General features: G+C 58.3%; 5 protein-coding genes and 2 long non-coding RNA genes across 10 annotated transcripts in view; 3 read left to right on the top strand and 4 right to left on the bottom strand.

Moving 5' to 3' along the window:
- LOC308491605 (kinesin-like protein KIF19) overlaps positions 1–9932 on the top strand; it is a gene marked incomplete at both ends in the record, with an annotated part of 36590 nt that extends 26658 nt beyond the window's left edge. Inside the window, 5 exons of the mRNA XM_081035433.1 lie at positions 2259–2367; positions 2871–3209; positions 4876–5029; positions 8432–8539; positions 9832–9932. Coding sequence (XP_080891559.1) covers positions 2259–2367; positions 2871–3209; positions 4876–5029; positions 8432–8539; positions 9832–9932 — 811 coding nt within the window. The remainder of the gene's footprint in view (positions 1–2258; positions 2368–2870; positions 3210–4875; positions 5030–8431; positions 8540–9831) is intronic.
- Positions 9933–13776: 3844 nt separating this feature from the next.
- Positions 13777–33620, top strand: CHST12 (carbohydrate sulfotransferase 12). 2 transcript variants are annotated; one of them, XM_081036043.1, is made up of 2 exons: positions 13777–13862; positions 30358–33620. In XM_081036043.1, the coding sequence occupies exon 2, from the start codon at positions 30435–30437 to the stop codon at positions 31692–31694; it is 1260 nt and encodes a 419-aa protein (XP_080892169.1). In that variant the 5' UTR covers positions 13777–13862; positions 30358–30434; the 3' UTR covers positions 31695–33620. The 2 variants fall into 2 exon arrangements, with proteins under 2 accessions (XP_080892169.1, XP_080892170.1); XM_081036044.1 differs by lacking the exon at positions 13777–13862 and adding an exon at positions 14448–14694.
- Positions 33621–55101: 21481 nt separating this feature from the next.
- Positions 55102–81151, bottom strand: GRIFIN (galectin-related inter-fiber protein; the record flags this gene model as incomplete). Its single annotated transcript, XM_081035432.1, is given in 9 exon segments — positions 55102–55263; positions 55797–55855; positions 55858–55903; positions 55907–55935; positions 55938–55997; positions 56059–56215; positions 56349–56391; positions 78729–78780; positions 81118–81151. Coding segments are annotated over 9 exon segments (642 nt in total).
- An 11041-nt stretch (positions 81152–92192) lies between these two features.
- On the top strand, positions 92193–100623 carry LFNG (LFNG O-fucosylpeptide 3-beta-N-acetylglucosaminyltransferase). Its single transcript, XM_081036050.1, has 8 exons — positions 92193–92687; positions 97049–97097; positions 97587–97686; positions 97811–97964; positions 98064–98149; positions 98610–98775; positions 99239–99324; positions 99505–100623. The coding sequence occupies exons 1-8, from the start codon at positions 92259–92261 to the stop codon at positions 99569–99571; spliced, it is 1137 nt and encodes a 378-aa protein (XP_080892176.1). The 5' UTR covers positions 92193–92258; the 3' UTR covers positions 99572–100623.
- LOC308491890 lies at positions 100396–101892 on the bottom strand. The gene is made up of 3 exons (XR_013992428.1): positions 101830–101892; positions 101120–101214; positions 100396–100518 (listed from the first exon to the last, which is right to left on the bottom strand). It is a non-coding gene; the product is annotated as an uncharacterized lncRNA (long non-coding RNA).
- Positions 101893–101897: 5 nt separating this feature from the next.
- On the bottom strand, positions 101898–104623 carry LOC308491889. Its single transcript, XR_013992427.1, has 3 exons — positions 103967–104623; positions 103514–103635; positions 101898–103058 (listed from the first exon to the last, which is right to left on the bottom strand). It is a non-coding gene; the product is annotated as an uncharacterized lncRNA (long non-coding RNA).
- Positions 104624–105545: 922 nt separating this feature from the next.
- Positions 105546–134443, bottom strand: TTYH3 (tweety family member 3). 3 transcript variants are annotated; one of them, XM_081035964.1, is made up of 14 exons: positions 134170–134443; positions 119760–119929; positions 119496–119607; positions 119116–119336; positions 118484–118579; positions 118217–118289; positions 117858–117933; positions 116509–116564; positions 115809–115901; positions 114230–114322; positions 113811–113944; positions 111436–111609; positions 110807–110882; positions 105546–108430 (listed from the first exon to the last, which is right to left on the bottom strand). In XM_081035964.1, exons 1-14 carry the CDS (start codon positions 134290–134292, stop codon positions 108356–108358), a joined length of 1572 nt encoding a protein of 523 aa, XP_080892090.1. In that variant the 5' UTR covers positions 134293–134443; the 3' UTR covers positions 105546–108355. The 3 variants fall into 3 exon arrangements, with proteins under 3 accessions (XP_080892090.1, XP_080892089.1, XP_080892091.1); XM_081035963.1 differs by lacking the exon at positions 134170–134443 and adding an exon at positions 133293–134152; XM_081035965.1 differs by lacking the exon at positions 105546–108430 and adding an exon at positions 108444–110083.
- Between the last annotated feature and the right edge of the window lie 3305 nt (positions 134444–137748).

The following is a 137748-nucleotide window of genomic DNA, read 5'->3' as shown; positions in this document are numbered from 1 at the left end:
GTTGGGCAGTTCAATGCTAGAAAGACCCTTTTCACTTTAGATATGTTTTTGTTCACTATCAGCCACTTACTCCCACCCTCAGTGCTTTTCTTCCTCTTTCTCTTCTTTTGACTCTCAGTTTTGGTATTTTCCAACACACCAAAACTTAGACTAGTAAACTGAGCACCACCAGCTATCACCTCGTTTGAAGCGTTCCCATTTTGCCAGGTTATGTCACTGTCTTAGTCAGCTGGGGCTGCTAAGAAAACACCACACACCGGGGCCTGAAACGACAGGAACTCATTTTCTCACAGTCTGGAGGCTGGATGAACATTTAGATGCCCGCAGGGTTGGTTTCTGGGAAAGGCTCTCTTCGCGGCTTGCAGAGGCCACCTTCTCGCTGTGGCCTCACATGCGGGAGAGAGAGACTGCTCTCCTCCTCTTCTCATAAAGCCACAGTCCCGTGGGATCAGGGCCCCACCCTTGTGACCTAATTTTACCTTCGTTACCATCTAGAGACCCTGTCTCCGGATACAGTCACACTGGGGGCTAGGGCTGCAACACGGGAACTTGGGGGGAGGTGCTCACACAATATGATGCCTCCCTGGGGGGCTGGAAATGCCTGACGTGGTGGGGACACAATAAATAGAGCTGCCGTTATGATGACACCTCACACGCAAGGGGGTGGGGCAAGGAGGCTGATTGGCGTGCCTCTCATTCAAGCAGGACTCTCTAGGAACTGCGCTTCTTTCTCCAAATCTCTTCTAACTTTCTAGTTGCTTTGGTTCCGAGTTAGTTAGAATGCTTTTGGCTGCAAGTAACAGAATTCTCAAGGAGAGTGAGCCAATCTAACAGATGTATGTGTCTGAAGAGAATTTGGGAGGCGAGTAGACTCGGGTGGTTAATTTAGTGATTTGCTGATGCCCATGGCCCTCGGTCTTCCCCATCTCTCTGTTCTGCTGTTTCTGGCACGAAAATAATGTCTCCCCTTATGTCAAAGAGGCTGCCACAGCTCCATACATCACACCTTCATATAACCACATCTCAAAGGAGAACAGAGGGCCTGGGGTTTCTTTCTCATATGGGAGAAAAATCCCTTCCAGAAGCTCCTCTAGGAGATGTCTCCTAACAACTAAATGGCTGAAATGCAATGACACGTTCACTCCTCAGCCAATTCCACAGGAAGAGGGGAAAGGTGAACCACAGCAGGCGTGGGCCATCTGGGCCCAAATAACCCTGAGGTGCGTTACCCAGGGAGAAGGGGATGGCTGTCGGGCAGGCATACAGCAGTATCTGCCAGATTGCAGGTGTGAGGGGCAGGTGAGGAAGGTAAAGCTTGCTCCTGACCCCAAGAGCAAGTCTCGGTGATGTCCGAACTCTGGACTGGTGCAGGAAACGTTATTGCCCGAGTCAGACTGGCCCTTGGAGGCCATTGCTCACCTCTCCGTGCTGGCTGGCCGGCATTCCAGCTGCTAGCACCCAACAGTTCAGAGGGGCTCATTGCCTCGCCCAGGTTCATCGCCGCAAGTGGGGTAGGTACTGAGGCCGGCGTTTATGTCCAGGGCCCATCCTGCTGCCCCGGCTCTGCTGACGGTGCCCGGAGGCCTTGCCAGCATGCAGAGCGCCTACACCCCGCAGGCCGTCGAGCTCCTACAGTCTTCCCAGGGGCGCAGGTTATTACCCTTTCCATTTTGTAGATGACAAAGCAGAGCCCACGGCCACTCTTTAGGGAGCCTGGGTTTGATGCTTCATGCTTTGTTCTTACACAGTCACTGGTGGCCTGACCTGATGGGGCTGCTAGACATGCCCTCTCTTTTAGACAGGAGAATCGTAGGACCATGGACAGTTACAGCTGAAAGGCGGTCCAGAGGTCCCTTCCACATAAGGTCCTGTGCGATCTCACAGGGCTCTGTCCCACCCCCACCTCCTTACTGAGCCTTGAATGGGCCAGGCTGGTCCCTGCCCCACACGTCCGCTTGCTTATTTGGTGTGTGTCCCCCCTCAAGAATGCAGATGTGGTCAGGGCAGGGCCACACCTCTGTGAACCAATACACACCTGGCTCTGGGTTCAGGATGGGCCCGAGGAGGTGACCAGCATGTCCCCGTTGGCTGCATGAGCTGGGGTAAGTGCTCCCAGCTTGGCCCCAAACACAGCAGTGGGGCAGAGGCCACTTGCCCTGACCTGTGGGCCACAGTAGCCAGAGGTCCTGGCTCTGCTTTTCCTCTGGCTGCAACAAAAGCCTGAGGGGCCCTGGAATGGCTCTGTGTTTCCTCCACAGTGATGGTTACAAGTCATCGAAAGCCACACCCTCAAAAATGCTGGGAAAGCAGGACTCCCTCCTCCCTCCATCATCCCTCCGTGTCCTGCTGACGCCGCCGACTCAGGAGGTGGGTGTGCAGTGCCAACCAGGGTCCCGGGCTCTGGGAGGCCTCCCTTCCCAGTAGGGTCATGGGCCAGCAGAGCTGCACTGGGCCAGGGCAGGAGAGAAGCTTCCAGAAAGAGGACTCTCCATAAGCAGCCATCACAACAATCATCACAATTGGGTGACTCTTCTGAGGATGTGCCCATGCCAGAGTGCTGGGTGTTAGGTCCCCTGGAGAAGCCCCCAGCAGTGACTCTGGGAGGGGGTGTGTAAATACCCGGACCCTTCAGCCCTTGGTGCTGTGACCCTGAGGGCTGCGTGCTGCTCTGTCAGAGAATGTACTAGGCCAGGGGCTGCTTCTCACACACCCTCCACGGCCCTTGTTCCTACCCGCCCCCCAGCAGTCTTTCCCCTCAAATCAACTACTTGCCTGAGTCACTATCCTGGGTCTCCTTCTGGGGGCCGCACCGTGGGCCACAGGGACAGCCCGGGGACAGCTGGCCACCTGTTGGTGTTGGTGTCCTATAGAAGCTGAGCTCCCTGAGTGTGAAGCATTTGGGCTCCAAGCTGTGTCCTCTGGCTGGCCTGGAGTGTGGCACCCCAAGGACGGCAGCAGAGGCTCTCAAGGAGATGGCCGCCAGCACCAAGGCCATCACCCTCATCGCGGCCTCCCGGCGCTCCAAGGCACAGGACCGCGAGGGCAGCCGCCATTCCTCCCCGCACCTCCCAGAGGAAGTAGCCTTGGACTCCAGGGCCCCGAGCCCAGCAGACAGGAGGTGGCCCCACACCAGCCCAAGCAGGGCCTGCTCCGTGGACAGGAAGGCCTGGAGGACGCAGTCACCCTCCCTCAGCTGGAGAGTGCGGCCGGTGGGTGGACACGGGCCCGGGCTTTCCTGTCCCAGGGGTCCCGCCAGACAGCAGAGCGGGAAGGTCAGAGACCTTCACAAAGTCACAGAGGGTGAGGAGGGCCTTAGCCATGCCGAGGCGAGAGAGGATGTGGCCCCACAGGACACCTTCACCGGGACCTTCTTCCCTCTGCTCTGCAGCACATGGTACATATCCTCTGTGCCATGACAGTGGGCAGAGGGCTTCAGCCTGCTTTTCCTTAGCTTTATCTCATAACTTTTCATGTGCCCCCTAGTAATTGTATTTTAACTTTAAAAAGGGACATTACTTGGTTCCAAAACACAGCAGCTAAATGATATTGTGTGGCAGGGACTTGCTGAGCACTGACCCCCGGCGCTTTCTTTTCTCGCCGTGTCTGGCATCACGCAGGCACACACAGGCCCTCCGTCACTGTCTGCAGAGGACACTGGCCACAAGCCGTCCACTTGTGGCCGCTTGTTGTTCTCTGGTGCCCTTTAAATGGCCCTGTAGGTTGTCCTAAGTTTGTGACTGTTACACACAAACCTTCAGCACCCTGCTGGGAGCGGTGGTTTTCAGTTTGAATCACTTTCTTTGGATATGGGACAATGTTGGCCTGAAAAAGTCTCCATGACATTTAAGCAAAAATCCGAGAGCTCACAGCAGCGTATCAGATTGATCACAGTGGCGTGAGCGTATGTTTGCCTGGGGAGGGGCGCGTTCTGCACAGGTCGGGCCCCTGTGGAGGGGTCCCTCCTTCCTGGGGTTTCTTCTCACTGTGCACTTGGTTATACAAACCGAACTGACGGTGAGGAAGCAGGCTACTCCCTGGGCAGGTTGGCTGGGTGTCATTCCACCTCTGCTGGATGTCCTGTGAGTGTCTGCGGATTCTAATTGGAAATACTCTGGTGATTGCTCAGGGGAACTGAAGATAGGGCAGTGGGACAATAGCAAGGATAAGAGAAGGTGGGTGTAGTCGTTAGTGTCCCCCAGAGAAACAGAACCACTAGTGTGTGTGTGTGTGTGTGTGTGTGTGTGTGTGTGTACACAGAGAGAGAGAGAGAGAGAGAGAGATTTGGGACTTGGCTCACGTAATTCTGGAGGTGCATGGACAGGTCCCAGACCTGCCCTTGGCCAGTGGCAGACCCAGAACAGCTGACGTTTCAAGTCCAAAGGCAGGAAAAGCCAGTGCCCCCGCGTAAGCCAGCCCAGCCCAGGCAGGAGGAGTCTCGCCTACTCCCTGGAGAGTCAGCTTTTTCGTGCTATTCATGCCTTCAACTGACTGTACGAGGCCCACCCCACGAGGGAGGGCAATCTGCTTTATTCAGTCTGTGTATTTAAATATTAATCATTACAGTGGGTGGGCCTCTATAGATGAGAACCCCATCCATAAGGGGTGGGTGGTGTTGAGGAGAGAAATTGGTGGAACAGACAGTCGGGACAGCATCATCGTTCATCCATCCATCCATCCGTTCTTCTTTGGGGGTTAGAGGAGAATGTTAGCAGAGAGTCTGCCTTTACGTTCACGGAGATACCCTGTGTGTCTACAGCAGGTTGGCACACAGTAGGCGTGTAAGCAGTACACGGCTTCAGCTCAAATGGCCTTGACATTTCATTCCTTCCTTTCTGCTCCACACACACTGCCCTGCTGTGTGATTTCTCCCTTCAGGCGACTGAGAAACTTCAACGCTGCACCCTGGAGCATTTGGCTGAGAGCCAGACACCCCCTGCCCCCCATCGGCTGTCAAAGTCCCCAGCGAGGAGCTTTTTCCCTGCTGTTCCTGTGGCCTCCAACGTGAAACCCAGCCTCAGTTTCCATGCAGGTACAGGGTCAAAAAGAAAACTAAAAAAAATTGCATGTTGGCTTTTTTTGCACTCTGCCTCTCCCCCACCCCATTTCAGCTGTGAATCCATGGAAAGTGTGACAATTGGGGCTGCTATCTGTTGTCTGCTCCTTGGTTTCCAGTTTGTAGGACAGTGAGAGGGCCAGGCCACTGGCTGCGTGAAGAGAAATGTGTACAGAGTGCTCAGCTTTGCTTCTGGCTTGACACCCCAGTAGGTTTAAATGAGTAAAACTGTGCACGTACAGTTGGCTGCCTTTATTCTGTCTGCATATTCGGCCCCTATGGCTTGGATCCTGGCTCCTGAGGTGGTCATTTTTACAAAAATAATACATGCTCATCGTCAAAACTTTGGGAAATAGGTAAAATTATAAATCAGATGCACTGGACACTGTCCCCATCCAGAAACAGGCTCTGGAAGATGACACCTGCCTGTGTGGATGACAGTGATGTGACGTCTGCCTGTTACAGGACAGGGGTGTTTTCAGTTTGTCACAATTGTACAGGGACAGTGGTGGCTGTGTGTGGCCCTCAGAGTGCCCAGCAGCTGGTACTGACCTCCAACAGGACGTGCAGTATTGAGGCCCAGCACTCCGAAAGGCCTGGGGCACGGCCCGCACCACACCCCGTGCCCAGTGGCCTGGAGTCTGTTTGGAAAGCTCTTCATTTAGTCTGCGGTGACTCACTTCTGCTATATTTGGAAAGGTATCAGTCCCATAAAGATTGGACAAAGCAGACAAACAGGCTCGTCCTCTGCAAATGGCTGTGAGCACTGGCCCATGTTGCAGAAGACACAGAAATAGCTCACATTTATTTAGCGCCTGTTGTGTGCAAGCACTTTACCAGTGTCAATCCCTTTGTCCCCGTGATAGTTCTGTGAGGTCAGGAATGACGAGTATCCCAGTGAATACACGGAGGCACAGAGAGGTTAGAGAACTTGCCCAAGGTCACACAGCTGGGAGTGGCAGAGTTGGGACTTGCAGCCAGGTGGGCTGGCCCCGCAGCCCTGGCTCTCAACCAGACGTCCCTTCTTGTCTTGTTTTATTGGCGTCTGTATTCTTAGTGGGACAAAGGATGAGCGCATCTTTAGGGCTCTTGGTACACACTTCAAGGACAGTGGGGCATGTGCACACCCACACCTGCCTGGCTGGTGGGCATGTACCTTACACACCTGACTCACATCCACGCTTCCAGAGGCTTCTCAGAAATCTTTGATCTTGAGGACAAAACTCAGATTTACCTGTGATTTCTCAGTTGGGCTACTGTAATTGCCGGGAAGGACGGAGGCCTGCAACAACTTAAAGCACTTGAGGAGTTCTTGACCCTCAGGAGGCTTGCTGCTTTACAAGCTTGTATCTTTCCTGCTCAGTAACAGTACTTGGGACAGAGAACACAGGCGTTAGGAGTGGGAACTCGCTGCAGGGGCTGGTCTCAGGGCGTTTCTTCCCAGCAGGCAGGCAGGGGACAGTGGCCGTCCCCAGCCCCTCACGTGGAGGAGGTGAGGGGAGCCGTGAGGTGCCTGTGAAACAACAGGTGTGGTGTGTGGTGGGCCACAGCTCAGCTCAGGAGGTGACTTGTCACCGCTTAACTGGAGGCTCATCTCCTGCAACCCCCCTCCCAGCTCCAGTCGCTGGAGCTCGAGATTCTGTCTCTTCTACAAATAAGCCACTTGGAATATGTTTGCATGATGGGAAAAAGAGTTTGCTTTCCCCGGTGTTTTGTCATGAAATTCCCACCACGTACAGAAGTAGAGGGAAAGCATGAGACCCTCCAGTGTCACTGTCTTCTGCCCATTTTGTTTGTTTGCTTCCCTGGAGCTGTTTAAAGAAAATCCCATGTCATTTCCCGCATGAGTATTTCAAGAGCTCTCTCTAACGGCCAACAGTGTTATTACATGTCATAGCTAGGAAAACCAAGAGCAATTCCCTAATATCTAATGCCCAGTTGTGTACAAGGGAAATCAGCCTTTTTCAGATAAAAATGAGCAGACTGGGACTGGCCTCTGTACTTGACAGGAAAGGGGTGAGCCCCGGTCCATGGGGCCAATCAGCCCCCCTTCCTTTGTGGGCTCTGAGAAAAGGCTGGACCCTCTTCCCTCAACTGTGTCTGCAGAGGGTCCCCGTGGGGGGCAGGGGTTCTCACCTCTACACTGAGTGTTCCTGTGATTGAAAAATCAGAGCATCTTAGAGTGGATGACCCTTCAAGATCAGTAGCCCAGCTGGCCCAGACGGTAAGGTGAGGTAGGAGCGACGTGTCGGGGTCACACTGCACGTTGGTGGCACAGCCAGGGCTGGGAACCCCGTGTCCCTCATGCTGGGCCTGGCTGCCTCTGAAGGAGAAAGAACACATTTGTACTTGGCAGGTGAACAGTGAGGGCCTACAAGTGGCTGGGGCGGACCAGGTATCCCCTTTCTGTGGCCTGGGCGGCAGGTCTGTGTTGAAAACGGACCTTCCCAGGAGGCAGAGGAGCAAGCACTTACCATGTTTGCAGAGGCCTGGGCCCCCAGGAAGGCCCCTGCGCTGAGGTCCTGGAGTTCAGTCTGATTGCTTGGGCAGTGGTGTTGCTGGTCCCACATTCATGCACGATGTATATGGCGTCTGGGGGTGCGGTTACGAGCCACCACCCTGGTGCCTCTGAGAGCAGGGAACACGGCCACCAGAGACAGTGGCACCAGGAAGCGTGAACGTGCTGCCGTCCTGGGGCCAAACAAGGGAGTGGTGTGCCCTACGCTCCCTACTGGGCTCGTCCCGGGAGCACAAAACCGATCCCAAGCCCTTCTAACAAGTGCTTGAATTCTTCTATGTGACGACCCCAACCCCTCCCCCCCACACACAAAAGTAAGAGCCCCTTTATTACCACCCAGAACAGCTTAGAATGCTCACATTGGAAGCCGTGATCGCAAGCCCACGCCAGCAATTCCCACACCAAACCCAAGCCAGTCCCAGTCTGGTTGACTAGCAGCACCTCTCAAAATAACGTGGAAAGTCACATAAAACGCAAAAGTGCAGCTTCTGCAAGAGGGAGACCTGCAGACAGGTGACTCCCTGCCCCCAGCCTTCGGAGCCTGACTCAGCCAGCGGCCTTGTCAGTGGGGTCTTCCTTTCAGACTGAACCACAGTGCAGGCCCTTCCCTCTCGTCCATCGTCTTCCTCCCGTTGCTGTCTATGAGCGCAGGGACATTTGTTAGTCCCATTCACCGCTGTGTGCCCAGGGCTCCAAGCAGCACCTGGCACAAGGAAGAGGCTCAATAAGGAAAAGCTGAGTGGATGGGTGGACAGACAGACAAGTGAATGAATGAATGAATGAATGAATGGTCTCCCTCTCACTGAGGCCAAGGGTGCCCCTTCAACACCGCATTCTGTCTCTCTGGTCTCACTGTTTAGATGAGAACTCGCTCCATGTACCTGAGGTCAGCTTCACCCTTCCCAGAGCCACATGGCAGAGTGGCACTGGCCCCAGCAGGGCACCCCTCCTGCCCCGGGACATCCGAGGTCAGTGCCCGCCCCCTCCTCGCCCTGTGCAACCCCATGACCCCCACTGATGCCTTCCAGAATTCTCAGGCTGACCTCCGTGGGGAAAAGTCAGGGGGTGACAGTGGGACACATCTGCCTCAGACGTGACATTCACCAAGCACTCCTTATCAGCATCCAGCAGCCACACGTGGCCAGTGGCCACTTAATTGGACAGCAAGTCTAGAACACAACTAAAGCCATGCCACCCTGCTCCTTTCATCCAAAAGCAAGTTTGCTTGTTTTGCTTAATTTAAAATAATGTCTGGCCAAAGCATCTCCCAGAAACGTGCTGAATTTTGCACACTCACCAGCAATTTTGTGGAAATGTGATTTTACCATAACATCCCCAGGCCTGGCGATTAACCTTAAGTCACAAGACACAGTTTTGTCAGTGTGCCTCTCCCCTTCTCTTCTTCCTCTGCCTTCCCCCTTTCTTCTTTTGTTTGTATATCTTGAAGCAAGAAAGACGCCGATGTTTCCTGCATGTCCGTTAAATCCTAGAGACCGTTTAAGTCATGATAGTATCCACATTCCTGTCATCCTCACCCCAGCTCACAGGACATATGGATAGGAAACCCCTTCTGGCATCACTGGCACTATTTTCTCACCCCCTGAATGAATACACAACCAAGCTATCTGGAAGGATGGGTATGAATCAGCAATAGGCTTTTAAAGACCACCAGGGAGGCCTGGGCCTATGCAGGAAGTTCTTCTTTATGTCTAACTTTAGTCCCTCTTGCTGTACCTTTAACTCATTCCCTCATGTTACTGTTTCAGAAAAGGTTGAGTACTTCTTGTTATTATGCCTTTCTTTTTAAGGGTTATTGGGGAAAAGGTCTCAAGGGTGTTTACTAGCCATGACCTTAGGGCCAGAAGCTCCCAGCCCAGAGCAGGCTGAGCAGTAGCCAATGGTACACAGCCGGTTTAAACAACATGTCTTTGAATGTCAGGGATAGGAAATGTTCCACAGGGTCCCCACACCCTAATGTGTGTGTCCAGCAGAGTGGAGTCCTGTGGCCAGGCCTGGTGTTCCCAGAGTGGCAGAGGCCCACAGAGGTTCAGGTCGGGAAGGGAAGGTCCCTTAGCCCAGAAGGTGGCCGGGACATGGCAGGGATGGGAGAAGGAGAAGAGCCCATGGGGGTCTGAGCTGAGTCCGGTGGGCAGCTTAGGCCAAGGCCAGGCACTCACGCTGGGTAGGGACCTTGCCTGCTACCCCAGCCGGGGCTCTGGCTGGAGTTTCCCACAGACTGAAGTCTACCCACCCCCTCCAGGGTCCACAGACAGCGGGGGCCGACGCCACAGCCCACTGCTACCCAGCAAGCCTCACAAGCACCAGGGTGGCAGTGCCAAGAAGCCAAGAAGACCAAAGTAAAGACAGCGGCAGGCAGAGGTGGCAGCAGGTAGGGACAGGTGGGGCCAGGGAAAGCCAGAGAGGGAGACCCCGGGCATGGGGGTCTCTTTGCCCCAAAGCTGGCTTGAGAGATGGGGATTCTGGTGGGGACACTTTGGGGGGCTTCCCACAGCCCTTTGCACCAGTGGTTATCTCACCAGCCACCTGCAGAAGAAGGGCTACCCGTGCAGTCAGAACCCCTCCCAAGGACCCCTCACGGGGAGCCTTGGGCCTCTCATGGGTGATTCTCAATCGCGGGAGCTCCTTCCAGCATCACTGCACACTCTGTTTTCTGCTCCAAGAGAAGGCTCTCTGTGGGCTGGGACAGCAGGCGACACCCTCCAGCTCAGGGTCCAGCGAGGATGCCACCAGGGACAGCTGAGTGGCTGCTGGCAAGAGGAGGAGAAGAATGTGTCCCCAAAGCCATGTGTCTATCAGTCGGGGCTCTCCAGGGAAACAGGCCCAATAGGTGCTTGCATGAGCGTACACAGAAGAGGGTGGGGGAGACAGAGATAGAGGCGTGATTGTGGGCAAGTCCGAAATCCACAGGGCAGATTGGAGACCCCGGGAAGGGCTGACGCTGCAGCCCTGAGTCTGAAGGACGTTGGGAGGCAGGCTCCCCTCTTCCTCAGGGGACCTCAGCCTCTTTCTCTTTCAGCCTTCTACGGACGGGACAAAGCCCACCCTCATTGTGGAGGGTCATCTGCTTTACTCAAAGTCTACTTACTGATTTCAGTGTCAGTCTCATCTAGAAAATAAAGCTCCAGTGATGATTTCTTCCTGTCCTCAGAACGACGTAGTCACTTTTCTGAGTTCAGGGTATTGTCAGCCTTTGTGAGATTAAGGGCAGCTGGGGGGTCTTCTACTCTAACAAGATTGAAGGAAGGGTGGTCTGCCTGAGAGGTTCGGAGTGGTTTCCCCTGTGTGTGTGGGAAGCCTCACTGAAGGTTGTAAGGTAAGGAGTCTAAGACACCAGTTACCAGCTTGGGGACACCACTCTGCCTCTTAGCTGATCTCCCAGCAGAAATGCTGTGGGGCCAGCATTTGCACACCGTGTCTCTCCCCACTGCCTGGACAGCCTGGGAGGCAGGAGTATTATTTCAAGCATTAAAAAGATAGGAAACAAGCTCCAGGAGGCTGGAAGGCCTGCCAAGGTCACACAGCTCCTGGGTAGTTGCCCCAGCATTGGGGGCCAGTTTCGTCTCACTCCTGCATTACCCCACCCCACCCCACAAGACAGAAACAAACATTGCAGTGAGCCTGGGGTGGGGCTGAGGGCGCATGCACTCAGGATTAACCAGGAGGCTTCTCTTGGATTTCCTACCACCTGCAAAGCAGGTGAGTTGAATCTGCAATTCTCTACTTCTTCTTCTTTTTTTTTTTTTTTTTATCCTACTGATACACTGATCCAAGCACCCAGAAGGAATCAGAATCTTCCAGCTGCCTCTATCAGTGGTAGCTGACAGTTCCTGGCCCAAACCACCTTATTTCTATCTTGTTTCTGTTGCAACGCTGGTTATGAAACCAGAAAGAGCTGTAGGCGGTAGTGGACATTGCAATAGCTCGAACTAAAACAGAGAGATTGAGCCAGGCTGTGGTCAGCCCTGGGGTGGCTGTGGCCTTTGTACAGGGACCCAGGGGCCCTGAACGTGGGCTGCAGCCAACCAAGTTGCTATGGGGAAGGCAGCCAGCAGGGTCCACCAGCTTTAAGGATCTCCCGGCCTAGAAGAGAGGGAGATGAAAGTCACAATGGGGGGTGAGCCAGGGCAGAGCTGGCCTGCTCGCAGCTCCCTCAGAGCAGGTGCCCTCCTGGTCATGGAGATGACTGTGAGCTCTGGCTCTGGAGCCCCGAATTTGGCTTCTGGTCCCAACTCTGTCGTTGACACAGCTGACTGTCTTTGGCTGCTTGGTTACCTCCTCTGAGCCTCTGCTAAGGGGTCTGTGAACAAGGAAGTACTATGTAGCTATTTCAGAGAGGGTAAGTGAAAACATAGGTATGTTGCTAATGTCAGAAATGTGGTTTTTTTAATTGAGGTGAAATTGACATGACACAATCAACCATTTTAAAGTGAACAATTCAGTGCATGTTGCACATTCACAACGTTGTGCAAACACCACTCTGTCTAGTTACAAAACATTTCATCACCTCAGAGGGGGACCTGTCCCCATGACCCAGTGGCTCCCTTACTTAGAGTGGCGGTCTTTCTCTCAGCCCCAGGTCCTCTCTGCTGCAGGCGGGGGCCACATCCTGAGCCTGTCCTGGCCCACACCACACGGCCTTGGAGCTTTGTTCAAATTCCCACGGAGCCTTTCGCAGGGTGAGCTTCTGGCTCCTGAGCCCTGTTTCATTCAAACAAACCTTTGTCAACCCTCCCTGGTGCTGGGGACCGGGTGGACAAACTTTAAAGTTCACAACATGCTTTGTCCTGGCACAGGGCCAGAAGTCTGGCTATAATTACACACCAGAATTTTGTTTTGTGTCCTACTCTTACTTGACCAGGGAACCCTTTGATCTTATCAAATGGTCACCCACAGCCCTCGCCCACAACCCTTGCCACAGGCCACCATTTCAGAGGATAGTGTGGGAAGTCGGCCCAGCAGAAACACGAGCTGAGCACCTCTGAACACAGGTCTGCTGGGGAAACGATTTGTCTGTGCCTTCATCGCACCCACTTCACCCACTTCACCTGTACTTAGCAAAATTGTGGCTGGGGGAAGTTACATTTTGAAAGGCTTTTTAATGGAGGTATAATTGAAATATGACAACATTTATTCCTTTGTCCAGTTTTATGAGTTTTGACAGACGCCTGGCTATTTTGGCATCTCCCTGAGTGCTCCTGCGCTTTGCCGTCCGCCGTCCAGGTGCCTGCCTGCGAGAGAAACCTCGTCCCGGGGAGCTTAGGGAGCTGCAGGCCCTGGGAGGAGACCAGGGCTTTGAGAGGCCAGCTGGGGGCAGGCAGAGGGCGCTGGCCTGAGTGAGCTAACCCACGGGCATCTACTGCAAAGGAGAGGTGGTGCTTGTGGGGTTTAGTCCTCCCGCATAGAATAGCAGCCCCAGGACGGCGGGGCCTTCTGGTCTCCCCCGCTCCGGTGTCCAGGCCCTGCAGGCAGGAGGCCTCGTGACCGGGCGCTGACCCCCGGGAAGGCCGCCTTCCCTCCTCGGCCGTCCCGCTGCCCACTGGAGGAGCCGCGTAAACCATCTCCGCCTGACCGAGTTCTGTGGACGCACAAGGGGAATGCACTCGATGCTGCTGAGCTGGACTCTTACAAGTGGTTCAGACGGTAACTTTGGACTTATGTGCATTTGACCACACTTTAAAAAAGCCACTGATACTAAGAACGACGACGACCAGCGCCCCTTGCCAGTCGCTTTACAGGCACCGTGGCAACTGGGCTCTCCAGCTCCCTGCAAGGCGACAGACCCCGACACCACCTCAGACGGGTTCAGCCGCTTGCAGAGGTCGCGCAGCGAGCCCCGGCTGGGCAGCAAGCCGTCGGCGCTCGCGGGCGGGTCCGGGAGACGGAGGCGCGGCCGAAACGGGGCTCAGCTGGCCGGGACCTGCGGCGGCGCCGCGCGGGCGCTCCCGCTGGAGGCGGAGCCAACGCCAGGGCCCGCGGAACAGGATTGGCTTGTGGCGAGGGGGCGGGGCTCCGGCGGCCGGGGGCGGGCCCACCTCGGGTCGTAAATACGGCGCCACATGGCACCGGCTGGGGAGGGCGGGGCTGGGCTGCGGAGGGCGCAGGCGCGTGCAGGACGGCGCCCCTCGGCCTCCGTGGCCCCTCCGCCCGCCACGACTTCTCGCGAGAAGAGGCCCGGGCGGCCGGGCTCCGGAGCCGGGGGCGGGGGCGGGGCCGGCGGAGGGGCGGCCTCTGGAGGGTCCGCGCTCGCGAGGCGGCGGCGGCGGCGGCGAGGTGAGGGGCGCGGGGTGGGGGCGCGGGGTGGGGGCGCGGGGTGGCGGCGCGGGGTGGCGGCGCGGGGTGGCGGCGCGGCGGGCGTGTGGGTCCCTGCTCCCTTAGCCCGCCCCCAGGTCTGGCGCGGCCCGGGCCGAGCCCCCGCGCGGCTGCTGTGTGACCTTGGCTCGGCTCGCACCCTCTCTGAGCCCCCGTCCTCGCCGGCGTGAGGGAGACCCTGACGGCGCAGGGGGCGCCCGCCGCGATGCCCACGGTCGGGACGGTTCGCCGCCGCGGGGGCCGGGCCCCGCCCGCTGTGTGTCACGCCGGCCCTGCTGAGGGTGGAGCGGGTGGAGTGTCCCCGGCTCGCTTACCGGCGCTGTCCTTCGGCCGCTCGGAAGTCTGGAAGGAGGATCAGTCATTGTTCTGAGCGACAGATGCCGCAGTGTTCACGAGTCCCTGCCTGGGGACCAGCGGGGAGGACGCGCCCCGCACGCGCTCCTCCAGCCAGCTCCTCGCGGGGGAGCCCCGGCCCGTGGTCATGTCCCTGTCGCCCCAGCTTGGCTTCGCACCCTGCTGACCACAGACCGGTCCCTGCAGAGCCAGCGGACACAGGCGGGTGGTGGCAGAGGCTCACTCCAGCGACTCTGCTCGGCTCTGCCTCCTGGGCGACAGGAAGCCATGTGTCGGTCCTGACAGTGGAACTTAGATCTTGTAGTTGGGCTCCTGGCCACCAAGACATCACTGACACACCGCTGGCTGGAGCCGAGGTTCTGCCTGGCACCGAGCGCACACGCCGTAGTGTGTCCGTGATGATTCAGTTACTTACTTTATAAGAGACCCAGCGGACCGGGTGAGTGAGAGTGTGAATTGTAAGCAGAGCCGCTGCAGCTGCTTCCCGAGGGGCACTGTCCCCTGCAGTGTGGGTGCAGGCGGAGGGCCCTCACCTGCCCCCAGGCCACACACACCTTAGCGCTTCCCTGTGACCATCTGGTGTTGGGACTGTGAGTCCGGGCGGGTGCCTGGGCGAGAACGGAGAGAAAACAGCACGTTAGGAAATTGGTAAGTAGTGGGACTGCTGTGAGTTTCCAAAGGGCCTGCGTGCAATTGCCTGGGTGTGTGATCCTCGTGCAGATTAGCTTACTGCACTTTGGGCTGTTTTTCTTTTGGGGTTTTTTTGGTGTTTTTTTTTAAGGAGGGCACAGCTCACAGTGGCCCATGCCAGGATCAGGGATCAAACTGGCAACCTTGGTGTTATCAGCACCAAGCTCTAACCAACTGAGCTAATTGGCCTCCCCCCGCCTGATATTTTCAGGCCAGCAGTACTCTTCACTGTTACTCAGTGTGCGCCTGGTTCATCAATTGAGCAAACAGTGAGCGTCTAATCATTTGCAAGAAGCCAGGTTGGGATAGCTGCTGGTGGTGTGGTCACCTGACTGTAATACAGTGTGATTGGTGAAGAAAGAGGGAGCAGCCAGGTTTATTTGCTTCTTGGTGTTGGAGAAGTTTTCCATGATGGAGACGATGTAGGAATTTGGCATCGCAGAGCGAATGAGGGGTGGGAGAATGTTTCAGGAGGAGGCAGTGAGGCATGCAGAGGCATGCAAGTGCATGGACGTCGCGGGGCAGAGAGTCCTCGTACTAGTTGTGGGATGGAGTTTGAGGACGGGCAGAAGCTGAGGCTGGAAAGAGGTTTCTGCCTGGGAAGGGAAGGGCCTTGAATGCTGTGCTAGGGTGTTTGGACTTTTATCCATCTGGCGAGGAGCAGTCCAGGATTTGGGTGGGATGCAATAGAGCCGTGTTTCACTAGTGAGAACAAGGATGGATCCAGGGTATGGGGAGATGGAGACGAACTGGGCACAGTCGTATGGGGTGAGGATCCAGGACAGTGGCCAAGAGAGTGGAGAGGGGTGTTGGGTGGAAAGAAGCTGGAGAACGTCAGTGGCGCTCTGTGGGTTGGGGGGAAAAGGAGAGGAAAAAGGAACCAAGATTTCTTGCTGGGGTGACTGAAGGACAGAGCTGGTAGCTGCCGTGAGGAATGCTGGAGCAGGATTGCACGGGGAGGGGCAAAAACGCTTCTTTACACTTGCAGAATTTGTGGTGTTTGTGGGCCATCCTGGATGGGATGTGTTCTTGGAGAGAGAGTCCAAGGACGCAATCCCAGGGACCACTGGCGTGGAAGGGTCAGGTGGCAGAAGAGCAGCATGTCAGTTGGCTGACACTGGTCATGCAGTTTACTGTTGTTACCTCACATTCACCACGGCTGTGGGTGATTCTCTTTTAGAAAGGTCTGAAGGCTGAAGTGCCATTCGTGGGAAAGAGACTTGTTATTGAGACTACTGAAACAAATGCAGCTAGTTATTCATTTAAAAAAATCTTCAGTTTCAATTTTTAAAATTGTTTCTCTTTCTCTTCAGAAAGTATCCATTAGTTGCACACCTACTTTGTGGGTTTCTGGCTCCCCCCAGGGTTGGTGGTTCTCCAAACACTTGTCAGCAGATAGGCCTAATGATAACTGACAAAGTACCTCAATACTTCCTGCAGTTAACCCAGGGGTGGGGAGTTTCTGTACCTGTTCAGAGAACCCCAAACACCAGCACACCTGAATGGGGGAGAGTGTGCACTGCTCTACGAGCACCGAGCACCGCAGGGTGGAGCTTCCCACGCAGGAGAACGGAAGAGCCTTTGCAGAATGTGAGTAGCTGGCCCAAGAGAAAAGACCTAATAGTGACGTCAGGGGTCCCCGTCAGGAGGCCCAGCTGGATCACTTGCTACTGAAGTTCAGAAGTGATAACCCCCTCCCCAGGTGCAAAGCTTCCAAGTTCTTTTAGTCTCCCACCCCCCAAATAGGAACAGATCACCAGAGACTGGTGAAGAAACCCTCTGGCTTGGGATGTGGGGATCGTCGCCCACACTTGGCAGTGGAGGGTGTGCAGGAGGAAGGCTGACAAAACCACTGTCACGTGTGTGTGTGGACATAAGAGAAAATAGCACGTGTCTGGCATGAGAACAGCATGCCCTCCGAAAAATTCAAAGAACCAGAACGAAATCTCTTGGATAGGAAAAACACGATGGCAGAAATAAAACACCCAGTTGGTGGGTGAAAGATAAAGCTGGGGAACTCACGAAGGTGAATGAAAAAGCGAAAAGATGGAAAATGAGAGAAAGAAGAAAATTAAGGGTCAGATCAGGAGGTTGACAGCTGAATAATAGGAGTTTTCAGTAAGAAAGAACGGGGTGAAATCCTCCGCAAAATGGTGTAAGATAACTTCCTACAACCCAAACTTTCTGGGTAGAAGGGGCAGTGAGCAGCCAGCAGCGAGGATGAAATGCAGGTAGCCTCCACTCTCCTGCTGTGTCACGTCCCCGTTTGGATGGGAGCCAGTTAGGATAGAGAGGGGCGTCGACCTTCCGGTGGTGACTAGTGCGGGTTTAGGAAGCACGGGGTTTACTTGGAATTGCCTCTGAAGCTGCTGGTTCCAGAATTTGGATAATGGAGGGTTCAGATGAAGACAGACACATACACACCCACTCCGAGGCACGTTGTTGTGAAATTTCAGCTGGGACAGAGAAGATTGCGTTAGCTTCTGGAGAAAGAAGAAAAACAGCCACCAACAGCTCATCGCAGGATGAAGCAGAATGGCCTGCAGACCCGTCTGCAGCAACACTGGAAGCTGAAAGACAAGAGAACATGGCTTTCGGGATTCTGAAGGAGAATACTTTCAGTCTTGAATCAGGCAAAGGAGGCTAAGATAAAGGTATTTTCAGACATGCTCCAAAAATTTGCCTCTGATGTCCTTTAAGGAAGTGACTGGCAGGCGTGCTCTCCCAAAATGAGATGGTGAATCTAGAAAGACAGCTAGAGAGGACAGGGTTTTCCTCCAAAGAGAGGTGAAAAGAACCACTGGATGAGACGGAGAGGCTAGGATGCCAGCAGGGCACCAGGCATAGACGCCAGACATGTTGTGACCTCCGCTGGCCAGAAGGCCCCTTGAAGAGATTTGGAGGGGAAGATGAAATTGACAAGCACCCGAAGCACGAGACCATCTGGAGAGGAAAGTCAGGTAGTCAGCAGAGTTGGGCTGGATTGGTGATAAGTCCATGGAGAGCAAAGCAAATGAAATCCCAAGTTACTAGTTACAGGGAAACGTGTGCGGGGAAACGAAAAATAACGCCAGAGTCCTACCAGGCTCAGCTGTGAACAGCTTTACACGGTGATGACGATTTCTGCAAACATTGAGCATTGCTCTGGTTGAAACGATGACATGCCTTCTGGAGAAGCTGTGGGATGAGAGGGCGTGGCTGTGTAATGGGTCCACAGGGGGACAGAGGGGACTACCTGTCCCCTCCTGCCAGACGCCAGTAGAGGATGTCCAAACTGAACAGTCGGGCTGTCACTTACAGGTCCCTTGGAGGGAACACCAGAATATTCAGCTGAAAAGAAGGAGGGAGAGAGATGGAGGTGGGTAATGGGACCGAGGGACAAGAGGCTGCTGTGTTAGTCACGAACTCCCTCCTGAGACCGAGACCGAGTTAATCCTGTAACACAAATGCGTAACATTGATGGAAACAAAAACAGAGTCGTACCAAACTTCTGCCTCTAATGGAAGAAGAGGCCCTCCCCTTGCCTGTTTGGGCACCGCTAGGGCGGTCAGCGGCCCCTTTGTGTGTCAGAGTTTACTTGTCCTTATTTCCTCTTTATTATTGTCATTGTTCCCTGTTTCCTGTGTCCTGGCCGAGGTCATATGTCACAGATTTGGCTCTTTAGCTTGTTTTTCTTTTAACTTGTTATAAAGGGATTTTTAAATACTTCCAAAAGTAGAGAGAATAGTATTATGAGTCCTTCTTTACCTGTTACCCAGTTCCATGAATTATGAAATCAGGGCCAGTTGTGTTTCTGTGGGGTTTTGTTAGCACACCACGTCGGGTACCCACTGTATGCCAGGCACTGTTCTCAGCCTCGAAGCTACAGCTGTGATAACCAGTCCCCTGTCTCCCTTCTAAACGTTTGCATTCTAGTGTGGACAGACAACGAGCAAATCACTCGGTGACTGTGCAGTCCTGGAGGTGACACGGAGGCTGGCGAGGGCGGGCTGGGAGGAACAGGGAAGCCCCAGTGCTGCGGTGAGCCTTGAGCAGAGACCCGTGGAAGCTGGGACTGAGCCGGCTCCCCGGTGCGAGTGCTCCAGGCGGTGGGAGCATGGTTGGGGATGAACGGCAAGGCCCTTGTGGCTGGAGTGAGGCCAGTGAGGGGCAGTGGGAGAGACGAGGGCGCGGGATCCCAGTCGTAGAGGCTTGTCACAGGCCCGGTAAGGACTGGGGATGGGAAGCCACTTGGACCACTAAGCGGAGAGTTTTGAGCAGAGATGTGATGCAGTCTGCCTCTTTGCAGGGTGACCATGGCTCCCGGGCTGGCAATGTTTATGGGCCCGAGAGCCGAAGCTGGGTGGCCTGGTGGGCAGCCACCGTCGATAATGCAGGTGACGGCTGAAGGAAGCTCAGACCAGGCTGGGGTAGAGGTGGGGCAGTGGGGGCCGAGAGAGTAGAGCCTGGTATGCTTCTCAGCTAAAACCTCAAGCAGCTTCCTGACGAATCATGGTGAGGTTATTGCCACCATTTTCCCTTGAAATAATTTCTTTGAATTGACTTAAGTCTGAGAAGTCAGTTATCATTTGGATTCGAGAGTCAGATCCCACACATCAAATATTTGAGTCTTGGGAGGAATATAGATTCCATAGACCTGACCCGGTCTTCTAAGAGCGTGAAGTCTAGTTGGGAATATGGGTCCTGATATGTGCACTGGCGTCCCACCTACGTGTGGGTTACGACGGGGCCCGAGGGACCCGTGTGACAGGACAGCCGTCTGTGCTGTGGGCCCAGCCCTGCGGGGAAGTTGTGTAATTCAAAGGCCACATTTGGGCTCCATCTCCATTCACATCTTCTGGGACGTACATCACTCTTTCATTCTCATCAATGTGACCATGTATTGCTTGTTTTTCTTGGGATACGCTGTCGGATTGAGTTTGCGGGGTTAACTGAATACAAGTGAAGTCATTTTGTACGCCAGTAAACCGTAGTGTTGGTGGAACCAAGTGGAAGTCTGTTCTACAATGGGGTTCAGCACCACAGCGTCCTGCCAGGCTGGGCGAGCTGGGTGCAGGGGTAAGTGCCCACAGCACGACCAGAAAGTTTCCGAAGCTCTGTCGACTACAGTGATGGGAACCACAGTGAATTCTCTGCCTGACGTAGTGTTTGCAGAGCTGGAAAAGAAGTCTGTAGTTTCTGGTCCTTTTGCCAGTAGCATAAATAAATAAAACTTGAAATATTCTTGGACTTCTTAATGCAGCTCATGTCACTTGTTTTAATGCTCGGAAGTTGGTTATTTGGACAAGAAGACATGCATTCTCTTAGAAATAAAGGTGATAAAAATCTAAGTGTCTAGTAAAAACCAACCAGTTCTGCATTAACGAACGTGGAGGCTGCTGGCGTGTGTGGTTGGGAAGGTGGCTCTGAGACCCGTTGTCTGGGTTCGAATGCCAGTCCTGAATAGTTGTTAGCTGTGTAGGCTTGGGCAAGTTACCTGGCTGTTTTGTCCCAGTGTCATCACAGTTAGTGTGAGGACTGAATAAATATGTGTAAGGCCTTACAGCAGCACTTCTGAAAGCTTCGTTGCTATTGTTATATAGTATATTGAAAACATGCAGTCTCCTTTGACTGATGGTAACCGGCTGTTGGTTGAAAACATGAGAATACTAAAAATCACATGTTGTATTTAAATGATACAAATATCTGAGGGCCTGATGGAAGGATAGTGTAGAGAAAGTGGGTTCTCATTTTACAGCGTTAGCCCCTTTCGTTCTCATACTCCTGAGAGCTCTGGCCTCAATGTTTCTGGTTTTGTAGATAAGGAATTGAAACTCGACTTGGAGTGAAGGCCCAGGCCTCTCTGCAGAGACTGGAGCTGCCTCAGAATTCCTGGCCACTTCCTCCCGGGTTCTAAATGCCTGTGTAAGCCTGCGGGGCTGGTGTTTTTGTTCTGTGTTGCGGAAATGGTGAGAGCTAGTTCATGGCTTCGTGTTGAAGAGAAAATTTTACCTTCTAGAGATAGACTCAGTAAGACTGCTGACGTTTTTTTCCCTTGAAATCAAATGTGTTGATATATGATTTGTACACCGTAAAAGGCACACATTTTAAGTGCGCAGCTCAATGAATACAGAGAAATGTGCCCCCGTGTAACTAGCACTGCAGTCCGTATACTGGAACCTTCCCACCCCTCGTTTCCTTCTGGCCCTTGCAGTCTGTGAGTCCTGCCTCTATTTTTGCCTTTTTAAAACTTCCTATCAGAGGAATCACGTGGTGTGTTCTCTTCTGCGTCTGAGTCTTCTGCTCGGCGTGATCCCTGGGCAATTCAGCCACGTTGTGGCGTGTACTGATCCGAGGAGCGTGCGCTCTCTTGCCGCCGAGCGGCCTTCCGCTGCATGAGTGCACCCCGCTTGTTAATCCGCTCCCTTGCTGCCACGCCTCTGGGTGTTTGCAGGTCGAAGCTGTTCTGAGGAAGCTGCAGTGAACACTCTCGTGCAGGTCTCGTTGGTGCGGACAGTTCCCTTCATGGAGCCTGTCTTTGGTGTTGTGTCTAAAAGGCATCACCACAGCCGAGGCCATGTAGGTTTTCTCCTATGTGACCCTCTGGTTTTGCATTTTACACCTGGGGCTAGGATCCATTCTGAGTTAATTTCTGTGAAGGGAGTAAGGTCTGTCTGGACTCATCCTTTAGCACGTGGATGTCCAGTCGTCCAGCACCATTTGCTGAGGAGATCATCTCTGCTGCAGGGTGTCGCCCGTGCTCCTTTGTCAAAGAGCCTGTAGTTAGTGGGTCTGTCTCTGGGCTCTGGGCCCCGTCCCTTTGATCTGCTGTCTCCTCTGCCGCCAGCGCCTGACTTGCTGTCCCGACTCCTGTAGCTCTGGCGAGTTCTGAAGTCGTGGCACCCGTCCTCCCACGTTGTCCTCCTCCTTCAGACTTGTGTTGGCCGTTCGGCTCTCTTGCATTGCCATACAAACGTAGGATAACGTGTGACCAGCTGTCTGGGCAGCCTGTGACTCAGACAAGTTCACACATCATGTTAACCAGCACCTAGCACTTGACCTCTTCTACGATGGCTGTCAGTTCTGCTATAAAAGTGTGGAAAACGCCCTGTGCAGGTCTTATTTTCGGTCTGGCCATGTGGCCCTCTTCCAGATCGGGACGACACACCTGAATGTCGGGGCTCAGCCCCCAGCTGGCTGCCGCAGGCCACCCAATCATCCCCCTGATTTTTTCCCTCTGTTGGTGGGCAGGCTTCTCCAGACCGGCGGCCTCATGTGGGCAGCCAGCGTGGGGCGCTTGCTTCCTGGGGCTGCCAAATCTGCTCCACCTCACACCCTGCCGTGTTGTGTGCGTACAGAGAGGGGTGACAGCCCCACCTTGCGAGCCACGGCATTCTGGTTCAAACGGAACCTAATTCTTTTGTCAGTGGCATCTATGAGGGCATTTGACAAAACCCTGGTAGGAAACTAGCCCCCAAAGAGGCAGCTTGTGGATGAGGCTCTGGCAGTCCTGGTGTGCCAGGCCGAAGGTAAACCATTTCTTCTGTGAAACCTCTGGCTCTGCTTCTCCAAATGTGCAGGGCTTCTTGTCGACTGCCTTTGAAGTAGTGGGAGATTTATGCCTGCAAATCATGCAACTTACGGCAGTCAGGGGCGTGGCTTCAGTTCTCACCTGTGTCTTCTCACCTGGCTTCCCCCACCCTAAGGCAGTGAAGTGCTGCCCACAGCATTCCCTCTGCACAGGAAGCCATGTTAGCTGTGCTGTCTGGCCGTCATCCTCTCCTTTCTCCTCTTTGCAGTTCTGAGACACTGAACTTAGGATCCACGCATGTTTTCAAGTAGCCAGTCCTTCCCTTTCAAAGGACTGCTCTCACAGGCGTTGAATACACTCAGCCTCTTGTTTCCACAACTGCTGTTTCTGCGGTGTGTTTGAGGTTAGAAATGACAACACAAGGGACCGCCCTTGTGCTCTGATGTTAAAACTGAACATGGCCTCAGCCTCACGCCAGTGCTGCCTCAGCTCAGTGCTTAGGTGCTGCCACCTTGATTTGGAAAGTCCTGGGAGGGCTGCACCGATGCGTGGGGGGCCCGTGGCAGGATCTCCAGAGGGAGGCCAGGCTTCTGGGACAGTGAGTAACCAGAGTCGGGGCCTCGGGCCCTCTGGGGGGGACACCTGTCCTGTTTTCATGCACTCCCACCCCCAGCCCGGCACGCGCTTTTAGAACTTTAGCGTTTGTGTCATCTCTGCAGGGCATCAGCCTGTGGAGCTTTCGCTCCCAGTTGTGAGGTGAGTGGTGGCTTCAGCAGCAGCCCCCCGGGTAGCCTCTGTTACGGTCTCTACCATAGCAAGGCCTTTAGTTTTTAAACCCACTGACCTGCATTTGGCTTTTGTTCAGCACCTGTAGGGGATTCCTCCACATCCCCTGTTACCGCGCCAGTTCATTTTCTCCCCAATTTTTTTTTTTACTGTAAAAACACATAACACAAAACATACCATTTTAACCGTATGAAAACGTCCAGACAGTGGCGTTGGGTGCACTCACACTGTTGTGTAGCCCTCACCTCTGACCATCTAAGAACGTTTGCATCTTCCTCAACTGACACTGTGTCCGCAGTGAACCTAACCCCACCCCTCCCCGCCCCTGTGCCCCCACCTACTTCCTGTTTCTGTGCATTTCACTCCAGGGACCTCCTCTGAGTGGGACCACACAGGATATGCCCTTTGTGTCTGGCTTGTTTCACTCAGCACGACGTCCTCAGGGTCCATCCATGTTGTACCGTGTCAGAATTTCCTTCCTTGTTAAGGTTGAATGATACTCCATTGTATGTACCTGCCCATTTTGTTTGTTTATTCTTCAGGGGACACTTGGGTGGCTTCCACGTTTTGGCGATTGTGAACAGCACTGCTGTGAACATGGGGTGCAGGTGTCTCTTTGAGACACCGCTTTCTGTTCTTTCTGTGGGGCATAGACTCAGAAGTGGAATTGCTGGGTCACAGGGTGATTGCATGTTTAGTTATTTGAGGACCCTCCATACTGCTTCCCACAGCAGCCGCCATTTCACACCCTGTTGACAGTACACAAGGGGCCCGGATTCTCCACGTCCGCGCCAGTCCTCGTTCTTTTCTTTTTTTATACACATATAGGAATCATCGTGATAGTTGCTGTGGTATCTCCCTGCAGTTCTGATTTGCATTTCCCTAGAGATCAGTCATGGTGCGTGACCATCTTTTCATGTGCTTGTTGGCCGGCCATTTGTGTATCTCCTCTGGAGAAATGTCTGTTCCTGAATTCGGTGAATTTTTTTTTCTTGTTGAGTATTGTGAGTTCTCTCTGTGTTCTGGATAGTAATCCCTTATTAGATGTGTGATTTGCAAACATTTTCTCCCATTCTGTGGGAGCCTTTGGACAGTGTTGATAGCGTCTTTTGATGCACAAAAAAAATTTTATTTGCGTGAAGTCCAATTTGTCAAATTTTGTTGTTGATGCCTTAATATTTTATTGTTGTGTATCTTCTTTAAAAGGAAATTATTTTTCTGATAGTAAGAAATAATAAATGCTTCATGTAAATAAAACAAATTTAAATAAAGGAAACAAATATATAAAGAAGTAAGTCCACCAAATGCCCACTATCCAGGGGTATTTACTGACACTCTTGGAGCTGGGCCCTCTCCCCACTGTGTGGAGTCTATGCTCACCACATGACCAGTTTATACCCTGGTAATTTCCCGTGAAACTGCACACATTCACGCTACACCATTCACGCTGTGTGCTCTAGTCTACATGATGTAAGTTATGAGTCTCATTATAAATTAGTTAATTTAATCGCTGTTTTAAAAACCACTGCGCTGATGAGGAAAGAGCTGCAGGATTGCAGCGCGTGACCTGTTGCTGGCCCTGGGCAAGGGAGTGATGGTGGGACCTGAACGTGGGCCCCCGCTTCCACACCTGAGCGCTTGGGCATGCCCAGTCATATTAAGTAGGTCACCAATTAAGAACAAAACCTTAGGCGTTAACTGTATTAAAGACCAAAAGATTATAACGTTTAGTGCTAATACACCAAATAAGGAAAACATTAGAGCAACTTTAATGGAGTTAAACCGTCTTGTTGAAAGAAGACGCTTTCTTTGAACTTGAGACGCTGGGGACAGTTGCAAAAACGTGCAGCGAGTCTGTTCTGCCCCGTCGGGCGCAGGGCGGAAGGGCTGGTTCCCGCTGGCTTCAGCGCTGAGGGAACCTGTTAGCTGCTGCGTGCCTCGAGGACCAGTGCCTCTAAGTCCTTTGGGTCACAGGAGCCAGGAAAGCCTTGCCTGTTTGTGATCGACACAAACGTGATTGTCTGAACTTCCAAGGAGGCACCATCTTTCCAGATGCTTCTGTTGACCAGATGGAAGTCTGAGTAAGAAACCTGCACTCATTTAGAATGACAGCAAATGATCCGCATTGCTGGAAGGGACAGGAGCGGGGGGGAGAAGGGTTCGCAGAGGCACGAGTGAGTTTGGAAGGTGATGGAGGGTTCTCTGTGATTGTGGTGACGGTGGCCCGGTGCATCCAACGTCACCCTCAGCAAATTGTCCATTTTAAATCAGGGCAGCTTGTTGTGTCAGTGTTATGCCTCAATAACGCTGTTTAGAAGAGGGAGCGCTTGTAACAGAAGGCTGCGGGAGTGTGTGGGAAGTCAGACTTGAATTCACATGTCGACTGGACATGTCTGAGCCTCAGTTTCCTGAGCTGTCCTCGAGGGTGTGTGCAAGGGCATGAAGAAGTAGCGTAGCTGTGTAAAATGCTCATCTTACGCATGGTACACACTAGGAGCTTGTTAAATGGCAGCTGCTACCGAGAAGGTATTATTGATATACATATTGGGATTGTCCTCAAAGTATTTGACCACGTCTTTTCCTTACAATTCAACTAAGTCTTAGTGGACTGTTAGTAAAGAGGGCGGGAGTCTTTAGGAAAGGCTGTGGGTGCTGGCGTTTGTCCGTGTGCATATCTCCTCCTTGGCTGGGTTGTCAGGCCGCTCACTCACTCGTCTGTTCTTAGCCTTTCTAACCGCGTGGGTGACCGCACGTCCTCGGCCTGTGGCACACGCCCGTGTCCTCGGAGGTGACGCGGTAACTCACGCCATCGTCACACTGCTCGGTAGTCTTTTTTTTTTTTTTTTTTTCAAAAAGATTACGGCAGGTTGCTTATATGCTTTATTTATTGAGCTGTGGTTATGGAGACTATCCCAATTTTCCATAAAATTCTCTTGACAGGGCTGCAATACTACGGCACAAATGATTCAAAGTACCACTAGACATAAGGACCAGAGTTTTTGATAATAATCCATGATTTTGGGCAATGTTTGGATGGGAACATATGATATGGATGGTCAGATGAAAGATACCAAAATGTCATCGGTAGTCTTGATCTTAAAATTGGAAACCCATCTCTCAAACCGTCTGACATTTTAAGTTACTTTTTCCTCTTTAAAAAAATAGTTTCACTTTCACCTCAAGAAACTGTTCTCTAACACATCGAAAATGTCAATGACGTGGGTACTTATGACCTAAGTTGAAAAATAAGCTGTAAAATTGTGTGATTATAGCCATTAAAGGGGCATTAAAAGTGGTGCCATGTTCCTTGTTCTTGTTCCGCTCACACCCACGACGCACACACTCAAAGGGAACCAGCAAAACTGCCCGCAGCAGTTGCGTAAGAAGAGACAAGCAGGGTATTTCACCAGGGCATTTCATGGTTTCTGTAACGCAGTCATTACCTTTCTAACACAGGACCAGTATGTAGTGTGTGATGCAGTGTGCCCCCGCAGCAGCCTACCCGTCTGTCCCCTCGTACCTGCCCCCAAAGAAAGGAGAGTCTGTGCGACGGTCCTTTCAGGGGCTTTGCTTCACCTTTGTGTTTGTACCTTAGGTCTCCCTGTTTGGTCCCAGAAAGATGGCTGGTCAGCCATTGATGGGTACGGCTTTCTACGTGGAAAGCAACCTAAGACAGGCGGAGCCCAGTGGGGACCAACAGGAGAACCCACCGGTTCATAGAGGTGGGCACAGCCCCCCACCTTCCTCAGGCTAAGGAAAGCCTCGGGCCTCAGCCTCTGGCCGCATTCCTTCCCAAAACCTGCAAGGGAAGAGATTCAGTGATGTGCTCTCCATCTGTTCATATGCATATGTTTTGTCCCTTGGGGAAGTACAGACATCCTGAGACATATCGCCTAGATGCCTGCAGGCAAGGGTGATTGGCTTGAATCAGTTTCCTGTTATGGTGCATAGAATCCACAGATCTTGAGATTGACAAGCTTTATCTCCTTTACTTCCCCACCTAACTAAGAAAAGCTGATGCTAGGCCCCGCAGCACGTCCAGTCCTTGAGACTGGGGGTCCCTTGGTCTGCTTAAACTCTATTTATGGCTACTGTCTTTTCTTAACCCTGCGCCGCCCTCCTCGCTCCCCACAACTCCCGTCGCGTGGGATGCGACAATGTAGAGTCCAGGCAAAGCTGTGTGTCACCAGCACGTGGCTGACCATGCAGAGTGACCCCCGCCCAGGTGGTAATGGGAAAAGGCACCACATCTGCTTCGTTGGTTCACCTCATCCCTTCTTGCTTTGTATCCAACTCTGAAGCTTCTCTCTGTCCCGTACAGGTGATTCTTTTTGACCTACGTGGACAGCTTAACAATTATCCCCATTTCAATGTCAAGCTCTTGTTTTCAGCCCATCTTACCCACCTGTTGTTCGTGTTTCTGAATCCAGATTCCAGTCTCGGTGGCAGGGTGGGTCAGATATCGAGCTGGTGGCTTGGGGATTGGACTGTGTGGGGCAAAGGGCCTGGCAGAAGACACTGCTAACTGAGTCCCACCCTGGCTAGCGGATCTCACAGGCGCTGTGGGCACTTCAACCCAGCAGGTGACCTCTTTTGATAACTATTTGCTGGGCTAATGTTTTCCATCCTGGGGGCGGGCAGGAAGTGGAACATCAACTAACCCCACCTCCTACCACACAGTCCACGCCAGTGATACTGGGTGGGTTTGGGGTGCAGGTTCAGCTCCCCACTAGACCCCACTGAGTTCGCCCTGGCAGGGGAAGCAGAGCACCCACCACCTGCGCCCATGGGCTGGAGTGGGAGGTCAGCTCCCCGCTCGGTTCTAGGGGTACCTCTCATTGGGGCGGAGTGTCTGCCAGGCGCGGGGAGGAAGCCCACATGCCTGCTCTGCCTGCCAACGATACCTGGTGCCCGATGGGGGACAGGAGTGAAGCCCACATGCCTGCTCTGCCCTACCAACGGTACCTGGTGCCCGATGGGACAGGAGTGTGCTGCTTGTGTCTGTGGGGCATGTGGAGGGTAGAACATTAGCTCCGCTCAGCCCTGCTGAAACTGGGTGTGGGTGATTTTCCGCTGCTGTTGGCTTAAGTAGAATGGGTGTTGCCAAGAAGATGTTTCTGTTGTTAGGTCACCGTGAAGTTAGGAACAGTTCCCAAGACCTCTCTCACTTCTGACGCCAACAGAAAGTGTGTGGGGGAGGGGGGGTGTCTCCAAGACCACCCTCATGTTGGACCATTTGCTCAATGGATTCAGAGTTCACTGAGCTGTCATACTCAGCTATGTTTATGACAGCAAAGGATTCAGATTACGATCAGCCAAAGGCAGAGCCTCGTGAGACAGGGTCCAAGGTGGTTCCCGTGGAGCTTGCAGGTATCCCCTCCCCGAGGAGGTGTGGACAGTGCTGACTCCTCCCAGCGTCCACGTGTGACAATACATGGTGAGTATTGTCAACCAGGGAAGTCCTCCAAGCTTCAGTGTCCAGAGTCTTCATTGGAGTTTCATCACATAGATGTGTTGACCCCACCCCTCATGTGGCTAACCTTAGTCTCCAGCCTCCAGACACTGTGTGACCTAAAGCCCCCACCCTAAATCCCATAGTTAGACTGTGTGCTCTGTTGATCTAAATCCCAGATCAACAGAGACACTCCTCTCAGGCAGGACATTCCAAGGGCCCAGAGAGCCCTCCCGGGAGCCAGTGGCAGGGCAGACCTCCCTGGCCAAGCACATGGCCACCCCTTCCCACCCTAGGCTGGACTCTTCTTGGGAGCGGGCTTTTTTTTGCTGTGCTGTTGGCTGTGCAGGACGCATGGGAGACAAGAAGGAACCCCGCAAACTCACTCTTGGCCTCCCGTGAAGTCCCCAGGTTCCTAGACTCTCTCCTCCTTTCAGTCTTCCTGTGCTTGTGGATTGCATTATGTCTGTAGTTTTTTCAGTTGTGAGAGGGCGGATCCCGGAGCAATGGGGCCGCTCCATCTGACTGGAGCCAGGACTGGAACCAGGTAAGGCATTGCAGTGGTGCCTGTCGTCTAATCTCTCAGCCAGCATCCCAACCGGGGTTACCTACAACTTAATTAGTATTCTTCAGCCAAGCAGTGGTCACTGTCTTCTTCCCGGCATATCCCTAGTACCTGGGACACAGCTGGTGCTCAGAACACCTGTTGAGCATGACTGGGCTAAGGCTGCAGTCCTCTGGCTTTTTGGCATTGATATTGACTGCTGGTCGACAACAGCCTTTCATGGAAGTTGTAAAGCAGCTACAGATCCACCGTGGTCTGCCTGCACTTCTCCACGCACAAGCTTTGCCCCCCTGCGCCGGCTGGGCCCGCTGGTCGACCCTGCCTGTAGACTGGGCGTGCACACCCGCTGAGGTTCACGGCCATCACTTGGCACCGGTCCCCGCTTCGCTCTCCCTCCTTTTGTTTTTGAAGATCAAGCCGCCTTTCCCCCGTCGTGGATGTGCTGCCCTCTGGCTCATCCTCAGGGACGACTGATGTGCTCCTAGAACTGGGAAGGCTCTCAGGTGGGCCCACGTGCAGCAGCCTGGCGGGTGGACTGCACCCCGGCCCCACTGACCTGGGCTTCAGGCCCCTGCTAAGCCCGTGTGTGCTCTGCCCTTTCCGGATAGAGGGGCAGGGACAGTGGATTAAGTGTTGAAGGCAAAAGAGTTTTCTTTTGCAGGAATGGGGCGTCTTTAACATTTTTCTAACCTGTACGTAGTTTGTATGAAGCTTGAACCTTTGTTTTTGTTTCGTGCTCCTGTCCTCTCATCCTGGGCGGGGGGCCCTCTTTGCAGGGTTCTGCATTGCCGCCCAGTGAGGGGTCTGTCAGGCCTCCCCCTCTTTTCAGTGCAGTGATAAGGGACCTCCAGTCACCTTGTCGGTCACACGCGGCCTTTTGGGCCTTGTAAGCAGCATTAGTCAGTACAAGGAGAAGCTACCGGTCCTGATGGGGCAGGCCAAGCGGATTCAGCCTGTGGAGACTGGCGGGGCCGGGAGACGACCGGCCACTGGAAGGAGGATGTGGGCGCCCGTCGCGGTCCATCAGAATCCGAGACGGCGAGAGACGGCCTTTCCGCGCTCTCATCTTTTAACCTGGCTGTTGTTCTTGCCTTTGCAGGTTGCTGAGCAGTGTCCAGCCTCTACATGAAGCTGAAGTGACAGGATCCAGGCGACAGGGCCCGCCCACGGGGGACAATGACCCAGACGCGGCTCTTCGGCCTGTGGCTGGTGCTGGGCTCCGTGCTCATGATCCTCGTCATCATCGTGTATTGGGACAACGTGGGCACCGCCTACTTCTACCTGCACACGTCCTTCTCCAGGCCGCACCCCCTGGGGCCCCTCCCCACCCCCGCGCGAGGCCCGGAGCGGGGGCTGGCGGCGGACGCGGACGTGGACGTGGGCGACGTGTGGGGGCAGCTGCTGGGCGCCGGCCCCGGGTCCGGGTCCGGGAGGCGGACGGAGGCGCCCCCGCCGCCCGCGCTCGGCGGCCTGGAGGAGAGCGTGCGGGGCTACGACTGGTCCCCGCGCGCCGCGCCGCAGAGCACGGACCCCGCGGGGCGGCAGGCTGCGCGCAGGGGCGTGCTGCGGGAGCTGTGCGCCAACGCCAGCTTCGTGTTCCCCAGCAAGGAGCGCTCCTTCGACGACATCCCCAACTACGAGCTGAACCACCTCATCGTGGACGACCGGCACGGCGTCATCTACTGCTACGTGCCCAAGGTGGCCTGCACCAACTGGAAGCGCGTGATGATCGTGCTGAGCGGGAGCCTGCTGGACCGCGGCGCGCCCTACCGCGACCCGCTGGACATCCCGCGCGAGTTCGTGCACAACTCCAGCGCGCACCTGACCTTCAACAAGTTCTGGCGGCGCTACGGCCGCTTCTCGCGCCACCTCATGAAGGTCAAGCTGCAGAAGTACACCAAGTTCCTGTTCGTGCGCGACCCGTTCGTGCGCCTCATCTCGGCCTTCCGCAGCAAGTTCGAGCTGGAGAACGAGGAGTTCTACCGCAAGTTCGCCGTGCCCATGCTGCGCAGGTACTCCAACCACACGCGGCCGCCCGCGTCCGTGCGCGACGCCTTCAGCGCCGGCCTCCGCGTGTCCTTCAGCCACTTCGTCCAGTACCTGCTGGACCCGCACACCGAGAAGCTGGCGCCCTTCAACGAGCACTGGAGGCAGGTGCACCGCCTGTGCCACCCGTGCCAGATCGACTACGACTTCGTGGGCAAGCTGGAGACGCTGGACCAGGACGCGGCGCAGCTGCTCCGGCTCCTGAAGGTGGACGGGCGGCTGCACTTCCCCCCGAGCTACCGGAACCGGACCGCCAGCAGCTGGGAGGAGGACTGGTTCGCCCAGATCCCGCTGGCCTGGCGCCGGCAGCTCTACAAGCTCTACGAGGCCGACTTCGCGCTCTTCGGCTACCCCAAGCCCGAAAACCTGCTCAGGGACGCACGGCCGTAGGGGAACGGGCCATCCCCCCGAACACAGTCGGGCAGCGCGGGGACTGTCGCTTCAAAGCACCGCAGGGTCGCTGCGCCGCCGCCGCCTTCCCGAGGACGCCGCCCGCGCTGCCACATACACTTTCTGTGGCCTCTTTTCCCTCCGCGTTTAGCACGTGGGCACCACGCCCGGCTCGCGGGCAGCCGAGACCCTGCGCGGACCACTCCCTCCCACACTCCGGTTTTTAAAACTACCAACGATTTTGCAGTCTAGACTTATTGTTGACCCCACTGCCTGTATGCATTGAGTACTGTGTTAATATTGTTTTTTAAGATTAATATATTTCAGATATTTAATATGAGAAGGGGAGGAGGACATAACGGAGTAAATGTCACATCCGCTCCTTCTGCCTGTTCTGTGGTTATTCTGGTGGAGCGAGAAAGGCACAAAGCACGGGCCTCTGTGTGACGTAATGGCTGGTGGTTACTCAGCTCAGGGAGGGGCGTTGTGTGGTCGCCTTCAGCCGAAAGGAGGAACCCCAGTTGGAAATCAGACCTGACCTGTATTTGTTAAAGCGTAACAGACAGGTGCTTCCAAAGCGAGTGCTCTTTTGTTTGGGGATATAGCAGAAAAGAGACACTGGTTACAGAGGGTTTATGTTTGAGCTGGAGCCAAAGGTAAGCCATGCTTGGAGGTCACAGTTGCAGAGGTAGGATTCCAAGGCCAGCGGTTCCTTTTTGTGGGCGTAGGACTTGCAGTGGCGGGGATGGTGTGGGTAGGATTCTGTGCCTCCAGCGAGGCTCGGCTCCACGTGGTTTCCATTGCAGGCTTGGCTGGTTGGGCGCAGCTCCTATGACGTCCGCCCTGGAGGACGTCCCTGACTCCGGGATCGTGGTCCTGGCTTGGTAACGCCATCTGCTAATCCAGGAAGGCTCTTTCTGAACACCTGGTTCAAACTCCTTTGTGGTCTTGCTGTGAACGTGTAATTGGTGAGAAGTGTGCAGTCATTTTGTGGTATTTGGGCCTCCCATGTACCCATCTGTAGTCTTGGGTCCTCGACGCCCAGGCCCTGAAGAGCTGGCAGCGGGCTTAGAGGCCTCCGCTCGTGTCTCCTTGCTCTTGCTGTCTTGTCTGAGCATGTGGCCTCTGGGTATGAGGTGAGCAGCTCATTTTACACTCGGGGCCCTGCAGTGTTAGAAACCACCTGCCTCCTTTTGAAGCCCCCCTTCTTTTTATAAAACGATCATAGCAGGTATTCAGACTTGCAGAGCCCAGTTTCAGAACACTTGTCTGAAGAGCCATCGTCCCTTTGGATGTCTGCCAGGACACCTGTTCACACAGTTGTCTGCGGCACGTTGTGCACTGGGCTGTAGGTCCCCAAGCCGACAAGGTGGCTCTACCTCGGGGGGACTCTGTGGCCTTAAGTGTGACATGAGATCCCAGGCTAACGGGCTGAGCGCCTCCAAGGTCTGCGTCGGAGGAGTGAGAGGTGAGGCAGGCTTCCTGAGGAAGGTGGCACCTGAGCTCAGCCTGAGGATGGATAAGGCTTTTCCGGTCAGGCAGGTGCGTGACCCCAGCAAAAGTGCAGGCTGTATGTGAGCAGCACGCGGTAGACGTCGTTTATTGCTGAGGATGTCCGTGTGTCCTTTTCTCGGGGGGTTGGGGGGGCACCCAGTGGCAGAGACTAGGTAGAGGCAGGGTTTGAATCCGGGTCTATTGCAGGCCTGGTGCGCTTCCCTCCTCCCCATGGGTGGGGAGGGGTCGCATGTGCTTAGAGGAGGGCTAGTGGAGAGTGGAGCCTGGTGGCCTCGACCTCAGGCCCCAGAGTTAGGATTTCACTTTGGAGGCAACAGGGAGCTGTGGAGGTTTTTGGATGGAGGAATTTGGGTACTTTGGGGCAGTGTAGTGTCAGAGTGTGGATGGCAGGGGCCTGGGGGCCAGTCAGCAGGCGACCGCAGCACACTGCAGAGAAGGGTCCATAGGCTGGGTGGGGTGAAGGACAGATGGGAGGTGCTGGTGACTGGGAGAACGGGGCCTGTTGGAGGGAAGAGGCGCTGCCGTTTTCTTTGGTCTTTTTGGTATGAGGGGCAGGGCTGAGGTGTGCAGAGACAGCGCCTTCCTTACCTTACGTTCTCCTGGGGCCCAGGCCCGCTCAGGGACCACAAAGGGGCTTCTTCAGATGGTCCGTAGGACAGGCTCCCAACAGAGCCTACCGCTGTTTCTGCTACGTGGGGGAAAGACAGAGCAGGAAGAAACCAGAAAGGATAACAAAGACCTTTCTTCTGACACAGTAACTTTTCCCCCCCCGGTATTTTTTGTGGTCAAATACGCATAACAAAATTTACCTTTTTAATCATTTTTAAGTGTCCAGTTCAGGGGCTTTAAGCACATTCATGTTGTGTGGCTGTCACCACAGTCGTCTCCTGAACTTTCCATCTTCCCAAACTGACACTGTCCCCATTAAACCCTAACTTCCCATCCCCCTCTCCCAACCCATACCCCACCCTCCTCTCTGTCTCTGTGAATGTGACCCCTAGGTCCTCATGTCAGTGGCATCACACAGTGTGTCCTTTGTCACTGGCTGGTTTCATCAGCACAGTGTCCTCAGGGGCTGTCCACGCTGTAGCAGGTGTCAGTGTCCTCCCTTGTAAGGCCGAGTAACGTCCACTGTGTGACTGGACCGCATTTGTCTGTCATTCACCCGTCAGTGGACACCGGGCTGCTCCCGCCTCCTGGCGCCTGTGCACAGCGCTGCTGTGGACGTGGGGTGCAGGTATCTGAGACCCCGCTTCCGGTTCTGTTGGGCGCAGACCCAGGAGTGGAATCGCTGGGTGATATCTGACCTGGTAGCTTTCTGAGCTGAGTCAGTGTGGGGAAACCTGCACACGTCATGGGTACCTTTGTCTTGAGTCATGTAAGATGAACTCAGGGCCAGAGGTGATCTTAGAGAAGGTCCTGGGAAAACAAGGCTGCGTGGGGGTCGGTGTCCTCCACAGGGACTGGCCACTCTGGGTCTTGGTCACCGCATGAAGCTGCATAGTGCCGTTCTGCAAAACAGGCCAAATGTTTAAGAGGAATAATGTAAGGATCTGAATCTCTCTCCAGCCACCTTCGGCGTGCGCGTGGCCTCCACCTCTCTTCCTAGTTTCTCACTGAAATGTGTTTGTTTCCAGAATGTTCAGACATGTCAAAACTCACTGGGTTGTGGGCTCACTAATGGCAGCGCCACGTCTCCTTCCTTTCTTCGTCCCTGGTGAAGGGGGGCCCCCCTTAACCCCTGTTCCGGGGTGTGCGCCCGAGAACTCATTCCTCTTCTTTGTCATTTCCCTGACCCACAGAATAACATCTTGGAGAGCAATTTGTCTCTATATGGTTGTGGTACAAAATCGTCTGTGTGTCATCGCTGAGCCCCAGCATGGCCACCAGGGCACTGCCTGTCACAGCCAAGGAGACGGCAGGGGTAGGCTCGTCCAGCAGCCGCGCTGCTTGGGGCCACGCCTGCCCTGGACTTGTGCCTCCCGGCCTCAGTGCTGAGGGCTCTGCACCCCACTCGGGTGTGTGTGTGTGTGTGTGTGTGTGTGTTTGCATGTGTGTGTGTTTGCATGTGTATGTGTATGTATGTGTGTGTATTTGTGTGTGTGTTTGTGTGTATGTGTGTTTGCATGTGTATGTGTGTATTTGTGGGTATGTGTATGTATGTATGCATGCATGTATATGTGTATTTGCATGTGTGCATGTATGTGTATGTGTGTATTTGTGTGTGTGTGTGTTTGTATATGTGTATGTGTGTGACACTGTCAGTCCTCTTTCCTCTTAAAACGCCTGGTGCACCTTTTCCTGCATCGATGCAGCGTGCCCATGTACAGCTCCTAATGAATACTTAGGTGGCATTCTGCTGTGTTGCTTTCATCATCTATTTTGAAGGAATTTCCACTCTGAAGAATTTGAAGTTCATTTTTTGGCAACTATTCAGGTCTTATTTTCTCTCTGTAGTCCCATGCCCTGGGTTTTATGATAGTGGTATCTCTGCAAATGGGGACAGTGACACCCCAATTAAGTGGGAGTCTCCTTCCCACTTGTCCCACGAGGAGAGCAGGGCCTGGCAGCCCGTGGGCACATGTCACTGTTTACTGAGAGGAAGGGAGGGAGGGAGGGAGGCTAGTTGAGCCTCAGTCTGGGCCTGTGAATCTGGATGGCTGTCATCATTCTCCCCATGTGCTTGATAAGGTGACCAGACTCAGAGGTTCAGTGACAGGCTCCAAGGTCCTGGGGCTTAGAGCTCAGTCCCTCTGACTTCTGGCCATTTCTAAGCTCTGTGTTTTCTGGAGCTCATGAGAGCAGCTTATTCTGTTCCTGGGGAAGTTATGCCCTCCTAGTCCCAGAGAATGGTAATGTTTTTATTCCCTTCCTGCGTTCTCTCTTCCCGTTAAGCCACTGTCCTCCTTCTTTCCTCCTCCCAGAGAGAGAGGATGCTGTGTTTCACACTCACTTCCCGCGGTCCTCTGCTGAGGGAGGTCCATGTTCACCAGGAACTGGCCGAGCCACCCTCTCCCTCCCCTGCCCCGTCCCCTGCCCCTCACCTGGACAGGCCGAGAGGGCTGGAGAGCCAGGCAGAGGGCACAGCAGGCTGGCTGGGCACTCACGGACGGCTCCCTCGTGGGGCCTTTGTGGGGACCCAGCTGTGGACCAGCTGTGTCGGCCCTGATCCTTAAATGTGACATGGAATGGGGTCCCAGTGGCAAGACTTCAGGGGCCCCAGTGATGTCCCAAGCGCCTTTTCCTTAAATTTCTCTGAAAGGAAGGTTGATTTCGGGTGTACTTTCTCCTCAGCGTGTGCCCTCCCCACTTGGATGGGAGAGCCACTCACAGGGCACCTTGGCAGACGGCTTGGGACAGTCTGTCCTCCTGGGTGAGCCCGCCCTGTGCAGTGGCAGGCTCCCAGATGTCACGCAGACCCGAGGAGATCCACTCACCCAAGCTCATGATCCAGGGGTGATAATTGGTCATTTATTTATAAGCTACCCATCCTTTACTCCCCACCCCATACTCCAAAACCTACAAATACGAAAAGGTATGTCTTGGCCAGCATAGACATAATCAATCTAAAAATGTTCAAACGCATCTCCCAAAGGGGCAATTTGGAAGGACTGCTTACGGTAGACGTCTGTTGCTTTGGCCGACATGCAGTCATTCCTCCTTCTGGTCCGTTTCTCTCCCTCATTCAGCCCAGGAGACCTGAGCAAGTTCAGCACACACCCCCCCCCCCCACACACACACCTGAGCCCTGGCCAGGCGCCCATGTGCCCAATACAGGCAGAGCTCATGACTCAGTCTGGACCCAGCACACCCAGTGCCCTCAGCTGGACATCTTTGGGAAGGGGCTCTGCCAGGCCAGTGCGCTGGCAGCCAGGGGTGCAGGGCACAGCTCTGCCACTCCTGGGAGGGCCCGACCAAGACAGGCCCTCACAGGGAGGGCACAGGGCTGAGGGGCCGTGCGGGTCTCTGGCTGCAGGCGTCGGGGCTGATTCCTGGCATCGAGCCCACAGGATCCTGTGTCACGCACCATTTAGTCACCACCCGGCCTCTGGTGAAGCAGGTTGAGATGTCCCAGTGATGCAGAGAAACCGTATTAAGGAAGAGAAGCTGAGTGGACAGCTTCTTGCTCATGTAGGTGTGACAGTTTGTCAGCGTTATGAAACTTTATAAATATTTCCTCTGCCAAGACCCATGACCGGGCAAAGGTGCCCTCCTGGGCACCAGTTGAAACCAGTGGAGGTTAACTAGGTACTGTGGGTGTTTTCCCCTTGGGAGTTACTTTTCCTGTATCCCCGAGGGAAGCGAACGCAGAAAGAAGTCACGTCTGCCTTTCCCTGGCGCCTCCGCTCTGCCGGACGCCCTTCCTCGGGCTTGCCTGGAATGATTCAGCTCGGCTGTCCTGGGCACCATTTGCGTGGCAGTTGCTGGTGGTGATGACACCGTCATGCTTGTGTGACGAGGACCTGTTGGGTGACTGTCAGTGATGAGGGGACAGCGCGCGCTACTCACTGCCTTCTGCACTTGACACACTTGTAGCATTCGGGCTCGAAATCCCAGTCGGGAGCTGGCAGGCAGGCTGGCAGCACTGAGCGTGTGTAGTGTGTCTGGGGATGGGGGTCTGAGTGGTACAGCTCAGGTGTGGGGGGCGTGTTGGACCTGAACTCAAAGAGGTGCCACCTGGGCACCCACAAATGGCACTGGCCACACTTCAGCAGGTTCAGACTTGAGTTGGGACAGGCCTAAGCTTTAAAGAGAAGGGGCAGGGGGACGGTGCCGGAGCCAAGGGGCCTGCAGGCGTTCTGTGAGCACCTTCTTTGTACTAGTTCCCTCCTGTCTTTGTACGGTGCTGGTCGTCACACGAATAGAGCGGGGTTTGTGCACCACTGCTCAGGGAGCTCTGATAGAACAAGCCATTTGATGACAGCCTGCATCCAGCTGGGTTCTGCGTCTCCGTCTGATTTGTCTTGGGCTGGGGAGCCAGCGGCGTTTCTCGTGGTTTCATTTCTGCAGCCCTGTGAAATGACCACCCACAAGTGGTAATACGTCAGTAAGTACGTCTGAACACACTGTGAAATCCTTGTGTGAAGAAAGGTTAGGCACTGCCCCTTCCCGGAGCCCTTCGAAAATAGCGGGTTGGTTAGCAGAGGCACGCGGCCCTTTCTGGTTCTGGGGACAGTGTCCGGTCTAAAGCCTTTCTAGAGCTCCAGCGTGCAAGGGCCATGCTCGGCAAGTGCCCTGACCAGGGGTCGCAGACGCCAGCCCGCCGTGCTCAAGAATTCCCACAGGCCCTGGACCTTATTCAGCGAGTGACGTCTGGGCCAGCATCCAGACCTTCCCAGAGGCACAGCGTGCAGCACGCTCACGCCTGCAGACCAAGCTCGAGTCGCAGCTCTGCAGGCCTAGAAAGCCGGTCCAGGGAGCAGGAGAGGCGGCTGGGCAGTGATTGTCAGCCTCAGGGCTTCTGCCCTGGACTAGAGTTCATCTTTCAAGCAAATTAGGAGTAAGAAACGTTTAAAATGCTTTTTTTACTCAGTAAAACAATAAAGCTATTTATTTTATCATTAGATGCCTGGACTTCTTGTTTAGGAGAAAGTTTCAAACACAAAAAAAGTTATCTTGTGAACACATTTTCTTGGATGAATTGGGAAGTGGGAATGGTGATGGTTCAATTTATGTTAATTTCAATTTTTTTTAAAATTGTGGTGAAATGTATACAATGTAAAATTTACCGTCTTAACCATTTTTAGCTGTACAGTTCAGTGACATTAATTACCATCACCACCATCTGTCTCCAGACCACTTTCCATCTTCCCAAACTGACACTCTGTCCCCTCTGAACAGTAATTCCCCTCCGCACCCCCAGCCCGGGCCCCCGTCCCTGACCTCTGCTGGGTCCTCGTATAAGTGAAATCACACAGGACTTGTCCTTTTGTGACTGGCTGATTTCACTTATGGCTTCAAGGTCCATCCATGTTGTGGCAGGTGTCAGAACGTCCTTCCTTTTTAAGGCTGAATCGTATTCCCCTGTGTGTATCTACCCTGTTATCTAGTCATCCGTCGGTGGACCCTGGTTTGCTACCAGCTTTTGGCTGCTGTGAATAGCACTGCTGTGAAATCGTTGCATGGAAAGCGGTTAGGCACTGTTCCTCCTCAGACAGGAAAGATGAGTGATCCTAAAATGACAGCCCAGACTGGGGAGACAGCAGGCAGAGTGCTTGTCTCTGCGTCGTCCCACCTGGCCCACTGCATCCCGGGTCACCGACTGGTGTCTGTTCCTTGTGCCGTTCATCCCGCCTGAGGCTGAAGGAATCACGGGCCTGGTCAAGCCAGATTCCACCCAGTCCCTGGAAGACGGGCGGAGGCATCGGGAGAGGTTGCTGGGCGGGGAGCTGGCTGGAGAGAGGACATGAATCAAAAGAGCAAAACTGCCCCCTAATCTGGACCCCGTGCCTGTTTACAGTCTGCAGTGTGTCCTTTGGAACAAGAAAGTACTTCCATGAGCCCAGCTCTTCCCAGGAACATTCGAGCAGAAACTCTGGCTTTGATGGAACCACTTTTATTTCAAAGCAGTTTACAGAAGTTGGAAGCTTAAAAACAACCCGATGAAACCGTTTTGCCATTTTCAGTTGGTTTTCTTCCAGAGTATGTTGGTTCCAGTAGGTTTCCAGAATATTTTGGTTTTGAAACTTTGGGACACAGATTCGCAAAGTGGATTTTAAAGTGTCGGGTTTCAAAGTAGGTTGGCTTTGAAAGTGGTCTGGGCTTCTAAAAGGTTTCGTTGAAAAATGTTTTGGTTCTCAAATGTTCCAGAAATGTTTCCCAGAGCACAGAGCTCCCACAGTGCTTTGGGAAGGGGCTGGGGCAGGAGCTGGACTCAGTAGACTGCAGCCAGGTGGGTGTGGTGGGTGGACCAGCGTGAGCAGGGCCACCTCCACCCTGGGAGGGTCTACAGGGCTCAGCCAGGGTGGCAGCGGCTGGACACTTGTCTCCTGTGGCTCAGCAAATGTGTTTGTGTCTTCAGAAATCTCCTCCTGTCTGTCTTTTCTCCTGCAGCCATCCCCCAAGAGTCATTCTGCTAATGGGTCCTTGCCTATTTGTGGGGTGCCGCTTCCATGCTGACCTGTATGCATGGTTCCTGGGTCCCTGTTCTCGGGCGTCATACTCCAAGGAGAAAGCTGACTTGAGATTAGACTTTTCAAGGAAGGAGGACTCTTTTGGGGAAAGGCATGTTAATAGAAACTTGGAGGGTTTGTGGAAGGTTCTTGTTCTTGTGAAGTCATGGCCAAGCCAGCATCTTCTATCATATGGATTACCGGTCCTATTTTCCCGACGGGCAGATGGAGGTGGGAGGGCCTGGGATGACCTCCTTAGGGCCCACCATTACCAAGAACCCCAGGGCTCGACCCTAAAGCCTTGCTTCCCCAAACCTGTTAGCACTACTCAGGAATGCTGCCCACCTTCCAGGCGTCTGACCTGGACCCTCCCTGCATGTCTGTCTGCACAGGCCATGTGTCCAGCCGAGCAGGCTCCTGGGGCTTTAGGGTCAGGCCCAGCCTTTGGAAAAAGCCCACCTAGGATTAGACAATGGCTGCAGAGAAGATGACGGCATGGCCTCAGGGACCCTTGGCCCACACTGGTGACGATGGAAAAGTGGGAAGTTGGTGGAAAGGGCACATAGCTGACAGCCAGCCACATGCCCTGGGGGCGGAGCGATGTGGGTGAGGGAGTGTTGGCGGGAGGACCTGAGCAGAGGGGAGGAGAGAGGAAAAACCCTGCATTAGGAAAACGGCCAGTTGAGGGGGTGGCGGGGCCTTAATCCATCACACCCGGGGAACATCCCCCCCCTGGGCAGCAGCGCTTATCTGGAGAGCCAAGAAGATCTTGCCTGAAGTGTGTCAATTTCAGGGCCCCTTCCCATCCAGCTCCTGGCAGAGTGGCCCTCTCCCTTCGTGCCTGCTGGCTTCCTGGGCATGCCATCCAGATGAGCTGGAAGGACCCAGACGTCATCTGGGGTAGCAGCAGAGCTGCAGGTAGGCCACCGAGTCTTCCCACAGAATTGGATGTGATGTCTGTGGGCAGGGCTGCCCTCTGGAGGTCACTTCCTTCCTACTGGCATTGGACGCGCCTGCCCGGCCCCTGAAAGCATATGAATTGGCTGCCTGAATATCCTGGGACCTTCATCTTGCCTATGTCACAGAGAGGGCTCCTGCCTGCCCAGGCCATCACGGTGCAGTGACCCCACGGTGCCTCGGTGGTCGCTGTGGCTCTTGTGAGCATGGGGTGCCCTTGAAGTGAGAGTCCATGAGGACTGCAGAGGGTTAGAGGCAGAGGAAGGATGGCGTATGGCCTCCGGACACAGACCTTGCCCCTCTGCCCCAGGCTCTCATGGACCTGCTCCGCCTACGTCTGAGGCCCGCAGCCCACCATCTTCACTGTATCCTCTGAGGCCCCCTGTCCCCTGCAGCTCAGCTGTCAGTGGCTGGGGACAAGGTCTGAGTGGGGGCTCGGCTTCTCCTGGCCCCGCCTGAGGAATGAAAGCAGAATAGGCTGTCCTTTCTGCTGCCATGTTACTCAGAGCCTGGGGCCCCGGGCAGGGCTTGAGCCGGCAGTGGGTGCCCCGCCCTCCCTGCCCCCTGGGTGCACAGAGGCTCGCTGGCCCACAGGTAAAAAGGAGGCGTACCTTCCTCAACTAGAGACTCGGATCCAAGTTTTGTTAAAACATTTTTTCCATGAAAAGCGCAGCTAGATTATGGAATAGAATGCTACATTGCTATGAACTTTTCAGCCACAACACGAGGTTTCCAAGAGAGGCCTCCTTTCAGGTCACTGTCCAGTGATGACAGGGCTGCTCCTCAGCCCTCCTGGTCACCAGGTGCTGCTGCCTGAATCTCCCCAACGACACTTTGAGCCACATGGTCATTTTCACTTTTCTGGTAACTGCCTTAAAAGGTGAAAAACAAGAGGTGGAATTCATTTTACTGTCTGACCCAATAGATCCAAAGTATTGTCATTTCAACCTATGAATTATAAAAGTTATTGGTAAGCTATTGAACGTTCTGTGTTTTGGGGTTTTGGTACTAAGCCTTGGGAAGCCGGGGCATGCTTTACCCTCAGCACGTCCCAGTTGGGACATAGCCATGTGACCAGTGGCCCCCAGTGGACACCCAGTGGGCTGCATAGCTTTTCCAATTTTACAGGTGAGGAAGCGGATGTTCAGAGAGCCTGTGCCCCAGGTCACTTGTCTCTGGAGGTCCCTGCCCAGGGCCTGCTCCAGGGTCTTGGCTCTGTCCGGGGAGGGGTCATCCCAGGGGTCATCCCCTGACCCCTTTGATTCCTGGCCAGATACCAGCCTGCCCTGCAGCTCTGGGAGTGGCCCCCAGCACATCTCCTGCCCCAGGGGTGTGGGCAGGGCTGAAGCCCCTCTCCCACTGACCGTGGGGGCCCTTGGAGACCGTTCCCTCTGGGTCGGGGCACAGCAGCCCAGGCAGCCGGAGTCCAGGGGGGGTGGTGCAGGTCTGGGCTCAGCAGGTACCAGCACTGCCCAGCAGGGGGCAGCCTATGCTCAGGCTCGGCCGCTGGGGACTTGGCCAGGGGTCTCGGGTGTACCCTTCTGTAAGTCTGCCGGTGGCCGCAGCTTGCTCAAGGTCAAAGGATGTGGGCAATTCCATGGCTGGAGTGATGGGCGCCGGGCCCTAGGACCACCCGGGACAGTCTCAAAGCCCTCTGAGTGGCAGAGTCTCTGTTGAGGGTGTGGGGGGGGGAGTTCCCAGCGCAGAAGTCAGATTCTGGACAGGCCTCCGGTGGGCGTGAGAAGCTCAGAGCCGTGCACAGCTGAGCCAGGATGGACTGCAAGAGTCTTTGACCCCACAGAGGGCTGGGACCAGTCTCCCAGACCTCTGAGGCCCTCAAGTCCCCTCTTCACAGCGATGTCCCCAAGCCCCCCACACCCAGAGCAGGAAGCTGGCAGGAGCTGGCCTCCCCCAGGCCACCCGTCCATGGGGGCAGGGCTGAGCCCACTGAGCAGGGCCCATCACTCACTTGCCGTGTCTTCACCAAGCCCTGGGTCCCAAAGAGTTCTTCCTATATTACCTTCTAAAAGTTTTATCTTTTACATTTGAATCCATGATCCCTTTTGAGTGGGTGTTTTTAGTAAGATGTGATGTTTAGATTGAGGTTTGCTCTTTGCCTGTGGACATTCCATTTTTCTTTCTAGCATCAGTTTTTGAAAAGGCTGTCTTTCCTCCATTGAGTTGCTTTTTCCGAGTTCTCTCTTCTGTCCCATCATTCTTTGTGTCTTTCCTTCTGCCAGTACCACACAGGACTGGTAACCGTTGCTCTCTAATAAGGCTTGAAATTGGGCAGAGTAATTCCCCTCACTTTATTCTTCTTTAAAATTGTTTTAACTATTTGAGTTCCTTTGCCTTTGCTCATGAATTTTAGCATAATATTGTCCGTTATCTACAAAAAGATTGCTGGGATTTTTATAGGAGTTACATTGAACCTGCATAACGGTTTGGAAGAACTGGCATTTTTCTACGTTGAACCTTCTAACCCATGAACGTGGTATGTCTCTCCATTTATTTAGACGTTACTTGATTTATTTCTTCAACATTTTATAGTTTTCAGCATAAAAGTCTTGTAAACTTTTGTTAGATTTACACCTATGAATTTCTCCTTTTTTCAGTGACTGAACATAGTATTGTATTTTAAACACAAAATAATACAACAAACACAGATATAATACAATACCACAAAATACTCCATTTGTTTCTTTAAAAATGATTTTGTTGAAGTAAAGTTAACATAACACATAATTTTCCAATTGTAAGTGATTTCTGGTAAATTTACAGGATTGTGCAGCCATCACTACAATCCAGTTTTAGAACGCATCCATCCTGCCTAAAGTTTCCCCAGTACCCTTTCCAGCCGGCCCCTGCATCCGCCCTGCTCCCGCCCTGCTCCCAGGCAGCTGCTGACCTGCTGTCTGTGTCTGTTGGCCTTTTTTGCACTCACACGAATGCAGTCCTGTGGTACGGAGTTCTCTGTGTCTGGCTTCACTTCGCACCGTTTGTGAGCTCCTCCACGTTGTCGCAGGTGTCAGTGCTTTGTCCCTTTCATTGTGCTATCCATGCCCCAGCGGGTAGACATTTAGATTGTTTCCGGTTCGGGGCTGTTATGGAACTGCAGCCACGAATATTCACGTGCGTCTGTGTCTGGACATATGCTTTAATTGCTCTTGCGTATATTCCTGAGAGTGGAAATGCTGAGACATATGGTAAGTTTATGTTTAACTTTTTAAAGAAACTGCCAGACTGTTTTCCAGACTGGCGGCACCATTTACATTGTCACCAGTTGTGCCCGCAGGTTCGTTTCCCCACAGCCTCACCTACACTTGTCATTTTGCCGGCGCTCCTCGCAGGTGTGCCCTGGTGTCTCACTGTGGTTTTAACTCACGTTTCCCTAATGACTAATGACTAATATTGTTGAGCATCTTTTTATGTGCTTGTCGTCAATTCCTCTGTCTTCTTTGATCAACTGTATTCAGGTCTTTCGCGCATTTTAAATTGGGTTCTCTTTTTGTTGAACTGTGTTTGTTGTATAGTCTGGAGACGAGTCCTTTGTGAGGTCTGTGCTCTGAAAATATTTCTGCCCAGTCTGTGGCTTGTCTTTTTCTTAATGGTGTCTTTTGAAGAGAAATTTGTATTTCTGATGAATTCCAATTTATCTATTTTTCTTTTATGGAGTGTGCTTTTGGTGTCATCTTTCACCCAAGATCACAGAGATGCTGTCCTATGTTTCCTACAGAAGTGTCACGGTTATAGTTCTTACGTGGAGGTCTCTGGTGCATTTTTTTTTAAGAGGAATGAGCAAGTAAGTAAACAAGTTACAAATATGGAAAGAGGGAAGGCTAGAATGAGTCCTGTGTTGTTTTTTTTGAAGATTTTTTTTGTTGTTGGGGAAGGGGAACAGGACTTTATTGGGGAACAGTGTGTACTTTCCAGGCCTTTTTTCCAAGTCAAGTTGTTGTCCTTTCAGTCTTAGTCGTGGAGGGTGCAGCTCAGCTCCAGGTCCAGTTTCTGTTTCTAGTGCAGGGGGTGCAGCCCACCATCCCTTGCGGGAGTTGAACCGGCAACCTTGTGGTTGAGAGCCCACTGGCCCATGTGGGAATCGAACCGGCAGCCTTCGGAGTTAGGAGCACGGAGGTCTAACTGCCTGAGCCACCGGGCCGGCCCCTCTGGTACATTTTGAGTTCACTTTTGTGTATGGTGTGAGATTTCATTGTTTGTGTGTTTTTGCCATTGCTAGTTGCCCCAGCGCCACTTGTTGAAAAGACCATCCTCTCTCCATTGAATTGTCTTGGTCCTTTTGTTGAAAATCAGTTGACCATAAATACAAGGCCAGTTTCTGAATTTTCAGTGCTGCCCCATCGATCAGTATGCCCGTCCTTGTACCCATACAGCCCTCCTCTTGTTACTGAGCTTTATAGTAAGTTTTGAAATGGGGTAGTGCCAGTCCTCCAGCTTTGTGCTTCTTCAAAACCATTTGGCTTTTCTGGGTCCTGTTCTTTTTGTGGACTTGCGTTACCATCTTCTGTCCTTTCTTGTCAGCCTGAGGAATTTTTTTAGTACGTATTGTAAGACAGCTCTGTTGGCGACAAATTCTCTTAGACTTTTTACATCTGGAAAATATCTTATTTCACTTTCTTTTTGGAATGATAACTTTGTGGACTCTGGATCGACCTTTTCCTTCTAGAACTGTGAGCGTATCATCCCACTGTCTCCCACTGGCTTCCTTGTTTCTGGTAAGCAGTCAGCCACTTACCAGCCCCGTTGTGACTCCCACGTAGGAGAGTTGCTCTTCTCATGCTGCTTTTATAGTCCCCTCTGTGTTTGGTTATAACTGTGGTGGCCACAGGTCCACCGGGACAGGCAGTAGACCTACCACTGCATCCGTCATTCCTGACCCACGTCCCAGCAGATGACACCAAAGGGCCTGTCCTTGGCTGGTCTGGGCAGTGAGGAGCAGGGTCCAGTCAGAAGACCCTCTAGGTCCCTTCAGCATCTGAGATGGGAGGACGGACCCCAGGATCGCCTGCGCCCCACAACCATGCTGCACAAGGGACGGACAAGTCTCCAGAGAGAAGTCGGCATGTGTTTGGAAAGGGACAAGTGAAACAGTGTCCCTTCCTGCTGGATGGGGAGCAGCTAAAGAAGACGAGAGTTTACAGGGGAGACTCATGCCCAGGGATAGAGCTGAGAGGAGGGCATTAGGTAGTGTGGGCAGTGGGAGCAAGAGTTTGGGGGCTGGAGGGTATCTGAATGTCGTGCACCTGCCTGCTGGGAAAAGGAATGTATCCACAGTCCACGTCACAGTGATGTTGTCATTGTGCCAATGCTCCCTTGCAAAGCTTGGCATCTCGCCCGGTGTCTGACTCAGACCACTATCCCAAGGCCAGCCCTGGCCAGCCCTAATATGCTTCTTCTCTAGGCCTCAGTTTCCCCATCTACCAAAGCCAGGGCCTGCCCACCTTCCCAGGGCTGCTGAGAGTCTGGAGCGTGGGAAAGTGTTCAGCTCCAGGTCCACGGCCAAAGGCACACCAAGGCCATTGTGACAGCCCAGGCTCCTGGGCACTCGCCATGCTCTGGCGCCCAAACAATGCCCGCCTCTGAGCAGAGCTGTGGGTGGGCCGTAACCATGGCGAGGGACCCTGCAAGGCAGCAGAGGCAATTGCCCATCCAGGGTCTGCCGGGCCTGCGACCCTGGTTACAGCTTTGTCCCTTGGGCTGGAACTGGTCCCAGGCTAGCAGGCTCTGAATGGCTGGCTGTTGGGGAGGGCAAGGAATGGAGCTGTTGGCTGGAGAGGCTTTGGGTTGAGGTGACTCTGGGGAGCTGTTTCCAGGTCCTGAAACCACAGCCAGGTCTGAGTTGGGTACAGCCTGGGGCACCGTGCCTGCTGTCAGTGCTGTCCCCGCTGGACCATGAGGAGCTCCTCCACACCCCTCCCCCCCTCCCCCAGCGACCCCTCCATGAGTCATGGGGCCTATTGCTCCTGGAAGGAGGCTGCTCCCTTCTCCAAATTCCGGGATGTTCCAGGCAGCTGGCCAGGGTACGTGGGTTCCCCTCCAGGTGTCCCTCGGGGCTCCCTCACAGCCTGGATGCCACACAGCCACTGGCTCTGCCAGTCCCACTACCTGCCTGCCCCAGGACCCCTCTCAGACTGGCAGAGGCTGGGCTGGGAGTGGGCCTCGGCCAGGGCCCAGAGTGACCAACCCATGGGCATCAGAGTTCCCCCCAAATTGTTTCCAAAACCCATGTTTGCAAAGTCAAGACCTCATTAAAAAATGAGTAAGGAGAAAAGCAACAAAAATAGCAAAATAACACTGAATATATATATTCTTCCAACCACAACCACTGAGCTATCTAGGAGACTCAAGTCAGATTGCAGGGGTTCAAGTCCCAGCTCTGCCACAGACATGCTGTGTGACTTGGGGCAGATGTCTTCCCCTCTCTGTGCCTGAGATCCCTCTTCTATAAAAATCAACAATGGGCTTAACCCCAAAGGGTTCTTGTGAGTCTAAGGAGAGGTCATCTCTAACTGTTTGCGAAAGGAAGTCGGCTTGTTGAGCCCTGAGGGCCTGGCCAGTGGCCTGGCCTTCACTGGTCTCATATTTTCCATGAGTTACCTTTACTGGCTACCTTTGGCTAGGTCTGCCCTTTAGCTGGGCTTCTTTTAGCCCCCCGAAATCCTCATTAAGACCTCAAGTGGGGAGAGAGAGTGAGCAGAGAGGGGAGAAGGAATGGGGGGAGCCAGACTCTGGAGGAGGGCTTGCCCCTCCCCCAGGAAACAGCACACAATTGTCAGAGGTGTTATCTACCCCCAGTACCCCCCAGGCTGGGAATGAGACCCTGCCCCACTGGAGGGCACTCCAGACAGTCTAAGAGGTTGGGAAGGGAGAGCCTCAGGGAGAGGGTGGGGGAGGGTGGTGTGTCTTCCCTGTCCCAGTGTATTCCCCCCTCCCTAGCCATCCTCTGTCCTACTTGGGGCCTCCTCAGCCCCCACCCAGGTGCTCTGCCCGTCCTGTGCAAGGGGGGCTGGGCCCAGGCCCTGCTGGAAGGGCCAGGGAGGTCTGGGGAGGGACTTCCGTCCTATCCCCTCTCCCCAAGACGTGGCCCTAAAATATGGCTGGGGTGGGGGCTGAAGCACCATGAGGCTGGCAGACCCCATCCCATCCCCATCTGTAAAGCAGGTGCTGCCCCCGATAAAAACCAAGGCCACACAACCCAGAGAGGGGCCCGACTGAGTCCAGCGCTGATGGAGTCTGCTCTCCATGGGCCTCTGCAGCCTGGACAAGCCGAGCCCCCAGGACCTGCCAGGCCACCCACCTGAGTGGACAGCTTCAGAGTCCAGCACCCTCCCCAACGCCACCCCCATCTCTCGGGGAAGAGCCAGTGCTGGGGGCTCAGTGCTGACTTGAGTCACCCTTTACCCCACCCAGTAAGGGGGCCAGTGCGCCATGTTCCCACAGGTGACACCCATGGTGCACCGAGGCTTCTGGTGGGGGCACAGGGTGCCTTGCAGAGGAGGGGTGCAAGCAGGAAGCACAGAGCCTCCCTTTTTGGCCCCCAATCCCTGCCTGGTGGTCCTGGGCTAAGGGGGCGGGGCAGAGAGGGTAAACCTTCAGGTCTCATCCAAGAGGGGTGTCCTGGAGGGAAGAGGACCCCGCTTCCAGCATGCAGAGAGGACATGCTCCTCTTGCAAGTACCCCAAAGATGAGAAGACCCTTCCCAGATGCCCTCCCCGCTCCCAGCCACCCTGATGTTGCACTTTGACCCCTCCCCAGGCCCTTTTTGCTCCAGGCACTGGGTGGTCCTGCTGCCAGGGCGTCCCTCCTGCCTTGGGTTCCTCCCCCAGCCTTACCCCACAGATACCTGTGGCCCCCAGGGTCCCATCCCCCTGTGCCTCATTTCCTTCTGCCTTAGGGTCTCCAAGGCCACCACTGATGGGGCAGGGTTGTGCCATGCCCTGCCCAGGTGGAGCGGAGGGCCACTTGGTGCTGAAAAGACAGCTCCATTCGGGCCGTTGGAGTGGGGAGGAAGGAATGGTGGGAGGACCGTGCCCCTCTTGCAGGGGCTGGGGCGCTGGGGCTGGTGGGAAGGGGGAGCCAGGACAAGTGTCCAGTCTGACCACCACCCCTCACTGTTGTAACACCTTGTTCCATTTCCCCCTCCATGTGCCAAATATCCTCCACCCACAGCTCCCAGGCTTATTATAGGGACCAGCTGTTACCCCATGTTGCAGAAGAGAAAACTGAGGCTTCTAAAAAGAAGAACCGTAAACAAAGAGCGAACTCACGAAGCAAACGTGCTGAGGCGTCCAGGCTGAGTGTCCTCTGCCACCTCCTTGGAAACAAAGCAGAATGCAGGATGAAACACGGTGAGCAAAACGGCCATTGTGGAACTCGGTGGGGGGTCTGTGGGTGTTCCCTGAGAATTATTCCAACTTTCCTGTATGTTTGAAGTTTTTCATAGCAGAAGGTTGGGAGAAATTTACAATGTGGATGTAAGAAGGTAGGGCCAGCTCTCCCTTCCCACAGCCCCCAGGTCCCAGCTGCTTGCAGAGGTGGCCCCTGCAAAAGGGTTTTCTGAATCTTGCAGAGATGGATGGTGGGTAGTCAAGCATCTGCGTACGTGTTCTTGTTCAACCCAGGGAGCACGCCTGCCACCTCTGGGCTGCCTCCCCCACTGCTGCAGGCAGCTCCCTGCAGCCCCTGTGACAGGCAGCACCCACACCACTGGCACCTGCAGGGCTCTTCCCTCCTTGCAGGAGCTGCCCTGTGGGTCCAAGGTGGTGGTGATGGGTTTGCCACTCAAGCCCACTTTGTGCCCTAAACAGGGAGGAACCGCCCTGGGGGTGTCACCATAGCATATCACCCTGGTGGCCCCGGCCCTCCCTGGTCATGCTGAGACCATCTCAGAGCTTAGGGTGGCCTCCCTCAGCAGCCCCAGCTGTCATGGTGGCCACCAAGGGAGACGTGGTGACCGGTACTCAATCCAAAGCAGAAATCGGTGAGCTGCGGCACATGGACCCTGGCCTGGGCGTGGTGTGGGGGAGCCCTCAGCTGTGCCCGGCCAGGCTGGAGCTGTCCCCGGGCCTGGCAGAGAGCAGCTCTGACCTGACCCTGTGCTGCCTTGGTGGAGAGGGGTGGGGGGCACATGTGGACCGCACCCTGCTGCCCGTGCCAGGTGCCCTACACTCCCGACAGAATTGGAAACTGAGGCTCAAAGAAGTTGTGATTTGCTCCAGTCCATGTGGTATTTAATCACTCCATCATTCGCCCAAAGCCAGGTGCTGGATTCTGCGGGAAATAAGACAGGCAGGGCCTGGCCGTACCTGATTCTCTTGGCCTCACCTCTGGCCTCCGGTCCCGGCTGTCATTCTGTGGGAACAAAACCCCTGCGCTGTCCCCATGCTGGAAGTGGGGTTTGCAACCAGGACTTCATGTGAAAGAAAACCATGTCTGGAGCACCCTCTGCTGGTCGGCTTGTTCCTCACGGGGCCTGACAGGCTTTAGGAACGCGCTGGAATATGGGGGCTTGAGTGAGGCAGGAAGGCCCCCCCCCCCAACCCCGGGGTGACCAATAACCTCTATCCTGGCAGGAAAAAAACAAGGCAAAAGTTGGTTTTACAGCAGGGGTCTCCAATAGCCACCGGTGGGGCATCTTGCTTATCCATTGACGCCTTGTTTAGGTCTCACTGTGCGGGCCAGGTTTTAAAGGCACAGGTATCAGACAATGTAACTGCACATTTGGCACAGTCAGATATGCCCGTCTTGACCCTTTACCCTGCACATAGTCAGCCTGGATGGAGCTGAGCACAATGGCGTATGCACTTCCCTGTTAGCCACAGACCCCACCCATCCCTACTGCCCTGCCTAGTTTAGTCATGTGGCCACGTGGGAGTTTGAACTCTGTCCTCCACCATCCTGAGAGCCTGACAGCTTTGTCCAGCCAGTGGTGTTGGAAGCCTGTAGACCTAACCGTCCCAGGGTCACAGCCTCCTTGCCAAGGCACTTGTGTTCCCCCAGACAGGCCTAGCCCAGTGGACTTGCCCCCAATCCCAACACCAGACAGAACTGAGAGGGACTCAGCTTGTCAGAAGCAGGGGCCACCCTAGTGACCTCCTAGAGCTCCTTTAGCTGAGCACAACAGCCTGCTGTCTTTGGGTCTGTGAAGGGTGTTGAGAATGTTTAGGCTCCTTCCAAGGGGCCTCTGTTATGGCACAGGGGAGGGATGGGAGGCATGGCGGGAGGAGCAGATTTAAGTTGACTCCAGAATTTGCTTCCAGTTGGCAGAGAAATGGGCCACTGTGATAGGTAGTGAGCTGCCTGTCCCTAGCTGGGTTCAAGGGGATCTGATTCCATTCACTGATTAATTTAACAGCTATTTTTTGGTGCCAAAGGTGTGTCAGACCCTCTTCCAGGTATGGGGATCCCAGTGGTGCACACAGGCGGCTGTTTCCTGTCCTGGAGTTGACCATCCAGTGGCAGAGGATAGCCAGCAAAACTGTGAGCAGGGAAATTCGTGAACCGTAATTGCTACTTGGGATAAAGGGCACATGCAACAGGGATGGAGAATATACACAGCCAGGGAAGCGAGAGGCATCCTGAGGAGGCCTGAATCATGAGCCGAGTTCTGGGGGAGTGCAAGGAGGTGCCAGGCAAAGGCCCTGAGGCAGAGATGGCTCAGTATATTCCAGGGCTGGAAAGGAGATGCTGAGCGGGGAGAGACGGACCCAGAGACGCTGCAGTGAGGAGGGCTTGGGTTCATTCTCACCTCTCAGGGCAGCGGCCAGCTATCCAAGGAATGGGGATTGTAATGGAAGCCTCCACGGTCCCATGGCTCCTGTGGGGGGTGGGGGGCAGAAACACCTCTAGCTTGTCCCAGGCTCTAAGTGATTTTCCCCAAGCCAATCATTCATGCATTCACTCAGTCATTCATTCAGCAAACATTTTCAGAGCTAGATGGGCTGTGGGACAGTCAGGGCTGGGGGCGGGGAAAGGACCTGGTCCCCGACCCCCAGAAGAGGCAGTATGATGGGGGTGAGAGGGTTTAAGAGCCCTTGGAGGTCAGGGAGGGCTTCCTAGAGGAAGTATCAGCTGAGGGACCAGCCAGCAATTCTGGCCACGGGGCTGCAGAGCTGGGTGCGGGCGCAGTTATAGACAGGCCAGACGGATTCCCACACTGTGTGCTGAGGGCAGTGGTAGCGTGGAAGGGGTTATAGCAAGGCACGTGGCTCCTGCAGCAGGGAACTCTGATATCACAGCTCCTTGCACCCCATTTCACAGATGGGGAGACTGAGGCCCAAGGATGCAGTGGATCTGGAGCCCTGTGGTCTGATTTGCCCCACAGCAGCTTATAACCTAGAGTGGACAGAGGGCTGATTCGAAGCTGGCTCAGCTCAGAGCTAACGGTCGAGGGACAGAGTGTGTGTGTGTGTGTGTGTGTGTGTGTGTGTGTGTGTGTGTCTGTGTGCATGGATGCATGTACTTGAAGTCTGAGACCTGGAGATTGCGGTTCCATCCCGCATTTGCTGAGCAATTCTAGGCAAGTCACTTAACCTCTCTGAGCCCGTTTCATATCTGTAAAATGAGTGTTGCTCTCCATACCTTGCCAAGTTCTTGGGAAATGGTGCAGACCTGGCCCTTTCATGGAGCCCAGCAAATTCAGAGGCAGAAAATGCCTCTGACTCTGAGCCTCAGGTTGTCCCCAGGCTCAAAAACCTCCCCTACCCCCACCCCACACCCCCAACAAGAACAAAAAGCCTGACATCTTCTAGTATTCTCGTAGGGCGACAGCTCTTCACCAGGAAGAGGCCTTTTGTCTGTAGGGAAACTGAGGCGAGAGAGGGTGAGCAACCAGCTCAGGTCTCAGGCAGGGACCTGGGATTTCCCATTGGTAGGTTCAGAGCCCCCAGGAAGAGATGCTTCCCCAGGCAGGAGCGTTGCCCCAGTCCTTCCCAGGGCCCGGGGCTGGGCCTGCTGGACTACACGGCTGCCTGCCCGCTGCCAGCCGCCAGCCCCACCCCTTGACACAAAGGGCCAGACTTACCAAAGGAGTGGGGGGAGCAGGGGCTCCTAGGCCAGCTGGGCTGTGGACACCGGCAGGGAAGTGCTCGGAGACAGGAAGGAAGCTGTGCAGCTGGAGACTGGGGCCGCCATTGTCTCACCTGGGGGTGGGGGCGCCACCAGCTCCCCTCTGTCCTGCTCAGCTGCCCAGATGGGCTCTCAGCTCTGCATGGCAGCTGGGACCGCTGGACCCTTCCTTCTGTGGGCCCACCCTACTGCTGACTCCTTCCCCCACCCAGCCTCAGTTTCCCCGTCTGTAAGCCTTAGCGAGCAAGACTTTTGGGCCAGATCCATGTACTGCCAGGAATTCCACGCAGGTGACATCATGACAAGTGCCAGCCGTTGCTCTAGAGCAGGGGTGTCCAAACTGCAGCCCGCAATCCATTTTTAATTGGCCCACAGCAAATTCCAAAAATATATTTAGTTTACTTAAATAAACCAGGCGAGGCAATACGTACTTCACCTCGAGTGAGTGGCCTGGCTGTTTGTGTATTTTACCACATATGGCCCTTGGTGAAAAACGTTGAAAAAAGTTTGGACACTCCTGCTCTAGAGCTTCACCTGAATCAACTCCCTTGAGCTTTGTGATTCCCTGTGAGCTGAGGGCTCCCGTTGTCCGCAGAAGCTCAGGACTTGCCCGAGGTCACACGTGGGCAGCAGAGCTGGGGCTCAGGCCCAGGCAGTCACAGCTGCCTTCCTGTCTGTGCTGTCACTGACTTACGGCCTCTCTTTAATGACTCACTTGTAAAGGTTAAATCCCTGTTAGGCTTGTCCTAAACTGTGACCTCGCCAGTTCAATTAAGATAGATTATAATAGGTGATAGGTAGATAATAGATATGTGTCACAGATGATGGATAGGTGATAAGTAGACAGATGGATGGATGGTCGTAGTAGAGAGATAGAAAATAGATCGATGGATAGACAGACGATAGATAAGTAGACAGACTGACAAGCTGGGGTCTGAAACCAAGACGGGGGAGACTCCCAGCTGTGCTAGCTCTGCCCAGACGAGGCTTTCAGGGCTGCTGCCCTTCCCCCACCACACACCAGAGGGGACAGGGAGTGGAGCACGTCTCATTTCCAGGTGGGAAGAGGAGAAACAGGAAGGACCCCCTCCCTCCACCCCAGGAAGCAGGCAGGAGGAAGCTGAGGGACCTCCCAGCAGACTGGGTGGGCAGGATGCCCTGAGGCTGGAGGGGTGTGAGCTCAGTGGTCCTGGACCAGGACCTGCGGGACCTCCCCCCATGGCTAGGAGCCCTGTCCTGTCAGATGTCATCAGACCCCCCCCACCCCAGGCCTTCCTGTCCTGAGGGGGAAGGGAAGGGGTCAGACCATCCCAGGGCATCGTCTCAGGGCCCCGGACCCCTAGCCCTGGTGGGGATGTCCTAGGGGTACATCACTTCACCCACCCCAGCCCCTCTCACTGCAAGCAACCAAGCTCCTGCAGCCTGCTCAGACTTTACTGAAAGTGGAGCAGCAATGGGGGCCCCAAACCACAGACCCCTGTCCCCAACTTCCCCAGGGAGGGCTCCACTGGACACCTGGTGGCTGATGGCTGAGGCTCCCTCCTGGGACTTGAGGCACAGCTCAGTAGCCCCCATCCCCGCAAGTACCCAGGACACGCTCAGCTCAGCCCCAGCCCAGCCTGGCACAGACGGTGGGGTGTGGACAGGCTCACTGAGGGGGACCAAGCCCACAGCCCCCTCCCGGGGGAAGGAGCAGAGGCCTGAGGCAGGGCGTGTGGGGGAGGAGCACTACCCTCAGCTCAGGCCCCTCCTGCCAGCTCCACCTGGGCCAGGCGGTGGTTGGTTAGCACCTGCACGCGGGTGACGGCCGCCAGTGGCCTGTGGCGGCCATGTGCAAACTGTAGCACCTTGTACTCCTGGGCGTGGACGTGGAAGTGCTGGGCGTCCGCGCTGACCTCCATCTGGGGGCGGAGGCCAGGGACCTAACGCCTGCCAGGAACCCCACCCTGGTCCTGCTCTAGCTCACATGCCTTCTGAGTCCCATAAGCACAGCCAGGGGGGCCTCAGGGTCCCCCACCACATGGAACGCCCATCACGCAGGCCCACCCCAGATGGGAGCTCTGAGTGTCCCCATCCTCTCTGGGGGAGGTGCTGGCAGCTGAGGGCTGGAGGTGGGGACTTCCCATTGCACCCACCACACTGAGACTTCTGCATCGGCCTGTTCCCCTGTAAGCGTCCCCTACGGGGCCCAGGGAAGCAGTCAACCCCAGCTGCTCCACAGCGTCCATCCCCCGAAGCAGCCAGGTGGCCCTCATGCTCCCACAGGCACCCCAAGCCTGGCCTCCCTGACCCCGTGGGCCTCGCCCCCTCCAGGTCTCCCCCCACAGTCCTGCCTCACTCCGGGTCACCCCCCAGCCTCCCCCCACCAGGTTTCCCCCCCAGAACCCCCCAGCCAGGCCTCTCCTACCCCCCGGCCTCTCTTGTTCCCCATCACCTGAAAGGGCTCCCCCAGCACCAGCGTGAAGATGCAGGACACCCCCTTCTGGCCCCACGGTCACCCTGGAAGACGATGGTCACCTCCCACCTGGTGGCAGTAGAGAATCAAGGCTTGATGTGAAAGGCGATGTCCCCTCCTCAGACAGGAAATTGATCTCAAACCTGGGGGATACCATGGTGTTGTGAGAGCAGCATACAGCTGGGTACTCATGCCACCCAAAGCCAAAAAGGGGTGCCCTGGGGAGGGTGATGTCCCTTACTGTCCTCTCCAGAGTCAGAGTGTCCCCGGCCCAGCAGGTTCCAGCCCTGGGCCAGGCCCTCTGCACGGAAGGCTTCAAAGTGCCCGCAAACAATGGGGACAGAGGCCCAGGGTCCTTGGAAGCCCCACCGGCCTGCCGGTCCCAGCGAGCAGCGTTCCTTCCGTGAACGGGTCGTGGGGGTCTCAGCCCAGGGTTCCAATGAGAGGGCAGCTCGACTGGGAAGGAGCCCAGGTGACTTGGGGAGCTCCACTGGCCCTGCTCCCTTCTCCCGGAATCCAGTCCTTACCCACCTGCAGTGCCATCTCTCCAGCCTCTGCAGGTGGACCAAGCAGCCTGGGGATACAGGCAGGGGGCTGGGCAGGGTGTTGGAGGCCCACCCCCAGATGGCCTGCCAGGCACACTGCCCTTCCCTGCCTCTACTTCTCCCTTTGTCCTGGCCTCTCGCAGCCCAGCAGGCCCTCCATTCAAGCACTAGGGGGAAAAACAGGGTAACAGGCTCAGCGCCCCCTTTTCCTCAGGGCCCCGTCTGGCTCTCAAACTTCACTTCTTAGGAGCCCTCAGACACCTCAGAAAACAGTTTCTCCCCCATTCTTGCAGGAAGCGTAGCCCAGGTCCCAGCCCAGGGTCTCCAACAGGCTCCCAGGGACCCAAACCCTCCCATTTGGTCAGGTGAGGCGAGGGAGGGGAGGCCTCCTGGGAGCACAGTGTGAGCACCTGGAGCCTCAAGTCGGTGACCCCCAGCCTCTGCTCACTGCCCACTCAGGCTGGCTCAGCTGCCCCATGGGCACTGAGTTGGGATTAGGCTGGGCGCTGTGGTCAGTGCAGTCCTGGGGGTGGGGCAGCAGGGATGCGGAGGGCTTTTCCCACACCCCATGCCCTCCTGGCCTGGCCCCTCAGCTCCTCTTAGCTGACCTGGGGGAGCGGGCAGGCTGTCCCCAAGCTCTGGGGCAGTTGTGGGGCCCTCTGGGCTGCCCTGTCCAGGGAGCTGGCCCAGCGAGGAGCCAGGGTGGGTACATGGAGCATCAGGCCTGCTGTGTGATCACGCGGGTGAGTGCAAATGAGTGGTAAGTGTGCGGGTGAGTGTGTGAGCGTGTGGTGAGTATGGGACTGTGTGTTGGACACAAACCAGTGTGTGTGGCCATGAGAGCTCACACGCGCACGAGGTGTGTGTGAGTGTGTGTGGCTCAGCTGCCCCTCCTGTCTCGAGGCCCCCAGCCCGCAGGGGTGCTCGGCCAAGGTTCCCAGCCCCAGGCACCCCATGTGCTCCTCTCGGGCCTGTTCTTCCCTCGGGCCCCTGATGGGTGACCCTGGTGCCTGCCTGGCCCCTTCCCACACGCTGGTGCAGGCAAGTGCCTGATCAGTTTTTGGTGAGGGGAGGTGATGGTCAGACCGGGAGGGGACATGGAGGTGGCCGTGACTGCCCCTACGGTGGGGGCAGTGCAGGGGCCCCACTCTCGGTGCTGTCCTCCCTGCTGGGCACTAGCAGAGCTGGCAGGGCCTCAAGGGGCAGCCCTGGGCAGCAGAGGTGCTGCCAGGGAGCCTGCCCGCTGCGGGGTCCCGGCTCAGACACTGGCCGGCCGGGCACTTCCATGGCCCAGCCCCACCTACTGTTCTGGGGCCTATGGGCTACAGCTCCCTGGCACCTGCCTCCACCTGAGGACACAGTGGCGTGGGGGCTTGTCACAGTGGCCCAGCAGGAAGCAGAGTCCAGTCCTGCCTCCCCATCTCCCTGTCCTGTCCCCAGTGCGTCCTCAGCCTGCCCGGCTGGGTGATGGGGCCTTATGTTGCAGGTAGCCCAGGGAGCCTGGAGGGGGTAGGGGTGAGCCTGGTCTGTTTACCCCCCCCCCCGGAGATCTCAGCCCCACCTGGGAGGAGGCAGGCTCCAGGCCTCCACCTTACCATGATACTTGTACCTGGCATGAGTGCACACCTGGCCAGGCTTCTGGTCTCACCCTGCCTGACTGTTGCTTTCAAACCTCCCCCACATGTGGTGGGAGCCTAAGCTCTCAGTGACCAAGGTGCCAAAGGGCCCAAAAGGCCCCAACAGAGCTGGGGATGGAGACAGGGACATGCAGGCCCCAAGTGTACCCTGCAGGCACAGCCCGGGCTCCCGGAATCTGGTGGGACCCCAGCTGGGCCACACGGTTCCGGGGTAGGTGGGGTGCAGTGCCTCTACCCTGCGTTGCTGGCCAGCCAGAGCTGGAGCAAACAGACGTGCCCATCTAGGCCGCCTGCCCCTCCCGGGTGTGTGGTTTTGCCCTGGGCTGTTGGCGTTCACAGGCGTCCAGGAGGCAGCAGGGTCTCCACCCAGCTCCAGTGAGAACCTTCACTCAGCAGAATGGCCACCTGGGTCCCACAGCCCATCGTCAGCCCTGGGGCCTCCTTTGCCAGGTGGTACCTGCATAGGACTGGTGCTCGGAGTTGCCTGGTAAATAAATGCTGCCCCATCTACTGGTGCTCACCAGCCAGACACTTGGCTAAGCTCATTATGTGTACTGCACCCAACGATACTAGGAGGATAAACTGTTATCTCCGTGTTACAGAGAAGGCTATAAGGGCTCAGAGAAGTTAAGTGACTTGCCCAAGGTAACACAGCTAGGGAGTAGCAAAGCTACAGTTTGAACCCAGCAGTCTGTCCTCTGGACAGGAGCCCCTCAGCAGGCCTCCTGGGGTTATCAGGGTCAGCTTCCTGGAGGAGGAGGCACTTAAAGTAGATTTTGAAGAATGAGTAGGAGTTAGAAAGTGGCAGGGAAGGGTGCTGTGGGGAGAGGCACAGCAAGAGCAGAGTGGCTGGGCCCAGCCCCAGGAGGCAGGGAGTCAAGGTCAGGCAGAGTCTGACACCTCAGGGGCCCCAGGGTGTTGGGCACAAGTCCCCGGGGCAATCTGCGGAGGATCACTCATTTTTTGGGGAGATTGGCACAGTTTTCGTGGTCTACAGGAGTCAGGCGTCATTGTGCCGACTTGAGCAAAAAAGAAACTGAGGCCCAGGCAGAAGAAACCACCCCAGAGCCCCACGATGAGGGGTGGTGGCCTCAGGACGTGAGTGCAGCCTCTGGGCTCCCAGTCCAGTGCTCCTTCCAGCCCCCACCAGGAGAGCATCACAGGGCCCAGGACACAGCTCAGTCCAGCTCCCCTCTCGCTGGGTGCTTGGCAGCCTTGACACCTACTGGCTCACTCTTTTCCCTACTGCTGGGGCTGTGCCCTCTGGGTCAGGCCGAAGAGTGAGAGCAGTTTGAAAACACCAGGCAACCATTACACAGGTGGGGAAACTGAGGCCCAGGAGACAAGGTGTTTGCTGAGAGACAGTATGGGCAGCAGGGGGCATTGAGCTCTGGCTCTGCTGCCCTCTGAGGCCCTTGCAGGACCTTCGCCTTGAGGTCTACCCCAGGCCAGGCCTTAGCGCCCATGTTCTCATGACCCACTGAGGGGGCACTGTTGCCCCCATTCTGTTTCGCCTCCTGTTTTACAGGTGTGGTAACTAGAGCTCAAAGGGGAGATGAAACTAGCCTGTCCACAGCAGGCTGCTGGTGGAGCTGCTGTTCTAACCCCGCAGAGGTGGGGCTCGCAGGGGACAGGGCAGAGCCTCTCTGGCTCTTCCCACTTTCCCAGATCCCACAGCTCTGCCCCGCAGGTAAGCATCTGGTAAGAAAGGCCCTGCCCTTTGCCCTCCTCAGAGTGAGCTTGCATCTGTGCTCAGCCTGCTGGGTGAGGGCTCCCGTCCACTGTGCTGATGGGGCCACTGAGGCCACTGTTGGGCCTGTTTTGCTGGAGGGTCACTGTGGTGAGCAACCCTCCAGGGGTCACGAGGGAGCTCGGTCCAAAGGACGTGCCTGAGACTCCAAAACCTTGGTACGGCTTTGGGGCTGGAGCTGATGGATAGGGCTCCCTGGTAGCCCTCACAGGACAGCGTGCTGGGGCCTGGATGGGGCCGTGGGAGCCTCTTGGGCCTTGAGCAAGTGACCTGTGATGGCAGCCATCTTTGAGGAAGCTCAACTAGCCCAACAGGCCAGTCAGAAAGGCCGTCTGGGCACAAGGCCCTTGGCCAGGCACAATAGCTAGTGGGAGGTCTCTGTGGCAAGGCCTGGCCAGGTGGATGGCTAACGTCTGGCCTGGAGGGGGCACCATAATGGTTTTTCCAAGTGAAGCTGGGCTCTGACAGCTTCTAGGGACACAGGCTGCGCTGGCGTTATAAACAGACACGGCAGCAGCCCAGGTCTGAGGAAGGAAGAGCTGGGAATCCAATTAGATGGGAAAGTAGCTGGGGGTCCTGGCCTGGCCTGCACTTGGGGTCCTCAGGAGCACCCTCCGGACACCAGGCCAGAGTCTGTGAGGGCTAGAGGGGGCAAAGGACACCAGGAGTGGGGTCAAATCCCCATTCTGACAGGGGACCTCCAAGTGCTGCCCTGTGACCTGGGGCCATGACCCTTTCAGGGCCGGGGGGAGGGCAGCCAGACCCACTTCTATCCCTCATTCCTAAATGTTTACAAAGCACCTACTGAGTGCGTTGTGAGGGGCAAGACAGACGTGTACTGCAGAGGAGAGGCGGAAAATAAACAGCTCAGCAAATAGCTGGATATCGTAGATGGTGATTCATGCTGGGAAGAAAGTGAGCTAGGACAGCAGCGCATCCCGTTCACTAGCACTGACCGCACATGGCCACTGGGCACGTCGGAACTGAGACGTAAGTGTGAAAAAGCCCTACATTTACAAGCCATAGTGCAAAAAGGAATGTAAAATATTTCATTAATAATGTTATATTGATTGCATGTTAACATGATAATATTTTGGATCTATTGGGTTAAATGAAGTATATTATTAAAATTAATTCCACCTGTTTTAAAAACTTTTTAAAATGTGGTCACTAGAAAAATGTTAAATTGCATCTGTGCTTGTCTTCTGTTTCTATGGGATGGAGGTGGCGGGAGGAGAGGGCAGGGGCTCAGCTAGGGCAGGGAGGGTGCTCTCCAGGGAGGTGACTGCTGCCCGGAGACCTCATGTTGAGAAAGACCCAGCCCAGAAGATGGGGGAAGAATGACCCAGGCAGGGGAAAGGGTGGTATAAAGGTCCAGAGTGGGAGGTGCAGTGTGAGGTGAGCTGAGGCCACTCCAGTGAAAGGGACAGGCTGGGCTAGGCCACACGAGGAACCCCCAGGCTCCCCCTAAAGGCTGGGACAGCAGCCTGGAGAATGAGTCTGCCCCCACCCTAGAACCCCCTCTGGGCGGACTCCCACCCCTGCCTTGGACACTTCAGGAGGTCATTGTTATCCCCAATCCCTGCACCACACTCCCTGCCGCCCACTGGCTTCAAATGCTCCCACCACGACTATTGAGAAAGGCCCAAGGGAGCCGCCAGCTCCCAAAATAACCTCACACCAGTTCCAGGACATCTGTGGAGGCGGAGTGCTGGAACCCAGAGCTGTGAGCACCATTGAGCCTTGGGCAGAGTGGGGGCTGGGAATGGGGACACGGATGGGGGACCGAGGGGGAGAGAGAGAGACGGGGAAGAGAGTAGGGGATGGCTAGAAAAACCAAGAGATGTACAGAGACTTGTAGAGGCACATGAGAAATAGGGTCAGGAAAGCGGGCAGAGGGAGGGCGGGGGAAAGAGAAAGAGAGACACACACACACAAACACACACACGAGTGATCACACCCCAGACTAGGCAGTCCCAGCCCCATTAGAAGGTAGCCACCCTCCAGACAGCCCCAGGCAAGGCCGGCCTCCAGAGGAGGGAGGGGGGCCGCACGCCTGAGCTGGGGTTTGGCCAAGTGAGCAGCTGAACAGAAGGTGGGGTTGAATGGACGATCATTGTAGAGATAGGGTCCCCACTGAACCACCCAGGGCTCCAGGAGTCCCATCTGACCAGATTGGGCCCTACAGGGCCTCAGAGGATCCAAAGAGCTTATCTCCTAGCCTTCCTATTTTCCCAGAGGGGAAACTGAGGCTCAGAGAAGCCAGGTAACTTGTCTAAGGACCATAGCACATGAGTGGCAGGCGAGGACACAGCTGGCCTGGCACTCTTCACTCTGTGTCCCTCACCACTGCCCCAGCTGGCAAGCAGGCTCTTACAACCTTCTTCCCCTGCCTTGGGTCCCCGGGGGTTTGGGAACTGTCCTCTGAGCAGCATGGCCAGCACTCGCCAAGCCCGTGGAATTTCCCCAGCTCAAGGAGTAGCAGGGTGTGGGGATGCGATGGGCTGACACCTACAAAGACAGGGGTTGGGGGGAAACTGAGGCAGAGAGGGGCTGCCTGAGGAGCCTGGCCCTCCCTACTCCAGGGCCCAGCCTAGGATTCTGGGAAGTGGAAGCTGAGGGGTGTCTTTTGAGATTAAAAGGTCTCTTTTTCTTTTAAAAAGATTTTTATAAAAGAGCCAGCCCCCTGGCTCAGGCGGTTGGAGTTCCATGCTCCTAACTCTGAAGGCTGCCTGTTCGATTCCCACATGGGCCAGTGCCAGATGGCTCAGTGGGTTGGAGCACGGGCTCTCAACCACAAGGTTGCCGGTTCGACTCCTTGACTCCCGCAAGGGATGGTGGGCTGTGCCCCCTGCAACTAACAACAGCAACTAGACCTGGAGCTGAGCTGCGCCCTCCACAACTAAGACTGAAAGGACAACAACTTGACTTGGAAAAAAGTCCTGGAAGTACACACTGTTCCCCAATAAAGTCCTGTTCCCCTTCCCCAATAAAAATCTAAAAAAAAGAAGATTTTTATTAAAATATAGTTAACATACAATATTATGTTTCAGGGGTACACAATAGTTATTCAACACATATGTACTTAAAGAAATGTTCACCATAAGTCCAGCAACCATCTGACAGTGTCCCACGCTGTCACAATATTATTGACTATATTTCCTATGCTGTACATTACATCCCATAATTTATTTGTTTTATGCCTGGAAATTGGAGCCTCTTATTCCCTTTCACTTTTTTCTCCCTTTTTAAACGTTTCAATTACAGTTAACATTCAATATTATTTTATATTAACTTCAGGTGTACAGCACAGTGGTTAGACATTTGTATAATTTAAGAAGTGATCCCCCTGGCTAGTCTAGTCCCCACCTGGCACCGTACATAGTTATTACCATATTATTGACTATATTCCTTATGCTTTACGTTATATCCCCATGACTATTTTGTAACTGCCAATTTGTACTTCTTAATCCCTTCCCCTTTTCACCCATTCCCAACTCCCCTCCCATCTGGCAACCATCAAAATGTTCTCTGTATCTATGAGTGTTTGTTTTGTTTGTTTGTTTATTTTGTTCTTTAGATTCCACATATAAGTGATAATCACATTGCATCTGACTTTCTCTGACACTCCACTCAGCACAGTACCCCCAGGTCCATTCAGGTCCAGATGGCAAGAACCCATTCCCTTCCATGGCCGAGCAATATTCCATTGTACATACGTACCACCTCCTCTTTCTCCATTCATCCATCAACAGACACCCAGGCTGCCTCCACATCTTGGCCATTGTAAACAGTGCTACATTGAACATATGGATACACATGTCCCCTCAATGTAGTGTTTTGGGGTTTCTTCAAATAATTACCCAGAAGTGGGAAGCCTGGGTCCTTCTTTGTCTCTTTGCCTTTGTTTTACAGTCTATTTTATCTGGTAAAATATTGTTACCCTAGCTTTTGTGTTTGTTTGTTTCCATTTTCATGAAATATCTTTTTCCATCTCTTTACTTCCTGTCTGTGTGTGTCTTTCAATCTGAAGTGAGTCTCTTGTAGGCAGCATTTGTAAGGGTCTTGTTTTCTTATCTATTCAGCCATCCTATGTCTTTTGATTGGAGCATTTAATCCATTTACATTGAAAGTAGTTGTTGCTAGATCTGTAGCTATTGCCATTTTATTATTCATAATTTTGATCTCCTCCTGCCCCATCTTAAAGAAGTTCCTCTAACACTCCTTGTAATACTGGTTTGGTGGTAATGAACTCCTTTAGCTTTTTCTTATCTGAGAAGCTCTTTATCTGTCCTGCGATTCTAAATGATAGCCTTGCTGCGTAGAGATCCTTGCTTTTCATCATTGAATATTTCTTGCCAATCCCTTCTGGCTTGCAAAATTTCTGTTGAAAAATCATGACAGTCTTATGGGAGCTCCTTTATACGTTATGAGTTGCCTTTCTCTTGCTGCTTTAAGGATTCTCTCTTTGTCTTTAAACTTTGCCATTTTAATTATAATGTGTCTTGGTGTGGGCTGTTTGGGTTCATCTTGTTTGAGACTCTCTGTGGTTCCTGAGCTTGTACGTCTATTTTCTTTGCTGGGTTAGGAAAGTTTGCAGTCATTATTTCTTCAAATAGGTTCCCAATCCCTTGCTCTCTTTCTTCTCCTTCTGGTCACCCTATGATGTGAATGTTGTTATGCCTGATGTTGTCCCAGAGGTCTCTTAAACTACCCTCGTTTTTTAAAATTATTTTTTCTTTTTGCTGTTTCATTGGGTGTTTTCTGCTACTTTGTCATCCAATTTGCTGATTCGATATTCTGCTTCATCTAGTCTGCTGGTGATTCCTTCTAGTGCATTCTTCATTTCAGTTATTGTACTCTTCACTTCAGACTGGTTCTTTATATGGTTTCCATGTCTTTTTTATGCCTGCTTTCTCTATGTTGAAGTTCTCACTGAGTTCCTTGAGCAGCTTTATCACCATTGTTTTGAACTCTGTCTCTGGTAGGTTGCTTGCCTCCATTTCATTTAGTTCTTTTTCTGGAATTTTCTCCTGTTCTTCCATTTGGGACATGTTTCTTTGTTTCCTCCTTTTTGCTGCCTCCCTATGTTTGTTTCTATGTATGAGGTAGACCTGCTACGTCTCCTAGTCTCGGCCGGGTGCCCTTATGTAGTAGGTGCCCTGTGGGGCCCTGGCACAGTCTCCCTGGTCACCTGCTTCACGTGCCCCAGGAGTTTCCTTGGTGTGGGTTGTGTGTACTCTCCTGTTATAGTTGAGTCTTGGTTGCTGTTGGTACATAAGTGAGTGGGATTGACACTCAGGCTGATTGGCTGTGGGGTTTGACCACATGCACAGCTTACGGGCGGCTGTGCAGGGAGCTTACCCCACTGAGTGTAATGTGCCCCAGTGGGCTCTGGTGCCTGTTGAGACAGTCCTTTGTGTGTGCTGCTTGTGGGGCTAATTGGGTGGTGCTCTGCTGTGTCTGAAGCCAACGTCCAGGTATGCTGGTTCTGGGGCCTCTTGGGAGGGGCTCTGGTGCAGGCCCACGTCACCCACTTACTGGTGACCAGCTGGGGACTACCTTGTAGGAACTACAAAGCAGTCTGTGGTTTTTTGCTTCCTCTGCTAACACTGGAGGCACTGGGAGAAGCCACACTGCAAACCGAGGACATCTGCCACCAATGCTGGGCCTGGGGCAGCTCCACAAAAGGCCAGGACACCCCAGACCTGCTGCCACCTGCTGGCTAAAAGGTTCAGTCACTGATAGAGCCTCGTGTGGGATGCAACTTGGATGAGGCCGGAGCTCAGGGAGACACTAGAGTGGGAACAGCTGTGGTCACCAGGTTACTGTAGATTCTGATTTGGTGCTGGTGCTGAGCCTAAAGCTACTCAGCAAAAGTCTCAGAGCACACCGTGGCCAGTCATTGCCACCTGGGGCCCGTGGACTCCGATAGTTCTCCAAGAAAGAGTGCAATGTGGGAGGGGCTGGCTGCTTGCTGAGAAAGTGCCTTTGGCTTTGGGGCAGTTGGGCAGGGTGGGTTCCCAGTGAATCAGCCAGGCAGAGCTCTAGAGCTCATCAGACCAATCAGATTCAGATGTGGCCGTAAGCGTGTGGGGTGGGCTCAGGGGGCGGGCTCAACACAGGCAAGATGGCGCCTGCCTGATGGCTACACTGAAGAAAAACCACACACGGGGAAAATGGGACTCTCCCCCAGCCCTGGCCTCAAAGCCACACACCTCAGTCTGCTCTCCATGTGCCTCTGATGCCCCTCAAGTCACTGCCCCTCTGCGGGAGCCCAACGTGAGCGCCTGTGAGCGAGTGAGTCTGTCCGCGGGTTGTTTAAGAGGATGTCTAGGTTTCCCGCTGCCTTCCATCCCACCTGGATGGTTGGAATCGCCACTGTTTTTCACAACAAGTTGTTGTGGGAGCTCTTCTTCCCGGCACCAGTACTCTGGGCTGGGAACCCTTGTGTAGGGCTGGGGTCCCTGGCTCCTCTGGGGGCAACCTCTGGGGCTAAGGTATCAACCACCACACAGACGTTTGGGATCAGCCCAGTTCGTGTCTCCACGCCTCCTACCAGTCTGGACGTGGCTTCTTGTTGATATCCTTGGTTATCAAACTTCTGTTCAGCCAGACGTCAGATGGTTCTCCAGGTTCATTGGTCTATAATTTGGTTGCTATTTTAATGTGGTTACCATGGAAGGAAGCAGGCACGGTGTTTAACCACTCTGCCATCTTGGATCTCTCCCGAGATTAAAGGGTCTTTGCCCCAAAACCCCATCCAGGTCCACATGATCCGTTCATTCATTCATTCATTCATTCATTCGTTCATTTATTCAACAAACATTTACTAAATACTCCCTGTGTCCTGGCAGTGGGGAGGCCACAGTGGAGGAGGTGACAATCTAGACTAAGGTCCAAAGGGCTGTGGTACTGGCCTGAGGTCCCGAGGCCTTGGAGGGGACTCGTCTGGGCAGTTGTGGACTGCTCTGGAGTCCGTATGGTCAGGGTCAGGACTGGCTCTGCAGGCCCTAGCAACCTCCACCCCCACCACCTACTACTGAGGTTCTGTTTTTGTGATGATGGAAATTTTGCAACGTATTTCTCAGGATAGAAAATAAAAGCAAAGAAAAGCCACTTATGTGTATAACTCCAGTGGTGATGGAGGGCCTTCTATGGGACAAGGAGTGCGAGCAAGAGCCAAGTTCAAAAAGTGAGTGCAAGGGCCGGCCCGGTGGCTCAGGTGGTTAGACTTCCATGCTCCTAACTCCGAAGGCTGCCGGTTCGATTCCCACATGGGCCAGTGGGCTCTCAACCACAAGGTTGCTGGTTCAATTCCTCGAGTCCCACAAGGGAGGGTGGGCAGCACCCCCTGCAACTAGCAACAGCAACTGGACCTGGAGCTGAGCTGTGCCCTCCACAACTAAGACTGAAAGGACAACAACTTAACTTGGAAAAAAGGCCTGGAAGTACACACTGTTCCCCAATCAAGTCCTGTTCCCCTTCCCCAATAAAATCTTAAAAAAAAAAAAAAAAGTGAATGCCCAAGGAAGCGAGTAGGAATTGGGAGGTTCTGGACTCAGGTGGGTGTCCACCTGGCTGGATGATGTCTGTCCCCCGAGGCCCAGGGCAGAGCCTGGGCACCTTCAGGGGAGGGATAGGAGAGGGCCCTGTGGAAAGGCGAACGTGGGAGTGGTGGCTGGTAGGGAGTGAAGCCGAAAGTTTGCAGAGGAGCAGTTCTCCCAGCAAAATGGTGCAAGCGGTCCCAGGCATGAGGCCTGCTGAGGACTGGGCTGGGCTGGACAATGGGAGGCCTGGGGGAGGCAGAGGGCAAAGCTGTGAGTGGGCAGGAGGAAGTCAGGACCCTTGTCCCTCTTGGCTCCTCCTCCTTCTCATTCCCTGGACTCCCCCCTCCCTACTCCCTCCCTGGCCCAGACAGGAGCTCAGGACCATGAGTCCAGCATGCCAGCTCACCCTAGCTACCAGGGTCACCCCACCCCTGTCCCTGCTCTGACTGCAGCTCCCACTTCCCCAGGCTGGGACGGGACATGAGATTTTTTCAAAAACATTTCCTTTGCAAAATAATCCTTCGAAATATGTTTTTGGAAATGGCTCCTGATCTGAACAGGAAGAAGTTAATTACAGTCCCTCCCCAGAGGGGCTGTGGGAGGAAGCCTGTTGGTCAGAGACATGCATGAGGGCAAGGATGGCCAGCTCTGACGCCCTCACGTCCCCCTCATGCCTTAACCTTCCTTCCCCATGATCCTGCTGCCACCACCTCCCCCAGTTGTTGGCTCCTCAATGGGCCCAAGCCCCTCAGCCCACAGATGAAGAGACAAGACCCATAGAGGGCCAAAGACATAGCCAAGGTCACAGGTTTGAAACAGAACAGGGCGGAGCCCCCTCCCTCTGTTGCCATGTGGTGTCCGTGTGAGAGCGAGGCTAGGCCTGTGTGGACACACACATGTGCATATGTGTGTGCATGTGTGTGCATGTGTGAAGGTGAGCGAACATGTGCCACGTCGGAGTGGGCTGAGGAAGGCACAGGGGTCTGCAGTGTCAGCTCAGCTGGAGGTGGCCTCTGCAGGCCACCTTTCCCAGGTGCAGAGGGGCTGGCTAGGTTAGGGTCACGGGAGGAAGGAGATGGGGGCTCCCCATCACCCTGCAATTGGTGGCTATCTGGGCTCCCCTGGGGCCTAGACCAGGGCCCACTATAGACTGTCTTCTGGATGTTTCTGTCTGTGTCCATCTCAGTAAGCGCCGATGCTCGTGATTTGGGTCATGTCTTCCTGGTACAGGACTTGTGGTTTTGTGGTTATCTTGGGAGTTTGGGGTATCTAAACCCTGACCTTTGTTTAGCCACCCAACTAGGGATCTTAGCATCCACCCAGTGTGTGGCACCAGGGTGCCTCTAAGTGCAAATCTGAGGAGTGAGCCCCAGCGGCCATCCTTCCCTCTGACGGCCCCTCCCCACAGCCACCCACTTACCCTACATCCTCTGTCTGTATCAGCCTCCTATCAATGCTGTAATGGATCACCACAAACATAATGACTTCAAATGACACAGATTTATTATCTTAGCGTTCTGTGGTCAGTCACAGCCTCACAGGCTAAAACCCAGGCGTCAGCAGGGCTGCGCTGCTGTAGCTTCTAGGCCAGCCTCCGTTTCCTGGCCTTTTCCAGCTGCTCCTGGGCTCACGGCTCCGGCCTCCGCCTTTGCTGCAGTCATCATGTCTCCTCTGCCTCTCCTGCTCATGCATCAGGACCTTGTGGCTGCCCGGGGCCCAGGACAATCTCTCCAGCACGAGATTCTTCATTTAGCACATCCTCAAAGCCCCTTTGTCACGCAAGCTGTTCACAGGCTCCAGCGTGTGAGCACCTCAGGGGACACTGTTCTCCCTGCCCCCTCCGTCCAAGTGTCTGTCCATCTGCCCACCCACCCATCACCCATTCATTTCTCCCATCATCGATCCACCCACACATTATTTATCCATCTGTCGTTCCATCCATCTAACTCTCCTTTTGTGTACCCATCCACCCATCCATTTGTCTGATTACTCACCCACCATCCATCCATCCATTATTCATCCATCCACCATCCATTATCCATCCATCCACCATCCATCATCCGTCCATCCATCCATTATCCATCCATCCACCATCCATCATCTGTCCATCCATCCATCCATCCACCCATCCATCCACCATCCATCATCCATCCATTCATCCATCCATCCATCCATCCATCCATTATTCATCCATCCATCCATCCATCCATCCATCCATCCATCCATCCATCCATCCACTCACAAGCCCACCCATCCATCTGTCTGTCCAAATGGGGCAGGATACAAAGGAGCAGGATTGGTGGATCACAGAGGATGTGGTGGGGACATGGGGTGGTGCCCCACTCCTCCCAGACTCTGCAGGGCTCAGTCTTTCTCTTCCTCCCAGCTCCTTCCTAGATCATCAGTTGTCATGCCCTCCCCACCCCCCCACATGAACTGCTTCCTCTGCAACACCCACCTTCCCAGAACAGTGCTCTCCGAGAACAGAGGCCAGAGCTGACCCTCCTGCTCTCTGGCCCAGGCTCCCGAGGATCAGGTCGGTGGTAGAATCAGCTGAGTAGAATCAGGCCCATTGTCATCAGCAGCACAGCCCCAGGGCCTGTGAATGGGGCTCACTGCCCAAAGGGACAGGCAAATGCAGCGTAAGTGGGTCCTCACTGACCCCCACATGGGCCCTTGTTGCCCCTCCCAGCTCAGCACAGGGGCCAGCCCCGGATTCCGGGAGAGGCTGTGGGAAAGGCCCTTGGCAGACCCCTCACCAGCTTCAGGGCGTCTTGTGGGGGAGTGCTTGTCACCCCAGGGCTCAGGGACAGGGCCCTGGACCAAGCCCAGATGATTTGATGGGGAAAAAATGCCCCAAGAGGGGTATCTCGCTTCGACTGCCAAGACAACCCGTGCTTATCAGTCTCTTCCTCCTTTTCTCCCTGCTGGGATAAGCAAGGGTGTTCTGGGCTGTCTGGTCCCCCATCAGGGGCCCCGAATGAGAGGCGAGGAAGCAGGTCTCACTCACCCTCCCTTTTCTCTGAATCCCACTGTCTGTGTCTTGCTGTCTCTGTGTCTTCATCTCTGACTTCCCCCAGCTCCAACCACATTCCCCCACTGGGGTCCTCAGTCTGCAACTGCCCTGTGGTCTGATAGCCCAGGGCGCTGTCCTCAGGGCCTTCCTCCCTAGTGGCAGCTAGGAGTGACCGCAGTCCGGGCAGTGATCCCACAAGTGCCTCTAGGCCAGGCATCCCTCATGTGCCTGCGTGGGTGCTGAGGTGTGGCCAGTCTGGGGTCCTGGCACAGGACATGGTGTGGTGGGCTCTGGGACCCAGCACGGCCCCAGGTCTGTGGCCAGTGCTCAGGGTAGAGTGCTGAGAGGGCGGACAGGTGTGTGTGTGTGCGCGTGTGTGTTCTTGGCGAGCCTGATACAAGATGGGTGACGGACAGACGCCTCATCCCAGCCGTGGTGGTCACCTGTGCCCAAAGCCTGCCCCGCGCCTACTCTCAGAGCCCCCATCAGCTGCCCACATGCCCCCCAGAGTGGCAGGCAGGAATGGGTGTTCCTGCTCATGGACCAGAGCCCCTGAGGAAGGGGCAGGAAGGGAGGCAGGCTGTGTTGCCGGCATCCCAGAGGTCAAGCCAGAGGCATGGAGGGCAAAGCACACAGCAGCTCAAGAACTCTCGGTTTCTCAGTGCTGGGGGCATGCCCGGGCCCCCGGTCCTCCAGTGCCCTCCCCCGCCCTTTCTACCCTGCGTCTGGCACCCAACCATGTCTACACTGGTCACACCTTGAGGTGATCTGCTCCGGGGGTACACCCATCAGCATTACAGACCCAGTGGCGGAAGAATCAGGCCAGGGAGTGCACGCAGCATCAGGTCTGAACCCCGATCCAAGCCCCCAGTCTGCGTGGCCCTGGGCCACACAGCATGCCTCCGTGGGCCTCAGTGTCCCCATCTGTAGCATGGGCCCAGCGCTGCCCTCCCTTCAACGCCCGGTCTCTCATTTCTCTCCCCACCCACCAGGGCCTCAAGTCCCATCACGGTCACCTCTGCCACTGCGGGAGTCACTGTCTCCTGAGGCCCCTCAGGTCCAGAACCCCAGGGCAGCCAGAGGGACAGGTTAATGAGGAAGGGGAGTGACAAGCCTGTCCTGTGTCCTGAGGCGAGCACCTGAGCCCCTGCCCCAGCACCCTAGCAGGGGAGAGTGTGGGCCCCTCTTGCTCCCTGATCCACAGCTGCCCATGACACCCTTACTGCACCTGTGAAAATGGTGGGGGCCCAAGGCTAGTGAACGGGGTGGGGACGCTGGGTCTCCTCTCCAAGTGGGGCTGTGCAGGGGGCTGGGTGCAGAAAAGGACAGAGGCTTGTGGGTGGGGACGGGGGTCTGGCAGGGAGGGTTGCAGGCCCCTCCTCTGTACCTAGGCTGCTGCTTCTCAGCATGCCCGGCGTGCCCACACATGCCCAGGCACACCCATGCGTGCCCCCAGCACTGTAAACATTGGTGCTGGGATGGGCTGGACGCTGGGAGTAAACCTGGAGTGGTGGTGGACCCTCACCCTCTCCTTCCTCCATCAAGCACCAGCTTTGCTCAGTCCCCAGCTGCCTAGCCCGCGGCCGGTGATGGGCTGTTGGCCTGCCTGGACCTCAGTCTTCTTGTCTGGGAAGTGGGTTGGAGTCCCAAATCTCAGGGAGCGGCCCCCCACCTCTGCTGTGGGGTGAGTCTGGTTTATGCTGATCCCCCCAGCCCTAGCCCATTCTCTGTGTGGCACGTGAGGGGGGACTGAAGCCCAGAGGACCACCCAGCCACCCTGGGGGCTCCACGGCCTGCAGGCAGGGTTAGAGTGCAGGCCAGGCCTTCCTCTCATGCACTCAGGCTCCAGGCTGGGCCGGAGTTGGGGCTGCGTCCTGTCTGTCTGTCCATTGTTCCTAGGCCACCAGGGAGGAGGAGCTGGGCCAGGGGCAGGGGAGGCCAGACCTGTTAACAAGCTTTTCCCAGCCCCCACCCCGCCCTTAACTCCCCAGGCCCTTCCCAGGCGGAAAATTCAATTAGTTTCGAGCAACTGCTTTGCTGAGGAGAGAGAGAAAGGGGCTGAGAAGAAAGGGGATCCGCCTAGCGGCTGGTGTGTGCTGGGGGGTGGGGATCTGGAGGTGGGGGGGCTGGGAGGCAAACAGCATGTGATTGTGTGTGCCCAGGTCCCCATGTGCTCATGTCTGTTCCTCGCACAACACGGCCCTCGTAGCCCTCAGCAGCCCATTGGGGTGCCCCCCGTATGTATTGCTGCCAGCCCCCATCCTGCGTCAGCTCCAGGCTCCGGGTTCCCTGGAGGGAGAGCGGTTTGGGGGGTGCTCAGCAGGGTCAGAGCCTTGGCATCACGTCCCCCCCACTCACAGGGTGTGTGTGGTGAGGCTTCCAGACTAGGTGACCCTCCCTCACCCCCACTGCCGCTCCACACTGGCCCCCTGTCCAATCCTCAGACACTCTAGCTTTCCAGCCAGCAGGCCTTTATCCTACTGTCCCCCATGCGTGGCAAGCATCCCCTTCAAGAGCTTGCCTGGGCCAGGCTGGGTCAGGCCTGTTTCCCACTCTCCCACCACCCCGGGGCTTCACGGCAGAGACTCCCCCTGCAGGGGAGCAGCGTGCCCGCACCCCGCTGTCCCCGTGTCCGGAGGAGGGCCCAGCACACAGCAGGCGCTCAGTAAATGTTGGCTGAGGGAATGACATGCCAGGCCCACACAGACGTTTAGAAACAGCACACACTCTGCTCTGCCCAGCGGACTCCTGCCCTGGTCTCCAGTTCCTCCTCCTCCAGGGGGACCAGAGTGCTCCAAGGAGCAGGAAAACTGCGCATTGCAGCTTGGCCCTCAGGCCGGGTATCTGCGCTAACCCCTGGGACCCACTCTCCCTTGTCTCTAACCCACCCAGGGACCCCTGGTGGACGCAGTGCCCTGACCCCCTCCTCCCCACTGTGACCACACACAGGAAGTTCAGGAGAAGATCCCTTCTGTCCCTTGCCCGAGGGCCTCCATGCCACCCAGAGTGCAGGAGGGGGACCCAGGCTCTGTCCTGGCACCCCAACCCCACTCCCCAGCTGGCCCCCCTCCTGCTCTCCTCTTCAGCCCCAGGGCATCCCTGAGCCCACCTGACCAGGCGCACAGCGGGTGTTTGGGACCTGGAGCTGCGGGAGGACTGGGCCATGTACACAGAGCCACAGGGAGACCGGTGAGGGAGGGGGCGCTGCCTCTCTGTGCATTTCGTTATCCAGGCTCCCCAGACACTGCAGGGGAGGGGCTGCTGACTTCCGGACCCCTTGCTGCAGGCAGGTAATGGTGGGGAGGAGGTTTGGGAAGGCAGACGTGTGGAGGGGCTGCATGCAGAGGAATGTGGGCTGGCCCCTCCTCTTTCCCGAGGAAAGACAGGGCCAGATGGCCGCTGGGGGTCTGAGGCTCTGATGGGCACTAGGGCCCCTCTTTGGGAACTCTGGGGAACACAGCCTTCTCAAGTTCCTGGCCCCCCACCCTCAGCCAGCTGTGTGCAGCTGGGGCCTTGCCCTGAGGAAACCCAACACCAACGGTTGGGAGGTGGACCCAGGAGCCCAGCCAGCTCCCTGAGGGCTGCACTGGGTTTCCCCCACACTGACCCAGGCCCTTGTGACCTGCTGGACTGTGACATGGGTGAGTGCCTGGGGACTAGCAGATGACATCATCCTGGAGAAGACTGGAGGGTGCAGTGTTGAGGCTTGGTGTACCTCTCGGGGGCAGGAGCAGGAAGTTGCCCAGGCTCCACTGAACCTCAGTTTCCTTGGACTGCACCTCCGCTGGCTCGCCACACCCTTGGTGCCTAAGCCCAGAGTCCCACTTTGCAGATGGGGAGACTGAGGTCCTGCCAAGTGTGCCAGCTGCCCCAGCTGCCCCTGCCCAACTCCCAGAACTCGGAGGGAGGGGGCTGTGCAGGGCGGGGGCTGCCAGATGGTTGTAATCCTGTGTCAACAGGGGCTTAGACACCTGCCTGGCCCCCTCCCCACCCAGGCCTGCCCCAGCGTCTCTGCAGATCTCAGCTTACAAGGGGCTTTCCCACTGGGCAGAGTCTGGGCCCTCCTCTGGGGTGGGGGGCGCTGTCTCCCCCCCAGTCCTGTCCCAAGCACAGTCTGACTTCACACACAGGTCTCAAAGGTCACTATCCCCGCCCCCAGTCCCAAGGGCTCATTCTGGGAATGGGCTGAGCACTGTGGCAGGTCATTGCAATGCATTTCCTGGACATGCCTGGGGCAGGGGACATCCTGGGCTTTGGAGTAGCTGGGGTGGGATGGGTGGGTGAGGTTAAGGAGATGGACACCAGAGTTCTGTGGAAGGGGCACCCTGCGCGAAAGAGTGCCATGGTGACAGGAAGGCATGGAGCTCCAAGTGGCCTAGGCCAGGCCTGAGACTGTCTCCCAACCAGGGGCAGAATTGGGATGGGGGACAGCATAGCCATGGGGGTCAGGCAGCCGAGTGATGAGGGGTGTGGCCACAACCCCCCAGCCTCTGTTCTCTGTCCAGGCTCCCCTCCCCCATGCAGACAGAGCCGGCCACTTGCCCCCCACCCCCTCACGCTGAGGCCCTCAGGCCTGGCTCAGGCCAGCATGACCGCTTGGACCATGTGGCCTCCCGCCACAGTGCTGCGTCTGCAGGCCTCCCGGGCTGTAACAGACCCCTGCCTAGGTGGTTCCTGTTGCCTGTGGGTAACTCCCAGCCTCTCAGGCCTGCTGTTCCCGCCAGGACCATGCACACGCCGGGAGGCTCTCCGGCTCCATTCCCTCAGCCACGCCCACTGGGCTGTGAAAGGTGGCAGCTCACCCTGGTCCTAGTCCTGCCCCTGCCCACCCCACCAGCCCAATGCCACCGCCCCTTCTGGGCTGCCTCCATTCCGGGTCCCACAGGCCTTTTCAGGGCTGACGGATGGCAGGGCTGGATTTCCATGTCAATGGGCTGGGCCGCCTGGTAAGCTGGTTAACAAGCCCCCAACCCCACTGGGGAGGCTGCACAGGGTGTTAACACAGCTCCATTCTCCCAGGGCTCTGTGGCCTCTCGGTTGCCATGACGCTCTGCGTGGCCTTTCTGGCCACGGCTAATCCTTTCTCTGGTCCTTTCATCCTGACCATCCCACCCCCGGGCTGGTCGCTGGTGACTCCGGCCATGCCCAACAAGGCTGGTTTCTCTGCTGGGGTCAGAGGAGGCCGTAAATCCAGCCCCTGAGGCCCCAGCCCCCTGGCCCCATCCCTTTGTCCCTGGCATTGTCTCCAGGTCCCCAGCCCTCCCCCTCTGGGAGCTCCAGTGGCGGGAAGGGAGCTTTTGCCAAGGGGTTAGCTCCTGCTTGTGGGGTAGAGGGTCCCCAGGCCCATCCTCAGCCTGTCCTCAGCTCATCCACCCTCCTATCCTATGTCCTTGTCTTCAACTCCCTCTCCCCCCGCCACAGCCGGCCTCTGTGCTGTCCTGGAATGTGCCAGGCCTGCTCCTACCTCAGGGCCTTTGTTCCAGGGGGTTGTTCTCTTGTCTGAAACGTTAGTCACCTCTCCCGATGCTTCACTGGAATGTGACTTTCTCCATGAGGGCACAGGTCCTGCCCCCCCACCTCCTGCTCTGCTCCCCACAGCCTTGTCCCTACACAGCACCAGCTGCACCAGGGCAGGGACCCTGCACCAAGGACTGGCCTGTGGTAGGTGGTGGGTGCTCTACATGAAAGAATGGGAGTTCTCAGCTCAAAGGGTCTGAGTCTGAGCCCTGAGGACACACAGCAATCGATAGGCAGAGGAGGTCCCAAGTCTGGGATGGTTTGACTTCACACTGGAACTTTCCACAGCGCCATCTGCCTCCTGGGCCCAGAACCTCACCACAGACCAATCTCCTCTCTCTAGCTTTGTCTGTCCCCAGAAGACAGGATCCCAGAATCCTGTAATTCCAGGATTCTGTTAGGCTGGCCTCCTGTCTCAGCTGGACGCCCATGGTTCCTCCTATGCCTCACGTCTGCTTGCATGCCTCCAGTGATGGGGAGCTCACCACCTGGCTAGTGCCCAAGGGGAGAAAGCCCCTCCTTGTATACATGTACTCCCAGTTCTGGGCTCCAGTTCAGACTACAGGGATACTCAGCTCAAATGGACCTTCCTGGGGCCTCCTGGTCTTGTGGTGCATGGGTGACTGCTCCCTGAAGGCAGACAGAGCCTGACTGCTGACCTCAAGGCCTCCCCCACACCATCTGGCAAGGGAGTGACAGCCCAGTCTCACTGCTTCTCACTGAGGACCTCACGCTGCCCTGACAGCTTTCTGAGCCTCAGTGTACCCAGCAAGATGGATGTAACTGACACTCAAAGGGCCCCGTGGCCCTTCTCCCACTCCCCCACCCAGCACCCACAACTCTCAGGGGCCGTGGGGGCTGACGAGGGAGAGAGCTGGCTGCCCAGATTCCTGGCCTGTGCCGGCCTAGCCAGGGAGCCATCTGGAGGGGCCTGAGCTATGCTGGGGGTAAGGGACAGCAGTGCAAAGTTGGGGTGAGGGTGCCGGCTGAGCAGGGCCCTCCAAGAGGGTGGGCAACAGTGAGGGAGACCAAAGCTCGAGGACACAGAGGCTGGTTGGGGTTGCAGTAAGAGAGGCCAGCTAGGGCAGCATGGTGGAGGCCTTGAAATCCTCCAGGCAGGGCTGGGAGAAGCCCAGCCTGTCTGTCTCCTCATTTGTCACAGGGACTGAAGGGAGACCCTACCTCACAGGGCAGCAAGCCCCCCTTGTGCCCCTCGATGTGGGGAGGGATTGTCAGGGGCCCTGAGAAAAGGAAGGGAATAGGAGGGGGAGGACAGCCTTTCTCTGCAGTGCGTGGGCGAGAGGAAGATTCCAGAACTCTCCGGGGAGACCAAGGAAGAGCCAACCTTGCAGCTGCCATTGGCTGTGCTGTGGGGGCTGTGGCTGCCCCCACCCTGTGCTTCCTGCCCCTCCTCCCTGCCCACTCCTCCCAGAGACCCTTGGCTGACAAGTTGTGAGGACCAGGCACCTCCTGCCATATGGCAGACGTCACAGGCCAGAGAGGACAAGAGACTTGTCCAAGGCCACACAGCATAACGGTGACTGCCTGCAGAATGAATGAGTGGATGAGGGAATGAAGGTCTTCCCGGAGTGCTGTGATTGCCGGCGCCACGGGCTAGAGGAGGCTGGGGTGTGGGCATGGCAGGCCTTCCTGCTGCCTTGGGGCCAGGCACCAGCATCTGTACCCTCCCCAAGTCCGGTTTTGGGTTGGAGGTGACAGAAGCCGTCATCTGCAGCCACTCCTCCTGCCGTGTGGAAGCCAAGCAATCTTGGAGGCTGGCACAGGCCCCATGGGGGGGTCTGCCGCTGTGTGGGCGCCCGAGGCCTGGCGAGGTGCTGGTCAGGCAAGTCGGAACAGGCTTGCCTGTGGGGAGCAGGCCCAGCTTCCCACCTGCAGAGGCCCGAGGCCCCCACTCACCAGCTCTGCCTTCCTCACCCCTCCACGGGCCCCCAGCCTCAGCCTGCCAGTCCAGCCCACCCAGCAGCTCCTCGGCACCACCCAAAGCTGGGAGCCTTTGTTCGGGTTTGCCCTCTCTGGCCCAGTTTTCTGACTTGCAGCATGCAACCCCCTTAGCATGTGGCTGGGGGCCCACAGCCTAAGTCCACGAGGATGCGGGAAGGGGCGGGAGGCCAGAGCCTGGAGGGAGGGATCTGGGCTCCCCCTCCGGCTCATAGGTTAAAACATGCCCCGAGGACCAACTGCCTGTGTCCAGTGATTCAGCAACAATCAGGACAAGAGGAGCGCTCAGAGGTTCACCTGCCACGGGTGGGCGGAGGGAGGACAATGACAATAATAATGGCCCTGACACCACCACCGATGGCCTGTGACTGCACTGAGCGCTGGCCAGGCCTGTGTGCATTAGCTCACACGATCCTCACGACAGATCTGTAGAAGGGGAGTGATTAGAAGCAGGCCTTCAAATCACTCCCCTTCTACAGATGAAGAAACTGAGGCACAGAGCCATCATGTGACTCACCGGAGGTCACACTACTAATAATTAAGAGAGCCAGGATTTAAACCCGGGCGGTGTGGCTCCAAGACGCAGAGAAATAAGATGCCCAACTTTGAGAAAAACATTTAGCCCCTCTCCACCTCAGTTTCCACAAACTTCCTGGCCTGCTGTGAGGTCCCATGGGTGAAAACGAGGGCAGGTCTGGTACAGTGGGAAGTGGGAAGTGGCAGTCAGGGTGGGCTTCCCCGGCACAGGTTCAGACGGCTCACAGGCTGTGGGACTCCCGTTGCACTGAGCGTCCCTTTAGTAACTGCAAAGTGGGGTCTTGATCCTGACCCCTCCCCGCCAAAAAGGACCGGGTGACTGAGGAGCAAATGCCCCTCACTGGGGCAGTTTTCTGAACACTTGTCTGGCCAGCTGCGGCCGGCAGCTGACCCCACTCACCTGAGCTGTTGGACCCCAGATGGGCCCCAGTAGGGCAGGCCAGGACCATACCCTGCGGGGTGGGCACAGGGGTCATGGGAAGGGGCAGTGGGGAAGGTCCCTGTGGACACACCTGGGTGGCCCAGCCTCCCAAGGGACACAGGAGGTGGGATCAGAGCCAGCCCGGCCTGACCACAGCCAGAAGGCCACCCTGCCTGCCTCACCACGGGCCCCTGGGGAGTGATGCTCCCTCTGAATCCATGGAGGTGAGAATGGGAAGAGGCAGAGGAACCGGCTGTGCGACACCTGAGCCCGCTGACCAGGCCTCCCAGGAGGCAGCCGCCTGGGGGCTGGGAGGCAGAGATGTGGCCCGTTCCCACCATCTGCCCCCAGAGGAAGCAGGCCAGCAGGTGGTGGGCCAGCTGGGCCTGGGCCCACCCCAACCCTCTTCTGCAGGGCATGGGAGACCAGGCCAGGTGCCTCCTGGCCTCAGTTTCTGTGTCTGTGACCAAGGACACCGTTCCTCCCTCCCCAGGCATGTAGGAGCATTTCCCCACTTCACATGTGGGAGGCTGCGACCCCGAATAGGGCTCATGGGAGACATAGCAGACTCTCAACTGCAGGTCTGATGTCCAGGCCCCAGGAAGCCGGCTTCCGGCATGGGAGCCCGCAGACCGGCTTCAGTCCTGGCTCCAACCACCCGGGGCTAGGTGAGCTCAGAACCAGGCTTCCACTTATTGTAAAAGGCCGTTGCAAGTTCAGCTGAGCCTGTGTCTTGGCACGGGTAGTGGCGGGCGGAAGACGCCTTTTGCCGGTGGGGCAAGCACTGGGTCTTGCTGGCCCAGGGCCTGGTGGCCACCCGCCCAGCACTCATGCCCAGACCTGAGGGCTGACAAAGGAATGTCCTGCTAGTGAGAGGCCCAGCAGAGTGCTGGGTGTGAAGGGGTTGCTGGCCCTGTAGCCGTGTGCCCCTGTGGGCGTGTGCAGGGCTGGTGCCTGGGGTTCCCAGAACCAGCGGGGGCCACAGAGGCCAGGCGCCTGTCTGTCCTTCCATCCTGTGCTGAGGTGGCATCCACAGGTCGTATTCTTGGTGGGCAGGCCTGGCACTGCCCGCTCTCCAGGTCACCAGCCCTGCCCCCACCATCTGGAGGCACTGACTCACACATGTCCAAGGGGTCCCAAATGGCCCTAAGGCTGCCATGATGAGCGTAGGGGCAGTTAGGGGACATGCAGCTTCCCAGCTCCCTGGCACTTTGAGGGTGTCTTGGGTTGGCCCCCAAAAAGGCAGGGCCAAATCCTAACCCCCAGAACCTGTAAACAGGACCTTATTTGGCGAAAACGTCTTTACAAGTGTAATTAAGTGAAGAATCTTGAGATGATCCTGGATTTGGGATGGGCCCTAACCCCAATGACCCGAGTCCTTGTAAGAAAAGGAGGGGACACAGAGACACAGAGGGACGACAGCCAGGTGACGAGGACGGCAGAGACAAGATGATACGTCCCAGGGGCAGCGAGGATTGCCAGCAGCCACCAGCGGCTGGGAGACAGGCCTGGAGCCTCCCTCCTAGCCGCTTAGGAACCAGTGCCACAGACACCTGGAGCTCAGACTTCTGGCCTCCAGACCTGGAGACAAGGAATACCTGTTGTTTTAAGCCACGTTTGTGGTTATTTGTTATAGCAGCCCTAGGACACATGGGGGAAAGGGAATCTGAAAAAGCTCATCTCCCAGAACTTGGGTAGATGAGGGAGGAAATAGGACCTGGGAGAGGGGCCTGGCTGGGGGACCGCTTGACTAGCCCTCCCCCAACACCTTCCACAGACATGAGAGGCGGCTCCACACACCCCTGACCCCCGACTGGGGTCTTCAGCTCATGGGTGCAGGGCCCATGCTCAGGTCTGGCTGGGGGCTCGGGATGGGATCCCTCTCAACACACACTTTTCTGTGGACTGGTCTCCTTGCCAGGAGGGCTTCTTCTCTCCCCTGTCTCCTCAGATTCTAGTTCCTCAAGAAAGGACATGCCCCCACAGCCTGGCCCCTAGCCCATCTGGCCCCGATAGGCCCTACCTAAGTCTGGCTCACAAGGTGCCACACAAATGCTCCATGAGGGGTCGAGCAAGGGGGCAAGGAGTCTCCGTCAACGCCAGTGCCATTGCACCTGCTGTTTCCTATGCTGACGATGTCCCCATGTGCTTTGTGATACCCTCTGGGCCTTGGCCCAGGTGTCACCGCATCCATTTCCTCCTTGACTGCCTGGCCAAAATATGTCCCCTTGTCAGCTCAGTCTCATCCCCTTCTTTTCTTGTATCATGCTGACCCTGCTGTCGAGCTCCGTCTGTCTGCTTATACACTCTCCTGGCCCCTAGAGAACGTGTGAGCTCCCAAGGGCAGCCCTGGGTCTGTGTTGCTCACATTCTATCTCATGGTCCAGCACAGGGCCTGGCATCGCTATGCTTTCACTCTGCGTGGGAGGGTTTTGGTAGCCACTCGGGACTGGCCAGGGTGACCCTAGATTCCCAGTGTGGGACTCCCAGCAGTTTACCCAATATCCACCAATTGATGGCCTCAATATGGGCTGTCTCTCAGCCCACAGCCTCCCCCTCTGTGTCTGGAAGGGCCATCAGACCTGGCCCTAGGAGGACACATCCAGCCCCAAAGCCCCTCTGCTCTTAAAGTCAGGTTCAGTGGGACACAAGCAGCCAAACAGCCAGAGGGCATTCTGGAGTCAGTAGTTCAAGGAAAGTTGGTGGCTGCCACAGTCACAGGTGCCCTGAGCTGGGAGCCGGCTCCCCAGGGTCCAGCTGCATCTTTCCAGAGCTAGCTGTGTGTCCCTAAGCAAACCCTGCCCATCTCAGGGTCCCCAACTTCTCCTTAGGGCAATAAGAAGTTGGGGAGTACGTCCACTGGGGCCCCGAGCTTTCAGGGAAGCAGGGATTCAGCCCGGACAGGTGCAGGGGGACACAGAGTCACGTCTGGGCCTTCCCCTGAAATACCGCCCTCAGGCCACGGGGCAGATGAAAGGAGGCTCTCTGTTCTGCTGGCTCTGGGAATGGAGGCAGCTGGAGCCACAGCAGAGGTCAGGGAAGACTCCTGGAGGAGGCAGCGGTGGGCCAGGACAAACTCGGGGGAAGCTGACTCAGCCTCCAGAAGCCTCCTTCTATGGGCAGCGCCTTCCTGATCGGGCCAACCTTCCGCCCAAAGTTGCCGCCAGTGGCCGAACAGGAAGCACGCACCGCAGCCCCGACCCCCACCCAGCTCTCTGACCTGGCCTCGGCCTCCCACCTTGGCCTGGCCGCCTCTCTGGGGAGCAAGGCTGAGGCCAGTCCAACCCGCCTCCTCCTTCCGAGTCTGCAGCTGTGCAGGAGGGAGGGAGCCAGCTTGGGCGACAGGAACCAGCTCCGGGTGTGTGTCCACGTGGACACACGTGTCCTTTGCACATAGCTACACGCCCGCCAGCTTGCACGTGCAGACCCGCAGCCACCATGCCCCCTCCCCACCCAGTGCACACATGGAACACAAGTGTGAAGGCATGTACATGTCTATACACATGTACAGACACATGTGCCTGGGGCAACAGAGGAGCACAGCAGAGCCTCTCTCTGCCACGCTGGGCACAATGTCCCCACAAAGCAGTCGTCAGGACCGCAGCTGGGGCGGGTGATGGTGACGATGGCTGGCATGTCCAGGCTGGGCCAGCTGAGGCAGCTCACCCACTTCTCACCCACCGCCCCACTCACCAGGGAGGAAATGCAAGGCCTCTCAGTTAGGACCTGAAATTGTCACCCTGTCCTCCCCTGCTTCTTCACAGCAGGGACTGGCCTTTGTCAGCCAAGGACAAGCTTTGCAACCTGAGCAGGGAGCTGGGGGAGGCCATGCCCCAGAGGGGCAGAAGAGGCTGAAGAAAGCTTCAAAGGGGTGGGGACGGGCTGGGGGTAGTGCCAGGGCTGCTGCACACATGTGTGCAGGCCGTGCACTGACCACGGATAAATCCAGCCCATGCTCTGCTCTCCAGGCTGCAAGGAGGGCACGTCTTTCCCTAAGCAGTGGCACTGGGCGGCGGGCAGGGCGCCTGCAGGGTTCTGAGGACCCAGCGTGGACACATCCCGACTGGCATGGCTGGGCTCCATGCTTCCCAGCGGCGTGTGCTCCCCCCAGGCCAGGGCCCCTGTGGGCAGGGAAGCGCATCCCTGTCTGGCCAGGATGCCTCGGTTCCCACGCCATCACAATGGCCACACAACAGGGGCTCCCCGGGGATGGAACCTAATCATGGGCTATTGAAGACCTGAAAGCCTGTCCCTGCCCCGAGCCAGCAGAGCCAGCAGACAGCCCGCCTGACACCTGATCCACCCACACCCTCACCTCAAAGAGGGACTGTCCACCCCGGGTCCCCCACCCCACAGGCACAGACAAGGAGGGAAACTGGGTCACTGGGATAGAGTGACAGCAATGGCAGGCGGGGACGAGACAGGCGGGGGGACCAGCACTGGAGGACACTGCAGGCCTGAAGAAGCTCTGCCCTCGGGGACCCAGCCCTGCAGGGGCAGGGGCCTGGGCTCAGAGCCCCAAGGAGGCCTCCAGTTTGGGGGGCAGCTGATACGAGCCTCCCAGATCGAGTTGGGGACAGAGCCTCTCTTCCCATACCCAGAGAAGTGCTCATAGGCCATGCTGTGCACTGGGGTGGGGGGCCAGGTCAGGCCGCTCCCTCCCCTCCTGGAGCAGCCTCTGGCCACAGGCCACCTGCCCATTGGCCTGGGACTGTCCAGCCCCTGCTTGATGTCCTGGCTGAAGCAGATATTTCCAGGGGCAGCCGGAGACAGTCACACCTGGAGCAGTGGCCGAGACCTCTGTCTGGAGGTCAGTTAACCATGACCTCCCTGCCTCTGTCTCTCGTAGACCCTATTGGGGGTGGGGGCTGGAGCCTCAGTCCCACAGGGCTACAGGATTTTTTGGGGTTTGGGAGACACACAGGAGGTGCTTGCCCTCAGAGGTGGCTGGAGATGCATGCAACTACTGTGTGACCTTGGGCAGGGGCCTGCCTTCTCAGCGCCTCCATCTTCCCATCTGTGAAATGGGACTTAGCTCTTTAAGGCCCCTTCTAACTCTCTGCATGTCCAGCAAACTCTTAGCTCCATTCTGTCACGATTATCAAGCACTTCCTGGGTGCCAGAATGTGAGCTAGGGGCTGGCGGGTACCCAGGGATAGACAAAAAGGGGGTGAACCTGGGAGTCTTCGCCAAGGAGGTGGCAGCTGAGTGGGGAGGCTGGGACGAAGGTGCTGGGCCTTCCAGGCCCAGCTGCTGGCTCAGAAGCCCTGAGGAACCGTTGGTTGGCTGAGCCCGGGGTGTGTAGGAGCAGGCAGAGGAAGTTGGGAGGTTGGCAGGCAGCAAATGCCAGAGGCAGGGCCAGGCCTCCCAAGCAGGTAGTGGGGCGCCAAGGAGAGTGTCAGACCAGAAGCCCATTTCTAGGATTCGGGGGCAAGGCCCTTGCGTCCATCTAAGGCCTCACTGCCAGCTCCTCACTCTGCTCCAGCTCCAGGCAAAGGAACTGGCCTGGAATTCCCATCCCACCGCCCACCCCAGGCAACCAGGAAAACTGGACTGAAGAGGTACAGGGGTTCCCCAAGGTAGTCTGAGGGTGGGCCTTCTCAGCCTTGCCATAAGCTTGGTCCCACCCAGTCAGCTGGTTGGGAGGAGAAAGGGGTTGACACCCTGTCAGAAGGGGCCATTGCCCGGGGCATGCCCACTCAGCTCCTTCCTGCAGCTTCCTCTGTCGGGGGGGCAGGGAGGTTTATGATGTCAGCAGGGTTGCAAGCATCCCCCAGCCAGGTCCTCCCTCCCCGGGCTGTACCAGGGAGGGGTGCCTGGCAGATTGGAGGGCACTCCGAGAGCTCACTGGGGCATCTGTGCTTGTTGAATGGTGAAGGACAGCACACGCCCAAGTGTGTTTTAGGACGGGTGGGGGCTGGTGCCAACCACCCCCACCCCACCACTGTGTGACCCAGGCTAGCTCACTTCCCTCTCTGAGCCTCAGCTTCCTCATTTGCAAAATGAGACCGGGAGACACACCCTACTAAGCCTGTGACCCCCGGAGCCCCCCACCCCCTCCATTTTCCTGTCCCCCCTCTGCTCCTGCCCTCTGGCTCCAACCCACCCAGCAGTTGGCAGAGCCGGCTCGAGTACCCTTTTTATGAGGGCTGGTTGGCATCAAGCGGCACAGCCTGGGGCTTGTGGGGACCCTTTTATTTGAGGGTAGAATCTCTGGGGAGCCCCCGCCCCTGCGTGGGGGCAGGAGTAGGGGGGCCAGGGGAACTTAACCTGGCAGGCACATCGGCAATTCCGGCTGCTGCTTCTGTCAATATGCGCCTTCCTGTTTTGGAGATTAAACCTTGGCTGAGCAAACAGCGTTCAAGTAAGGCCCTCCCTGCCTCCTCCCCATCCCGCCCAAGCTGTCGCTGGATCCACCTGGAGGCTGCGGGGTGCAGAGCCCTGAGGGGGCCCAGCTCTGCCTCCCCGGCCCTCACCAAGCTCTGGACCACAGCCCAAGCAGCTCGGCCTTGCCCCAGCCCCCACTGACCTCGCTGAGGCCACCCCCACGGCTCCCCCGGAAGCCCCCTGTGTAATCCTTCCGCTCCCTGCGAGCAAACTGTCCCAGCAGCCCTGCCACTACATCCTCTGCCCTCATGTCACCTCTCCAGGCACAGGGACAACCCTCCTGGGGCCTCACTGACAGCAGTGCCCACCTGGTACAGATCCAAGGCATGGCGGGACAGCTTCCCCGAGTGCGCCACCTCAGCCGCCTATATTGTGGGTGGGAAATTCTTTGCTTGGGGCCTGTCTTGCACCTAGTAGGGCGTTTAGCAGGATCCCTGGCTTCTACTGGCTACATGAGCAAGTCCTGCCTGACCCACCCCAGGTGTGACAACGCATAATGTCTCCAGGCATTAACCAAACACCCCCAGAGCCTCCAACCAAGCTGGGCTTGGGACCCTTGGGCCAGTCCCTGAACATGGGGCTGCATGAGAGGCAGAGCCTCTCAGGCCTGGTCCTCTGACTGCTGGCTTCAGCGCAGTCTCCGTGCCTTCCCCTTCCCACACGGGCCCACCCACCTCTCAGCAACCTGGCCCTGTGCTCCTCGGAAATTCCTCCCCAGAAGCTTTCCTGTTGGCAGGGCCTCCCAAGGAAGGGAGGAGGGAGAACAGAGGCTGAGATGGCCCCAGACCCTTCTCAGCTTCCTCTCCCCATGGCCAACAAGGGCACAGGCTGGGAGGGACAGACAGGCACATAGGGAAGCTCACGGCAGACTCCCGTTGTCTCGTCTAGACCGTACAGCGGCTTCCCCTGTGATCCAATCCAGACCACATACCTCTGGCTCACAAACCTCTGTGGCTCCCCATTGCCTCCCAAGCCGGCCTCTGAGCCTGAACCCCGAGGTCTCTGCTCACCGCTCCAGCCTCATCTCCCACTACTCCCCTACCTACACCCCCACGGAACCGCACCACCTCTCCAGACCCTCAGGTGGGCCCCTGTCCTGCCTTCCCACCCACCTCCGCCTGCCCAAACCTTCAAGCTTTTCCTAGAAGCCTCTTCTGAAGCCCCCTATACCCCAGCCCGGGCACACAATGGATTGTCCTTCACCCATGCCCTGGGCACACTTGGCTTTGACCCATCTTCTAGTCACTACCATCCTTTGCCTGTTTGGGGGACATCGAGGTGCCTGACGAAACTTCCCCTCTAGACTAAGAGCTCCCTGGGACCAGGGCTATTCTGAGTCAGCTCCTAAACTCCTCGTAGCCAAGTACAGCCGGTCACGGAGAAAGTGCCCAGGGATACTGTCAGACGGATGGGTGCATGCACAGACGGACAGACAGACAGGCAGGTAGAAGTATGGGTCCCATGGTGATGGCTTATCTCTTTGTGTGTGTGATTGCCACACCTAGGCAGACAGACTCCCCTCGCCCTCACTTCCGGGGCAGCCTGGAGTATGAACCAATGCCATATCCTCTTCCATCCCATCAGCCCATATTACAGGAGGAGCCTGAGGTCAGGGAGATGCAGAGATGAGCCCAGGATCACGCAGTAGGCTCCCTTTGAGCCAAGATTCTGACCCCTGCTACCTCCATCAGTCCAGAGGGCCTCCTCCCACTGGTCCTGGGGTCTGGTCCTTTTGACTTGGGCCCTGGGTCATTCCTGGGGCCTGGCAGGCACCGGCACAGCCCTCCTCCCCCCTGCCTGCCCTGCCCACCCCTTGCTGCAGCACAAGCTGGCCATTCTTGGCCAGACAAAGGCCGGCTGGGGCAGAGCGTCTCTGGTGTCTCCCGGGAGGGTGTCTGGCCTCTGAAGGATGTCGGTGATGGGTTCTGGTGGCCAGGGCTCTGCTCCTGAAGGCTGCAAATCAGATTAGCCCAATCCAGCTCCAGCACAGACGGCCCCACATGGAGCCTCCAGGAAGAGATGCAGCTGCCAGGCTTAGGCCTGCCACCCTCCTGGGGTGCACAAACCCTGGCCCCAAGACCAAGGAACAGCCCTCCCCACCAGCCTGACTTGCTATGGGGTCAAGGGCATGCCTCCGCTCCTCTCTGGACCCCCATGTCCAATCTGCAAGACCAACAGCAATTTGAGTGAGATGTTTCGAGGCCTTCTTGAGGTGTTGTTTGGAAATGTTCCCAGTGCAGGGGATACTCACAGCATGTGGTCACTGAACACCTCCATGGGCATCAGCCCCTGCCGCCTGCCACAGCCCTGCCCTCAGGCTCCACACCTGGTGCCAGCTCAGAGCTCTGTGAGCAGCCCTGCCAGGCCTCCTTACCCTGAGACCCATGGTCCTTGGGGCTGGGTGCTGGGGGCTCTGAGAGAGGCAGGGGAGCCCTCCACATCCATTTATCCACGGACCCCATCTGTCCATCCATCCATCCATCAGCCACTACCTCTTTCCATCCATCCGTTCGTCCATCCATCCCTCTCCATCTGTCCATTCCCTTACTCACCTGTTCAGTGTTATTGAGCACTGTTTTGTGCCAAGCCCTGACGCAGAGCAGCATGTGGCCACTGTCCTCACGGAGCTCCAGGATTGTTGGGGAAGCAGGCAGGAAAACAGGCAGCTGCAATCTCATGAGGTCAGTACGAGGGCATAGGGGTTGTGGAGAAGTTCTTGAAAGAGGTAGCACGTGGCTGGTCTTGAAGGGGGACTCCTAGAGCCTTACCCAGCCCCCCAGGCCAAGTCGGCCTGACCACTGTAACCACACCAGGTCCCAGGCTCCAGGAAAAAGGGCCAGGCCACCAGTGTTTTACTCCTGTAGAGAATACCTACTCGCAGGCAGCCTGGGGTGTGCAGGGCAGGGCAGATGCCATATCCCTATTACAGAGTCAAGTAAAACCTTGAGACCCACAGAGAGAAGGGAACTGTCCCAAGACCACACAGCGCGGGCTGAGGGTGAGGGGTTCTGAGCAGAGCAGGCGGGCAGACAGGGCTGGGCTGGGCTGGGGGCTCTATTAACAGCTGCCAGCTGTCTGCTCTTCTCATGGGGAGCAGTGCCCCCCCAGTTGCAGTAATGAGAGTCAGCTGCTGCCATTTTCTGTGCACCCCCTCCTGCCATAGAGTTCCTAAGCTAACCCCTCTCCATTTCCTCCCCTCCTTCCAGCAGTGCCTCTGAGCCCAGCTGCTTCTGGGTTGCAGCCCTTGGTGGCAGCTTCTGGGTTGTGCCCCAGGAAGCCCACAGGCACCCTTGCGCCCCGGAGGCTCCCAGCCTGCCAGTTCTCCGGAGCCCTCACAGCACCCTTCAGGGCAGGCATTCCATGTCTGCTGGTCAGACGGGGCACCAGGAGGCCTGCCTGAGGCCCCACTGCTCAGCAACACCTTCCTGCCGCCACATCGCAGTAGAGTTGGGGACAGTGTTTTCCCTCCCCCGGCTTAGCTGCTCCGTTGAAGAAGACTGTTCCCGGGACGCTGAGCAGGACTGCCTCGGGTCACTTCCTGCAAGTTAATGGATCACCCATTATGTCTCTTGGTTCTTCCCAGAAAAGGGACAAGCCAGGGGAGGCCAGCCCCAAGGCACCCAGGAGGCCGTGTTGAAAGGGCTTCCTGAACCCCCTGGGACTGACTCCAGCTGCTGAGGCTTCAGGCTGAGCTCCGACCAGGACAGTGAGCTGAGCTCAGATGGGCACAGCACCACCTCTGAGGCTGAAGGGGAGTCATAGCAGGGCCTCCACAGGCCTTGTTAGTCATGTAGGCCCCCTTACCTCAGCCACCTCTCCACCCAAATGGGCAGCTCTCACGACATTCAGCTGCCTGGCTGCAGGAGGTGGTGGAGGGCCTGTGCTGAGCGGAGGTCAGCTGTCCAGGAGACGCACAGACCCATGACCCTGGCTGAGGGCCGGTGGCCTGCTTGTCTGACCCATTGCCCATGAGCACCTTATAAAACGAATGGTATGTCATTCTTGTGTTATGGACGGGGAAACTGAGGCTCAGGGGAGGAACGTCCCAGGTCCAAGGTCTTAAAGGTGAGCAGTGGCCCCTCTGGGATTAGAAGGCAAGCAGTTTGGCTCCAGAGGCCCCCAGCCCCTGGGCTGTGTCCATGTGCCATGCCTGGAACAGGGCTCTGGTACAGCCTGAACCCCCTTCCAGAGGATCCCAAAGCCCCGAGGGGCTTCCTGGCAACCTGGTCAGCCCTCTCAGGCTCCCCATTTCCTGCCCTGAGCCCAGCACCTCCCTCTCACCCACTCCCAGGCTATTTGGTCCAGAGGGTCACTGGAGGGAGCCTTTAGGCTTAGGGTGAGGGCAGGGGTGGGGAATGCCTCAGGCTAGAGCTGGGCCTGGGGAAGGAGGAGGGGGTGGCCAGTTTTCAGACCTCAAGGAGTCACCACGAAATTCCATTCTCCTGACAGCAGAGAAATTGAATCACTCTTGCCAAAGCCGACGGCCCCCCACAGGACGCTGAGGGCTCTGTCCTGCTGTTGCCCGACAGGCACTTGCACCCGGGTCCCCCCACTCTGACCAAGCCTGGCCTCAGAGAGGTGCAGGAAACTCCCTTCTGGGTTCTCACCTTGCCCCTGCCAGCCTGGGCCGGTCCCCTCTGTACAGTTGCTCCTGCCCCCCTCACTCCCTGGGTACAAGCCGGCAGCCCCTCTGAGCCTCACCTTGCCTTTTGCATAATGGGCACATTGTTCCCACTGCTTGGTGTGTCAAAGGGCTGGGAGCATGAGTCAGAGGAAGCATGGGTGCTCTGGGGTGCCAGGCAGGGAATCCCACCCCCTGAGCTGGGGGCCACGGAGGGGCTGGCTCCCAGGATCTTGTCAGTGGGGGTATGACATGGCATGGCTGTGTGCTGCTCGCCCTCCTGCCTCTTGAAGAATGCGTAGACCTAGTGGGTACCACTGACTATTGATGCCACTGACCTCAAACCTAGGAACAGGGCACAGCTCACGCAAAGATTTAGGGACTCGATATTGCTTGGGCTGGAAGGGGATGAGGAGGGATTCCAGGGGCCTGCAGTGTCACAAGGTTCGTGGACACTGGGCTAGGACAAACGCAGAGGCAATAGGGAACCATGGACGATTGTGATCTTTGCGTGTGTGTGTGTGTGTGTGTGTGTGTGTGTGTGTGTAGGGGGATACGATTAGAGCTGAGTGGTTTCTGAGTGGAGAATAAATAGACCAGGTAGATTGGGGACAAGGAGATACAGAGGTTGGGGGGCCAGGAGAGAGATGAAGGAGGTGGAGGAGAATCAGCCAGATATGGGGTAGATAGGCGTTGCTGGTGGGGTGAGAACGTGGCAGACCCTTCAGACCAGAGGCTGGGGCTGACCTGGGACTCTCAGCAGACTGTTTAGGGGCAGTCCACCCAGCCATCAGCCATCAGCCATCAGTCCTTTTTCCTCCTGCCCACCCCCACCTCTCCAGCTGCCTAGAGGCTCCAAGGCTGGGGTCTGGCTGGTGGGGGAGGGGTTTATGGCAGGAGGTGACACCACGGGAGACTTGTCACTTGGGCACAGCCAGCACCATCTGCTCAGGCTTCTGCCTGACGGAGGTGGTGCCTGCTAATTACCTGGCGTGGGTGACAGGAAGAGGCCTGGGAACCTCCATCCCCCACCCCATCCATGACAGAGGGTCTGGCGCCCTAAGAGCAAATGGGCCACAGCCCGCTGGGCAGGAGTCTGGGAGTGGGGCCAGACATCTTCTCAACAAATCTTTGTAGAGTGCCTACTATGTTCCAGGCCCTGTTGCACTTGGCATTCAGGTGGAGGGAGAGGGACCATGAAAGGGCATGTAAACAACTAAAAATGCCATTGCAGAAAGAGGGGTAAGCAAGAGCTGGGTAGGTAACTGGCCGGTGGTGAGAGTGAGCGCAACGGGTAAACAGTGTAGCTTGCCTAGCCTTGGTGGTCATGGAGCCGAAGCGAGGGGGAAAGGAGGTGCAGCCAAGCGGAGAGCCGCCCCTCGCTGTGCTTCCGGAACATGCTGCGGGCAGAGGGCTCGGACCCCGGTCCCAGGCTGGGGGGCCCTTGGCCACTTCCGGGGCCCCTCGCCCTTCACCATCAACTGGGACTGCAGGCGCGCATTCCTGCCACCCCTGCTCGTGCGGTGGGCCGGGCCGGCCCGTGGGAAGGGCCGGGGGTGGGCGCCGCCGTGTGCCGGGGAGGCGGGGCGGGGCACAGCTGGGCCACATCTGGCCCGAGCGCGGAGGGACCAAATGGAACAGAAGGCCGCCTTTCATCCCGCGCGGGGCGGGGCGACCTTATTTTCATCTCGCCAAGGGGCGCCCGGAGGATTTCGGGGGAACCAATACCCCGACGTTGGTCCGGGACTCGAGGAAATTAGCTCGAGGGTGGAATTTGGTACAGGTGCCTTCTCGATGGAACCTCGCGTATCCACCTGTGGCTCAGGTAGCTACGCGCCTCCTCGATATTAATAACAGCTGCCCAGGACCCAACGCTCAGGTCCACCCAGGCGCCGCCCCAGTGACTTGGCCTGCACCATCCCAAACGGAGGAAGCCAGGCTTCGGGAGGGGAAGTGCACAGCGAGGAAGTAAGGACGTCCTTTGAGGGACGACTGAGCCCAAGGCCCCTGTCCCAGAATCCCGGTCACAGCGCCGGGGGCGCGCCCCTCCGCGTGCCAGACGCCAGGGTGCAACCCCCGCCGGCGTTGGCCAGCCTGGGTTTCCTCTTCAGGGCCACCGGGGCCGGCCGGGGCCAAAGCCCCACGTCGCTCGGCTGCCCGCGGGGAGCGACCCGGGAGGGGCGGGGCATGCACGCGAGCACTGAGGGAGGGGTCTGCGGTGCCCTCTCCGCAGTTCCCAGGCCCCCGCAGCGGCCCCACGTGGGCGCTGCAGGGTCTGGGGGCAACCGGTGCGAGGCCCCGCCCCGAGAGCCAGTGAGCGCGTGGCGGGGGCGGGGCTTGGCGGAGGCCCCGCCCTCGGGGAGGAGCCAGAGCGGCGAGGTTTAAGGCCGCAGGGCGCTGGCGGTGCTCGGCTGGACGCGCTGCTGGAGCCGGGATCCTCCGCGCGGGTGTGCGGGGCAGCGCGCACCGGGCAGGGCGCACGGGGCAGGGCGCACCCCACCATGCTCAAGCGCTGCGGCCGACGCCTGCTGCTGGCGCTGGCGGGCGCGCTGCTCGCCTGCCTGCTGGTGCTCACCGCCGACCCGCCGCCGCCCCCGGAGCCCGCCGAGCGCGGCCGGCGCGCGCTGCGCAGCCTGGCGGGCCCCGCGGGGGCGGCCCCGGCGCCGGGGCTGGAGGCGGGGGCGGCGCCCGGAGCCCTCGCCGGCGAGGTGCACAGTCTGTCCGAATACTTCAGCCTGCTGACCCGCGCGCGCAGAGACGCGGACCCAGCGCCCGGGAGCGCCTTCCGTCCCGCCGACGGCCACCTGCGGCCCCAGTCGGAGCCGCTCACGCCCCTCGACGTCTTCATTGCGGTGAAGACCACCAAAAAGTTTCACCGCGCGCGCCTGGACCTGCTGCTGGAGACGTGGATCTCGCGCCACAAGGAGATGGTGAGCCCCGCGGCCTGGGCGGGCGGGCCGGGTAGGGGGCTCTGTCTTGTCCAGCTGGTGGCGGTATCCGATGGGCGCCAGGCTGCATCTCTGTCCGGCCGCTGGGAATTTGTGCTGGTAGTGACGCCAGTCCATCCCCTTCCAGCCCAGTTTGCCTGGAGGGGCCACCCTCCCCATACAGTTGTGGAAGTGTGGGGCGGGGTCCCATCCCCAGCGCCCCGGATGCCGTGCACTGACCTTACACCAGCGCCGATTCTTGGTGTTTGTGCCCTGTGACACTTCTGATCCTCCAAACATTGGAGCACATTAATAGGACTTTATTGCCCCAAACCTCCCCAAGCCAGATTCTACATGGGCATCAACCATGGGCTCAGAGATGGAATGGGGGGTTAGGACCCCAGGACACAGGTCCGCCCCCTCTTCCACCCCAATCTTTGCTATGGGATGGGGGACAAGTCGTTCCTGACGATAATCTGAGTTGGGGGTCGGTGTTGGTGAGCGCTGGGGAGTACATTTCACAAGACAAAGAGCCCTGGGTTTGGGGGTTTGTGCAGAGACCCTCTCCCCACAGTGCAGGATTCTGGAGCCTGGAACCTTGTGCTTGATACAACCTAGTTGAGCATCAACTTCCTACAGACGCATAGTAAAGACACACCCCAATTTGAAAATCTCCCTCAAGGCTGCAGAAAAAACAGTTGAATGGGGGCTGGACTAGGGCAGAGTGTGGGCCCTGCCAGGCAGGGGCAGTGAGGGAATGTCCCTGGGCTGGGAGATTCAAGGGACTAACTGGCCATTTGGGGTGAGGAACTTTTGACTAGTACAGAGTTCATTCTCTGTACCAGATACAAGAGAAGACCCCACACGTCTTCCTCCCTGTTTAAATCACCCAGGCCTGGGGCCTTCTGGCCTTGCTGAGTCCTGTTTTGGGACTGGTGGGGTCATGACTAGGGCTAGGGGGCAGGGTCCTGTCTGGTCTCAGTGTGGGGATGGGGGCCCCAGGAACCCCATGGTAGTCTCCTGGGAACACAGTGTGCCTTTCCCAGGGGCTCAGTGGGCCAGTGGGAGGGGGCCGTGGGCACGGGTTTTGTTTGGCGGCCAGGCCGTTAGGATTCCCAGCGCCAGGCGGCTCTCACGCCGGCCTCGGGCAAGGTAACAAAGCCCCTTTCTCCAACCCAGAAAGGCGTCCGGCCTCTTGTGTGCAGCTATGCGCTCCATGGGAACCGCCGCTGGCGCTGGCCACTCAGGTTGCCTGGAGATGAGGGGCCTACAGTCCCCCCCCCACACCACATCCCTGACTGACAGTCCTTGTGGGGCACCGTTCATGAGCCAGGCCCCTCCCCCTGCTCTGCCTCCCTGCTGTGTGACCTTTGGCAGCGTTCAGCCCTCTCTGGGCTGCCACCTGCTCTGAGCATCTCTCCTCTTGGACTTTGGGGGCTTTCTCCAGCAGAAGGAATGTGGTTGGGGGGTCTCAGGTAAAGTTCCAGCTGAGCTGGGTGATCTTGGGCAAGACCTGGGGCCTCTCTGAGCCTCAGTCTCCTCATCTCTGAAATGGGGAAAGCAGTGCCCTTCCAATACTGTGTTGTGAAAGGACCGGGGAAACCTGAAGGTAGGGAGTGAGCCCAGCGTGCACTCAATTGGAGTGGGCGCCATCACTCCCACCCAGCTGAAGGACCACTCAGCTTTCCTTCTCACCACTGACCCCACCTAGGAGAAGCCAGATCTGTCCCCAGCATCAGCTCATGTTCAGCATCAGGAGCCCTTCTTATGGTTTATTGTGGGGGAGGGGTCCTCGAAACTGTCACAGCAGAGGGTGCTCCTTCCTCTGCCAGCCCTGTGTAGGGTGATTCAGACCCAGTCTGATGGGGGAGAATCAGGAAGTCAGTGCTGTGGTGGGGGAAACCCAGAGAGGCTGGTGAGCTGAGGGTGGGCATCTGACCCACGTGGGAGGTGCGGGGAGACTTCCTGGAGGAGGTGCCATTTGAGCTAGACTGAGAGTAGAAAATGCCCAGAAAGGGCAGTCTGGGCACATAAGCAAGAACAAGGGGGAAGTGTGAGAAATTTCCAGAAATTGCAGTGCAGGATGGGGGGGGGCAGGGTCAGAAGGGGCCACAAGTGATAGGCCTAGAAATCCAGTATGAGGGGCTGGGCCTTTGGCCCACACGTTACGCCCCCCTCCCCCCCTGGAGTGGGCCAGGCTGTGGCAGTGGCAGCGGCCACAATAGTTGGGGGAGAGCTTGGCATCCTGTGTTTCTTTGAATTGCAGCTCCGGGAACAATGCAGCTTCCTGTGGGTGTCCCCCCTCCTGCCCTCCGCCAGCCCTGTTGCCCTGTTGCCCTGTTGCCCTGTTCTTCCTTCTTCAGACCCATTGTTGGGGATGTGGGGAGGGGTTTTGGGGGGGGTCCCTGGAAAGCACGACCCCATTGGATTAGCACCACCTCTGCCCCAGGGTATGACCATAGGCTGGAGGTTGCCCCTGTGGCCTCAGTTTCCCCACTCGGGTGGTGATGGTGCCCACCTCTAAGGGTACTTTGAGCACAGGTGAGCACCTCTTGCGCCCTTTGTACAGAGCGGGAAACTGATCCTCTGAGCAGTGGGCGAGGTGCGCCAGGCAGCCCATTCCTCCTGCTGGTTGTTGTGATGTGGGGAGACAGGAGGCCAGGCACCCTCCCCCCACGGCCCCACCCTCGCAAGTACTCCTCTGGAACAAAGGTGACTTTAATCTCCGTAGCCTTGGGCCGGGTTTTTAGGGCACCACCAAAGCGCGGGAGAACAGGCCTCCTTGATCTCATTAAGAAAGCATTTTCCTTTTAATGCAGCGGCATTGGTGTCTGCACGGGCCGGCCTCCGCCTCCCACGGCATTCCTGGGCTGAGATGCTGGGGAGCGGGTGGGGGGATGGGTGTGAGTGTGTGCGTGCGGGCCGCCTTGGGGTGTCTGCTGGGCCCTGGAAGGAGGGGGACGTATGTGGAGAGGGTGTAGATGTGGCCTGCCAGCCCCTTAGCTCTAAGCCTGGGATCCATAGCTTGTGGCCACACCACAGTGTGAGTTCGGGTCTGGGGTCAGGCTTAGGCGAGGAGCTGGGGCTGCCCAGGTGGGGGTGGGTCCCCAGGTCCCACATGCTACATCCTCTCTAGGACCCGTTTATACCCAGAAGGACACCGAGGCCTGGCAGGCCTGGAGGCAGGGGTCTCCTGCAGCCTTTGCTCTGAGCACCCCCATGGCGCCCCAAGCTTTGCACTCAGCCGTGCCTGGGTGCGCCCGGCGGCACGCGCTGGGCGGGCGGGGCAGAGGAAGGAACATTCCTCCCGTGTGCCGACCGGCCCAGGCGGGCGCCGGCAGCTCCTGGCCCCTCCCCATTGCCCCCCTTCCTTGAAGCGATCCTGGCAGGGGATGGCCCCGTGCTGGCACAGGTGGAGCCTTGATGTGGCTTGGGCCAGGCCTGTCTTCAAGCCCGATTTCCTTGCCCAAGCAGCAGCAGGGGGATGCTGTCAGCATGGGTGCCCAGGGCACTGATCCTTGGGCGGGGGCACATGCAGCTTCCTGCCTCATCCCTGCGGACGGGACGGACGGCGTCTCCAGAGAACAGTGGCTACATTGGCTCAGAGGAGGTGACCTGCCCGCCGGTCACAGCCAGGGGCGTGGGGGCCCTGGCTTGAAGGCCCAGCCCTGAGGACTGCTGTGCTCTGGCCGCACCCCTGCCCACCGGACCTTGCACCCAGCCCGGCCCAGTTAACCAGGCCAGCTGTATGGTAATAGGCAGCGCGGCCACTCCTGCTTAACGCGGCCGAGTTAAGGCCAGCCCTGCGCCCTCGCCCGCAGCCCGGCCAGGATAAAGCTGGCGGACAATGCCTGGTGATTCATCCTCCCTCCAGGCCCTTTGTCCGCCAGGGCTTGGCAGCCGCCCAGCAGAGGCCTTTGTCCTCCACTGATTGAGACTTGGCTTCCCAGCGCCGACCTCGTCTGCCTGTCCCCCACCACCCTCTGCCCCCTCCCGCAGGCCGGTTGCTGTGTCAATAAGGGTGTGTGCCCTGCCAGGTGTGCAGGGCGGGCCTGGAGCTGGTTACCTGGCAGGTGGGCGGGGCACCCCACCTGGCTCGTGCCAGTACAGCTGCCAGGTGACCTTGGGCCCAGCTGTCGGCATGGGGGGGTGGGGTCTGCATAAGCCCCAGCTCTGCTTCCTCTCAGGTTGGGCACTTGAGCACCCGCTCTGTACACATGGGGAAACTGAGGCTCAGAGAAGGGTGGGGAGTGGGCATGACTGAGCTGTAGCTGCTGAAAACCCAGGATGCCCAGCCCCGGACCCCCACAGTGGCCCGGGGTAGGGACACAGCTGCCTGTTCAAGGCCGTGTTTCTCCTTCCAGACGTTCGTTTTCACCGATGGGGAAGATGAGGCCCTGGCCAGGCACATGGGTGAGCCCTGGACTTGGGGAGGCAAGGGGGGCTGCCACTCCCAGGAGGAAGTCGTCTCCCCACCCCCTCACGGAGAGGTCACAGAGGCCACGGGCCTGGGAGGCCACTGTACTCCACTGCCTTGCTCTGTGTCCCGACCCCCCACTCGCCCCCCCCATAATTCTCATGCAAATGAGGCCCTTTCAGCTCTGGGGCCCCTTTGAGCAACAGGTGTCTGGTGCTGGGAAAAAGCCTCCAGAATGGGCAGGGGCGGGACAGGGTTGGGCTGGGGTGGGGAGGAGGGGTCTCCAGGCCTGTGTCCTGTACTGGGGAGGGGGCTGGGAGGGAGAGCCTTCTGCAGGGCACCGCTTGAACCCAAGGCGCTCTGGGACAGACAGCCCCCCCCCCCCTCTACCCTGCTGTTCTCATGGGGCTGCTGTGTGACTCCAGGCCAGGCTGCCCTCTCTGAGCCAGCTCGGACCAAATTACAGCCCGTCCCCTTGTCCCCAGGCAATGTGGTCAATACGAACTGCTCGGCTGCCCACAGCCGCCAGGCCCTGTCCTGCAAGATGGCGGTGGAGTATGACCGCTTCATCGCGTCCGGCAGGAAGTGAGTGTTGGCCTTTGGCTGGATCCAAGGAAAGCCCCCATCCAAGCTCCTAGCCCAGCAGTTCCCACCCCTGGCACAGCGTGAACCCCATTCAAACCCCCTGATGGCCCTGCCTCATCCCCAGGTGGTTCTGCCATGTGGACGATGACAATTATGTCAATGTGCGGGCCCTGCTGCGCCTGCTGGCCAGCTACCCCCACACACAGGATGTTTACATCGGCAAGCCCAGCCTGGACAGGCCCATCCAGGCCACAGAGCGGGTCAGCGAGAATAAGATGGTGAGTGGTCTGTCCACTCACACCTGAGCTAGCGGGTGGAGGCTGAGGGTGCCCCTGCAGCCTGGGGGGGAGGTCTCACCACATTGCCCCCTCCCACAGCGTCCTGTCCACTTCTGGTTTGCCACTGGCGGGGCTGGCTTTTGCATCAGCCGTGGGCTGGCCCTGAAGATGAGCCCATGGGCCAGGTGAGTGCCCTGGGGCACAGGTAGGGCTGTTGGGCCAGCCAGATAGCCCTAGGTCTCAGGGCTCCCTCAAGTGGGGCCTGCCGTGGGTCCCCCAACCTCACATGCATGGGCAGGTTGAGTCGTGGTCCCCACATCCCACCACTTCCCACCTCCAGCCAGCAGGCCCCAGTCAGTTAGCACCCACGACCCCTTGCTGCACCCAGCAAGCCCTGACTTGCAGAAAATCATCAGGCTGGTATAAAGGAGGGTTCGGTGTTGGGCTCAGGGAGGGAAATGGGGAGCTGCCAGCAGGAGAGCCCGTTAGGGACACAGAAGTGGTCTGCCCCCTGCTCCATGGGGCTCATTCACCACCTCTCTGAGCCCGGCTTCTAAGCTCTGTGTGACTGCTGCCTGGCGGAGTCCTGCCCAGTGGGCCTCAGGCTCCTGTCTCTGCTCATATTCTGGCCCTTCCCTCCCACAGTGGGGGCCACTTCATGAGCACAGCCGAGCGGATCCGGCTGCCGGACGACTGCACCATCGGCTACATTGTGGAGGCCCTGCTTGGTGTGCGTCTCATCCGCAGTGGGCTCTTCCACTCCCACCTGGAGAACCTGCAGCAGGTACCTGCCTCGGAGCTCCACGAACAGGTGTGCTTGCCTGGGGGCCCAGGAAGGGATGGGCGGGGACGGAGTACAGGGTGGGGGGTCAGTTTTAAATATGGAGGTCAGGAAGGGCCCCACTGTTGGCCACGACCCCCAATCCCCCCACCGGAGTGGACCCACTCAAATCCTCTGGTCCATCCTTCCCGTCTTTTGTCTGCACCCTGACACATCTATTCTGCCTTTCGGGTGTTTTCCTGCCTTTGTGGATATTCTCTTGCCATGACTGGCAACTCGACCAGCCCCAGCCGAGGCCCCACTTTGGACTTTGTTCCCGGGGTATGCAGAGCAAGTGGGGTGTGGTGTCACGTGGCTCATCGGCTTCCCTTCTTGGTCCAAGGGGGGAGGCAGAAGGCAAGGCTGTTCCCCCATTCAGAGCCACAGGGCCAGACTCGGGCAAGGCTGAGGGCCTTGGGGCCCCTCCCACCATCACGCTGCCCTGTCCACGCAGGTGACCCTGAGCTACGGCATGTTTGAAAACAAACGGAACGCTGTCCACGTGAAGGGGCCCTTCTCGGTGGAGGCTGACCCATCCAGGTGAGGAAATAGGTCCAGATGGGGCGGGGGCTTATGTAGAGTCCCCTGAAGGTCTGGTGGAACTAGAACTAGAAGTGGGTGTCAGCCAGCACCACACTATAGTGTCCCAGGACCCATGGTGCTGTGGGTCTGAATGTGTGGTCCACCCCACACGGACCACCCTCCACTCTGTCCCCACAGGTTCCGCTCCATCCACTGCCACCTGTACCCGGACACACCCTGGTGTCCCCGCACCGCCGTCTTCTAGCAGCCTCAGCTGAGACCCGGTCCCGGGTGCCCCTGGTATCCAAAGGGCCCGGGAACCCGTTGTGCCACCCTGGCCTTGTCCTTCGAGGCTCCCAGGGCTGTGCCACCATGTGTGTACTGTGTGCCCATCTGCGTAGCAGACACTTGGGCAGTTCTCTGCCAAGGAGCAGGCACAGGTGCCACTTGTCTTCCTTTCCACACTCCGTGGGGTAGGCAGAGCCCTGGCCACGGAAGGATTTGTATGTCCGAGGTCACTCTGAGGGCAGTTAGATGTTATTTCGGGGGGTCTTTGGCAGTATGGGGGTCAGGCTGATCTGCAGAGCTGTGTGGGCACCTTCCTCTTCCTGCCCCGCCTCAGCCCCCAGGACAGTGAGCCATGCTCAGTGCAGGGAAGTTGGGTTTGGGGAGCAGTGGCCCGCTCCCCTCTTCCCACTGATCTCTGGCCTGGGCACTGTGGCTGAGGATTAGCAGCCCGGCCCGGGCCCAGCGGCCCCGTTCAGCCCCCAGTGGCCGTGTGGCTGGGTGGACAGTGGCTCTCCCCAGCCCTCTGCACCTCTCAGAGGTCTTCCCTTTGTCTCCCCAGGATGGGGTGTCAGAGCTGAGCATTTTATCTCCTCTCCAAAGTAGAGAGAAAGTCGCCCATAGTGGGTGTGTCTGTAAATACTGTGACAGTATTTTTTTACTGTGCTTGTTTTTCAAAAGGGGGGTGGGTATAAAGTAGGGTGTTTTGTCTTTGTTTTGGGGGAGCTGGGAGGGTGTTCTTTAATCTTTTCTGTGGATCAGAAAAAGCAGAAGCCACACTTGGGACCCTCTTTGTGGTGAAAGCGGGCAATGTCTTACACTCTGGGCATTTCCGTGTCCCTGGCATCGGACCTGTCTCCCGCTGGCTGGCGCACCTAGCCCAGGGTGTGTGTTCTGTCTTCTGTTTTTCTTTCTGCAAAGACATAGCTAGGAAAGTGAACAATAAGGGAAAAGTTCTCAGGGAATTGGAGTGTGGTTGCTATGGTGATGTCCTTTGCTGTGAATAAAGGTGCTCTTTGGGGCAATCCAGGGGTCCTGGTCTTGGCTGGGTGAACCTGAGGTCCAGGTCATCTGAGGTGGCTCCCGGCGCCTGGGGACTGTCCTCTACACACACTTGCCTGGGGGAGGTGAGGAGGGAAGCCCGTGGGTGCGGAAGGGAACTTGGGATCAAAATAGCTACTTGCAGGTGCCTGGGAGGCACAGTCAGGGGGTCACGGAATTTAGGTCCCCTGGGAGTAGGGACCCGGAGGCTGTGTAGCCCCAGCCTGTGTGGGCCAACCTGTTGGCCGAGGAGTCAGCCATCCCTGCAGGATGGCCAGGGAGGCTGTGGCCGGGCCTGGGACCTTATCTGGCTTCATCCCTGTCACATGCCCACAGAGGCCACATTGCTGTCCCATTTTGTAGGCAGGGAAACAGGCTCAGAGTGGAAGATGCCCTAGGGTGCGGTGGTGAAGCGCTGCACCTCGGAGGCTGGCTGGGCCTTGGACCCTGCCTCGTCTCTGTGAGAGGGCTGCATGCCCACCCCTACCTGGACAGGCTCCGGCGGCCGCGCCAGGATTCACACTGCCGTTTTCTTCAGAAGGTAGCTCCTCCTCAGCGCCCTTTCTTCCTCAAATCAAGACTCTGAGGGTGGCAGGAGTCAGGAGGGCTGCTGCAGCGTCTGCTGGGGAGTTCCCTCCACCCGCACATGCACGCAGCAGGGGGGCAGCCTCACTTCCTCTTCCTCACTCTGAGCCAGATCTCCCTGGGGGCTCTGGCCTGCTGCTGGCCTCAGGTTCCCTACTCCACATCCCCACTCTGCCCCAAGCTCAGTCCGGTCAACATAATTAAAAAGCAAAGTCATTTGGCTTCCTCTTTCTGTAAGGGGCCTGAGGTGACCTCTAAAAATGGTCACTTGACCCAGAAAACCCCACAAAATCATGCACATCAAGAGATTTAAATCTTTGTGTTCACTTAACACTCATAAAACTGCCCTGGCCATCAAGGATATGCATATCCAAAAAGCCACCAAGTGTCTGAAGGATGTCACTTTACAGAAACAGTCTGTGTCATTCTGTCATTACAATGGTGGAATCGGTATGTGTGCCCAGGCCAAACAGACACAGGGTTGGTGGCCCAAAGAGTTCTGGCTTTTTGCTGTACATGCTTAAAAATGCAGAGGGGAGCCCTGAGCTTCAGGGTTCACCCGTAGACTGGTCACTGAGCACAGCCCCCAAGACGTGCCATTCATGGACTGACCGTGAGGCGCTCCCTGCCGCGTGGACGTGCTCCGAGTGTCCCTAAACCACACGAGGAGCTTGCACAAAAGAAAAAGAGCCCAGAAGACACAAAAACTAAATTCAGCATCAAACAAATGCTAATAATAAAAGCAGGACAAAAAGCAAAGTCGCATGAGAAGTGTCTCCCTTCCCCACCCCTGACCTGCTGGGGGCAGAATGCCAGCCCCACCCCACCAGTCACAGGCTCCTGTCCTCCGCCGCTTCCCCACGCTGGGGCACACAGGATCTTCCCATTCTTGCTGGTGGCTGCTGTAGCCTGGGGGCAACTGGCCAGGGGCTGACCCCATCTTGCCTTGAACAGGCCTGAGTCAGCAGCGTGTGGCTTCCAGAAAGCCTTGGAGCAGCTTTCCTGGGGGGTGGGCCCTAACTGGTACAAGGGCGGGAAGGAGGGCCCCTTGTATCCCACGGCCAGACCGCTGTGTGCCACGCTGGGTGGAGGCAGTGGTCACATCGGATGGTGCAGCGGGAGTGACAGCCCAACTGCTGCCGAGTGCGGGCAGAGGCCATGGGCCTCCTTCCTGCCTGGGTGAGTCAGAGGAGCCCAGTTAGAGCCAGGGCCCCAGTGCCGCCTCTGGCAGCTGGCAGCAGCCTCTCAGAGCTGGCGGGGCCCTGGGGCACAGGTGTGGCTGTGCGGCCCTGTCTGAACATGTGGATCCTCATCAGAGCTGGGGCCATCCCGACTGTCCCTGAGTGGGGACAGCAGAGCAGAGGGGTACCGGGCAGGGTTGGGAGGATGCCCTGCCCCTCCCAGAGCCTTGACCTCTCCATCTGAGAAGTGGGGACAAACATAAACGCAGCTTCATTCCTGGTGCTCTGGGCCTGGGAGGGCTCACAAAGGAGCCCATGCCAGCGGCAACACAGCCCTCTCCTCTTCTGAACGAGAAGCTGAGGGAGGAAGGGACCTTCTTCTCAGAAGGAGAGGCAGGTCCCGGAGGGGCCTTCCAGGAACTGGGCAGCTGCTTTCTTCCACCCACCATGCTCAGGGCTGTGAGGAAGGGGGCCCTCCCCCACGAGATGAGTCATGGAGGCAGGCGAGGTGACCTCACCATACCCCGCCCTCCAGTGGCATCATTGTCCCCAAACCATACACTGGGCTGGTGGCTGGTTGGAGAGGGTCCTCACTGGCCGAAGGGGTTCCATGTCTCCCAGCCTGGCTCATCCCAAACTTCATCGCAGGTCAGTCGTGGCCTTTCAGAAATAAGGGGTAGAAACAATGCTGGGGGCTGCTCGTGCTCCCCTCCCCACAGCTTCCATTGCTGCCAGGCAGGCAAGCGCCAGGTCTGGGAGGAGTTCAGGGGGTGCCATGGTGGGGCCCCTCCCTGCTCAGTTTAAACAGACTTCCTTTCACCCAGCCTATCATGGCCGACTTCCCCAAAGAGGCATCTGAGCTGGAGCAGGAAGGCAGTGGGGCAGAGGAGGGCACTCCAGGTCCCAGCCAGCACTGCCGGCAAAGTGGGACCCACTGGCTCAGCATCCCCAGAAGGCTAGGAGGTAGGAGGGCAGCTCAGGCTGCCCGTGTGGCCCAACCAGCAGCAGCAACCATGGCCTTTCATAGGTGCGAGGCCAGGCCCTGCTGGTTGCTTCAGCCAGTCCTGTCCTGTGGGACTGGGGTCAGAGGGAAAGTGGGTCAAGGCCAGCCTCACCTTTTTGTCGGTCAGACCAGCTGGCCAGTCCTGCTGCCACTGCAGGCCTGCTGCCCACCCCCGCCGCCGCCTCCTAAATGTTCTCGGAGGTGACCCTCCCCACGCTGTGTCTGAGCCCGGAGCTGTACACAGAAGACACTTGGTGCATCGCTGGGAGGGACCCAGGTCCCTGGACATTGCCCAGATTATGCTGTCACGCTGAGTTGGGAGGCTCAGAGCTGTGGCGGCTCCCCCATACACCCCCTCTTCCCCTCCCAGACTTCCCGGATCCCTTCGTGTCAACCGACCGCAGAGCTTGGGCGCCGGCTGGTGGCCAGAGCTGGTGGTTCCTCTCCCGCCCGAATCCCCCTCTCCCAGACCCCAGGCGTGGATCTAGGGGGCGCAACCCGAGGGGCCGGGAGAGGAGACCGGCTCTGTAGCTCCGTGCTCGCTCTGAAAAGTCCCGTCACGCACCTTCACGCTCTCACCCAAACGTGGTTCGTGCAGTCTGTGTACCATCAAGAGGCAAGCTTGAGCCAGCCGCTGCACGCCGCGCAGCTCCTCCTGCCGCTGCCCTGGGTGTCCCCGGGCTCCCGTTGCTTAGCTCCTGAGCGCAGCCCAGTGGATTCCCCGAATCCCTGACCTCAGCCGCTGAGCGCGCTCTGCCCGCTGAGATGTGGTCACAGCTGAGCCCAGCCCACTGGGGACGGGGGTCCCCGACAGGCTGCCCACCAGCCTACCCGGCCCTCTCGGTCGGTCGGTCCGCAATCCATGGTCACTCCCCAGGCCGTGCCCGCCCCGTGGGGGCAGCGGTCACTCTGCCGCCGCCTCCCCTGTGACTGGCTGACTGCCTCCAATTTCCTCATTCTGCTGGGCCCCGACCCCTCATCCTTCCCGGACCAACATCCCAGGTCCACTCACACCCTTGAGCTCGCCTTCCCTTCCGCCGGCCTCCCGCGTCCACCTTCTCTGCCGGCCCGTGTGCGCTCTCGTCCGTCCCGCGGCGCCCGGCCCGGCCCGGCCCTCGGTCTGCTCGGCACCTGGGCGGCTGGAGGCAGCCTCTCCCCCGCCCTGAGTTCCACACCAAGAGCTCCGGGCCCTTGGGGATCCCACGGCCCAGGTGACGGGCACCCTCTCCTCTGTCCCCACCCCCACTCCCTCTCCAGCCCCCCATTCGTGAGGCCGTCCACCCACGACCCCCACGCTGCCCAGGCTCTAACCCCTGGGCCAGTGGGGGCTCCACACTCCCGCCTATGGCAGCCCCCCCACGGACCGAGGTGCCCTTCCTGGACACGCAGCAACACCGCCGCTCCAGGCAACCGTCCCCTCCCCGCATCCATCCCGTCTACGCAGCCTTTCCGGCGCGCTCTGTCCCGTCCACACGCACGCGCACGCAGCGCACGCACACGCAGGACCGCGCTCGCTTTTCGGCCGTGTCCCTCCAGCTGTGGCGCTATGGCCGTGGGTCTCTGCTGCCCCACGACCTTCTCTCCCGCAGTCTCCTGAGCCGGCTGTCAGGCTTCATCACACCCCTTCCCATCCAAGACACCCTGCTGTCCAGGTCACCGAGTCCACTGGTCACTTCCCAGTCCACGCGGAACTGGCCAGCAGCAGCTTGTCAAGGGGACCCCGCCACACCGGCCACTCCTTCCTCGTCCCAGACCCCGGACACTGAGGGCCCTGGCCCGGATCTTGGTTCTGCTGTGTCTTCAGCACCCACTCGCTGGGGGGTGTCACCCAGGCAAAGATCCCAGCTGACCATCTCCACCCAGTGCTCTTCCCGAATCCGACTCATACATCCGGCCACCTCCTGGGTGTCTCAGCATGTCCCAAACTGGCCCTTTCCCTGGGCCCATCTCAATTTGACAGCACACCCCCTAACAGTCCAACCCAAACGCCACACCACACCACACCAGGACCTTCCACTGTTCCTTCCAGAAGCCGGTCCATCGCCCCATCGGACTCCTGGGTCTCCCCCAACCGGTGACTCCCTGCACGGGGCCGGGTCTGCTCAGACTTGGGCAGGAGCCAAATCAACTCAGGAAGAGGCCTGTTTTTTAAAATTTGTTTATTTTAAAACATGAAACCCAAGCTGAATAGAAACCACAGAAATTACATTGACGAAATTTTTAGTATTTGCCAAGAAAAATAAAGCCCCCAAAGAAATAGAAATCAAACCCCAAACCCAGTTTGAAAAGAAACAAAAAACAAAACTGAAACACAGCGACAGCACATCCAGCCACGGCCCTGGGGAGGTTGGAGGTCGGAGGCAAGTGCCCAGGGGCTGAAGCTTTAGTCCCCATTCAGTTCAGGATGTTAAATCACAGGGGTGGGGGCAGGAGACAGGGAGAGTCGGAGCCTTAACAAGCACACGACCATTATGATTGAACAAAAATCCCCCCATTCTTCTCCCCCCACCCCCCGGGGCCCCAGCTGCCACCCCCACCGGCTCAGGGTTGAGCAGGAAGGGGAATGGTCATCTGATGACAATTGCATAGTGAGATGGGATGGGCATGGCTGGGAAAAGGGGCAGGGGCTTCCAACCAGGCCTCCCACTACCCAAACCTGCGGCAGCAGCCAGGACCCGTCTGCCAGGGGTCCCCAGCTGGACCCAGCCTCCTGCTCGCCCAGCCTTGGGGAGGCTGGATCTTGTGGGCTTGGTGGCCTCCCCCTCAGATGTTACAAAGCCTGAGGGGCACAAGGCCCATTGGTGCAGGTGAGAAAACGGGTGGAGAGGTCACTCGGATGGGACATGGCCAGAAAGGGGGCCTCAAAAACTTAGAAAACACAGGACTCCCTTCCCCTCCATGGACTGAGGCTTGGGTTTGAAACGTTTTATTTTTCCCCTTTTCCTTTATTCAACTTCAGTGAATGGAATAAACGTGGGTGCAGTCGCTGACAGGGGGGCACGCGTGCACAGTGGGACCCAGTCGCACAGGTCCACAAAAGGGGACAGCGCCTCTCATGCCTCCCACGTGCACACTGGGCAGCCGTGCCAGCTGCAGGCAGCCCATTGTGCTTCTGAGCAGTGGCAGAATGCACAGCAGGCACTGGACTGCTGGGGCCACCCTCCTCAGCAGAGGCCAGAATGCTGGCACCAAGGGGTGGAGCGAGCCCAGGGCAAAGCCTGGGCAGCTGGGCGGTGGCCCCACCTCCTGGGGCCTGGAGCACAGTGCCACCACAGGGCCCGAGGTGCGAGGTGGGGGCCCCAGGACCACCTGCGGCATTGTGTTTGCCCACTCACTCCTTTCCCTTCCCAGGGTGGAGGATGCTCTGGGCGTGGGCAGATGTGGCCTGCTCCCCCAAACACACACACCTGCCCTTTTGGTCCCAGACACCAGCAGGAAGAAAGGGGGTCATGGAGGAAGGGAAGGAGGCCTTTCCCCAGAGAAGGGGCGCTGCCCACTCTGAGAGTCAGAGCCTACATGTCTGTACATTGTAGGGCCAGCTGCCGGCCTGCCCACTTCGGGACCCTGGCCTGGGCCCTCACATGGGGCTGCAGGCGGCCCTCTGCTGCTCCCGGCCTGGCACAGTCTAGAACTCGCACCTGGCCTGTGTCAGGCTGGCCGCGCAGGGCTACGGCTGACAGGGGACTTCCCATCCTGGTTTGGGGGTGGCCCCGCACCATGGCAGGAAACAGCAAACATTGTACACTAAAGCCAAAAGCACCTTAGGTAAGCCTTGCTCCCACTTCACAGGTAGGGAGACCGAGGCCACAGGGACCTTGGTCCCACAGCCCAAGGGGCGTTCGTTCCTCCTGGGCAGCACCTGCCCTGGAAGGGCTCTCAGACCCTCGGGCTGCCTGTCAGGCTACGTCTCCACAAGCAGCACCCCGAGAACAAATGGCTACTCCAGCCTGACTCCCAGCCGGCTGTCCTGGATTCAGGGTGACACTCGCTGGCTCAGCCGGGGCACCACGGAGGCTGGGGTGAGGTTAGTGGTTAGTCCCCAGGGGGCAGCAGGGGCCAAGGGCTCATTCACAGCCAGCTCAGGTCCAGCCCCCCCAGGTAGGGCTCCGGGACACTGCGCCTGTCCTGGATGGAAAGGGGATCGGGAGGGACTGTGCTCCGCCAGCAGCCCCTGAGCCCACCTGCCCTAGAGATGACAAGTGTGGTTAGTGCAAAGAACAAGCCGGAAGAAGCTGCCAAGTCTGGGGTGGGGGGAAAGGGGTTTGGCACCAAGAAGGCGGCCAGCACTGGGTGAGCAGCCTGGGCTCGGCCTGACACCTGCTGTCCTCTTGCCACCATGGAGGGCGGGGTGCCACAGGCGCTGAGGGAGAGTGATGCTGGACAGGAGGCAGAGAAAGTGGGGCCGTCCCCAGGAGACTTCTGGCAACTGGTGGGAGGGGGCCTGGGGTCCAGTGGGGAGAAGGAAGGAGCCACAGATACTGCAGGGAGGTGCCGGGGGAGGGGCCCGGGACAGCGCGGCACAGCCTGTGAACTAAGAAGTGACCACAGAAGCCTCAGGGCTGCAGAGGGAAGGAGAAGGCGGTGTAAGCCGAGGAGATTGCAGGTCCGGAGGTCAGTGTGCCCGAGGCAGCGTCAGGGACAGCACCGTCCTGAATCCTCAGAGAGCAGAGGGGCGTGGGGGGTTGGGGCCAGGAGGGCCTGGGTGTTGGGGGCAGTGCTCCCACATGTCCAGGTGTCTGACCCAAGGAGAGGGTATGGGCCCAGAGCTCACACGTCTGCACCAGCCTGGGGCCCTGGCTGGGAACCTCCAGGATCCTGCACAAAGGGGAAGGGAGGGGCAAGGGGCCTGGCACATGTGCGGAGGGTCTGGCGGGCGGCCACGCTGTGAGCGGCAGTACTGGCACGGGAAGGAGCAGGAAGATTGGCACGTGGGGTGGGTGGCTGGCTGGGCACTCTAGTGGCCGCTGCCGCTGGAGTCAGGGCGAGGCTGGCTCGTGGCGAGGTATTTGGCTCTCATGCTGGACGTGTACTGCAGGGAGACAGGGAGGTGGGCAGTCAGCAGGACATGGGTATGGCCAGGCGTGGGGCTCGGCGGGGTGAGCCGGACAGGACAGCGGCAGCACAGCTGACAGCCCTGGGGAGGGGCTCCGGAGGGGCCACCTGGCCCAGTACCCACACTGAGCCCTGCGGGGCCCGGGGAGCAGAGGCCCGGCCTCCACTCCTCAGGCTCAGGACGAGACAAGCATACTCAGCCCCATCCCTGTCTTGGCCATGTGGATGTCGGGCCACGCAGAGCTCTGAAACCACCGCAGCCCAAAAGCCAGAGCTTGGAGGCCCCCCCACACCCAGGGCCTGAAGGCCATAGACAGGCTGCTCCTCCCCTGTGGGACCCTGGCTGAGGGGCCATGACGGGGGCATCATGCAAAGGTGGGGTCCGGCTGGGTTCTAGGGAGGGTCAGACGGTTCCTGAGGGCTCAGAGCAGCAGGGCCACAGGAGTGAGGAGGCCCACGCCTCTGCCCCATCACTCCGGGAAAGGAGGGGCCCAAAAGCCAACTGGCCCCTCAGGCTGAGGCGCTGCTGCCGCCCACTCGGATGGGCTCCTCCCAGGTCACAGACTCGGGGACAGAGGCTGCGAGGGAGGCGATGGCCTGAGCATCTCAGCCACCCTCATCCAACCTGCAGCATGAGTACACATGCCTTGTTCAGTGCAATGCGTGTGTGCAAACACACGTGGAGGCTGCTGTGGCCAGGCAGTGTGCAAAGGGCCACATGCCCATGGAGGTGGGGACAGAGGCCGAGGCGTGTGCCACACGTCACCAGCGGTAAGGGGTCTGACGGGCAGACTCCACAGCCACACCCTGCCCCCCGGGGACTCCAGCAACCCGAGTCCCCACCCCACAGTCAGGAAGTACAATGTCCCTGGTCCGGAGGCCCTCCCGGAACTCCTGGTAGGAGAAGATTGTATGTCCCGATCAGGTGGCCCACAGGGAGTGTGGAAGGAGGAGCGGCAAGCACCAGGAAGCTGTGTCATTCCATGGACATGCGGCGGGGGGCCGGGGCGGTGGGCTGCAGCCCAGAGCCCTGAGGGAGTCCATGCAGGTGCGCAGAGCACTCTGGGGGACGTCTGGGAGCAGCCTGCACGCACATGTGCACTGCCATGGAGATGCAGGGCAGCACTGTGTGGGCCAGGCTGCTCCTAGGACCCTGCTCACCGCATTCTGTCCCTGGGAGCCCAGGCACAGGCATGCATGAGGGTCTGGGTGGAGGGTGTCCTTGCTGGGAGGTGACGAGGGGCTGGGGCCACCTGCAGCTGAGCCAGGGTTGGGGAGGGGCTCGCTGCCCCAGATGTGAGACTGCGGCCCAGTGCCAGCACCAGAGGTCTCTGATTGGGCTGGAGGCACAAAGCCAACAAGCCTGTGCCCGTCCAGAGCTGGCCCCGTGGGCACTGATCTGAGATGGCTCCAGGGCATGTCAGGTGAGGTAAGGCCAGCCCTGGTGAGGGGGCAGCAGTGAGCAGAGGGCGTGAGGCACAGAGGTCCAGGCGGTGCAGGGCAGGGGACCCAGGTGGGTCAGTCAGTACCTGTCACTCTGAGGGCATGGCCACCACCGTGTTCGGGCACTGTCCATGGGCTTAAACTGCCAGCCCGCGTGGCTGCCAGAGTCCAGGGCAGCTAGATATCGCTAGGAGGGCCCGAGGTGGAAGGGGTGCAGGAAAGAGAGAGAGAGGGTAGCCTCAACGCCAGGGCGCAGGCCGGGCCCAGAGAAGGCCTTGGGGGCCGGGACAGTGTGCTAATGACAAGGGCAGCCTGGGAGCCCACACAGCCCGGGCCCAGGGCACAACAGGGCTGCTGCACACGTGGGCAGGTATTTCTAAAGCATGGTAGCCTGCAGCCTCTCTGGCTGCCCTGTCCTCTGCAGCCCATCCCCTCCAGGAAGCCCCTGCCTCTCTGTAAAGTCTTTCTCTTTGGCATTAAACCACCTTGTTCCCTCTTTTCTGTGTTGCACCTCTGAGGGCAGAGGGGATACCAGGCAAGGCTGCAACAGCCAGAGGCCGAGACCTGGGTTGAGCTCAGGAAATCAAAGAAGGAAAAGAGGAAGCAGGCCGGGTGGGAAGAGAGAAGCTGGAGCTCCACGGAGCCAAGCTGGTCCCCAGGCAGCTGACCCCTGGCTGTCCACTCTGGCCCCAGGGTACCTCAAAACCAGCCTGTGGGCCCAACGAGTTGTGCCCGGCCAACCGGATGCTGGCCGAGAGCCCCAGGGAGGACAGCCCCTCGACCCTGGCACTCACGGCAGTTCACCGCAGTCCACAGGCCTGCGCTGCCCGTGAGGGCCATATACGACCACCCAGGCGGCGCCCCCACCCAGGCCTCAGTCCCCCCCTCTCCCTCCTGTCCTGAGACTTACTGAGGGCGGCGGGGACTCGCGCCCGATGAGAGGAGTATTCTCACAGCGGGGGTTCTGGAAATTGGCATTCTGGCTCCTAAGACGTGAAGAGAGATGGGCTGAGTGGCTGCTGGTCAGTGGTCCCAGCTCTAGGTCAGAGGGCCTGTCCTGGGGCCAGCCAGACCCACTGCCTTAGCAGGGGAGGTACACCCTGTGTATTCTCGTCACCACCCCGTATGCTACCTGCTAGCAAGGGCCTGCGGGGTCCCGGCAACCTGGGATAGCAACTGAGGGCTCGCAGTGGGCCCAAGGCTGCCCCCTTGCCTGCCATGTGGCCGGGCCCAGGTCCTTGGCCATGCCATCCCTATGGCCCGGACACAGACCCTCTTCTGACCCAGTGGCCTCCCTGTGGCCTCGACCCAGGCTAGCCTGGGTACAGGAGGCACTCAGTATCAGGCAGCCCCTGGGGAGGCCCAGGCCTAATGCGGCCCCCACTGTCTGACGACCCCCCTCCTTCATGCTGCATGGCCTCTGGGGCCTCTGCCCACTCTAAACTGCTGTGCCTGCGGCCACACAGCCCCACGCAGCCTGCCCCAGGGCTCAGCTCTGCCTGGGCCCTCCTGGGCTGCCCCCACTCCGGCAACACTCACATGTACTCGGTGACCGGGGCGTTGCTCACAGTGTGCGCCGCGGCCGGGATGCTGGTCTCGCTGCCATAGCTGCTGCCACAGCTGTACAGACTGGGCATGTGCACGCGGTAGAGGCTGTCGTGAGCCTGCCGTGGCCCGGGCACGGCCTCCTCCTCCCCATCCTCGTCGGGGGCTCTAGGGGGAGGACACCCAGCACAGACGCAGGCCCTGACACAGGCAGCCACGAGACCCGGGGGGCTCAGCTCTCGCGCAGACACACCTGGTTCCAACCCTGACTCAGCCGCATACACACTATGGGACTGTGAGCAAGTCACCCCAGCTTCATCCCCCATGAGGCAGGGGTGCCAAGGGCCCCGTCACCCTGTGTGCCTCGGCCTGCACATGGGGACGCTGACTGCTGTCTGAAAGAAGGGAGCAGGGCCCCTCCTGGGGGAAGCACCCTCCTGGGTGCCTGGAGGTGGGGGTGCCCTCTGCTGGTTCTGCAGGTCCCAGCCTGCACCTTTGGGTGGCCCGAGCGTGAAGGGCCCATTTGTACCCAAGAAGCCAGAGCCCACAGGGTCCGTCTACAGGCTTGGAGGCCCGAGCCTCGTCCTTCCCACGCTGCTGCCCAACCTGCTCAGGCTGCTACAAGGCAAGGCAGCCACAGGGCAAGCCTCTGGCACTCTCAAGGAGCATCACACCCTGCCTGGTCCCAGATGGGACTCAGGGCTGGGCTGTCTGGTGAGGGCATAGGTCAGCCAGGCCTGGGCTCATGCTCCTCCTCTCCACCACAGCTGGGTGACCTCAAGCCGAGGGTCTCCTCCCCACACTCCTCAGAGTGAGATAAGCAGGATAGTGGTAGCCTTTGGCTGAGCACCAATTATCCGCCAAGCCCAGGGCTGAGCCCTTACACCCAGTGGTTCATCGAGTGCATCCGACCCCAGGACGCGTGTACTCTTACAAGCCCCATTTCACAATTAGGGGCATTGAAGCCCACAGCGGTAAGTGGCTTGTTCACAGTCATCCAATAAGCAAGGGTACAGCCAGGGTCTGAATCTAGGATCTGTGGTTCCAGGGCTGTGCTCTTAGCAGCTCCCCTACAATTGCCCTCTTTACTACTACTGCCAGCATCACCACCATCACCACCACCGCCACCGCCACCGCCGCCACCACCACCACCACCACCACTGCCACCACCATCACCGCCGCCACCACCGCCGCCACCACCACCGCCACCATCACCGCCACCGCCACCACCATCATCACCGCCACCGCCACCACCATCATCACCGCCACCGCCATCATCACCACCACCACCGCCACCATCATCACCACCACCGCCACCGCCACCACCACCATCACCACCGCCACCACCACCGCCACCACCATCACCGCCACCGCCACCACCATCATCACCGCCACCGCCATCACCACCACCACCACCGCCACCATCATCACCACCACCGCCACCGCCACCACCACCATCACCACCACCATCACCGCCACCGCCACCACCACTGCCACCACCATCATCACCACCACCGCCACCGCCACCACCATCACCATCACCACCATCACCGCCACCGCCATCACCACCACCACCACCATCATCACCACCACCACCACCACCATCATCACCGCCACCACCACTGGCAGCATCACCAATCACCATCACAACAGACAACAATGGAATAAAAATCCAGACAAAGGGAGGAGATCTGAGCTGAGCTATTTGCCAGCCAAGATGGGCCACCACGAAGCAGTCGCAACCCAAATGGGAGGGGAGCTGGTGACTGTGGGAGATGTGGCACGGGGGCCTAAGAAGGGAAGGGGCCCGGCATCCCCATATACCACTCCACCCAGTACTGACTGGGAAGACCGAGGCAAGGGCTGCCAGGACCCCCACTTCATAGATAAGGACACAGTGGACCCATGGGAGGTAGCTGCCATCCTGGTCACATAGCTAAGTGGGCCAGAGGCCATGGCCACCTGGGGCCCTCCCTGCAGAAGCTGTGAGTCCCCACAGCCAGCCAGCTGGTCCTTCCACCCACAACCCTGCACATCGGCACCCTCCCGTGGAGGCCAGCCAGAGGCATGGAGCACCTGGGGGCAGGGAGGCAGCACGAGGCAGGAGACTGGTTCTCCCTGCCTGCTCCAGACCCGCGTGTCACCTGGGCTGGGAGCTCCTCCAGGCTCAGGTTCCCATCTGCGAAAGGGGGATGCTCATACGGGACCCAGCGGCCTCAGCCATTGCAGAGGCTTAGACAGTGTTAAGACGTGAGGGGTTACATGTCCCTGGCCTCAGGACTAGGGCACGGGGGTCCAGAAGGCAGGTCCCTAAAACATCCTGTACGCTGTGGCCTGGGGCAAGCTTTAGGACCTCTCTGAGCCCTCACCTCTTCTGCCAGGTGTGTGGGACGCTGCAGACGATGGAGCTGAACATGAGGGCGGTGACGAAGGAGAAGAGGGCCAGGTAGACAAGGCCCTCGACGCCATCATAGCAGAAACCTGTGAGGGCCTGCACATAATCCTGAGGCCGGGAGGTACAGAGACAAGCCCCAGAGACAGGGAGACAGACAGGGAGGCAGAGTGAGTCGGATATGCTGGGCCGGGCCGGCTCACAGCAGCCAGAACTGCCCTTCCCCCGAGCTGGACTCGAGGCTGGGCTGGGTCCCCAGTCCAATGACAAGTCCCTGTTCTCCTGAGCAGCCACCCCTGCCCCAGCCGCCCCTCCAGCCACGCCCTCCAGAGCACCCCTGCCACAGCTGTCTCCCCCCACCTCCCACAGGCCCGGCTCCACAAGACAGGCGCTCACCAGATGCAGGCTGCGGCAGTCCACCAGGGCGGTGAGGTGCTGAAGGCTCACCTCTGTGCTGTTGAGCACCTCCTGGACACGGAGCAGAGGGTCCTGGGGGCACACCACCAAGGTCAGCACACGGTCGGGAGGGGCCCAAGCCAGTGACAGGAGCCCGTCTGCCCCACACCCTGCCATTGACACCACCCTCCACCCTGCAGTCTTGGCACAGGCCTTAAGGAGCCCGGGGGTTTTAGAAATGGCCACAGCCGAGGACTCGAGGACAGAAGGGGAGCGTGGGACCCACAGACGTCTGACCAGTGCGGCCACCACTGTATGGTCCCATTATTGTAATAGGAGACAAGAAACATCCACGTGTGTCCTGACGGTGGCCTGATTCTCTTAAAAATCATATTTTAAGGAACAATTAAAGACAAGGGAAAATTTGCATGACATTTGAAGTAGAGCGACCCCGATCCTGTCGTGTGTGCACGCGTGTCCGCGTTGCGTGCGAGGGCGTGAGCATGGGTGCCCGTCTCCGTCTCCTCCCTGGGGAGACACTGCACAGGAACACCTCAGGGTTGAGTGCTGCTTGTACACCAGCCATCGGACCCAGCGCTGCCTTTTGTGACACATTTTCTAAGGACCCTCTGTGGCCCCGAAATGGAATTCAGGACGAAATGACTGACTCACTGCAGGGGCTGAATTATGTCCCGTCCCCCCCTTCACATGTTGGAGTCCTGACCCTCAGGACCTCAGAATGTGCCTGTTTGGAGACAGGTTCTGTGACGATGAGGTCACAGGTGGGCCCTGATCCCACTTGACAGATGTCTTTATGGGAGGAGATGAGGACACCCACCAACACAGAGGGATGACCATGTGGGGACACAGGGAGTAGACGGCGTCGACACGCCAGGGAGAGGCCTCAGAAGGAGCTGCCCTGAGATTGGACTTCCGGCCTCCAGGACTGTGAGAAACAAATGTCTGCTGTCTCAGCTGGGTCCTCTGTGATGCTGGCTGAGCAAGCTAACACACTCACCTACCACTTAGCTGCAAAAAATCAAGAGGACGCCCTGACTGTAACAAACATGAGAAAAAAAAGGAAGTACCTTTGAAGTAGTGTGCGTGCAAATATTTTTAAATTTTGTGGTTTATTAAAAGGTCCGGCTGCTCAGAGAGACCTGAGAACCCCGTCCTGCAGGACCCCCACGCACCTCCCGGGAGGTGGGCCGTGGTCAGGAGACACTGGTGCACACGTGGGCGCGCCTGTTCAGTCTGCAGCACCCCAAGAAAGCAGTCCCCCCTCAAATCCCCAGGACGCCCCCAGGGGGGAGACCCTTGCCCAGGAACAACAGGTGGATCTCACTTTTTTCCTTCATCTGTTCCCATTTTCCTCATTTTTCTAATATCAAGTTTGCATGACTTTTAAAATAAAGAACAGAATTATGTTCTGAATATCCCCGGGGAATAGAGCAGTGAGCGGGGTAGGGACAGAGAAGCCTGTGTGGAAGGGCTGGAGGAAGAGGGCAGCCTACGGGGTCCCCTCCCTACGGTGAGGACAGGGGACGCCTGCACTGTGCAGGACCACGCTCGCCCTCACCTTGGTGGCCGGGTTCTCCCGTGGGACGGTCTTCAGGAGCTCGGCCACCAAGTCCTGCATCTCCACCAGCGCCTTGTGGCTCCCCGACAGCTTCTGCTCCAGAGAGACCAGCTGATTCCAGCAGGACTGGGGCCCACTTCTCCCCCCGAGGCCCTAGCCCATAGGTGACACCTGCGGGACACTCTTCCTGGCCCCCCCAAGTGCCCAGGCACCCAGACAATACGGATCACTGAAAGTGCGGCGTCCTCAGTACCCCATAGGGCCACGCAATCGTGTGGAGTGATGGGCAGTGGGCTAAGGGCTTCCCTTTGAATCCACCGTGATAGCTGCCCAGATATTCCACGACACAGGACCTTCCTGCACTGAGACAACCCTGGTGCCCTCCGTGCGTGCCGGACAACGGGCTTTGCCCTGTAGAGCTGGCCAAGGGCAATCCAGGAACTGAAAGGAGTCCCAGTGACTGGGTGGGGCATGAAGCAGGCCACCCCAAAAGGCTTGTGCAGAGGGTAGCAGGGCAATAACCCCAGGGGCAGTTAGTGATGTCAACGTGGTGTTCGCCCAGCTCCCTGCTCCCTCCCAGCTGTCTCCTGAAGGTTCCCAGGGTCCCAGTGGGCATGAGTGGGCCTGGTGAGCTGTGGACATCTGGGGTGTGGGGTCAGGGCCTGCGTGACGCAGGGGCAGGGGCAGCCTGAGCTCTCACCTGCTGGAAGGGGTTGGAGGCATGGGGCGAACAGGCCAGGTAGTACTGCAGGATGTCTGTGGAGAGAGGTCAGGGCCCTTCCCGTGAACACTGACACTGGCTTTGGAAGCTCAAGACGCTTCCCTTCTTGGGGGTCCTCTGGGGCCCAGCAGGATGGGCCAGGAGCAAGAGCTGGAGGGAGGGCAGGGTTGGCCACATCCACACTTGGCCCCTAGCGTCTGAGTCCCATCAAGCTTGTATTGAAATATAATCAAGCCCCCACTTCCCTTCAGCCACTTGTGAATGGAGCTGGCATGCTGGCCTCATGGGCTCTGCCTGGCCCTGTGAGGGGCAGCGGGGGCCCCCAGGCAGGAGCTCACACTCACTGAGGCGGGGGGCTGCTCACGCTAGCAGAGGACCAAGAGTCCCGAACAGCGAGGACCCGGAGAGACCCGGCTGCTGGCACCAAAGCCTGGGAGAGCGGTGGGGACAGCTGTCTCCAGCGGAGCAGGCTCACCCTTCCGCAATGGGGGGCAGGCGATCCTCCCTCCTGGGGGCTCCTCAGGCTTAGATGCAAATAGTTTCTTCAACAAAACACGTTAAAAACCAGCCCACACACTCATCCCTGGGGCTTTCAGGGCAAAGGGGAGGACAGTCCCGTGAGGGCCAGCTCTTCCAGGCCACTCAGCAGCCCACACCCTGCCCCCACCTCTGTCCACAGCCCTGGAGTTCTGGCTCCAGTCGCCTACATCCAGCTTCCTGGGAAGTCCCGTCAGCTCTGCCCTCATCACACAGCCGCCCATTTCTCACCCTGTCTCAAGGTGCCGCACCCCCGCCTGCAGAGCGCAGCAGTCTTCCCGCTCTCTCCTTGTCCCCTGGCTGCTCCAGCGCCCAAAGCAGTTTTGAAAAGGTCACTCAGGCACAGGCCACGTCCTCCCGTACTTCCCACCCTCCAACAGGCCTCCTAAAGGAAAGCCCCAAGTTCTGACCACAACCTGGCTGACGGCTTCCCCACCCGCTCCTCCCCCACAGGCCTGATGTCTGCCTCACAAACATACCAAGTTTGTCTGTCTCAGGTCCTTTGGACAGGGTGCACGGTTTTAATGCCACCTCTTTGGCAGACTCCCTGCCTGCCTGCCTGCTCTGAGCAGCCAGCATCACTTGCTCCCCTTCTCAATCTCCACTGTCACCTGCCCCCATCCTGTCATTGGTGGCCGCACAGGGTGCCTGTCCTCCTTCTCGGAGCCTCCCACTCAAGAAAGGTGTTACTAGTCACCTTCCCCAGACCCAGACAGAGCAAGGACAAGGTGCCTCGGCCTGGCCCAGCTGGGCCCCCAGCCTGGCACAGGGACGCCAGTGCCGACACTCACCCCCACTCAACACTGAGTGCTTCTCCACCATCCTCGTCACATAGGCGTCGGGATCCACGCAGAAGTCACTGGAGCCCTGGGGTGGGCACGGGCAAGGAAGATGGGTGACCCAGTTAGGCCCCCACAAGCCTTGGCCCTCGGGGGTGGAGCCTGGCCCCCATGGTCTGCTCTCGGCTCAGGAAGGTAAGTATGAATGTAGGGGAGGGCACCGACTTGCTGTGCGCCCCAGGACAGGTCTCCAACCCTCTGGAGCCCTTGGTGTCCCAGGAGAGGGTGGGAGTGGAGTGTGGCTTCCCCCAACCCCTCCCCGTAAGCCCAGCAGGTGAGGATGGGGGTGGCCCTTCCCCTCTGCTACTCACCACAGATGCGGCCAGTTCCAAGCCCAGGGCACCCCAGCTGATGACCAGGGCCAGGACACCCAGCAGGCACACCCTAGGAGCAAAGAAGGCAAATCAGCACCTCCTGACCAGAGGGTGAGGGCCACACCACCTGCTGGGTTGTAGGCCAGAGAGCCCCAGGGCACATCTGGGAGTCCACCCACACAGGATCTGTGGCTCCTCCGATGGGGGACGGTCAGGACGGGGCTGACGGGGAGACACGCTGTGGTTCCACAGGCCCACACTCACCCGACCAGGATGCCCTTGGAGCTGCGGACGAGGCCGACCAGAACCAACAAGCAGATGGCAACGTCAAGCAGCAGCACGCCTAGGTAGCCCAGCCACCTGCAGGGATGGGGGACAGGGTGGTGCGCGCACCGGGTGGTGTGGGCACAGGGGACATGGTGGCGTGGGCACAGGGGACAGGGCGGTGTAGGCACAGGGCAGTGTGGGCACAGGGGACAGGGCGGTGTAGGCACAGGGCAGTGTGGGCACAGGGCACAGGGCGGTGTGGGCACAGGGGACAGGGAGGTGTGGACACAGGGGACACGGTGGTGTGGGCACAGGTGACAGGGCGGCGTGGGCACAGGGGACATGGTCAGGGAGGAGGGAGAGGTGCAGAGGCCGGCCAGGAATCTGGACCTCAGGCCTGGCAGAGCGGGGGCAGGCTGCATGGGGCCACAGGCAGTTTATATGGGCATGTATGGCATATGGATGGCCATGGTCCTTGCAGTAGACACCCCATGGGGGATTCCTGCTACAGTTCCACCCATAAAACTTCAGGCACTGGATGCTGGGAGCTGGCTGACCCTTGGAGGGTGAAGCCTGACCCAGGGCAGTAGGGGCCAGGTGGCATGGGCAGGAAAGAGGGCCCTGCACACCTGTACCAGTCGTAGAGATCCACCTGCTCTGCCAGAGCCTCCAGCGACACCGCCGGGTTCCTCCAAAACGGGATGGCAACTGTGTAGCCCAGCAGCGTGTCCAGCAGGTCCTGCAGCCGCTGCACTGCCCGCAGGGGCTCGGGCCGTGCAGCCAGCTGCCGCTCCAGGCTCTGCAGGCTGGGCTCTGCCGTCCGGTTCAGGGCGGCTGCGGTGTCCCACACCTGTGCCAAGCAGGGGTGGGTGAGCCACGGAGCGGTGGCTCCCGCACCCACCCACCCCTCAGCTGCCCCACCCAGGCCTCCTCCGACGCGCTCAGGCACAGGTGCGGACACGGGCTTGAGCAGCAGGGAGAGACCCTTCTCATCCTGGTGGCCACTCACGCGGTCCTGGACCCCCGCCACAGTGCGGTTGGCGTGACGGAGCGAGTAGGTGGCTCGATGGATGCCGTCACTGGTCTCCCCATTGCCGTAGAAGCCCACGGCGATGCCGGCGCTGGGACAGGGCAAAGCTGTGTGAGGGAGCCATAGGTCCCTCGCCTCCCGCTGGCGCCCCTGCAGCGGACCCTGGGCGCCCCCGCGCCGCCAGGTCCCGCCCACTGCCCTGGCCCCACCCACTGCCCCGCCCCCCGCCCCGCCCCGCACTACCTGCAGACCAGCGTGGCGATGATGACGCACCAGGCGGTGCAGCAGCAGTCGGCGTCCAGGTGCTCGTCGCTCTTACGCGGGCGGCAGCACAGCCAGAAGGAGTAGAAGAGCAGAAAGAGGAGGTCCAGGGCGAGGCAGGCCAGTGCGGCGGCTCCCAGAAGCAGCAGCGCCTGTAGGTGGTAGGGAAACAGCGATGGAGGTGTGGGCCCTGCCGCCGCTCCACCCAGAGCCAGCACCCGCAGATCCCGCCCGTGGCCAGGGCCAGGGAGGCCGGCACACGCTGCCAACACAACACCTGTGTCACGTGCCTGCGGTGACCCAGACCGGAACTCGACTCGTCCTCAACCCCGTACAAGACTCCAGGACTCAACCCAAGCCCCAATCCGAGGGGCCAGGTGGGCAAGGCCATGTGGTCCACCTGTCCTGCCCTCTACCAGGCCCTGTGGCCCTCCCCACGGGAGGCTGTCACCTCCTGGGCCCCAGAACCCAAGGCAAAATATGTTTGAACAGGAATCAACCATGCCAGGCCAGGCCAGACCGGTGAGAGTAGGTGCTCGGTGTGGGGTGGCCAGAGAACAGAGCCCCAGCCAACGGGCGGGCTCCCTCCACAGAGTCAGCTCTGCTGCTGCCGGGCCACCTGGTCCAAGCTTCAGTTTTCTCTTTTGTCAAAAGGGGGTAGGGCTGCCTTCCCAGAAGAGGCAGGCACAGGAAAGGCCAGGCAGGGCCAGGCGACAGCAGCGCCCCTGGGAGGGGCTGTGACCACTGTCCCCATCCTCATCGTCAGCGCTGAGACTGCTCTGGACCTGGCCAACTCATCGAACCCCTGAGCCCTGGCAGCCTGAAGGGCCCAGGACTGTCCACCAAGTCCTGGGAGGCACCCTCCTGTCACTGAGGCTGGCGTCCCCCATGGGAAGCAGTTGACCGATCCAGACATGACTGCTGTGGGCGCAGCCCTGGGCAGGGCCCTCAGGTGGAAGGGGAACAGACAGCACAGCCTCCATCTGTTGGAACAGGTGCCAGCCCCACCTCCTATGGACACAGCACTCTTCCGTTTGCCCCGTCCAGCGCTTCACTCCATCTCACTGATAAACAAACTGGCTTGAGAAGGTACAGAGGAAGGACCTACATGCCCGCGTCATGGCCCCCCTGGGAACCTCAGCACCCGTCCTCTGTCGGGGCCAGAGTGGTGGGTGACACACGGCTGCAGGCTGAGCCTGACCTCGTGCACCTCGTGGGGATGGGGCGAGCAAGCAGCACACCGAAGGGCTGACATGTGGAGGCGCCCACCATGGGCACCATCGGAGCAGTGGTGTGACCACTGGGCACCCTCAACTTCCCTTGCTGGCACTGCTGCAACACCCACACTTCAGGAGGACCTGGAAACACCCTCCCTCCCTACGTTCAAATCCTCAGCAGAGTGGCTTTCCCTCGGGCCTGAGCCTGGGGAGCCATCGGGAGTGGAACACCCCAGGCCCACCCGCTCCCTGCAGGGCTACCGTGGGATAAGAAGCTCAGCCAGAGGCGCTGGGACTCCGCCATCACAGCTCTGCACCCAGCGGCTGTATCCCAGGAGACAGCTGCCAGGCAGCAGAGGGAGGATGGCACTCTCTGCCCTCCCAGGAGCCTGTTGGCCTCCCCCTGCCCAGCCCACCAGCCCCAGCCGGAATGAACGCCTCACTCCCGCACCCGAGGCGGGGCTCTCCTACATTCCACCTGGGCGGGGAGGCACCCATCAGGTCTGTACCTCCAGCCATGGCCCAAAGCCACACGGGTGCCCTGGGGGCCAGGGGGCCGTCTGGAGGCTGGGCCTCTGTACACGAGGCCCAGGGTGGGGTGCCCTCTTGGGAAAGGCCAGGTGCCACCATGAGGCTCAGCCCTTGCCCACTGGCCATCCTGTGCTGCCCAATGAGCAATCTGGACATAGTGGGTCCTCCACTTCTTCAAGCTCAGGTGCAGCCACCCACTACCCTGCACTGGCAGGACGGCCTAAGGGGCCCTGACTGCTCCTGCTCACCAGGCCTGGTGGGGCTGGCACCAGAGCTACCTCGTCAGCCCAAGGTTCCCTTGAGGTCCTGGGGTGCTTACATCAGTGGGGACTCCAAGGCCCAGAGTGGGGGGCCTTGCCTAAGGTCACAGGGGGGAACAGGCCAAGCCAGTCATGGGGGGGCACTCACCTTAAGGGGCCTGGTACTGGGCATCACCCCCACTGCACCCAACATCGGGAGCCAATGAACATTAGGGTGATTGGAAGAGCACCAACCTGGGGTTCCCTGGGACTGCCCTAACATGCACAGGCTTGACACTGACCTGAGAGGTTACAGGCCATGCCACACACTGTCCCCTGGGCCTTGGCTGAAAGGGACATTTGCGTTTCCATAACCAAGGCACCCTCCAGCCCCGTCAGCTTCCAGGTCCTGTCCCTGCTGCCTGCAGGCTTCTCCCCGAGAGCCCTCCCTGAACCCTGGGTCAGACCACACCACTCCCACCTGGAAGCCTCCACCAGGAATGAGCCCCCTTCAAAGACCCGCCCGCCTTGGCTCCCAGCCCATCAACACCCTATGCTCGCAGCCGTGCTGGAGGCCACCCTTTGCTCCCTAACAGGCCTCCTGCCTCCTCACTGTGGGAGTCTGGGGGAGCAAGCCCCCAAGCCCATGTCCAGAACACAGCTGGCTCGGAGCTGCTGCTTAACTGAGGGCACCTTGCTCCTCCTGGGGTGAGGAGGCTTGGCTCAGGGCCAGGATGGGTGGAGCCCAACAGGCACCCAAGCTGGGCTCTGAGCCCACCCCGTGACTCTGGTAGGCTCTGGTGCTCACACTGTCATCAGGACTCATCAGAGAGCCCTCATCAGAGAGGCTCTGGATCACCGTCTTGGTGGCGCCAGGACCACCCACTCCCATTTGCCAGATGAGAAAACTGAGGCAAGATAAGCATCACTGGCCAAGCGAGATCCTGACACCTGGGGCAGGGGCTGCTGGGCTCTCAGGTCTGGGACACGTGCGAGGTGTGGGAGGTGGATGGCGCCTGCATCTTTCCTGGCTCTTCATAGCTTTGATTTGGTTAGATTTTGTTTTTTGCTGTTGGGTTGTTTTGTTTTGTTTTAGGTTTTTCTTTCCTTTCTTTCTTCTTTTTTTTTTAAGCCACAAACACATACTACCTTTATAATTAAAACACAAAACCAAAACCCTCCAAGCAGTTCTTTTCAGCCGGGCGTGGGAGGCTGCTGGTCTGAGCCCCGCTCGGCCATGTGAGATCCCGTGCAGCCTCCTGTCCGGCTCTGGTCCCCCGTTTTCTCCTCTAAGAGAAGAGCAAGCACTTGCCAGCCCCTCCCAGCTATCAGGGAGAAGGGTCCTGGCAGCCACGAGGCTGACCTGGGGCCCTTCTCAGTCAATGGCGCTACTGCAGTCCCTGCTGGTGCCCAGGGCCCCAGGACCAAGGCCAAGGGGGGGGACAGCCTGGGTCTCACCACCAGGAGCCTAAGACCCACCCACCTACTGCTGCAGAGCCCGAGGAGAGGCTGCCTGCCCAGCCCCCACAGCCATCCCCAAACTCAGGCCCCACAGGGGTAGGTAGCGTGGCTCTCAGGGAACTAGAGTGGCAAGGCTCAAATGCTACAATGCTTGGTTCTAGAAGTGACCTTGAGTCAGGGACTTTAACCTCTGTGCCTCGGTTTCCCCACATACACAATGGAGACAGTAACACGCTCTCCTAGTGTGGCTACTTAGGATTAAATGAGCCAATATGTGTAAGGGCTTAGAACAGCACCTCTGTGGAGAGCCCCCAGGAAAAGTAAGGCCCCAATGAGGTGCTGCTCCTGGGCCCTCTGCTGCCACACAGCCTGCTGGGCTGGGGACAGGAGGCGGGTGTCCTGGCTGCTGGATGTGTGTGTGGAGGGGCCAGGGCCGCTCACAGGCAAGGTGAGCGTGTGCAGGTCCACACCCACACATGTACGTGTTCACACGTGTGCCCACATGCACATGAAAGTGTCGTCCTGTGAGCTCCCCAGCAGTGGCAGTGACAGCCCATGGCTGGCAGCTCTGGTGGTTGTGGGCAGGTGTGCGGGGGTGGCGGATGGTCCAAGCACCTGGGCATTGGATTCTTGGCAGAGACTGGAAAAGGGGAGAGGTGACCGGCCAGCCAGTGGCAGCCTCAAGCACAGGCACGGCCACCTGCCTGGGGGGTCCTAACTGCCACAGCCCGGACGGACAACACTCCCATCCCATCCTGCCTTAGGGAGCCGAGCCAAGGGTGGGAGCAAGGGTGAAACTGGCGCCCAAGAAACCCCAGGGCCAGGCCCTTGAGGGAGACAATGTGACCTGGGGCTCGAAGAGGGGCACCCAGTGACCTGAGTTACTCAAGCAGCTGGAGGCAGTGGCCGGCGGAGGCCCTCTGCAGCCGTGCAACGTGGGGAGCCAGGCATCCAGCTCCTGGGGTTCCACCTCCTCTCCTGGCTGTGAGGACAGGGATCCCATTTCCGTGATCTATGCACTGGTTCTGTCTGCCCATGCTTCCCCTGGTGGGATGCTGGAATAAGATCATCAATCTGCATTTAGGATTAGTGAGGCCTGGCACACAGTGGGCACTCAGAAACGTGGGGCCCCCCTGCTCTGCACCCCAAGCTATGAGAGGCTGGGTCAGCTTTCTCTCTGGTAGCACGTGGCCAGCCTTAAATAGTGACCCCACTGGGCGGCCCCAGAAGGCGAGCTGTGGAGCTGGTACCAGGACAGAGTCACACAGCCCCTACGGGGGTGACAACACCCTCTCGGTTTACACAGGAGAGCACCCGGGCTTGGGGGAGCCGAGGCCTGGGCAGCTGGTTCCTCGCGCGACAGAGCCAGGCGCCCTGCATGACCTCTGAAGCCAGATTCCCAGACATCAGCCTTCCGCTGCCATTCGGGGGTGGCCCCGCCTCCCCTTTCCTCAGGCTGGCGTCCCCTTGGCTTCTCCCTGGGCCCATTCAGAAAGAGAATGGGAAATGTTTGATCAGCATCTGGGCTCTGACCAAATGGAATTTTCCATCAGTGCTGGAAGTGATGTCAGCACTGGGCCAGGCGAGGCGAGATGCTCAGGCCCATGTCCTGACCGCTGGCCACAGTGCTGGCTGCCAGCCACCTGAGGCAGCAGGAACATGAGGGGCCTAGCAGTGAGGACACAGCGTGGCCACGCGTGCCCCGAGGGGCGGCAGCCCACACACCCTCCTGGCCCTGTGGCTCGTTTTCCAGCCGTGAACCATCCCATCCTTCTCAAGGCCCTTGCAGCCCCTGCCACAGAGCATACCCACGAGGATGTGCCCACTCTCCCCCACGTCGTGGCGCCCGAAAGATCCCACCACTGTGGAAACCCTATGAGCTATATGTCGGGCCCAGGCTCAAGTCTGAGGCCTGTCAGGGGGCCCAACAAGCCGCCAGCCCCCAGCCCTCAGCAGGTCCTCCCAGCCCTGGTGGGGAGACAGCGGATGGAAGGGGCGCAGGGCCGTGCTGTCCTCTGCGTGAGCTTCGGCGGGCTCCCCGCGTAGGCGGGCGGCCTCTTGAGGTAGGGGATCCTGGCTCAGCCCCAGGCTTGCTGGCAGTCTGGCTGCAAGGAGGCCCCAAGCCAGCCCTGGGAGGGCCCTGGGAGGGTCTGTGGCATGCCACCAAATCTTACCAAAAGCTCTGCTGCGGGGGGCTCCATCCCACAGACGGGAGACCACGGCATGAGAGAGGCTGTGAACTCACGAGGCCTCGAACCCGCCCCTTGCACCCCTGCGCCCCCACCCGCTGCTCCTGCCTATTCTGCGCCTTCGCCGGCTTGGACATGGCCAGTCAGTGCATCCCACCTGTCCACGACGCGGCCCAGGCCACACCGAGACGCCCTAGGCCCAGGCAGGGAGCGCCACGCTGGAGCACGGGTCAGCACATCCGTGTGCCAGCTGCGAGGCAGCACTCGGCAAACTGACACACACCAGAGCCAAAGCCTCTTCCTGCTGAGCGTGCACGTCCCGGGGCAGCAGCTGTGTGCCCCTAACAACCAGCCCTGGGAGAGGCCTCGTCCTCTGTGGGCCACCACAGACCCCCGCCAGGCTGAGGCATCACTCACAGGGGCCTGACCCCAGCCCCCGACGCCACGTGTCTGCCACCCTGCTGTCCCAGGAACGGTAGCTAGAGCCCTTCTCCAGCCTCACTGTGGTACGTCCTACGCACCCACCCAGGTGCTGGCACTCGGTAGGCAGGGAAGACTTGGGGACCAGCAGTCTAGGCGTGACTCTGGTAGGCTCTGAGACGTCAGGGGACTTCCCCAAGGGCACACAGATGGAGAGGCAGAGCCAGGATGCCAGCCCTGGCCAGTGTGACAGTAGCCTGAGGTCCCACCGCTGCCTGTGGCATGAAAGGGACCAGTGAGCCTGCAAAGCTGGGAGCCTCAGAGAAGGCTGCGAACAGCAGGCCTGCCCCACTTGGCCTCGGCCCTCACCAGCTCTTCCCAAAGGGCAGCTCTGCCAGATGGTAAAGGGCAGGACTCAGAGAGGCCATGAGTCCAAATTCCGCCAGGGATCTGGATCTCACCGCCCGTGCCCCATGTCCTCATGTTGGTCACACCTGCCTCACTGGAGTGTGGACGCCTGAGTCACCACACAAAGGGCCCTCAGCCCAGTGCAGGCCAGGGACTTAGGAACGTCGGCACCGGGCTGGGCCCTGGGGGCCATGGGGCAAAGAGACGCAGCCCTACCGGGCTAGGCCAGCGCCTTCCAAGACCCCAGCAGTGCAGGTCTGGGAGCTCAGAAGCTGGGGGACAGGCAGAAGACCTGGGCGGGTACAGAAGCTTCAGGTGGTATCCCCTAAACTGCCACTGCAGGGTCAGGGGGCACTGGTATGGCATCATGAGAGGTGGGGACAGGGTGGGCAAAGGCCCAGCACAGGGTCAGGGCTGCAAACCTGCTTCCTGAGGGGTCCCTGGCAGCTGAGCCCAGGCGGGGTTCCGGCCTAAGCCTGCAGTGCCAGGCAGCAGCGGGCCCCTCCATCACGTCCCCCCTACCAGCCCCAGAATTGCCAAGGGCCCTTCTCCAGAGGAAGAGACCAGGTTGGAGCATCCAAGAGGCACCGTCTAGGGACCCACGTGTCCAGGCTGGAGCCCTACGTGTGGGGTGAGGAAAGCGAAGGAGACATTGGGCCGAACTCCCCGTGTCTGGGGTCTCCCACTGGGAAGGCTCACACCCCCCAGTGCTGCCCACTCCCCTAGGGCTGGCCCTCAGCCTCAACACCCTCTGCAGCCCGGATTCACACACAGCCTTGTTGGGCGCAGACCGCCCAGACCCACTTCCCAGGCTGGAAGGGACACCCGTGGCCCACACTCTCAAGTGATGGAAGCCAGGCCTCCCGGGGAAAGCTCTGGAGAAGCCCCCCTCACCTCCCAGGCCAGGCTGACCCGGTGCTGAAAGCCGGGATGTAAAGCCACGCGGGGCGCCAGGCTGGCCGTGCGGCCTGCAGCCCCCACCCCCCCACAGCCCCCACCCCCTGCAGCCCCACCCCCCTGCAGCCCCCACCACCCCACCCCTCCAGCAGCCCCCACCCCCCTGCAGCCCCCACCCCCCTGCAGCCTCCACCCCCCTGCAGCCCCCACCCCCCCACCCCTCCAGCACTCTTGGCTGCGGCTCCCAGATCCTGGCCAGAAATTGAAAACAGATTTTCCACCGAGCGGGGCTTGGGTTTCTCGAATTCCATGACGGTGAGCTCGTGCCGTGCCTGGGAGAGCACAGCCAGCAACCGGCCATGAGGGAGCCCGTGAGGGGCCCAACTTTCTGTCCAAGTCCCCCATCCCTCAGGTCCAGGGTCCGAGGTCCCGGGCAGCAGGCTGCACCTCACGCCCTCCGGGAATCACGTGGATACCGGCCTGGCCTGTCACCCCCAGACCTAGCATGTACCCTGCTACCCTTGGGCCTGGGGGCCCCACCCGCGCACAGTGAACAGTTACAAGGACATGGCACATGGACTATCCCTGCTGCTGTAACACTCCTCCCAGCATGACACCCGGGAAAATCCACTGGTCTCCACCAGTCACCCGTGGGAACCCAGGCCCCAGACACAGCCAGACGCCACCAGACGGGCCTGGTCACATCCTCAGGACTTGCTTCAACCAGGGATATGTGCCCGGGGTTAAACCAGGCCGAGACCAAGGGCCAGATCTTTTGGGGAGTCCCTCAGGATAGTCAAGAACCCGGCCTGGACGGGGTGCGTGGGGCCTGAACAGGCAGCTGGGCGGGTGGCACCGTGGCAACCACCCGTCTGAGGCAGAAATGGTCACTCAGGCTTTGGGCAGCTTGGCCTCACCCCACGCCCTCAGCCAACACAGGTCCAGCCGGCCACCATGGGTGCCTGCCCCTCCCAGCCCACTGGCCCCTCCTGTGGGGACCCAGGCCTCCGCCAGCCTTCTCCAGGGAGGGGAGGGGCATGCCAACCAAGGGCAGACGGTGGTGGGCCTGTATGTGTGCATGAGCTGATTCCAGGTGTGTGTTCATACACGTGTGCGCATGAGCCGTCTGGACACACAAAAAGTCAGGCCTCGGGCAGATGCTGCGGAAAGGGAGGTTCACGAGGGGCCATGCAGCCCCTCTCCCACAGCCCACCTGCGACCGTGGTACACCTTGGCTGGCCCAGCCTGGCCCGGGACACTGCTCAGCCCCACCTGGCCCTGCTCCCCAAGCGCACTCCCCACACCCAGGCCCCTTCCCCCGGCTCTGGATGAGAACAAAGCGGCCTCCGGGTCAGTTGGCACCAAGTGCAGCCCCAGTCTGCCTCTGGCATTGGGCTGGAGGCCTGGCCCTGCCCTCAGCCCACTGCAGCCCTCGCAGCCCCGTCCACGGCAAGGACAGCCGCTGCCTCAGCAGATGGCCACTGTGCTGGGGATCCCCAGGGAGTCCTGGGGGCAGGCAGCAACCCAGTGTTGCTGGCATCTGTCATCCTGTCTAGCAGGGAGCCCAGCCACCTGCGGGCCACTCCTCAGGATGCTGTCGGGTAAGTGGCCCCTGCCCCCAGCTGGTGAGTGGCTCCCTGCTCTGGGTGACAGTGCCCAGTATCTGCCCGTCAGGGCCTCACTACACCGCGGGCCCTCGCCCTCCCCAAGACCGTGGGCAGCCCTGAGACACTTGACGGCTGTGTGTGTCCCGGCCAGCACAGGCCTGAGGGCGGCTCCCTGCAGACCCAGGAGGCAGGCACAGCATGACTAGGTGCTTCTGGGGTTCTGCCACACCTACTGCCCACCCTCTGTCACGTGCCCAATGCTTGGGGGCCACATGGGGCACTTCCATGTCTGTGACCCAGGCCCCGTCTGCAGATTCGGTTCCTCTTCTCCAGCTGAGGACTCAGCAGAGCTGCCTTTAGGGGACAGAGGTCTCGTCCCAAGACCCAGGGAGCCTTTCCCCAGACTCCGAAACTGCTCCGGGGCTGTGTACATGGGGAGTGGAGTGAGGGCTGGAGCAGGAGCTTGTGCGTGTCCCCCACTCACTGTTTCACTTCTGTAGGGGTGACGGTGCCACCCCCAGGCCCACTATATGGCTCCCCAGAAAAATGCTTCTGAAACAAACAGCATGAACCTCTCTGGCAGAATGGCTGTGGCCTGGGGGTCAGAGCCACACAGTAACCTGCCCAGAGCCTGACCAAAAGCCCCTGGCCAGGGACAAAACAGCTGATGTCCCTTTCCTGCTTGTCCCCTAGGCAGAGAAGTACAGTGCTGAGGACAGAGCTTGTCACTGCGTCCTCACACCCGCGAAAACCAGGAGCCACCACAAGGCCTAACAGTGGAGTCTGGTGACACAGACTCCACATGGAAGACACCTGAGTTTGGCCCCAACACCGACCCCGCAGTGGGCACAGACTTGGTGTTAGCAGCAACCGACAGCCCAGCCCGCCCCGGGCCAAAGGCAGGTGCATGACCCCAGCGCAGCCAACTGGATTCTTCCCTGGGACTTTGACACCAGCCAAGAGGGAAACAGCCAGAGATGATCTGGCCGCGCAGGGACTTCCCTGCTCGCCCACCCAAGCACTGGCCCTGCACCCCGAAGCCAAGTTCACGAGCTCTTTCCACACAGAAGGTGCTTCAGAACCTTCTGCCCAGCTGCTTGGTGCGCCGTGTCGTTCGGCACCTTTCTGTCACTTGCAGCCTTGGAATGCAGACTGCTACCATGGGGTGCAATGCAAGCATCAAGAGCCGAGGACCATGGGCACAGTCCCAAATACGTGATGTGTAAAAGCAGGGGACAAAAAGGGCACATGGTGCAATTCCCGTTTTAAAGTGACATTCCCACACAAGTATAAGTGCATTGACAAACTCCAGCTGGAGGGGCTGTCTTTCTGTCTTCAGATCTTTCCGGTTTCTCAAATGATCCATGAATATGCATTACGTTTGTAAACTAGAAGAGAGGCAATAAACGCTGATTTTTAACCACAGCAAATTTCCTTCCGATTAGCGGTAAGGATGACAACAGAGACAGCCTCTCCCACAGGACATGGCTGCTCTGCCACCAGCCTACAGTCATGCGCATGGCTGATGTCGCTTGAGTCACATTAAACTAAGGTGCTGTGGTCTCTGCCGGGAGACCCCTGAGGGAGAGACCCTCTCAAATCCCTTCTAAGCGGCCATCCAGTCTGGGCTTGCATACCTCCAGGCACAGAGCGCTCACCTCCTTCCAAGGCAGCATGTTCAGACCAGAAGGACTCCCTTATTTTGGGCCCAGGCTCAGGCTTCTCTCTGCCTCAGGGCCTTTGCACATGCTATTCCCGCTGCCAGTGACCCTCTTCCCCAAAGTCTCTGCATGGCTATCTCAGTCTTATCTTTAGGGTCTTACTGGAAACATTCAAGCACTCAGGGCTCTAATGGGAAATGGGCGCACACACTGGGCAAACCTGAAGCAAATGCTGGCATCTGAGGTGGAAGGTGGGCCAGTGTGCCCAGTGCATTCCAGGCTCTAGGCAGGTCTCTGCCCTCTGGACGCTCATAGCCTGGCTTGCAGCACCCATGGAAGGCAGGTAGCATCTCCTCCAGAAAGCCTTCCCTGACCACTGGGCTCCCGCAGGCCCTGTGCCGACCCTACCGCAGCACTACACCAGGCCATAACTGTGTTCCTCCATCAGCTTGCACATCCAGAATCCCTGACCTGGTGGAGACGCTGAGCAGGAATGAGAGAGACTGAGGGCAGAGAAAGTATGACCCTGCTGGGCTGTGGGGAGCCTTGAAACGGGGGAGTCGTGAAGGGCTGGTAGAGGGAGAGGGAGTAGATCCCCCAAGTGAAGCCCAGAGAGGAAGATGGACCCACCCAAGGTCACACCCAAGGTAGCAGACAACAGCTAGGGTCCAGGCCCGGCACTCCGCTCTCAAGCACCCACACTCCAGCCTGAAGAGAAGGCTCTGGGACCTCTGCCCACAGCCAGGTCAGGCCCAACAGTCCCCGTCAAGCACAGATTGGCCTCAGACAACCTCAGGTCCCCAGTCACCACAGCTGTCAACCACGAGGGAGTCTCCTCCCCTCTTTGGGCCTGCAATCCCTCCCCCATAAAACCAGAGACCCCCCCCCAACAGGTGCTCTGTGTTCAGGGAGCTCCAAGAATGCTGGCAATGGCCCAGCCCCAGGGGAGCCAGACCAACAGCCCCTCTTGGCATGCAGGCGGAGGGCAGAGCAGCCTGGGCAGCCTGCAGAAGCCCCCTACTTCCTTCCAGCCCCTCCCACACAGATGCCATCAGCCCCCCAGAACCTGCAGTGCACCCCCTCCCAGTCTGTCCATTCAGCAAACATCACAGGCCCCCCCACCAAGAGATGGGTGCCGTGGCCAGGGGGCCCTCCTCTCTAGGATGGAGGCCTTGGGAAGCTGGGAGCCTGAGACCCTCAGTTCCAAGAGAAATCGTAATCCTTTAGGAAATGAAATTCCACCTTCGCTCTTACAGAGGCTCCAAAGCCCCCTGTCGGGCCAGCCAGGCTCCAGGAGCCCTCAGAACAGTCCCATCTGCTCCTAATCCTGCAGTCACATCCTCTGCAGGGGACTGGCTGGGAGGGGGGCTAGAAAGCCTCTGACCACCCCACCCCGGGGCTGACGCTGTCTTAGTGGGACAGGGGACGAGGCCTGACCACCTCTTACTACGTGACTCTGATCCTCAGTTTGCTACCTGTAAGATAGAGATAGTCATCCTTATCTCCCAGGCTTGTGTGAGAAAGGGCTAGTGACAGAGGTCCCCACACAGCACCCCAAAACAGGGCCGGCCACGGGGCTTCCACTGGGTTTCACCAGGGCTCTCAAAAGTGGGTGGTGGGGGCAGGACATTGCAAAGGACAAAGGCTGGTCTGCTATGCCACATATGCCCCCACTCCTGCCCCACTTTTCCCCTGGACTGCACAGGAGGTAGGAGCCCCCACCCCAGCTGGCCCTAGCCCACGTGGCGGGTGGGGTCTTCTAGACCCTGCTGCCCAACTTCGGGCTGGACACAGACAGGCTCCCAGGCCAGTAGGGGGCCCTAGGTCAGTGAATGAGTCCACCACTCACCAGGGGCCGGAGGCTGCAGCACCCCCACAGCTAGGAATGCTGCACCAGGGGCAGCAGGAAGGGGCCCTAGGCCGAGGCCCACGCCAACCCATCACCCCCGCCCCCAGGAAGGGAGCTCCCTCTGCTGTACACCCACATGGAGCAGGAGCCTAGAGCCCTCCATCCCCATCAAGACGCTGCAGAGAAGTCACGCCTGCCCAGGTTTCGGCATAAGGCAATGAAAGCTCAGCTAGGTCGAGGTCTGCCCCAAAGCACCAGCACAGAGGGCAGAGGCAGGACGCATGCCCAGGTCTGGCTCACCCCACAGCCCGCAGCCAGGAGGAGAGGTGGCGGGGGATGGAGACAGGCTGGTTTCCACACCGTGAATTATTCAGTGGCTAAGTCTGCTCCTGGGAGGGAGGCAGGAGAGTGAGTCAGAGCCTTCCCACAGTGGAGGAGGGAACAGTGCTCATGGAGGCAGCGGGCAGAAACCGGGGTTCTCCCAGGGGCAAGGGCCCTGCAGGAGGCCAGGATGTGCTGAGAGAGGTCTGGGCTTCACTCTCCACCACATGTCCTGGAATCCCAGCTGGGGGACCCATGGGAGCACGGGCACCCCAGAGGGCAAGAGAGAGACGGCCAGTCCAGGCATGGTTGGCAGCATGGGCAGGTGGCAGCTCAAGGGACAGCAGGAACTCTCTGTGTGGGTCACAGACACCCTGAATCTGTTCCCTGAGAAGTGGCAGGGAACTTCCTCAAGTAAAGGCCAGCCTCCTGGCCCGTGGACGCAGAGCCCCAGGGGACAGACATGGCAGAGCCAGCACACCACGCTTCTGGGCAGCATAGAAGTGCTGCCCCACACTGGGCTTCTAGAATGTGGGTGTTAGGTTTTATAAAATCCTGTTATCTCTGGGCACACCTGGGCCAATCTCTTGACCCCTTTCTAATTTTCTCAGACACAGGTTAGCAAGGCTTGGGGAGCAGGCACCCCATGAGCACCGAGGCTGGGAGGCTGGGGCTTCCCTGCAGAGCTGGGATGTCCACGGCATGGCATGCTCACCGCCTGCTTCCATTTCTCCTCCGTGGATAAGGGAGGCCATGTGTGACACAGTCCACAGGACACTGGATTCCCAGGCAATCCTGACAAGCAAGGCGTCTCTACCCCATCCTGGGGCTCTGCAATGATTGCCAGATGGAAGCCCAGAGGTGTTCCGAGTGACCAGGCACCCAGGTCACGAGGCCGCTGGATTCTGAATCCCCGTGCAGGAGGGAAATGCCCACAGCCTGGTCCTTGGCCCCACATTGGAAAGGCAGTGGCTCAGCAACAGGGGGGCCTGGGGTTTGGCCTGACCCCAAGCTGAGGGCTCCACTGGGAGAGCCTGGTCACTTGGGGAGACGGCTGCAAGGGCCCCGCCACCCCCTGGCTCGGCCCCTTTCAAGCCTTCCAGACTGGGGCGCATCCCGGTGTCTGTGGCCGGGCCTCCCCCCTCGGGGGCTGCTGGCAGCCACTGCGGGCAGGCCAGGTGTCAGCACAGCCTACACCGCCCGGGACGGACGCACATTCCCCAGCCCCGCCGCCCAGCGGCTCTCGGAGCCTGGGGTCCTACGGGCAGGCGGCTGCGCCAGGCAGGAGCCCCTCCGTGATGGACAGCGGCCTGGGCGGGAGCCGGCAGCCGGCGAGGGGGCTCCACGGAGGGGGAGGCGGCTCCACGGAGGGGCAGGCGGCTCCACGGAGGGGCAGGCGGCTCCACGGGGTCCCAGAAAACAGGGCCTCGCGACACCGGAAGAGGGCTAGGATCTGCCGGGGCGGCGGACCCGAGGGGCAGCGGGGGTCCACGACTCTGGAAACGGAGACTCAAGAGCCAGGCGACCCTCGAGAGCGACGGGGCCGCGACCGGGGCCCCGACCCCCGGCCCCCGACCCGGGGCCCGCGTCACCTGCTGGTAGTCGGTGTCCTCGGGCCGGAACTGGCTGCTGGTGGTCTCCCAGCGCAGGTCCAAGTGCGGCAGCCGGTGCAGGAGGCTCACCCACCAGGGCGCCGCGTAGCTGACCCCGGCCATGGCGGGCCGGCCGCCTCGGGCGCGCGGCCGCGGCGCGGCTCCTCGCTGCACGGGGCGCCGTGTTCAGGGGCCGGCCGACCCCGGCCCGGACGCCCGCATAGCCCGCGCGCTCCTGGGCCCGGCCCGGCCCGGCTCGGCCCGGCTCGGCTGCGCTCGGCTCCGCTCGGCCGCCCGCGCCCGCCGCCTCTTTGTTCGCCGCCGCCGCCGCCTCCGCGCGCCCCCGCCCGCCGCCCGCCGCCCCGCCTCCGCGCTACCATTGGCCCGCCGCCCGGAGGCCCCGCCCCTCCCTCCGCTCCGACCCCGCTCCCCCGTCGCCATTGGCCCGCTGGGACAGGCTCCGCCCACCCGGGACTCCAACCTCGGGCCGAAGGGCACCTGGCAGGGGAGGAACTTAGGACCCGCTCGCCCGGCCGTCGGGGGTCGCGCGCTCGACGCGCCGGCTGTGGTCTCCCCATCCGCCAACGGGGATGGGGCCGGAACGCGGGCTGCACGTCTGGCTGCGCTTCACTCGGGCCCTCTCTTGTTCGTTCGAGCATTGCACGTTCATAGAGCTTCTGCTGGGGTCGCCATGGCGTCCAGCAAGGGACCGAGTGGCCTGACTATAAAATAAGGATGATCTGGATTCAGAGCCCGGCTTGGTTATCTAGCGCTGTGTGATCTTGAGCAAGTTACTTGACCTCTCTGTGCATTGTCCTCATCTGTAAAATGGAAGTATTGATACAATGAGTGTGACGTGCTGTAAACAGCGAAGTATGACCCAGTACGAGCGTGTAAGCAGACGGGAGCGTACATTCAATCCCTTTGGGGAAGGTTGTGTCTTTTGTCAAGACCTAAGAGAAAGACAGTGGCCTGTCCTGGCATTCTCAGGCCTGGAAATTAAGGCAACTGCCAGGGAGGGCTGAGTACAGCCTGTGGAGCCACACAGCCACACTGTCTAATGGGGCGTCTTCGTGCCTGTTAAAGTGGAGCTGGGACCCCAAGAACACAGGAGGCTGTAAGTGCTTGGCTCCTGGTGCACCCACCCCTCTCTGCACCCCAGGATCAGTAGGCGCGTCCTTTTGGCTCTGGCTCGTCTCCACTTTGGTTGGAGGCTGGCCTTTAGCCCCACTCTACAGATGGAGCAACTGAGGCCCAGGTCCTGCCATCACTCAGGAGGCATGAGATCACCACCCAAGCTGGGAACCAGATTCTAGCCTCATGCTATTGGCCAGAGAGGATGACCAGAAATAGGGCACCAGTGGCCCAAGAAGTCAGGACTTATCTGCAATGCTGACTACTGGCCAGGGCACCAAGGGATATGCCTTCTGTGACTCGGGGTGACTCAGGAGGAGGGGGTGATAGGGAAACCGCTCGTCCTTTCCTAGCTGAGGAAGCAGCCCCAGTCTGTGATAAGGAACTTCAGCATCCCACCCCCTCTACCATGGAGGACCGGCAGTTCCCAGTGCTGCTGGCCTACGAGGGCAGGAAGGACAACGCTAGCTGTCACCAGCTGAGAGCCCTGAGCCAGGTGCCTCTTGACTGCCCCATCCCCACAATCTCCTCCAGCCCCAAGCCGGGTTCCCACATCACAGAAGGTTAGAGAGGGAGTTTTTAAGGCTCAGAAATGAAGAAACTTGCCCCTAATCCACACATTCAAATGACAAACAGGTGGGTCTCAGTTTCCTTTATTTTAAATGGGCCTGAAAATCATCCCACCTCCTGGGGGGTTGTGTGGTCAAGGCTGTGTGTAGAAAGCCAAGGCGTGTGGCCACTCCATCTGTGGGCACCATCCTCGCTCTACCCAGATCTTCTTTCTTTTTCTTTTACATTAACTGTCCCATATCCATCACAGGTCATCTGTGAGCTTTACCCTTTTCATGGCTACAGTGAGAGTCATACTTAGCTCCCAGGAATGTGAGGATTTAAAATAACATGACACAGCAGTACTATTCACACTAACCCAAAGATGGAGACAAGCCGAGCGTCCCTCCGCTGATGAACAGAGAAATAAACGGTGGTCCAGCCACACGGTGCAATATTACTCAGCTGTGAAGAGGAGTGTGCACTCACAGGTGCTACCACATGGATGAGCCTCCCATGCATGATGCTGAGTGAGAGAAGCAGACACAGAAAGCCGCATATTGTTTGATTCCATTCATATGAAGCGGCTATAACAGGCAGAGCCTTAGAGACAGGAAGTAGATGAGTGGAAGCCTGGGGCTGGGGGAAGGGAGTGGGGAGACTGCTTAGGGAGTGTGGGGTTTCTGTTCTGGGTGATGAGGTAGTGATGAGGGTAGGACAGTCATCGTGAATGTGCTAAATGCCACTGAATTGTACATTTACAAATGGTGAAAACAGTTATGTGCATTCCTCCATACACTCAAAACATGATGACATGTGAAGGGCCTCCCTCTGTGTCTTCCTCCCTGCCTCCCTGAACTGAAGTGAGTGAAGTGCCTGGATGAGAAAGTCTGAGCACTGAGATCTGAGCTCCTTGGAAGCAGCTGGTAGAAGCACCTGGAATGGAGGGGGAGGGCAGGCCCAGTCACTCCCCAGGGCCCGTCTCCCAGTCCAGGAAGGTGGCTGGTTGAGGCCCCTGAATGGTTGCCCCAAGACCTCCGGGCACCTGGAGAAAAGCCAGGCAGTGGCTGGGTCCCCAGACGCTGGGGCGGAAGACAGAACAATGGAATCCCCTGTGTTTGGAGCCCGTCCAAAGAGGCTCATATTTTCCATGGAGATAGAGCTCATGAGAAAGCTGGAGGCCGGGTTTCCCTGACGCCTGCTGAGATGTGGCCGCACAGCCAGCCCAGTGCCTGCTCACCACTGACACCTGGCTCGTGGGCCCCGGCCACAGGAAAACCACGACGCACTGCTTTCCAGCTGGCCACAGTGAAATTGGCCCTGTGGCTCCGGAGGCTGGGAGAGATGCCAGCCAGCGTGGTGCCCAAGAGGTCCACAGAGCAAGCCAAACCCAGAGCCAGCCAGAATGCAATGCGAGCAGCCTCACTCTCTTGGAGTCACCTAGCAAGTAGACTTGCCTCTCTAGAGAGCCCCTGGAAACAGCAAATCAGCAGGGATGGCCTCTGAGTGACCACGGATACTGTCGCAAGTCCCAGCACACAGCATACGCTCTCGCTCAGAACCTCCTTACTCTTACTTGACACACAACACTGATAAGACTGGTGTCTGGGTCCCAAGCCCAGTGCAGATCAGTAAGAGCCTTGAGGGAGGTAGAGCCAAGGCTGAAACGGAAGGAGATTGGCACTAGATAAAAAGGAATCACAGAGATACCCTGCCCCCATGTAGGGCAGTTTTGCCCTCGTCCCTGCCCATCTGCCCAGCCCAACTTAGGAGCTAGGTTTCACTGTGATGAGCATTATGCCAAAAGTCATGGGACCTGGGGCACATCTCAGTCTTTGCCCACCAATTACGAGCTCTTTGGGAACGCACACTACCTTCGGGGATCTTAGGGCTCAC

The sequence above is a fragment of the Rhinolophus hipposideros genome, assembly GCF_964194185.1.
Source record: "Rhinolophus hipposideros genome assembly, chromosome: 23".
NCBI lineage: Eukaryota > Metazoa > Chordata > Mammalia > Chiroptera > Rhinolophidae > Rhinolophus > Rhinolophus hipposideros.
Note: the sequence above shows the minus strand (reverse complement) of the source record. Positions and strands in the feature narration are given on the sequence as shown.

Bases quoted from the DNA above. Each gene is read 5' to 3' on its own strand.
- CHST12 (XM_081036043.1), top strand. From the start codon at position 30,435: ATGACCCAGACGCGGCTCTTCGGCCTGTGGCTGGTGCTGGGCTCCGTG.
- TTYH3 (XM_081035963.1), bottom strand. From the start codon at position 133,535: ATGTGGGGCCAAGGACCAGGCTGTGGGCATTTCCCTCCTGCACGGGGA. The intron at 119,930-133,292 runs GTGAGCATGCCA...TACCACCTACAG, and splicing joins AGGAGAAATGGAAGCAGGCG to GCGCTGCTGCTTCTGGGAGC. The intron at 108,431-110,806 runs GTAAGTCTCAGG...GTCTCCCTGCAG, and splicing joins GCGAGTCCCCGCCGCCCTCA to TACACGTCCAGCATGAGAGC.
- LFNG (XM_081036050.1), top strand. From the start codon at position 92,259: ATGCTCAAGCGCTGCGGCCGACGCCTGCTGCTGGCGCTGGCGGGCGCG. The intron at 97,965-98,063 runs GTGAGTGGTCTG...CCCCTCCCACAG, and splicing joins GGGTCAGCGAGAATAAGATG to CGTCCTGTCCACTTCTGGTT. The intron at 98,776-99,238 runs GTGTGCTTGCCT...CTGTCCACGCAG, and splicing joins CCTCGGAGCTCCACGAACAG to GTGACCCTGAGCTACGGCAT.